We start from the raw sequence: 144,179 nt of genomic DNA on the forward strand, positions 1-144,179 counted from the left end.
GCTCAAAAGTAAGAGAAAACAGATTTAACAGTTTGATGTTCAGTATTTTCATAGGCCGAGGTTCGGGGCGTTTCAGTGGGTCTGGGCTGACTGGAGGAGGGCTGAGCTGAGCTGGTCAGCGTCGGGGAAGGCTCGTCGGAGGTTGGCGACTGCGAGAGGAGGCCGGCGACGTGATTTTTCTGGTCATGGTGATGCTGCGCAGTGAGGTGTGCGGGAGAGGGAGAAAACACGGGAAGAGAGAGAAAATAATGAAGAGAGAGAGAGAGAGTGGCCGAGGGAGGGTGGTCGGCGCCTTGGGGGTGCTGGCCGGAAGCAAAGGCCGGCAGGGGTGGCTAGTGGCTGCTGGGTTGTGGGCGCAGGGGAGGGGTGCGGAAGTGGAGAAAACCGAGAGAGAGTGCGGGGAGAGAGAATAAATAAAGGGAGAGAGAATCTTCTAGAGAGAGAGAGAGAGAGACTTCTAGAAAAATCTGATTTTTAAACCCAATTTGTCCATTTTATGAAATTGCCCCTCACTTCAAACGCCCATATCTTTCAAATTGTAACTCGGATCGACGCGTGCTACGTGTCTATAAAATCGTAGGATCGAAACCTATCTAACGGACCCAAAGTCAAAATCAAAAGCCCATTTATTTTAAAAGTCAACTTTGGGTCAAGCCCAAATTAAAACAAAAATAAATAAATCAAAACCCTTTTTATTTTCCAAATAAATCTCAAATCTTTAAAATACAATTCGACATCCTTTAAAAGAAATTTCTTAAAAACATAGTTAAATAAAAATTTAAATTTCTAGTAAAAATTTGGGTCGGGTCGTTACATTAATAACCAATATAGATTTATATAAATAAAAACTTAATAATTTATAATCTTAATTAAACTAATTTATATATGTTTTAGTTTGTTTAATTAAATTTTTAATACCAAAAAGTAAAAAAAATGCAAAAATGCCATATTGGGATTCGAACAGAGCTTACCAATGAAAGCAGCAACGCCTTAACCACTTAACTGCTAAGTCTATATTAACTTATTCTTCCAGTAAAGTTATTTATACATATGTTAGATAATTAATAAATTAATATTAAATACAATTAACATATTAGATTTAAGTTGTTTAAAGCATTTCTTCTTCTTTCTGTTTGCGTGATCTCCTCAGATTTCAGCCGCCTCTCTCTTTCTCTCACTTCTCCTTCTCTCTACGAGCTTGTTTTGGGTTGAATAACTTGAATTGCATGATGAATGAGTTTTGTTTAGTGATGCTTTTCGATTAATCTGCATGCTGTTTTGGATTGATTTTGACATTTTGTTTCGGATTTCAATCTCAAAATTAGGGCTAAAAAATGATTTTGCTTCATATATCTTCTTCAAACTCAGAAGATAGAGCAACTAGAGTAGATCGAATTTTGTGATGCAAATTCCGGTCTTATTTACTCTATTTATGGCTGGGTTCTTCTATTTTGAGCATTAAAGTTTACTATGATTCAATGATCTCTCTCTCTCGGTCAAAGCCCATGACTGAGCCGAGCCGACTGAGTTCTTCGGTTGACTAGTCACTGGTTTACCGATCTTCCGGTCTCGGTCACGATTGCGCTGAAGGCTGATCGAAGGGGTCCAGTTTGGTCTTCGGTTTGGGCTTCTCGGTTTGGTAACCGAACTGAATCCACCCCTACATTTTTGGTTGAAAGAATGTATTAAAAGAAAATCTTAAAAAAAAAAAAAAAAGCCTTTTTTACTCTTTGTTGTCAAGAAGAAAAAATTAAACTTCCAATAGTAAAGCCAAGACCCCCCTTTTTAGACATTTTACTTGATCCTAATAAAGGCCAGACAAGTTTGATGTTCAGAGAGAATATAAGAGCATATAATTTTATGCTTACATCTTTAAAATTAGTGGTCAAGTTTATCATCTAATAAGTTAATTATTACCACCTAAAGGAGAATGCCTAAAATTTTGTCAGCTTTACATTTATGATACCCATAATGAAGTGATTAATCGCCTCAATGCTATTAATTGTAACGACAGAAATGACAATTTGGATGAAAACATTGTTGAAGATCTCATTAAGATGTTGATGAATCAAATGAACTGGTAAAACTTTTCTGCACAATCAGAGACAAATTTGAACAAAATTCTCTTAATCCTATAAGAATCAGAGTCTTGGGTAGAAAACCAAATGATAGTAAACAATATGAACAACCAACATGTGATGAGATTGGTGGTCTGATTGTGGGAGATATAGGTCTTTTTTATTTGAATAGAGATATTATAGTAGAATTCAGAGATGGAGAGTTAAAAAGGATTTCAAAATTACACCTAAAATTTATGTCTTTGCAATATCCAATTCTCTTCCCTTATAGTGAAGATGGTTATAGACCTGTTATCAAATGAAATGATTCTTTCAGAGGTCGTGAGCTCAAAAGAGAAAGGGTACCTATGAGAGCCTTTATAGCTTATCAAATTTAGGACAGAGAACTTGAGTTTAGTACATTGTTAAAGGGAGGGAGGTAGTTTCAACAGTTTTTGGTGGATGCTTATGCAAGACTTGAAGATGATAGATTAGATTATATTTGAAGAAATCAAAAAAATTTAAGAACTGAGATTTACAAAGGCATTTACGATGTAATTTCAAAGGGTGATACTAATGCCGATAATGTGAGACAAAAGGTCATACTGCCAAGCTCATATACTGGAAGTGCTATACATGATCAATAATTATCAGAATGCTATGACAATTTGTAGACATTATGGTAATCATGATTTGTTCATTACCTTTACATGCGATGTGAAGTGGCCTGAAATTTTGAGAGAACTTGATAAAAAACCTGAATACAAAGCGGAAGACAGACCTGATATTTTTTGTAGGATATTTAAAATTAAATTAAATGATATGATTGATTATATCAAATATGGAGAACCTTTTGGGGAAGTTGTAGCAGATGAATATTAAAACCCCATCATTTTTCCTTTGCTAGGTTACTTCCCTTTTTAATGATAATAAAACTTATCAAATTTTTTTTTTCCTCATTGCAAACAGAAATTGTGCAATTGAGTTCCAAAAAAGAGGGTTGCCTCATTGCCATCTATTGATGTGGTTGGAACATGCTTATAAGCGTGTCTCTCCAACATATATAGATTGCATAATTTCTGTCGAATTACCAGACAAGACGGTGGATCCAATTCTTTATGATATTGTGAATCAATTTATGATTCATGGTCCTTATAGAGAGTTGGATTCCAGATCTCCTTGCATGAGAGGATGACAGGACCGCCCCCAGATTCCACCCTGAAACCTGGAGAGGTCCTGCGGGAATCCAAAATCAAGGAAAATCCTACCGAAAATTCGGCAGAATCTCCCCTGAAAATGGACTAACCCAGAAACTTCAAAACCTGTTAAGCACTTCTAACTCTTTCAGCCACCTCTACCACAAGCAAATAAAGGGTCTCGGACCCAACAGATTTCAAAGAAAACCCACTTAAACCTTAGGAGTTGTTATCAGAGCCACTAATCATTTAAAGTAGGTTTTTACAAAAATAAAACATGGCGCCTACAGGGTCCGGGAATGAGAAATGGATGCTATGCCTCGACGCGTTTGGCTCGACCTCCACCAAAGCTACAACCTGGGGGGAACAATTTGAACAAAAATAGGAAAATGGTGAGATAACTCAGTGAGTGGACAGTTTAATAAAATGAAAATCAAAGGTAAATATCTTTTCAGAAAACCCTTTATAACTAGATTTAAATTCTAAGACCTCACGTTGCTTTTGAAATCCCCCAGTTTTAAAATCATTTCCAAGCTTTAAGAATATTATAAAAACTAAAGGAACTCAAAGAAAAGATAACTCAAAACACTTTTCTCAGAAGCCAATCATTTAATTTATCAAAATCATAATAAAATCGAAATCATTATAAAACTCGAAAGATATTTCTCACTTGAAATCCATAAAACACTCTTAAAGGTACCAATTTCATTTTCCACCATGCTATATACCCTGAATAATCCTGGCCATACACCTGTGCGGAATTCCTGCATCGCACAGGCAGGCAATATCCTGGCCATACACACGCGTGGAGTGAATCCAACACGTGCAGGCAATATCCTGGCCATACACACGCGTGGAGTGAAATCCAACACGTGCAGGCAATATCCTGGCCATACACACGTGTGAATAAAATCAGCACGTGCAGGCAAATCCTGGTCGTACGTGCACGCAGAGCGGCCCCCAAAGGGCGAAGCATCCCGACACACGGCCCAAAGCCTATATGTGCATCGTGATGGGTCCCAAAGACCTATTAAATCTGATAACCTGTAGGGTACTGCAAAGGGTGGTTTTGAAAACCATTTTTTCATAACCAAATCATAAATCCTTCTTTTTTTTTTCACCAAGAATAAATATCAAGGTACTTTTCCAAGAAGAAACTTAAAATCCATAAGCCAACATACGTAATTCGAATCAAATTCAATATACATAAATCAAAATAATACTTTTCGACAAAACCGAAATATTAAATGAACCTTGTATATAAAATGAGAAACTAATTTCCTTTCCCAAAGTCCAACAACTCATTAAAACCAACATGTAAATATATGTTTTAAAAACTTACTTATGAAGCATTTGAAATCCGAAATCTAACATTTTCATCAAATCCCAAAACAAATTCAAACCATCATGCATAATAGGATTAATGAAATCTTTTATGATTTTATTTAAAAACCAAAGTTCGCTCACATTTGTTATTTCTAAATCAAACTTAAATAACCAAAATAAAAACATAAATTTCATAAATCAGTTTAAGGAAGAAGGGTCCACTCACTGTGAGAATCCTAGCTCCGATCCTCCGCCGAATCGTTCCGAGCCGCGGTCGTCTCGCCTATAAAATAGACAATCGACGAAATATAATTAGTTCCGACTCAAGGCACTTAAATGTAAATGTGTGCTTAACTTAACGTCACACCCGCCTCCCATTCTAGTTCGACGATTCCCAAACTCTACTCATAGACCCAAAACTCCTACATAAACACTCTGGAAGCTCTCCGGCTCAGCCTAACCAAAAACGTCATAACCAAGATCAATAACTCACTCCACAATTGCCCACAATTAATCCTTTATTTACGAATGACAGCGGGGGTTCGGACTCACTGCAGGAGCCGTCCAAAGTGGCTGCCCCAACTCCAAATTCAACCAAGAATGCCTAATTCCTCAAACCCACTCAATCCTTCAATCTTAAACCACAATTGGGGTTCCTAGGAATATAATTTATTATTTAAAACGACAAAAACAGCCCTCTAGTCCGAAAATTAAAGAACAACCCGAAATGGCTTCAAAACCCAGAAATTTCCAATTCCTATATACTCGAAATTAATCAACATCAATTAGGAAAATGAAAACCCAAAGGAAGAGGAAGAAATCTCACCAAAAATAGGGATGAAATGGGCTGAGATTTGGCCGGAATCCAGCGAGCAGTGGTGGCGGGCTGGGCTTCCTCTGGCCTCGTTCTCGCGCGTGTGGGAGCTGGGCTGGCTGGAGGAGGGTCGGGCCGAGCTGATCGGCCGACGGGGGAGGTCGCCGGGGGTCGGGGTCGATGGGACAGCCGCCGAAAGTGGCTGGGTTGGCCGCGCGCAGAGGAGAGAGAAGAGAGAGAACTCGGGGAGAGAGAAGGCCGGGGGTGTTCGGCGCGGTGGGGTGGGGTCACGCTGGTGAGGCTGGCCGGCGAGGGGCGGTCGACGGCGAAGGTGGTGGCTGCTGGGTTGTGGGCGCCGGGGAGAGGGTGCGGGAGAGAGGAAGGAAAATGGGGAGAGAGGGTGCGGGGAGAGAGGATAAATAGAGGGAGAGAGAATATTCTAGAGAGAGAGAGAATCTTCTAGAAAAAAAATCTGATTTTTAAACCCAATTTGTCCATTTTACGAAATTGCCCCTCGCTTTAAACGCCCATAACTTTCAAACCGTAACTTGGATCGAAGCGTGCTACGTGTCTATGAACTCGGGGAATTGAAACCTATCTAACGGACCCAAAGTCAAAGTCGAAAACTCATTCATTTTAAAAGTCAACTTTTGGTCAAGCTCAAATTAAAACAAATAAATAAATAATTAAATCAAAACCCTTTTATTTTTCAAATAAATCTCAAAATCTTTAAAATACAATTCCCCATCCTTTAAAAGAAATCTCTTAAAACATAATCAAATAAAAATTTAAATTTCTAGTGAAAATTTGGGTCGGGTCGTTACAAAGGAGGTAAATGTTCTAATTTTTCGCAAAGCCATTTAAAAATGAGACAGTCCTGGAACCAAATGGTTTTTCTATTTACTGGCGCCGTGAAAATGTGGAAACATTTGTGATGAAAATGGAACAAAGATTGACAATAGATTTGTAGTGCCTTATAATTCACAATTATTATTGAAGTACAATGCTCATATTAATGTTGAATCATGTTGTTAATCAATGCTTATAAAATATCTTTTCAAGTGTGTAAACAAGGGTTCAGATGGAGCTAGGGTAATTATTGAGGACAAACCAGAAGATGAATTACTAGCCTATCTAAATTGCAGATACATATCTCCATATGAAGCTGCTTGGAGATTGTTTCAATTCCTCATTAATACTAGAGAACCTACTATTGAACGATTGCCAATACATTTGCCTTTAAAGCAAAATATTGTTTTTAGCATTGATCAATCACTTGACTCAATTGTTAATCGACAAAGTATTCAAGATACAATGTTAATAACTTGGTTTGAGGCAAATAGAAAATATGCTGAGGTACAACAACTATCTTATTCGGAATTCGCTTCAAAATTTGTTTGGGATTCTCGGAATAAGATTTGGAAACCTAGACAGAGAGGAAAATCTATAGAACAAATAGGTTATGTTCATCCTGCATTTGGTGAATTGTATTATTTGAGAATGCTTTTGAATTTGCAAAAAGGTGCCTTCAATTTTGATCACATCAAAACTGTTAATGACATTCAACATTTGTCCTATCAATCTGCATGCAAGTCTTTAGGTTTGTTGGGAGATGACAAAGAATGGATTAAGCCTTAGAAAATATTGTTAGCACAACTTCATATTCATAATTAAGACAATTGTTTGTAACAATTATTTTGTTTTGAAAAATCCTCAGCACCTTTTAAATACTCATTGGGAAAACATGTATCAAGATATATTGTACAAACTTTAAAAACCTTTTCTCATGCCAAATTTGATTGTGTCATAATTTGATTTGAAAAATTCTCTTTTGTTTGAATTGGAATAGCTTTTTAATGCGTCATGCAGTTCTTTAAAAAAACATAACCTTCCACTGCCTGATCAAAATAGAATGTCGGATATTAGAAATAAGCAATTGAAAGAAGAATTAAATTACAAAGTACATGATTTAGAAAAAAAGCATTCAAGTTTAATCACACAGCTAAGTAAAGACCAGAGAAAGGTGTATGATTGTGTCATCAATGCTATAAATGCTAACAAACCAGGGTTGTTTTTGTTTATGAACATAGAAGCACTAGAAAAACTTTTTTATGGCACACAATAATAAGCAGTGTTAGATCTGACGGAGCAATTGTTTTGACAGTTGCTTCATCAGGAATAACATCCTTGCTATTGCCAGGAGGAAGAACTGCTCACTCTAGATTTAAAATTCCTTTGAGCTAGTCTCACTGATTGTTCTATATGTCAAATAAGAAAGGGAATCCATCTTGCTAAATTAATTGAAAGAACCGACTTGATTATTTGGGATGAAGCGCCTATGAATCATAAGAATTTTTTTGAAGCATTAGCCAAATCACTATGTGATATTTTATCACATTTAGGTAGCCCATATAGTGATATGCCATTTGGTGGAAAACCATTTTTGCTAGGAGGTGATTTTAGACAAATACTTCAAGTCATTCCAGGAGGTACAAGAGAAGAAATAGTAGATGCATCTCTTAATAACTCCTATTTATGGCATTCTTTTCAAATTTTTGTTTTGAGGGAGAATATGAGACTATCAAAAAAGGGACTGAACATTGAAGAAAAACAAAAAATAGCTGCTTTTGCTGATTGGATTCTCCAAATTGGTCATGGTCGAATTAAAGATATGGACGATGTAAGTGATGAGGAAGCAACTTGGATAGAAATTCCTCAAGATTTGCTCCTTGAATCGCATACAGACCCCATCCATTCAATTTTTTTAGCTACATACCCAAATTTTCACACTAATTTTCACAATTTTGCCTATTTAAGAGAACGAGCTATTGTTACGCCTAGAAATTCTACTGTTACATACGTAAATGATTATGTCATCAATTTATTACCCGGAGAGCAGTGTAATTATTTGAGTATAGATTGTTTGTGTTCATTGTCTGGAAATTTAGAAAATTTCACTATAATGTATCATGTGGAATTACTTAATCAACTTGAGTTTAGTGGTTTGCCTACACATTCTTTAACTATAAAAATAGGCATGTCTATTATGTTGTTAATGAATTTAAATCAATCTTCAGGCCTATGTAATGGAACACGATTAGTTGTCACTCAAATGCTTGATAGAGTTGTTGAGGCAAAAATTTTGACTGGTAGCAACATTGGCCATTGGGTTTTTATACCTAGAATCATGCTCTCAGCCATAGAAAAAAATGGCTTTTCATTTTTAAGAGGCGTCAATTCCCAGTTATACCATGTTATGCAATGACAATAAATCAAAGTTAAGGACAATCTCTAAAAAGAGTTGGATTATATCTTTCTCAACCTGTATTCACCCATGGGCAGCTTTATGTTGCGTACGTTGTCTACAATTACGTCAAGGGAGGGGTTGAAAATCATGATACACAATAATGGGGAATCACTAAACAAATACACTAAGAACATTGTGTACAAAGATGTATTGTAAAATTTATGTACAGGTCCAATTTGCTGACTGTGCATATATACTCAAAGACTATCATATTATTTATATGTCTTCGCAGCTAAGCACATTACACATTCTTATACTAACCATGGATGCATTATGTTTGCAGATTCGTCTGACAATGAGCACGACTTCAATTTGAAGTTTAAAGGCCTTTGAACACAACAAACAAATAAGGGTTTGAATTTGCAGAATGTGGAGGCTGAAAGCCTTTGCATCCAATAATGAATTAATTTACTGGCATGCATTGCATATTAGTTGATGCATTGGTAAAAAAACTACTTTTTTGAATTAATTGGTTATTATGTCAGAACCACATAATTTATATTTACTTAAAAATGTCATGTTACATCATTGTTGCACTAATTAATTTATTTTAAAATGTTTTTTTTTTCTTTTTTGGCCATCAAGGGAGATGCAATACAAGCGACAATCAGAGAAATAGATTATGATGTTGTTGGTCCAAAAATAGAAGTCGATTCTATTTATCAGATCACTCATTTTCATACTACGAACAATTGGTTGTCCCACAAGGTTGTCCCCCATCTTGCACTGATCTTCTTTAATGAGAGAATAGTGTTTAAAAAATTAATGATTGTTCACCCAAAAATTCCAATACACCGTTTCCATCTTCAAGATTATAGTCAGCTACCATCGCGAATCAATGTTGACACCAACCTCACAGGTAATAATTGAACTAACAAATTAAACTGTTAGGTCTAATCAAATTTTCTACCAGTTTCTTAATATTGAAACCTTCATTTTAAAAAAGGTTTTGGACATTTCAACCACTAACCACTCTATTTTAAAACTTGGCAGATGTCATGGGACATATAATTGTCATTCAACATCTGGAACAAAAAGTTGTTCGCAGTACAAGGATTGAGAGTAAATGCGAAATCTACATTGAGAATATGAGGTGAATTTTTTAAAAATGTTTAAAGATTCCCAATTTCTACCTACAAAAACTCATATGCTTTCTATTATATCTATTGTTGTAGGAGAAATGAAGTTAAAGTGACGCTGTGGAGCGATGCTGCTAGCTAGGAGCTTCAATGAAGAAGCTTTGCAACAGTTAGTGTCGCCAGTATTCACAGTTTTCACAAGTCTTAAAGTCAGGGAGTTCCTCAGTAAGCAATTTATTTTCTCTTTTTTTTTTTTTTTTTTTCACCCATGTATTTTTAACACTTTGCAACGAAATAATTTGATTTCTAATTTAAACATGCAAAGAAACCTGTCCAAAGCAGCAACAATGCCACTCTAACTTTCGTGAACCTAGAAATACTAGAGATGGACTCATACAAGTTAACGTAAGAATTCTCTAACGTTTCAACATACAAATATATTTCTTTTATAATCTAAACTAACAATGTTTTTTCCTTTAAAAACACCAAATATACAATTTTAACGTAACGCCCAGAACCTCGGGCCCAATAAACATACTGAAATACTGTCATTTTTTTAAACCCCTTTTCAAAGAATGAGTCATGCACTTAACATAATAAATAAATACATATAATGTAACGACCCGACCCAAAGTTGACTTTTAAAAATAATGGACTTTCGTCTTTGACTTTAGGCACGTTGAAAAGGTCTCGAGTCCACGAGTTCGTAGACACGCGGCACGCGTCAATCGGAGTTACGGTTTAAGAGATATGGGTGTTTGAAGCGAGGGGCAATTTCGTAAAATGGACAAATTGGGTTTAAAAATTTAATTTTTCTAGAAGTTTCTCCCTCTTTCTAGAATATTCTCTCTCTCATTATTTACATCTCTCTCCCCGCACTCTCTCTCTCCCTCTCTCCCCGTGCTCTCTCTCTCCCGCGCACCTCTCTCTCGCTGCAACTGTGCAGCCGCCACTGTCACCGGCGCGTGGCGGCGCGTCCGGCCGTGGCTGACGACGGGACCGGCCCAGATCTCCTCGCCGTCCCTCCCTCTTCCTTTCCCTGGCATCGGTTCAGCCTATGCATGCCCCAAACCAGAAACCCAGTTTAGGCCGGTTGTAGCTCCGGTGGTGACGCGGCGGTTCCGGCGGTTTCGCAGCCCAGCTCTGGCCCAGAAAGCTCCCTCTCGTCGAACCCGTCACGATGGTACCCTCCGATCGTCCATCGGAGTTCGCACGACGGCGAATCGACCACTCAAGGCCGGCGGCTTCCGCCGCCGATTCCGGCGAGATTTGGCCCTCGATCCAGTTAGGAGAAATGATCCTCTAGGTATGGGCTTTCTTTCCCCCTTGTCCTTGTGTGTCAATTTTGAGAATTTGGAGATCGAAATTTTTAGGGCTTGTACCCATTTCGGGTTTACCTTGAATTGAGCATAGTTCAATGAATTCTGAGTTGTTTTTGGTCCAATTGAAGTGCCTAGGTTGATTGGGATTGATTTTAGATGAAAAACCAAAATTTTTAGGACCTGTCGCCGCTGCCACCACTGCCTCCGCCACTTGTGGCGGCGGGTCAGCGGTTATTTGTCTCTTTTTGCCCAAATTGAACTCCTAGGAGACCCTCGGAGGTTGTTTAGAGAATTCTGTGAAATTTCTGTATATATTGAAGTTGGTTTCTGGTCCCAACAGGTACACGGGCTCGGGAAATCTCATTCCCGATGCCGTTATGCTGCCAGATTTGGTATCCGAGCAGTGGAACTGTGATGATGCTTATTGGATTGTAATGTAGAGTACTGTTATTGAATGGTCTGTTTTGTGTGATTAATGCTTTATATTAGGAAGACTAAGGGTAGGATTTGGATCATGAAAATGAATTGTTGAGGATCTGAGGTTAAGGAAATAAATTTGGAATTTTAGAGATTGTCCTGAGGATAATTGTTGAATTAGGAAAGAAATGTTTATTGTCAAAGTAAATAAATGATGATTAGGCGATTTTTATACCGATTTGATCGAATTGAGTATTGAGAAAGTATTGGTATGATTTGAGTGACAAACAAGTGAAGGGTCGTGAATAGGAATCAATCTCGGAAAGGTTTCGGTGTAGTTCGGAGTAAACAGTGAGTGGGTTTGATAAGGAGAATTTAGAAAAGAATATTTAAAGACTGCTGTGTAAATGCACGTGTTGACCGGTCGAGCCTGCCTGTGTAAGATGCACGGGATTGTGGCCAGGATACGAGCCTGCTCGTTCGGAGAGACCCCTCCGTACGGGATTGTGGCCAGGATACGAGCCTGCTCGTTCGGAGAGACCCCTCCGTACGAGATTGTGGCCAGGATACGGTTCTGCTCTTATAGAATGACCTCTATGTGCGAGATTATGGCTAGGATTTGAGCCTACCCGAGTGCGGGATTATGGCCAGGACATTGTCTACAATACAGGTACGAGAATGATGTGAGTTTTAAGAATAAGTGTTTCGAGATATCAGCTTCCAAGGATAAATTCAGTACAGAGTTTGATTTACGGTTGAGGAGATTTAAAAATGGTTTTGAAAGACAAGATTTTTTGAAAGTAGTTATAAAGCTGGAGGATTTCCAAGAAACGAAGTGTGTGAAATTGGATAGATGTTTGTTTGTGCCGCGTGTTGTATGGTTTTTGTTCGTTAGGACTTGGGCTGGTTAGAACTTGGTAAGGTTTAGGCTTGAAGCTTGAGAAGGGAAGCGAGGGTGATTATGACATGAGGTTATTAATTAGGATGTGAATGTTTGAGGTTGATGTTGAAGTTAATAGTAACGATTAGGCAATTGATTTGCAAGAATACTTTATTATTATTATTGATGAGATTTGATGTGCATATGAGGAGTTTTTGATTACCTTGATGCTTGGATGATTGGTAGCGGAATGTTTTGTGATTAAGTAATTATGGATATTTTGTGGATTGTTTTTGAGTTTGGAGATTGGGAAAATTATTGAGGACATTTATTATGTCACTTCACTCATACGAGCTCTAGTGAGCTTACCGGATTTGTCGTATAACCTGGTACACCATGGATATGGTGTATGATTTGTGTTTTTGCAGGTTAAGCAGGCTGAGAAAGCAGTGGGGAGAAGACGATGCAGTGGGACCCAGAGAGATTTATTTAATTGTTTTTACTAAGTGGTTTGTTTAAAATGCTTTTGACAGAATTATATTTACTTACGTTGTTGTGCATGGCTCAAAAGTAAGAGAAAACAGATTTAACAGTTTGATGTTCAGTATTTTCATGGGCCCGAGGTTCGGGGTGTTTCAATTGGTATCAGAGCTAGACCCGGCCGGAAGTGTGTGGATTGCAAGACCCAGGGACCAAGACCCTGAGTGGGCGGCTGCGCGAGGCAGTGGCGAGCTACCAGGTGAGGAGAAGTGAGTGATCCCACACTACCCGGGTGAGGAATGTTTAATGTTGATGTTACAGAAGGTTTGAGAAACCAGTTTGAGAAATAAAATGATTTTCAAGTGATTCCAGAAATGTATTTTATTAGAGTCATGAAAATGTTTGAGAAAGTTTTGAGAAATGTCCCATGCACTGTCATCGTCTCTCTGCTCCTCAGCAAGTTCAGGAAAGTTGGAAGTTTGAGACTTAGTATGAGGTTTGAAGTTAGAAAAGTTGGAAGGTCGAGTAAGTTTATTAATAAGAGATCAGAGGGTCAATCAGAGTGGCGCAGCGGAAGCATGGTGAGACTTGAACAAATCACGTTGGCACGTGGTCAATAGAGGGATCAGCGAGGTCGATAGGAGGTACGAGTTTGGGCATCACTTTTCTGTTACTATATATGCTAAATTTCGAGGACGAAATTTTTGTAAGGAGGGAAGGTTGTAACGACCCGACCCAAAGTTGACTTTTAAAAATAATGGACTTTCGTCTTTGACTTTAGGCACGTTGAAAAGGTCTCGAGTCCACGAGTTCGTAGACACGCGGCACGCGTCAATCGGAGTTACGGTTTAAGAGATATGGGTGTTTGAAGCGAGGGGCAATTTCGTAAAATGGACAAATTGGGTTTAAAAATTTAATTTTTCTAGAAGTTTCTCCCTCTTTCTAGAATATTCTCTCTCTCATTATTTACATCTCTCTCCCCGCACTCTCTCTCTTCCTCTCTCCCCGTGCTCTCTCTCTCCCGCGCACCTCTCTCTCGCTGCAACTGTGCAGCCGCCACTGTCACCGGCGCGTGGCGGCGCGTCCGGCCGTGGCTGACGACGGGACCGGCCCAGATCTCCTCGCCGTCCCTCCCTCTTCCTTTCCCTGGCATCGGTTCAGCCTATGCATGCCCCAAACCAGAAACCCAGTTTAGGCCGGTTGTAGCTCCGGTGGTGACGCGGCGGTTCCGGCGGTTTCGCAGCCCAGCTCTGGCCCAGAAAGCTCCCTCTCGTCGAACCCGTCACGATGGTACCCTCCGATCGTCCATCGGAGTTCGCACGACGGCGAATCGACCACTCAAGGCCGGCGGCTTCCGCCGCCGATTCCGGCGAGATTTGGCCCTCGATCCAGTTAGGAGAAATGATCCTCTAGGTATGGGCTTTCTTTCCCCCTTGTCCTTGTGTGTCAATTTTGAGAATTTGGAGATCGAAATTTTTAGGGCTTGTACCCATTTCGGGTTTACCTTGAATTGAGCATAGTTGAATGAATTCTGAGTTGTTTTTGGTCCAATTGAAGTGCCTAGGTTGATTGGGGTTGATTTTAGATGAAAAACCAAAATTTTTAGGATCTGTCGCCACTGCCACCACTGCCTCCGCCACTTGTGGCGGCGGGTCAGCGGTTATTTGTCTCTTTTTGCCCAAATTGAACTCCTAGGAGACCCTCGGAGGTTGTTTAGAGAATTCTGTGAAATTTCTGTATATATTGAAGTTGGTTTCTGGTCCTAACAGGTACACGGGCTCGAGAAATCTCATTCCCGATGCCGTTATGCTGCCGGATTTGGTATCCGAGCAGTGGAACTGTGATGATGCTTATTGGATTGTAATGTAGAGTACTGTTATTGAATGGTCTGTTTTGTGTGATTAATGCTTTATGTTAGGAAGACTAAGGGTAGGATTTGGATCATGAGAATGAATTGTTGAGGATCTGAGGTTAAGGAAATAAATTTGGAATTTTAGAGATTGTCCTGAGGATAATTGTTGAATTAGGAAAGAAATGTTTATTGTCGAAGTAAATAAATGATGATTAGGCGATTTTTATACCGATTTGATCGAATTGAGTATTGAGAAAGTATTGGTATGATTTGAGTGACAAACAAGTGAAGGGTCGTGAATAGGAATCAATCTCGGAAAGGTTTCGGTGTAGTTCGGAGTAAACAGTGAGTGGGTTTGATAAGGAGAATTTAGAAAAGAATATTTAAAGACTGCTGTGTAAATGCACGTGTTGACCGGTCGAGCCTGCCTGTGTAAGATGCACGGGATTGTAACCAGGATACGAGCCTGCTCGTTAGGAGAGACCCCTCCGTACGAGATTGTGGCCAGGATACGAGCCTGCTCGTTCAGAGAGACCCCTCCGTACGGGATTGTGGCCAGGATACGAGCCTGCTCGTTCGGAGAGACCCCTCCGTACGGGATTGTGGCCAGGATACGAGCCTGCTTGTGCGGAGAGACCCCTCCGTACGAGATTGTGGCCAGGATACGGTTCTGCTCTTACAGAATGACCTCTATGTGCGAGATTATGGCTAGGATTTGAGCCTGCCCGAGTGCGGGATTGTGGTCAGGACATTGTCTACAATACAGGTACGAGAATGATGTGAGTTTTAAGAATAAGTGTTTCGAGATATCAACTTCCAAGGATAAATTCAGTACAGAGTTTGATTTACGGTTGAGGGGATTTAAAAATGGTTTTGAAAGACAAGATTTTTTGAAAGTAGTTATAAAGCTGGAGGATTTCCAAGAAACGAAGTGTGTGAAATTGGATAGATGTTTGTTTGTGCCGCGTGTTGTATGGTTTTTGTTCGTTAGGACTTGGGCTGGTTAGAACTTGGTAAGGTTTAGGCTTGAAGCTTGAGAAGGGAAGCGACGGTGATTATGACATGAGGTTATTAATTAGGATGTGAATGTTTGAGGTTGATGTTGAAGTTAATAGTAACGATTAGGCAATTGATTTGCAAGAATACTTTATTATTATTATTGATGAGATTTGATGTGCATATGAGGAGTTTTTGATTACCTTGATGCTTGGATGATTGGTAGCGGAATGTTTTGTGATTAAGTAATTATGGATATTTTGTGGATTGTTTTTGAGTTTGGAGATTGGGAAAATTATTGAGGACATTTATTATGTCACTTCACTCATACGAGCTCTAGTGAGCTTACCGGATTTGTCGTATAACCTGGTACACCATGGATATGGTGTATGATTTGTGTTTTTGCAGGTTAAGCAGGCTGAGAAAGCAGTGGGGAAAAGACGATGCAGTGGGACCCAGAGAGATTTATTTAATTGTTTTTACTAAGTGGTTTGTTTAAAATGCTTTTGACAGAATTATATTTACTTACGTTGTTGTGCATGGCTCAAAAGTAAGAGAAAACAGATTTAACAGTTTGATGTTCAGTATTTTCATGGGCCCGAGGTTTGTGGTGTTTCATATAATAAAATAGAGTGCGAGCCCAAAAACATTTATGTAAATCACTTTCTAAAATCGGTTTAAATCAAATTAAAATGGGTCACACTGCCTCGTCTTCTCCTCACTACCTCCTCAGCCTGCTTAATCTGCAAAACACAAATAACCACATTGCACCATATCCATGGTACACCGGTCATTCAAACAAACAACCCGGTAAACTCACTAGAGCTTGTATAAGTGAAATGACGAAATAATTATCCTCAATAATTTCCTCAATTTTCGTACTCAATAAATAATCCACAATAAAATCCAAGTATAAATAATAATTATCCACTCACATAATATTTCGATCACCTGATCCAAGCATCAAGATAATCATAATTCCTCATATCCACATCAAATCCCACCAATAAAAATGTAATAGTCATTCCAACAATTCAAGCTTAATCATCCACCATTAACCTCAAATATAATTTATATGCCTATACCATATCTCCATGTAACGATCCGACCCAAATTTCCACTAGAAATTTAAATTTTTATTTAATTATGTTTTTAAGAGATTTTTTAAGGATGATGAATTTTATTTTAAAGATTTTAAGATTTATTTAGAAAATAAAAAGGGTTTTGATTTAAATTTTTTAAAATTTTTGTTTTAAATTGGGTTTGACCCAAAAGTTGACTTTTTATTCTATCGGGCTTTTGGTTTTGACTTTGGACCCGTTAGATAGGTTTCGAGTTCACGATTTCATAGACACGTAGCACGCGTCGAACCGAGTTGCGGTTTGAAAGATATGAACGTTCGAAGCGAGGGGCAATTTTGTAAAATTGACAAATTGGGTTTAAAAATCAGATTTTTCTAGAAGTCTCTCTCTCTCTCTAGATCATTCTCTCTCCCTTTATTTATTCTCTCTCCCCGCACTCTCTCTCGGTTTTCTCCTCTCCCGCACCCCTCCCTTGCGCTCACCAACCCCAGCCACCTCCACTCACCATCGCCGGCCACCCTGCCAGCCTCTGGCTCCGGCGAACAACCCAGGCGCCGACCACCCTCCCGAGCCCACTCTCTCTCTCTCTCTCTCTCTCTTTATTTTTCTCTCTTTCCCGCAACCCATCCACTGCACACACCGGCCTCAAACCAGCCCAGTTATTTTCGGCCACCACTCAACCAGCCCAGGCCATCGGCGAGCTCCCATCGCCGGCGCAGACCCCCACTGACGTCCTCCAGCTAGCCTAGCCCCCCTGCGCGTTGGTTCTGCTCGAAAAAGCCACACAGGGCCGCTGAACTTTGCCTCCATTTTCAGTCAAATTTCACCTCAAATCTTCAAGATTCTTGGTGGGTTTTTCCACTCTAGGCGACACGGTTGTGGCTCGTGACGATCCGGCGGAGGATCGAAGCTAGGGCTATCTCTGTGAGTGGACTAACTTTTAATTTTTCTGAAATGTTTTATATGTTGATGATTAAATTCCATTACTTAGCTATATTGAGTTTGAATTTAAGCTAAAAGATTTTGAGTTAGAATTTGGTTTTTTTTAAATCTTATTTCCTAAGTTTAAATTGATATATATGGTTTTTGTATTCAAAGTTTCTTGAATTTATGAATTTAGATATTGTGAGTTGAACAAATGCATACTCAAAGTCATGGATTTATGAATTTGGTTTTGTTAAAGAAAGTTTAAAAGGATACGAAAGGATTGAGTTTTATTTTTATATATTTATGATTTGGTCACGGAAAATATGTTTTCAAACCACCTTTGCAGTACCCATCAGGTTATTAGGTTTGGATAGGTCTTTGGGACCCATCACGGCACACACATAGGCTTTGGGCCGTGTGTCGGGATGCTTCGCCCTTTGGGGGCTGCTCTACGTGCACGTAAGACAGAAATTTATGGCTCTGCATGCGTATGACAGATTCTCGGCTCTGCGCATGTATGACAGATTTTCGGCTCTGCATGCGTATGACAGATTTTCGGCTCTGCGCATGTATGACTGATTCTCCGGGTAACTGAGTGGTGTGTGTTTTCAGTTATTAAGTATTTTAAATGATAAGTTTATGGCAGCAAAAGTTTTTAAGTATGACGGTTTCAGTTGAGCAGTTTTATTGATTTTCAGTATTTTGAGAATGGTTTGAGAAGAAAGTTTTCAGCTTAATTATTTATTTATAAATTGACAGTATCGATTTCAGTTTGAGAACTTGTATTTCCAAAATCGATTTTCAACTTCAGATTTTATTATTCTACGAGATTTCTTATGCATTGGGTCTTTGAGGATTTGAAATTGTTTTAAAACTGGGGGATTTCAAAGAGTGACGTGAGGTTTTTAGAAGAGTTTTATTTTAAAGGAATTTGAAAGGATGAATAACTTAAATACTTGGTTTTTATATTTTGTCCACTCACTGAGAGTTTTTCTCATATTTTGTTCTTGATGTTTCCCCAGGTAGTAGCGATCACCGAGGTCGGACCGTACCACGTCGAGGCATTCGAGTTTCTTATCTTCAGCTTATTGGTATATTAGGATCAAGGTTTTCCTTGAAATAAATAAATGAGATATGATTGTATAGTGGATTAGATATGCTCTGATTAGAGTTGTATTAGTTGTGGTGGGCTTGAGATCTTATTTTTGGTTGTGGTAGAGGTGGTTGATGGTTTAGAAGTGTTTTTAACAGTTTTAAAAAGTTGGGTTAGTCCAATTTCAGGGGAGGTTCTGCCGAATTTTCGGTAGGATTTTCCTTGATTTTGGATTCCCACAGGACCCCTTCGGGTTTCAGGGTGGAAATCCGGGTGCGGTCCTGTCACTCCAACCGACTCACGATAATCCAATCCACACATCATATTCCATAATCTCATGGCAAATCATCAACATTCCCATCCTCAAGTAGACTTAACCAAATCCTAGCAAACAAATGCATACATGCAAGCAAAGCAACAAATCAAACTATCTAATTTCACTCACATCGCTCATTGAAATCTCCCAATTTTAAAACAATTTCTCAAATCCATTTTTAAATCATCTCAAAACTGTAAATCGACCTCTGAAGAACAAATAATACTCTGAAGTCGTAAAATTATTAAAATGTTTGAAATAAAACGCAATGCCTTACTGAAACTATCATTAATCTGCCCCTGAGTCCATGAGAGCTTGGGTAGTAAATTCATAGCTCTGTCCAATTCTTATGGTTATTTCAACAAACCATCTCTGGGAAAAAATCCTATCAATTTGATTAACCATAAAACACCCAGGATTTAATCCCTTTTTTATTTATAAACTGGTAGTGAAAGGATGTAACACATACATAAGCAGATGAATAAAAACTGGAAAATACAGAGGTAGAAAACAAAAAAACCAAATATAATAACTTACAAATGCATTTGGAACAGGATACCTCCAAATTGCATTAAGAAGATTACACTCTAAGTAGCACACTCAAACTTTAAATTTAACACTCAAAAGAAGAGTCAAACTCAAACTTCATACTGAACTCTAAACTTGTGTGCCCTCATCTACTAGCAGGGGGAGTCCTTTATAGTAGAATGGGAAAGATTTCATCTTATCTCTTCAAGCGCACGGAGAACTAAGTGGGGGACAGCTGGAAACTGATTGAGATGAATAGTATCCCGCATTAATGTAAACAGTAACCCGCACTAAAGTGAACAGTAGAGCATCTTTATTGAAAAGTAAAATTGTGAGACCCCGTATTTTTCAAAGATTTATTTAAAATATTTTGCGAATTTATTTTAAGGATTTTGGGAATTTATTTGGAATTTAAAAAGGTTTTGGGTTAATTTTTAAATTTTGTATTAAATTGGGCGTGACAAAAAGTTGACTTTTAAAATTAGTGGACTTTTGATTTTCACTTTGGGCACGTTGGATAGCTCTCGAGTCCACGAGTTCGTAGACACGCAGCACGCAACACGCGTCAATCAGAGTTATGATTTGAAAGTTATGGGCATTTGAAGGGAGGGGCAATTTCGTAATTTTGTATGAGTGGGTTTTAAACACCCAAAATCCAGAAATTTCTGGGACACTCTCTCTCCTCTGTCCCTGCGTCTCCCTTTTCTCTCCTCTCTCTCTCTCTCTCCGCTTGCTCTCCCCCTCAGCAGTTTCACCGTTCGGCCACCCCTCGACCAACGGCGGGCACCGGCGAGTTCCTCTCGCCGTCGCCGACCCCCAGCAGCCCTCCCCATCGCCGGTCGACCACTGTCGACGGAGAATCGACGCGATGACCGAGATAGGCTCTCGCCAGCGATTTGCATTTTCCGGCCACGACGCGATGTCGGACCACCTGGGTTCTCTTCCCCAAGTCACGGCGAACCTCCCAGTGGTTACCCCATGCTCCGACGACCTCCCACGGCGGCGAATCGAAGCCACAAGGCCGATCGTCTTCTCCGGCCAGTTTCGGCCATTTCCGGCGAGAATTGGCCGTCTACTCAGGTATCGTTTTGGCTCCTCTCGGCGTCTCCTTCGTGTCTGTGTACTTAGTTTGAGCCATTTGTGATTCGATTCCGATTTTCCTATTTTGCAGCCACGGCCACTGTAGCTTCGCCTTGTGTGGCGGCGATTTGGGTGGTCTTCTTCGTCGGTATGCCTCTTCGGAACCTCCAGAAGCCTTTCCTGGTCCGGTGGTGAGTTTTGAGGCATTTTCTGTGTTGTTTGAAGGTCGAGCAGCCACCGTGTGTGGTGGCGGCCGCCCGTCTCGGCCGTCGAACGGCCAATTTGTGTTTCTGATTGGTAATTGTGTTGATTGTCTGGTCTTAACAGGTACACGGGCTCGGGAAATCTCATTCCCGATGCTGTTATGCTGTTCGATTGGAGATCTGAGCAAAGAAGCCAAGAAGGGCATTTTTGTCATTTTACGTGGTTAAACAGTGAGTGAAACTTAACTAGTTATATTGTTGAGTACCGTAGATGAATGATTTGTTTTGTTTGATTTGTTGCTTTAGGTTAGGAATGCCAAGTGTAGGATTTGGATCTTGAGAAGGAATTGATGAGGATTTGAGGCTAGGAAATCAATTAGGAATTATAGAGTTGCCTGAGATTAATTACTGATTAGATGAGAAATGTCCATTTTCGAGGATCAATGAATTGATGATTAAGCAGTTATTATACAAAACGATCAAATTAATCATTGAGGAAGTGTTGGTATGATTTGAGTGACAGAAAAGCGATGGGTCGTGAGTAGGAATCAACTTCGAAAAAGATTCATTATAGTTCAGACAAAAAGTACGTGTTGATGATGATACCTTTATAGAGGTGAATCTGAGAAGAATTACTAGGGGCATTAGTATACTGTAAAACAATGAAAGTATGAGTTAGTTTCGAGAACATTGTGTTTTGAGGGAAAGCATCCTTTTGATGACTTTTGATGAGTTGGATTGTTAAGGAGAGTTTGAAAAGAATGGAAAAATGTTTAACCATTTATCTCAAAAATGAGTAGAGACTTAAAGAGTATTGAACGACGGCTGTGTTAGTACATGTACAGCAGTGCTCGTGCGAAGAGAACCCTCCGTACGAGATTGTGGCTAGGATACGAGCCTGCTCGTGCGGAGAGACCCTTCCATACGAGATTGTGGCCAGGATTTGAGCCTGCCCGTGCGTGGGATTGTGGCCAGGACATTGTCTACAGTACGAGAATAGTGTGAGTCTCAAGTATAAGTGTTTGAGATATCAGTTTTCAAAGATAAATTCAGTTCAGATTTGATATTTCTTAGCTTGAACAGTTTTATTGTCTTTCCAGTACATCGAGGTTTATTGAGATGAAAGTTTTCAGCCTTATCTTCAGAGTTTGAATTGCGGTTGAGGAGATTAAAAATATATTTGAAAGAAGAGACTTTGAAAATAGTTTTAAAGCTGAAAGATTTCAAAGAGCGACGTGAGTGAAATTAGATAGTTTGTTTTTGTTGCTTTGTGTGCTTGTGTGCATTTGGTTGCTAGGATTTGATTTGGCTAGGACTAGGTAAAGTCTAGGCTTGAATCATGAGAATGGAAATGTTGGTGATTATGCATTGTGGATTATTATTAAGTATGAAAATTTAGGATATCATTGAGGATTTTTGTTGAAGTTATTTCACTCATACGAGCTCTAGTGAGCTTACCGGGTTGTTTGTTTGAATGACCCGGTGTACCATGGGTATGGTACAGTGTGGTTGTGATTGTTTTGCAGGTTAAGCAGGTTGAGGAAGCAGTGGGGAGAAGACGAGGCAGTGGGACTCGGGAGTTTTATTTAATTGTTTTCACACAATATTTTCATTTAAATGTTTTTGGTAAAATTGTTTTTAGTTAAATTTATGAGCATGGCTCAAAGGAAAGAGAAAACAGATTTTCAAGGTTGATGTTTCAGTGTTTTATGGGCCCGAGGTTCGGGGCATTACAAAAATGGCCGACAACTTTATCCGTAAAGATGGGGAAAAATCCCTTCACAGTCATCTTCATTATTTAGATGAGTATCAAATTCTTCTGTTTCGGATGTTGATATCTTGTCCACTTCATCAAGAGCCTCAAGAAGGTGCTGTTTGATGTCAGCTTGGGATAAGAAAGGATCAGCTATTTTAGCTACTTTAATTTGAGATAAAAGTCCTTTAAGGACAGAAACAGATTCCTTTTGGGGATGAGAGGAAGATGCTTCTTTAGCACCTGTCCGAACTTCATTAACAGATTTTATTTTAAATCTGGAAGGAAGCAAATGCTGAATTTGAAACTTGTCCCACAATTTTATAAAAAAATGTCTTTTAAGATGCGGAAGACAGATGAAATCATCTTCCTCAGGGGGAGAAATTTCATAAACTCATTTTAGGATTCAAATCATATCATAAAGATAGAAAAACCAAATAAGAGCTTCACAGTAGTCTGCCAAATCAAAATTAGAAGATCTAAATCTGAAAAAAGAATCTTTTAATTCTAAAGGCAAGAGATCAATAGAAGGACCCCAAGTAAGAAACCAAGCTTTAAACCAATTTGGAAGGGGCTTCTTATCTCTGATTTGAAAATTGAAAAACCAGGAATGTAAAAAAATATCATTTTAAAGACATAAAGCATTTTCCCATGCATGCTGGTAATCAAAATAACTGAAGTAATTTGGGAAGATTTTTGGGTTTCTAAAACGTCTTTTAGACATTGGGTTAGAACCTCAATCTTTCAAAGATAATATCTTTAAGATATATAATTGGGAAAACCCAATGACTCTGTTAGAGTCGTTTCTGTAGTTGTGGATTATTTTAACCGATCCAGTTTCTATGAGAATTGCTTCATAGAAAAACTGGTTTTTTCCCTCAAATTTAGGGTGTAAATGCCCTATTAAATATAACATTGCTACTTCAGCCGGGTTGAGTTCTATGTGAACATCTTCAATGGGTCCAAGGGGGATTTCCATTGAAGGGATATAAGGAGACCTTTTAGGTTCCTCATCTTGCATTTTTTGTTTATTTTTTCCTTCCATGAGTCCTTTTAGGTCCCTGGTTTGTTTCTGGCTCAGCTTGTTGGTCCTGCAAATTCCTCCCCTGCAAGAATTCTCTTGTTAAAAAATCAGGGAGAGAATTATTTTCTCCTTTGATATAATCAATTTGAAAATCAAAGGCAGATAAAATTGCTTGCCATCTAGTAAAAATTTGTTTTGAAGCTATGTTTTTCACATCTTTAGTTAAAATATCTTTAGCTGCTTTACAATCTATCCTGATTAAAAAGGTGTGGTTCAATAAATCACTTTTAAATTTTGTTACACACAAAACTATTGCAAGGATTTCTTTTTTTATTGTTGAACAATTTTGTTGGGCTGGCTTCCAAATACCTGATGTGAACCTTACCAATTGTTCCTTACCTTGAATCCTTTGTTTTAGGATTCCACCATATCCCTGTTCTGAGGCATCAGTTTCGACTATTTTAAAGGCCTCTGGCATATGAATAGAAAGGCATGGTAATTCTTTTGCCTTGGCTTTTAGCCTTTTTACTGCCTCAGTATGTTCTTTAATCCAGGCAGTAGGGTTCTTTCTTAACCTTTAATATAAAATCTTGCTTTCTTTAGCAAGGTCTTGAAAGAAGTCTGCAATATAATTTAGGCTTCCTAGAAACCTCTGCAGTTGAGTTTTCTCTTTTATTTCGTCTGGAAATTTTTCTGCAAATGCTATAGCCCTGTCAATTGGGATTATTGTCCCTTGAAAAATATTGTGACCAAGAAATCTTACCTTGGTTTGGAAGATTTCCATTTTCTTGGCTGAAACAACCAGTCCTGCATCTATAATAACTTTTTGAAAGATTTTTACATGCTTGACATGTTGTCCAAAAGTTTTAGAATAAACCAAGACATCATCAATATAAACAATGGTGAATGAAGAGTAAGGGTTAAAAATCTCATTCATGATGTTCTGGAATTCTGAAGGGGCATTCTTTAAACCAAATGGCATTACATTCCATTCATAATGCCCAAAAGGGACAGTAAAGGCAGTTTTATACCTTTCTTGTTCCTTAATTTGGATTTGCTAATAGCCTGACTTCATGTCAAACTTTGAAAAAACTGTGGCTTCACATAATCTATTCAACAGGTCTTTTTTATTAGGTAAATGGTACCTAATCCACCTTAGGGGTTTGTTTAATGGTTTGTAATTAATTACTAACCTGAGAACTCCTCTTTCTATTTCAGCAGCTTTCTCAACATAGAAAGCTGGGCAACTCCAGGGTGATGTGTTTTTCCTTATCAGGCCTTTTCTTAAGAGATCATTAATCTCTGTTTTGCACAGTTCTAAATGAGTACTATTCATTTCAATGGGCCGGGCTTTAGTTGGTATTTGGGCTTCCTTAAAATCTGGCTCATATGGCAACGAGACCTCATGCTTTTTCCTGTTCTAAAAAGCATTAGGTAAATCAGAACAGATCTTTTTCTCAAGAGTATCATTTATCAGTTTTACCTGGACCTGGGCCTGAGGAGTCTTTAAGACTTCTTCTGTTCTTTTATGCTGAATTTCTTCTTTTAAAGAGAAAAGAAATCTTTCTTTCGTTTCAATTTTATCCCTGATGTTATTGATAAACTTCACCTGTGGTTCTTGAATAAATTGGAAAAAAATGTTAGAACCATGAATTGAAGCCTGTATACCTTCATTGGTAACCTGCATAGGATATACATGTTAAGAAACGGAGTTCCCAAAATACAATTTTGGAAAAGATCCCTTACCATTAAAAAGGATGTTTCTAAACAAATTCCTTTATTACAAACTGCAACATTCGAAAGTTTGTAATTTATTTTCATCTTTCTTCCATTTGCAGCATTCAAAGTCTGCGTAGTTTGAAAAGAACTTTGTTGGGACTATACCTTCTCTTAGGCAGTTTAAATCTGCCCCTGAGTCCATGAAAGCTTGGGTAGTAAATTCATAGCTCTGACCTATTCTTATGGTTATTTCAACAAACCATCTCTAGGAAAAAATCCTATCAATTTGATTAATTTGGTTTGAATTAGTCAAATCTTCTGTTTTAGGATTTTCTATTCCTTTTCCTTTTAAATTTTCTATTTCTTCTGAGAATTCATCTTCGAATTCTTGTTCTTCAAACCTTTCTGAAAGATGGGTTAATTCTAAAAGATTGATCCTTCCTTTAAGCTCTTTTACTTCTCCTTTTATCTCATTAATTTCTTTTTTTAAATCTGAGATAGAGGGTTCTTGGGCTTCCTTTCTTTGGGAAGTTTCTACCCTTTCAATTATATGTTGAAAGCTATAAGGTTCTACTGGGGAAGGAAAAGTGCTTTCCTTTCTTTTCATAGGCTGTGAATCTTTTATTGTTCCTAGGTATTGTTCTAAAGCAAGTCTTTTTTGGACAGGGTCTTCTAATTTATCAATTAGGTCTAACAACAGATTATCTTGGCTAGTTAGAACATTTACCTCAAATTGCCTAGCCCTTTTGCATAAACAAGAGACTTCTGAGTCTTGACTGCTTGAGCTTGAATAACCATCCTCCGTGCTATCTTCTAGACCTAAGACTTCTTCACTGGAAGACTCTTCTGAGTTGTAACGACCCGACCCAAATTTTCACTAGAAATTTAAATTTTTATTTGACTATGGTTTTGAGAGGTTTTTAAAAGATGTTGAATTGTATTTGAAAGATTTTGAGATTTATCTGGAATATAATAAGGGTTTGGATTTAAAATTTTTGTTTATTTTATTTTTGTTTTAATTTGGGGCTTTACCCAAAGTTGACTTTTAAAATAAATGGGCTTTCGATTTTGACTTTGGGTCCGTTAGATAGGTTTCGATCCCACGATTTTATAGACACGAAGCACACGTTGATCTGAGTTACAGTTTGAAAGATATGAGCGTTTGAAGTGAGGGGCAATTTCGTAAAATGGACAAATTGGGTTTAAAAATCAGATTTTTCTAGAAGTTTCTCTCTCTAGAACATTCTCTCTCCCTCTATTTAGTCTCTCTCTCTTCGCACTCTCTCTCTCTGTTTTTCTCCACTCCTGCACCCCTCCCCTGCGCCCACAACCCAGCAGCCACCACCCACCCCTGCCTGCCTTTGCTTCCGGCCAGCACCCCCAGGCGCCGACCATCCTCCCCCGGCCACTCTCTCTCTCTCTCTCTTCATTTTTTTCTCTCTCTTCCCGTGTTCTCTCCCTCTCCCGCACACCTCACTGTGCAGCACCACCACGACCAGAAAAAAAAAAAATCACGCCGCCGACCTCCTCTCGCAGTCGCCAATTAACCTCCGACGAGCCTCCCCCGACGCCGACGAGCTCAGCTCGGCCCTCCTCCAGTCAGCCCAGACCCACGTGCACAGTAACGACGCCAAAGACACCCCTCTGTCTCGTCGGATTTCGGCCGAATTTCAGCCCCTTTCACCTCTATTTTTGGTGAGATTTCTTCCCTTTCCATTTCCCTAAACTTCCGTTGATTAATTTCGAGTAATTGGGAATCTGAAATTTCTGGGTTTTTGAAACCATTTCGGGTTGTTCTTTAATTTTCGGACTAGAGGACTATTTTTGTTGTTATGAATAATAAATTCTATTCCTAGGAACCCTAATTGTGGTTTAAGATGGAAGGATTGAGTGGGCTTGAGGAATTAGGCATTTCTCGGCAAAAAATTTGTTTTGGGGCAGTCACTTTGGGCGGCACTTTCGGTAAATTCGAACCCCATTGTAAATTCATAATTAAGGGATTATTAGTGGACAAATTGGTGTGAATTGTTGGTTTTGGATGTGTCGATTATTGTTAGAGAAAAACGAAGTTATTTTAGAACTAGTTTGAGACCTTGTTAATATCGATTTCACTCTAGGACGAGCTTTCAGAATCGAAGTGAGCTTCGGACAAGTTTCTTTTTAAGTTTGGGATTTGTTTTGGATCTTTGGGTGAACTTAGGTTGAGCCGGGAAACCTTAGGGGCGGTTGTGGAAGTGTTATTGGTCAGTTCGTGTAGATCGTAAACCAATCGCATAGGAACGAAGTCGAGTGGGACGTTAGACTCCACACACACATCCTTTAAAGGTCGTAGAACCGAGACTAATCTATGTTTTTGTTGTTTATTTTATAGGCGAGACGACCGTGGCTCGTGACGATCTGGCGGAGGATCGAAACTAGGGCTATATCTGTGAGTGGACTAACTTTTAATTTTTCTGAAATGTTTTATATGTTGATGATTAAATTCTATTACTTGACTATATTGAGTTTGAATTTAAGCTAAAGGATTTTTGAGTTAAAGTTTGGCTTTTAAATTCTTCTTTCCTGAGTTTAAATTGAGATTGGTTTTTTATTTATGAGATTATGAGTTGTTATTGATTTTCAAACCACCCACTTCAGTGCCCTTCCAGGTTATCAGTGAAACGCCCCACAACCTCGAGCTCATGAAAATACTGAACATCAAACTATTAAATCTGCTTTCTCTTACTTTTGAGCCATACACAACAACATAAGTAAATATAATTCTATCAAAAACATTTCAACAAACCACTGAGTAAGAACAATTAAATAAATCTCTCTGGGTCCCACTGTCTCGTCTTCTCCTCACTGCTTCCTTAACCTGCTTATCCTGAAAAACACAAATCCTACACCGCATCCATGGTGTACCGAGTTATACAACAAACCCGGTAAGCTCACTAAAGCTCGTAAGAGTGAACTTACATTATAATAATTGTCCTCAATAATTTCTTCAATTCCATACTCAATAAATAATCCACAATAAAATCTATAATTATTCAATTGCATAATAGTTTCATCACCAATCATCCAAGCAACAAGATGAACCAAATTCCTCAAATTCACATTCTAATTAATATCCTCAACGCATAGACACTATCATTTCCGTCCTCACGATTCAAGCCTAGACTTTACTAAGTCCTAGCAAACAAATGCAATACAAGCAACCAAACAAACATCTATCTAATTTCACACACTTCGTTTCATGGAAATCCTCCAGCTTTATAACTACTTTCAAAAAAATCTCTTCTTTCAAAACCATTTTCTTTACATCCCATCAACCGTAAATCAAACTCTGAACTGAATTTATCTTAGAAATCTGATATCTCAAAACACTTATTCTTAAAACTCACATCATTCTCGTACCTGTACTGTATAAAATGTCCTGGCCACAAATCCCGCACTCGGGCAGGCTCAAATCCTAGCCATAATCTCGCACATAGAGGTCATTCTGTAAGAGCAGACTCGTATCCTGGCCACAATCTCGTACGGAGGGGTCTCTCCGAACGAGCAGGCTCGTATCCTGGCCACAATCTCGTACGGAGGGGTCTCTCCGAACGAGCAGGCTCGTATCCTGGCCACAATCTCGTACGGAGGGGTCTCTCCATATGAGCAGGCTCGTATCCTGGCCACAATCTCGTACGGAGGGGTCTCTCCGAACGAGCAGGCTCGTATCCGGGCCACAATCTCGTACGGAGAGGTCTCTCCATACGAGCAGGCTCGTATCCTGGCCACAATCTCGTACGGAGGGGTCTCTCCATACGAGCAGGCTCGTATCCTGGCCACAATCCCGTGCATTTTACACAGGCAGGCTCGACCGGTCAACACGTGCATTTACACAGCAGCCTTTAAATATTCTTTTCTAAATTCTCCTTATCAAACCCACTCATCAAAAGGAGGTGTCTCTCCTCAAATCACAACGTCTTAAACAACATTGTATAAATAATCAATCATAACCAAAATCCACTCATTGTTTACTCCGAACTACCCCGAAACCTTTCCGAGACTGATTCCTACTCACGACCCTCCACTTGTTTGTCACTCAAATCATACCAATACTTTCTCAATACTCGATTCGATCAAATCGGTGTAATAGTCGCCTAATCATCATTTATTTACTTCTACAAAAAACATTTCTTTCCTAATTCAGCCATTATCCTCAGGAAAAACTCTAAAATTCCAAATTAATTCCTTAACCTCAGATCCTCATCAATTCATTCTCATGATCCAAATCCTACCTTTAGCCTTCCTAACATAAAGCAACAAACACATAAAACAGACCATTCAATAATAGTACTCTACATTAAAATCCGATAAGTATCATTTACAATTCAACTACGTAAAAGACCGAAAGACCCTTCACAGTGCCATTGCTCGGATACCAAATCCGGCAGCATAACGGCATCGGGAATGAGATTTCCCGAGCCCGTGTACCTGTTAAGACCAGACAACCAACTTAAAAATATACATAATTCACAATTGGTCGTTTAATCGTCAAAAACGGGCTGCCGCCACCACACACGGTGGCTGCCCGGCTTATACAACACAGAAATTTCACAGAACTCACCAAACAACCTCCAAGGATCTCCTAGAAGTTCCATGTGGGCAAAAAGAGACATACGGCCGCTGACCCGCCGCCACAAGTGGCGGAGGTAGCGGTGGCTGCGGCGGCATAATCTAAGAAACTGATTTTTCAACTAAAAATCAACCCAAATTCAACCTAGGCACTTCAATTGGATGAAAAACAACTCAGAAATCATTCAAGTGGGCTCAATTCAAGGCAAACCCGAAATGGGTACAAGCCCTAAAATTTCAAATCTTTAGATTCTCAAAATTGACACGCAATAACAAGGGGGAAAGAAGGCCCATACCTCGAGGATCATTTTTGACAACTTGACCGACGGCCAAATCTCACCGGAAATGGCCGAAAACGGCGGCGGAAGCTGGCGGCCGACTTGGCTTCCCGAGCTCATTGCTCCGTCGTGGAGCATCATCGGAGCAGGAGGACACCACGGCTGAACTCGCTGTGGTGAGGCGAACAAGACCCAGTGGGTCCGGCCACCCAAATCTAGCCGGAACAGTCAGATCGACGGCGAGGCTCAAATCGGGTCTAGACTGGGTTTCGGGTTTTCGGGGCTTTTCTGGGTTGAACGGAGGCCAGGGGTAGAGAGAGGAGAGGGCGGCGATGCTGGTGGGCCGAAAACCCAGCCCATCCGCCGCCGGACGCGCCGCCACGCGCCGGTGGCAGATCGGCGAGAGTGAGAGAGGGAGAGACACGCGGGAGAGGGAGAGGATCGGGGAAAGAGGAGAGAGAGGAGAGAGAATGTCCAGAAATTTCTGGATTTTGGGTATTTAAAACCCACTCCTACCAAATTACAAATTTGCCCTTCCCTTCAAATGCTCGTATCTTTCAAACTGTAGCTCCGATTGACGCGTGCCGCGTGTCTACGAACTCGTAGGCTCGAGATCTATCAAACGGACCCAAGGTCAAAGACGAAAGTCTCTTAGTTTTAAAAGTCAACTTTGGGTCGGGTCGTTACAATCAGATTAGATAGGTCTTTGGGACCCATCACGGCACACATATAGGCTTTGGGCCGTGTGTCGGGATGCTTTGCCCTTTGGGGGCCGCTCTGCGTGCACGAAGACAGAATTTATGGCTCTGCATGCGTACGACAGATTCTCGGCTCTGCGCATGTATGACAGAATTTATGGCTCTGCATGCGTATGACAGATTCTCGGCTCTGCGCATGTATGACAGATTCTCCGGGTAACTGACTGGTGTGTCTTTTCAGTTGTTAAGTATTTTAAGTGATGAGTATTTTAAGCAAGACAGTTTCAGTTGAACAGTTTTATTGATTTTCAGTATATTGAGAATGTTTGAGAAGAAAGTTTTCAGCTCAAGTTATTTATTTATAAATTGACAGTATCAATTTCAGTTTGAAAACTTGGATTTTCAAAGTTTGATTTTCAGCTTCAAATTTTATTATTTTACTGGTGTTTGGGCCATAAATTAGCATTTACCATGGCAAGACAAGTAGAATGGGAATGGTTGTGGAGAGGAGGCCAACCTACCTTCATTCATGAAGTTTGAGTCATGCCAAGCTAAGTGGAGAGTTAAATCGAACACATGGCGTGCGGTATTACCACCGAACCAAGAGAGTTGAAGGGGGCTGCTAATGGAGTTCCAAAAACCACAAGATGACAACCAAATGAATGGTTGAGTATTTCAGACGAAGAGCAAGCATGGGTAGTAACTTATTTTGATATTTGGGTGGCTGAATATCCAACTAGCAGTTGTTGTTTGTTGTCTGGATCAAAGAAAAAAAAAAGAAAGGGAGTTGCGATGAGTGCTGTCGGCATAAGGGAGCAGTGGGTTTTTTTTTTTTATTTGTGGAAGAGGAATTGTTGGGTTTTCCAATACGCAAAGTGAAGGAGGTTGAATATATATACATATATTTGTACGGGACATAACTTATAAGCCATGTGAATTGGCTTTGCAAAGAAAGTGGTATAAAAGAAATGCAATGATTACTGACAAGTGATAGGCTTTGTGGTGTAATTCTGGGATGAAAGAGTTTATATATATATATATATACACTAGAGGTCAAAGAGGGAAAAGGTGCCAGAGTGTATGTATACTAAAAGGAAAGGTGATGTCTGAAGCTTGTTGGAGTAAGTGGCATTAATCACACACAATATATATATATATATACATACTTCATATATAAAGCATGCCATTGAGTGGCATTAATTACATTGCATGTATATATACATGCAATTGAAAGAGATGACATCAGGTGGCGTTAATTGCATAAGTGTATGGGTATATATATATACATGCAATTGAAAACCTACAGTAAGTGGCATGGCCTAATATATAAATATATATATATACATATATATATATTATTTTATTAGATATTTGGCTTAAAAATAAATATATGTATATTTATATATGCCTAGCCAAATACATATTTTTAAAGACCAAAAAGTGGTTTTATTTTTAAGTGGGCCCAAACTATTTTTGAAAAAGAGACATGGAAGTTGGCCACCCAAAGCCTCTAAATATTCTGTCCAGCCTCATTCTTCTTGTTTTGTTCGGCCTCATTCTTCTTGTTTTGTCCGGCCTCCTTCTCCTTATTTTGTCCAGCCTCTCTCCTCTCCTTTTCTACTAAAATTTCTTCTAGGCTATCCAGGCTACTTCCACCCATAAAATATCCTATGATTGGCCTGGATTGCTTTTTTCTCATTATTTCCATCCACCCAACTACTCTATCATTTTTTACACCCAAATACTATCTACATAGCCCGGGCAACTTTATTTCCCTATTTTTTATGATTTGATCGCCCAATCTCTTTTCATGATTATTTTGCCCAAATATTAACTATGTTGATCACCCAACCTTGTGAGCATGATGAAAGTGATCAATTAAAATCTATCCGGGCTACCCCGCCCTTGGTTTCAAAAGTGTTGTTCGCCCACTACAAGAGGCCGGGAGAAAATGCCTACAAGAGGCTGGGCGAAAATATTTTGTGAAGTGGCTTCAAAGGCCTAGAGGAGGCCGGATTTTGGCGAGGGGTCATGAAAGTGGCTCGACCTGTGTGGGTGAAAGGCCAAAATATTTTATTGAGTGGCTCAATTCATTTTGTCGTATCAAATAAAAGAGTAATTCCGGCCTATTGAGAGGTCGGGTCATCTCTTTCTCATGTTTTTATAAGATGAGTTGGCCCAACTAAATGCAATTTGCTAGGCCATGTATAATTTCAAGCAAAGAGAAATAATTTCGGCCTAGTTTGAGGCCGGGTTATGTATTTGAAATAACGAAATTGGTCCAATCGAAGATAAAAATGGGCTGGGCAATTTTATTATTGGGTATAAAAATAAAAAGAGTTGGTTCCAGCCTAGTTATTGAGGCTGAGTCGTTTCATTTTATTTTAATTTTTTAATTAAGTTTGGGTTTCAATATTTGGGCCGAATTTTTATTAATCTTAAAACCTCAAAGAGTTTGATCGAGCCCGAAAGCTTCTTGATGAAATTTCTTAGCCAATAATGGCTCTGCCCAAGTCACGTAAGGATTTCTCATCCACCAAGAAGTTCTACTTAAGCTAGAATTTCGTCAAAGTAAAGAGTTCAAATTTGGAATGGATTCTCATCGACCATCAATACTCAAGATCACGTGGATATCAAAGAAGAATTCGGTCGAATCCTAATTTCATGAGAGTTCAAATCCCATCTGTACAGGGAGTCTAGGGGGAATTCCGGGCCAAGTAATGGCCCATTACTATCCTAACCCTTATATATAGACGCATTCAGAAGAGAGAAGAGGACATTCAACACATAGCAATCAACTCACAAATTTCTCAAGAATCTCTCAAAGTTATTTTGCTTTCAATTTTACTTAGTTGCTACCGTTCAAGGCGCTTTTAGGTTCTCAATAGTTCTAGTTCACTAGGTTTGTAGCTCTGCCATCATCCTTCTCAAAGGCTTGTGGTATCGATTTAGTTTTTTTCTTTACTTTTCATGCAACTTTGCTTGTCTTGATTTCAACTTTAATGCAGTTTTTCCTTCATTCGCCCTCAATCTAATGCCTGCTATTTTCATTATTTCTTTGAATTTTGAAGTTAACTTGGTTGGTCAAGATCGTATTGAGTTTCATTATATTTTTGTTATCCATAGTTTCTTTGTTTTGCTTGGGCACTTGCACCACTTTGTGCACGAGTTCGATCACGTAATTTTAAGGAGGCCAACTAGTGGGTCGGATTCCGATTCCGACTAGGCCTTTAAGAGCCTTGTCCCCGAGGCTAGAAAAGAACCTAGGCCAAGAGTGGTTCCTAGCTTGGCCGATCAATCGCTTGATAAGAATCAATTTAGGCGCAGTTACTCAACCCAATCACTATCACATTCCGATTGAGCCAAAACTTGGCTTGACGGTGGCACGCCCCGCACTTACACGAAAACGGACCAAAGTGTTGCTTTTGGCCAACCTTGGCTAAAAACGAGTGAACATATTTTTGGCACGCCCGGTGGGACATTTTTTGTTGTCTTTGCTAACATTGCATGGTTGCTAATACTCGTGCGTTTCCAAATCATGATCAGGAGAATCCTTACCGTAATCCGGTTCCTTATCGTGATCCAATGACGAAGAATCAGGCCATCCCAAGCAACCAACCCGCTGGCAAGGCGACCGGTGTTGTGAATCCAAGCAATCATCCCAACCCCGATTCTGGAAAGAGGCCTCAAGTTGGCCAACAAAGCGGGAACGATCACGTTCCGACCTTTGTGGACCAAGGAATGGACCAAAAGAATCAGGATGGATCATATGGTGAAGTTACAATTGAAGATGTACCAGAGAAAATTGACCCTCTACTCCAGCTGAATCCGGCTACTATAGAGGATGTCCAACAACTCATCGACTTGGTGAGGGAGGAAAGTCGGGTCACCCAGACTCATTTACAAACCGTGGCTATCCAGGTGAACACTACGTTAGACCGGATTGAACGGGCTAACAACGTGATGGCCAACAACATTGCTGGTATGGGTATCCAAATTGGACAGCACATTGTCCAAGCTCTTCAAGGGGGTCAGGGCTAGAATCCACCCGTGGCCAATCAAGTGCAAATTCCTGAACCCTATAGACCGCCACCTTTGGCAAACCAACCACGAGTTCATCTAGGTTTGGGGGGCAATGGTAACGGCCAGAATAATGGCCGGGCCCAAAACCAGGGGGTAACCATCAAGCGGTCAACAACTTTGCTGGGGGCATTCAAGTCGGACTCGGCCAAGCCCCAGTGGGAATTGATAGGAATATGATCGAAATGGTCGTCCAAGACATGTATGGACCTCTAGCTAGGAGAACAATCCGACCAGTATACCGAAGACCTTACCCTGACTTTGTGGACCAAACGGAATACCCAAGAGGTTTTAGAGTTCCTGATTTCACTTTGTTCTCCGGTCAAGATTATCTATCCTCTATTGAACACATAGGCCGATTCACGGCCCAGTGTGCTGAAGCTGCAAACAATGATAATCTGAAACTTAAGATGTTTCCCAACTCACTCACTGGAGCTGCTTTCACCTGGTATGTTAGTTTGCCGGTCAACTCGGTTCCAAATTGGCAAACTATGGAGCGAATTTTCCATGAACAATTCTATCGCCACGAACCAGAAGTGTCGATGGCTGATTTAGCCCGTTTGGTGCAAAATTCTGAAGAATCTTCTCAAGGGTATATCTCTCGATTTAGGCTTGCAAGAAGTAGATGCACTGTCCCTTTGCCCGAAAGCGAATTTGTGAAGTTAGCCCAGAATGGTTTGTCTTTGGAACTTCGGAAGAAGTTTGAAGGGATGGAGTTCCGAGATCTTTATGATTTAGTCATGAGGGTGGATAGATATGAAGCTATTCTAAGGGAAGAACGCCAGAAAAGAATGGCAGCAAAGGCTGCATGGAACAAAAATAAGTCAAGTGTTCAAATGGTGGAGATGGAAGAAGAGCTCGAGGAAGTGGAAGTTGAATCGGATGAAGAATCAGCCGAGGTCAATGCGGCTGAGATTATGATTTCCAAGCCTCATGTATGCAAGGCCTTGGTGAAGGCGTCCAAAGATCAAAAAGTGCAACAAGTGAGTTTTTCTTCCAAGCAGAAAGGATCCGCCACTAGAGCATTTACCTTTGATTTATCAAAGGGTGAACAAATATTCGATCAACTATTGGCCGAGAAGCTTATCAAGCTGACCAATGGCCAATTGCGTTGGACTCACTAGACCGCCAATTGCGTTGTCTTTCGGAATATTGTGCAGGACTTGATTGACAAGGGAACCTTACGCTTCCCAGAGAAAGAAAAGGCCGTGATGGGAGTTGAGAAAGATCCTTTCCCCAAGATGCAGGTTAACATGGTCAACTTACATATTCCAGATTCTGATCGAGGAAGAGAGAAAAAGGTCGGAGAGGGAAAGCATAGACTAGCACAACCGCATGAGGGGCAAACTCAGAGGCAAGAATATCGGCCGATTGAAAAGCTAACAACTCGGCCGGAAGAGAAATCGGCTCCAATAAAATGAATCGTGCTATGTAGTAGGTGCCAATGTGAAGTGGCACTGGAAGCTTTCAGGGTAGAAAAAGGGGCGGAGGCCAAGGTTTCAAATGTGTCCTCGCCGACTCAAGATCACAATGAAATTGAGTCAATCATAGTTCAGCCAAAAGACAAAGGGCAAGAAAAGATTAACCAAGATCATGAGATGAAGGAGTTGGTCGAGCATCATCCTAAAGACAAAGGCAAGGGTAAGTTGATTGAAATGTCACCACCTGGAAATTATGGTCCTCATAGCCCTAGAAGAAGAATTGAGCCAGAGAGTAAGGCTAAACGTCGCCTTGACTTTGATGATTATGTCAAGAGGAAACCAGTTGGTTTCCAACTTAGAGATAAAGGCAAAGGAAAAGTGGAGGACATGGCTCTACCTAACGGCTACCCACTTCGTAGCCCAAGGAGAAAGCTTGTGCTGGGAGATGAACCAAGACGGAGTTATGAGAATAATTACCGTAGGCCGTACAAACGGCCTTACCAGAGGACACTTTGATATGATGTGGCAGAAGATCTTTCCAAGCCATATGAAAGAAAGGAAAGAAGCCTTTGGGTATCAGTGGCCGACGGCCAAAAGCGAGACGTGTCTCATGTTACTATGCCGAAACCAGGCAAGAACACTTTTAAACCCACTCCGGCCGAGCCTAATGTATGGTATAAGAAAGGAAAGGATGGAGTTATGATTCCATTGTCAAGAACCCAAACTCGGCGTGTTCAAAGGCAATACGCTCAATCATGTCGAGAAGAAGTAGCTTGGATTGAGCAAAGGGAGGCTCAACTTAGGAGAGGTTCTGACCTAAGGGAAAAATTGAGAAGAGGAGAAGTCAAGCTCCTAAAGAATGATGGTTCAACCGAGGGTAATGCGACTGTGTTGCCTAAGGTGCATAGAATGGTCGAAGGGACCAAGGTTTTGGTCATACCAGATGAGAAAGAGGAAGTAATAAGCATGCTTGAAGCTCACTTGACCGGTGCATTCGAGACCAGAAAGAAGGAAATCGTAATTAACAAAGTTGACGCCGATCAACCTATGAATGAGGTTTCTAGAATTACAATAGACCAACAAATGGTCGAAGCTTCTGAAGTTGAAACTGACCAATCTATGGTTTTACCATCTGAAAGTAAAGTTAACCGAAAAACGGTTTTAACTCCTGAAAAGGAGGTCGACCAAGTTAAGGTTGATTCCCTCATTCCCTCTGTGGTTATTCCACCAAGTTCTGATCCGCTGACAGAAGAGAACAAAGACCTTATCAAAGAGAAAGAGGAAAAGGAGGCCGAACCTAACCAAGACATGGAATATGAAGGCAGAGAGGATGACTACTTGGACGACGAGTACGATGAGGAATATGATGAAGAAGGGGTCGGAGAGGAAGAAAGTAATGACAAGGAAGGGGAGAAGAAGCCCCGAATGAAGATATCGCCTTTTGGAAAGATTACTTATGATTCCGGAACACAAGGGTCATCAGAGTGTGGCATGATTATCACATTACCTTTGGAATTCGAAGCAAGGCCAGAACAAGTGGCCCAATTGGAGGGTGATGTTATAGCTGAAGAAGAGGCTTGGGCAGAAATTGATGAGGAGGTAGTAAACCAAGAGGAGAATAATGATGAGCGGTTGGCATGCCTCAAAAAACATAATGACAACCTTAGCAACCAGCTGAGAGCATGCCTTGGTCGACCAACAGAAGCAATGGCCAAGCAAGTAAGGGCATTATACATTCGTGCACACATTGAGGGAATGCCAATGAATAAGGTATTTGTGGATAATGGAGCTGCCGCTAATATTTTGCCTTTATCAACCTTAAAAAAGCTGAAGAAAACACAACACGACCTGCGTCCAACAAAAGTGAGGATAAGCTCTTTTGTAGGGGATGATGAGGAGATTTTGGGATCAATTTCTTTAGAAGTAGCGGTGGGGAAGAAAAGAAGAAACACAACTTTCCTTGTAGTTAATTCGAACTCCCAATACAACGTACTCCTTGGTCGAGATTGGATCAATGGTAGTTGGTGCATCCCATCTTCTTTGCACCAGTTACTAGCTCTTTGGAATGAGGACAATACACTTGACGTTATATTGGCCGATACACGGCCTTTCCCAGCCTCCGCCAACTTTGTTGATGCGGAGTTATATGAGGAAGGAGTCACCTTCCAAACTTTGGTGGATGGAACCAAGACTTTGGGGATAACGGCCAATGAATTGGCTGGAATTGAGAAAGGGGAAGTCAAGATTGAAGATGAACAACCATCTTTGGTCGACTTGTTTGCAACAATATCCATATCCAATGACAGACAAAATTAAAGAAACTATTAATGAAGCGTTGGAGAGATGGTCAACGCACTTGGCCGAAGAAACGGCCTGGATAGATGAGGATGAGATCAATCTCATCGAGTGTTTAAGAGAAGGGCCTGAAGAGAACCTCTTAGAGATCGAAGAATTGGATCCAGCGCCGGCTAAGCTTGATGACTCTAAGGCTGAAGTCCAAGACCCTTTGATCGAAGTAAACTTGGGAACGGCTGAAGAACATAGGCCGGTTTACATCAGCGGCTTGATGGAACCATCGCTAAGAGTCGAGATTGAGTCACTTCTGAAGGAGTTCAAGGATTGCTTTGCGTGGAATTATACTGAGATGCCCGGACTCGATCGCCAGCTAGTGGAACATCGTCTTCCGATCAAAGAAGAATTTAAGCCATTCCAACAACCACCCCGACGAATGTCTAAAGAAGTAGAACTTAGGGTGAAAGAAGAAATAGAAAAGCTTGTAGAAGCCAAGTTCATTCGGCCAGCAATTTATGCAAAGTGGCTTTCTAACATTGTTCCTGTGTGGATGCAAATCATCCGGAGAAGTCTCTATGGAAGAACATGTAGCTTTCCTTCATGTGTGGTTGTGCAAGTACATATTTTGCCCGGCCTCTTGCACCATGACCAAAGAATTCCAACCTCTAGCCGAGATCCTAGTTGGTGATGACCCGATCGCCCTTGGTCCATTAGTTTTGGCTTATCTATATCGGGGCCTTCAAAAGATAACACATGGTGAGACCACCTTGGATTACCACACTTCGGGCCCTTTATGGTTGTTTCAATTATGGCTTCAAGTGTACTTCCCGGAGGCTCGCCCATTTGGTACCAAGTTTTCGCCAAACCGAGTGCTAGGTGAGAGCATACTTCCACTCACACCCACTAAGAAGCGGATGGTGGAAGAGTATTTCACTTACTTTTACAACTTATCCACATTCTCACCGGCCAACTTCTCCACTTGTTTAGATCGAAGCTACCCATCCTTCCTCAAACTTGCACTAAATTCTTTGTATAATGATGATAGAAGAAAAAGTGAGCACAAGGATCTTTGGACTAGCATTTTACTTGGGCGTGATCTATACTATGGATTTGTCCTTGGTAGTCCGCCCAATTACACGTGTGGAGGTGAGCTTTATTGGACCTCGGCCGTGGGCCGCCAATTTGGCTTTAGACAAGCCATTCTGTTACCAAACATATATTCCCCAAACTTACATGAGGTTTGGCGAGCTGAACTCAGTGATGGATCGATGGACCGATTGATTTCCAACAACAATGGCCTTTTGGAAAACTTTGAAGTGCCGTTTCGAGATGTTGACTTCAGTGCGTCGTCCGAGTTTACCTCTTGGTGGGTAGACTTCACAAAATTATGGTTTAACAGCCCGGCCAAAGATAAGGCCGATATTGTATTTGCCTCTTGCCCGGTGTCGGCCAACTACAAGAAAACAACCAAACCCAAGCCCTCCAAGGCAACCAACGAGGACCAGACTTTGGGTATGCATTCTTCCTACTTTTCTATTTTCTCTTTTTCTTCCCTTATATCTAGTTGACAATTCTAACCGTTTTCTTGTCTTGATAGGTTCTACTAGAAAGGGGAATAATGGGGTTGGAGCGGATAAAGTAAGAGGAGCCACAGATGACATCTATTCCGGCCAGGCTAGCCATGAATCACAAGAAGTCCAAGGCAGGCCGACTTACCCATATATGTTGGCCGATCTATTCAATCTTTTGCTTGCTCTAGGTACTCGGCCGATCAAGAATGTTCCAATCCTTCCGCCACCCAAAGGAAGATTCAAAATGGCGGCAACTAAACGCAAAATTTCCACCCAAGGTTAATCTCTTGTCTATTGATTTTTTCACTATTCATGGTATCAAGCTTTTCTAACCTTGGTTGGCCTTCTCTTTGCAGATCAAGTGAGCGATCAAGAGGAATTGTCCGACCAAGCTCCTACCAAGAAACCTAAGAAATCCGTCCGCCAGGTTTGTTTCTTGACTTTGTTGGCGCATGCTTGTTTGTTGGCCGTTCTTTATTTATTTAAGTATGACCACCCTTTTTTTTTTTTAGAGCCCGAGTTCTTCTGTCACAACCACTCCTCCGACCGACAAACACGGCCAAACAGACACTACCGTAGTGATAGAATCTGCTCCTGACGACAGCTCGCCGGTTCAGTTTATCATCTCGCCTGACCCGCGGGTAAGTTGACTGAGCTATTTCTTTGAAGCCCATCTTGATTTCTTTTGTGTCCAACTAAGTTCATCCCTTGACTATCCTTGGTAGGTAGCGAGCCCAGTGATTCAGTTTTCCGCTCGTTTAAGTTCTACCTCTTCTGAGGCTCCGATTGAGAAGACGAGCACATCGGGCCATGTCCCTACTCACAACGAGACCATAACTGTTGATGCACCAGTTACTGATACCGCCAGCTCTCCCGGCCATGTAGAGGTAAGTCCTATAATTGTACTTTTATCCTTTGTTCATACTTATGCTCTGTCACCTTATTTTTTTTAATATTGTATTATAGGACTATACTATTGATCGAGATGCTCCCTTTCAGGCCGATGCCGGCCAACCTATGATGACATCATTGCCTCACTCAGGTCATTCCGAGGTAGGATCCTCTATTCCTATTAGCCGTGTGGTGAGCTTTTGCTTTTCTTTTCTTATCAACTTTTAACTTTGCTTGTTCAAAATGTTTCTCAAAAAACACCTTTTTACCTTTCAGGTGGCCGCGGGTCAGAATGATGCCTCCACCATTATCGATTCCGGCCTATCTGCTCAACCTCATGATGTAAGTTGTCGAACTCAAAGTTCTTACAACCTACTTGGTTAGCACGTATCCTGACCTATTCCCCTTTGGTGTAGGGTTCTGCATGTTCGAGTGATGATATTTGGAAGGGGGTCGATGGTCTCCTTGCTGCCACTTCTGTTCCCACGGCCTCTTCCATCACACCTACTTCTACTGGTGTTCAGTCTCCTGACCTCTATGCCACATTCCGAGATCTGTTCGATCGGGAGCCTAGGGCCATGGTTGGCGAGGCTTACCAAACGAGCCTTCACACATCTCTTAGGCAGTTGGCTGAGGCTGGTGCATTGGAGTCTACCACCGCGACTATGGTTGAGCAGATGATGCCTGCTTTCCGGTCTGCTCTAGACCGATACTTAGGTATTTCTAGTCGCCTTGAGGCAGTACGACGACTTCCCGCTCAGATCCAGATTGTTCGAGGTGAATTAGAAGAGAAGTACAAGAAGAAACAAGAGCGGTGTCTCTGTCGGCAGGAGTTGATGGACAAAAAGAGAGAAATTGAGCTCGAGTTGACTGAGTTAGCAGCCGAGGAGGATAGAGAGTCCCAAGGGATCCAGCCATGCATTTCCAGGCTTAAGAGTCTTTCCGGGGAGCAAGCCTCTTTTCAGGGACTTGAGGGAGAGCACGCGACTGCCGAGGCTTCGGTTCGCTATCTGTTGCAGCTGATTAGTACTGCAGTCCTTGGGCTCTTTCGCCCGGTTTAGATCTTTTCTCATTCATGTAGCTTTCGGCCCCTTTTGTGATGTATTTTGGCCGCATTTTGTTAGCTTTTATTTATCATTCTAGGCCATTTTAGATATTTCGTATTTGGCAGGCTGATTCTGGCCTATTTTGGGATATTAGGCCATTCTTGGCCCTATTTTTTTTTGTGATTTCAACCGTCCCATGATATATGTGCACTCCGGTTGACCTTAGCAATTCGAATTTATTTTTATTATTCATTTCCTCTCTCCATCAATTCCCACGCTGTCGGGTAATATTTCTTCAAGTATCGGCCATTGATCGGGGCATCATGAAGTTGACCATCATAATCTTTCAAATAATATGCCCCCTTTCCTAACACCTTGTCCACGACAAATGGTCCCTTCCAAGTGGGTGACCATTTTCCAAATTTCCGGTCATGCACACCAAGAGGTAAGATAGTTTTCCAAACCCAATCGCCCTCTCCAAAGCTCTTGGCCTTTGTTTTCTTATCATACGCTCTCGCTACTGCTTGCTTTTGAATTTTCAAGTTATCCAAGGCTTTCAATCTCGATTCATCCAACTCTTCGAGCTCTTGAACCATGGCTTGGGTGTACTCATCTGGTGTTAAACTTTCTTGGAGGGCAACCCGTAAGGATTTGACTGCCATCTCCATAGGTAAAACCGCATCATGCCCATATGTTAAAGCAAATGGTGTTGTTCCTGTTTCCGATCTCCTTGACGTTCGATATGCCCACAAGGTCTCAGACAAAATTTCGTGCCATTTCTTTGGTTTGTCCGTTATAGCTTTTTGAATGATATTCTTGATAACCTTGTTGCTGGCCTCTGCTTGGCCATTGGCTTGGGCGTAATATGGGGTGGAATGATACAACTTAATCCCATTATTTTCCATGAATGCTTTGACATCCGCCTCAATGAAATATTTTGCTCGATCAGCAGTAATGGATTCGGGCAGGCCGAAACGGTGAATGATGTTTTCTTTCACAAATTGAATAACCTCCACTTGAGATACCTTCTTCAAAGGCACAGCCTCGACCCACTTAGTGAAGTAGTCGGTGGCCACTAAGATATAAGTATGGCCCTTGCTTGATGATGGGTGAATCTCTCCGATCACATCCATAGCCCAACCTCTAAACGGCCAAGCCTTGATTATGGGGTTCAAGGTTGAAGCGGGCACATGCTGGACCGGACCATGCCTCTGGCAAGGCTGGCATCCTTTTGCGTACGTGATACAGTCTTTTAGAATAGTTGGCCAATAATAGCCATGTCTTCTAATTAACCACCTCATCTTAATTTCGGGTTGGTGAGCACCGCATGCTCCATCATAGATTTCAGTCATTACTTGCATGGCCTCCTTCTTTCCTAAGCACCTCAGAAGCAAGTCGTCAAACCCTTTTTTATATAATTCATCGTTCATAATCACATAGTTTCTTGCTTGAAGTCTTATCCGTCGGTTGTGCTTGTCGGTTGGACGTCTAAGGTATTGGAGAAGAGGATGACGCCAATCTTCTGGGGTAACGTTTGACGGTATCGCTCCAATCAACAAACCCCTTTCTTCGACTAAAGGTAAGGATCTTCTTTCTACTTTAAAGAATCTCTCGGCCAACCCCTCAGATAGGTGCACGCCGGATGCAAGTTAGGCCAATTCATTGGCCTCCCAATTCAAGTCTCGAGGCACATGCTCTATGCTAACTTCATCGAAGTCGTCCATCAATTGCATGGCCATTTCGCGGTATTCTAACAACACCGTACTATAAAAATTGTACTCCCCGGTTAACTGCTTGATGACTAACATGGAGTCACCCATGATTGTTACGTTGGTTGCCCCCAGTTCTCTCAAAATTTCTAGGCCGATAATTAATGCCTCATATTCAGCTTGATTATTTGAACATGTGAAATCCAATTGGAAGGCATATTGTGCTCTGAAACTTCCTGGGGAAATAAGCACAATTCCGGCCCCAGATGCGGCCGTGGTACTCGACCCATCAAAGTATAACTTCCATGGAATCAAAAAGTGCGATGCTATCTCAAACGACTCCATGTTTTCTATTTCAACGCTAGGGTGGGCAGCCAAAAAATCAGCCAAAGCTTGACCCTTGACCGATTGCTGGGGCACGTATCTAAATGAGAACTCGGACAAAGCCATTGTCCATTTTCCAATCCGGCCTCTAATGATAGGCCGAGACAACATGTATTTAATAAGATCTGTCTTGGAAATGATATATACTACGGAAGGCAACATGTAGTGTCTTAATTTTGTGGCCGTGAAATACAAGGCCAAACACAACTTTTCGATCGGCGAATACTTTCTTTCAATCACCGTTAAAATTCGACTCAAGTAATAGATGGCTTGTTCCTTCTTTTCCTCATTATTTTGGGCCAAAAGACTCCCGATAGAGTTTTCAGAGGCCGAAATGTACAACTTGAGCGGCCTACCTCTTCTAGGCGGTATCAACACGGGTGGCCGGGTCAAGTAATCCTTGATTGCTTGAAAAGCCTTTTGTTGTTGCTCTTCCCATATAAACTTTTCCCCTCCCTTAAGCCTAAGAAGTGGGGAAAATGGTTCTGTTTTTCCGGCCGAGTTTGAAATAAATCTCCTAAGAAAATTTATCCGGCCAAGGAAGCTTTGTAATTCCTTTTTATTTTTGGGTGGTGGTGCATCGATGATAGCTTTGGTTTTATTCTTATCTGTTTCGATTCCCCTTTGATGGACAAGGAAACCTAAGAAGTTTCTGGCCGACACGCCGAAAGCGCATTTTTGAGGATTCATCTTAAGGTTGTGCATCCTCATTCTCTCAAAGGCTTTTCTTAAGTCTCCAAGGTGACTCGGTCGAGTGGTCGATTTAACAACCACATCATCGATATATACTTCAAGCATTTTTCCGATCATGTCATGAAAAATAGCGTTCATGGCCCGCTGGTAAGTTGCCCCAGCGTTCTTAAGGCCAAAAGGCATTACCACCCATTCGAATAACCCGGTTGCTCCCGGGCACCTAAATGCTGTCTTATGGACGTCGTCCTCTGCTATGTATATTTGATTGTAACCTGAGTAACCATCCATAAATGACAAAATTTCATGTTTGGCTGCTCCATCAACAAGGAGATCCGCCACAGGCATAGGATATTCATCTTTAGGAGTTGCAAGATTCAAATTTCGAAAGTCAACACAAAATCTTATTTTGCCATTCTTTTTTATTACAGGAACAATGTTAGAAAGCCACTTTGCATAAATTGCTGGCCGAATGAACTTGGCTTCTACAAGCTTTTCTATTTCTTCTTTCACCCTAAGTTCTACTTCTTTAGACATTCGTCGGGGTGGTTGTTGGAATGGCTTAAATTCTTCTTTGATCGGAAGACGATGTTCCACTAGCTGGCGATCGAGTCCGGGCATCTCAGTATAATTCCACGCAAAGCAATCCTTGAACTCCTTCAGAAGTGACTCAATCTCGACTCTTAGCGATGGTTCCATCAAGCCGCTGATGTAAACCGGCCTATGTTCTTCAGCCGTTTCCAAGTTTACTTCGATCAAAGGGTCTTGGACTTCAGCCTTAGAGTCATCAAGCTTAGCCGGCGCTGGATCCAATTCTTCGATCTCTAAGAGGTTCTCTTCAGGCCCTTCTCTTAAACACTCGATGAGATTGATCTCATCCTCATCTATCCAGGCCGTTTCTTCGGCCAAGTGCGTTGACCATCTCTCCAACGCTTCATTAATAGTTTCTTTATTTTTGTCTGTCATTGGACATGGATATTGTTGCAAACAAGTCGACCAAAGATGGTCGTTCATCTTCAATCTTGACTTCCCCTTTCTCAATTCCAGCCAATTCATTGGCCGTTATCCCCAAAGGCTTTGTAGTCTTGGTTCCATCCACCAAAGTTTGGAAGGTGACTCCTTCCTCATACAACTCCGCATCAACAAAGTTGGCGGAGGCTGGGAAAGGCCGTGTATCGGCCGATATAACGTCAAGTGTATTGTCCTCATTCCAAAGAACTAGTAACTGGTGCAAAGAAGATGGGATGCACCAACTACCATTGATCCAATCTCGACCAAGGAGTACGTTGTATTGGGAGTTCGAATTAACTACAAGAAAAGTAGTGTTTCTTCTTTTCTTCCCCACCGCTACTTCTAAAGAAATTGCTCCCAAAATCTCCTCATCATCCCCTACAAAAGAGCTTATCCTCACTTTTGTTGGACGCAGGTCGTGTTGTGTCTTCTTCAGCTTTTTTAAGATTGATAAAGGCAAAATATTAGCGGCAGCTCCATTATCCACAAATACCTTATTCATTGGCATTCCTTCAATGTGTGCACGAATGTATAATGCCCTTACTTGCTTGGCCATTGCTTCTGTTGGTCGACCAAGGCATGCTCTCAGTTGGTTGCTAAGGTTGTCATTATGTTCTTTGAGGCATGCAAACCGCTCATCATTATTCTCCTCTTGGTTTACTACCTCCTCATCAATTTCTGCCCAAGCCTCTTCTTCAGCTATAACATCACCCTCCAATTGGGCCACTTGTTCTGGCCTTGCTTCGAATTCCAAAGGTAATGTGATAATCATGCCACATTCTGATGACCCTTGTGTTCCGGAATCATAAGTAATCTTCCCAGAAGGCGATATCTTCATTCGGGGCTTCTTCTCCCCTTCCTTGTCATTACTTTCTTCCTCTCCGACCCCTTCTTCATCATATTCCTCATCGTACTCTTCGTCCAAGTAGTCATCCTCTCCGCCTTCATATTCCATGTCTTGGTTAGGTTCGGCCTCATTCTCCTCTTCCTCTTTGATAAGGTCTTTGTTCTCTTCTGTCAGCGGATCAGAACTTGGTGGAATAACCACAGAGGGAATGAGGGAATCAACCTTAACTTGGTCGACCTCCTTTTCAGGAGTTAAAACCGTTTCTCGGTTAACTTTACTTTCAGATGGTTCGACCATAGATTGGTCAGTTTCAACTTCAGAAGCTTCGACCATTTGTTGGTCTATTGTAATTCTAGAAACCTCATTCATAGGTTGATCGGCGTCAACTTTATTAATTACGATTTCCTTCTTTCTGGTCTCGAATGCAGCGGTCAAGTGAGCTTCAAGCATGCTTATTACTTCCTCTTTCTCATCTGGTATGACCAAAACCTTGGTCCCTTCGACCATCCTCTGGACCTTAGGCAACACAGTCGCATTACCCTCGGTTGAACCATCATTCTTTAGGAGCTTGACTTCTCCTCTTCTCAATTTCTCCCTTAGGTCAGAACCTCTCCTAAGTTGAGCCTCCCTTTGCTCAATCCAAGCTTCTTCTTCTCGACATGATTGAGCGTATTGCGTTTGAACACGCCGAGTTTGGGTTCTTGACAATGGAATCATAACTCCATCCTTTCCTTTCTTATACCATACATTAGGCTCGGCCGGAGTGGGTTTAAAAGTGTTCTTGCCTGGTTTCGGCATAGTAACATGAGACACGTCTCGCTTTCGGTCGTCAGTCACTGATATCCAAAGGCTTCTTTCATTTCTTTCATATGGCTTGGAAAGATCTTCTGCCACGTCATCATATCGGAGTGTCCTCTGGTAAGGCCGTTTGTACGGCCTACGGTAATTATTCTCATAACTCCGTCTTGGTTGATCTCCCAGCACAAGCTTTCTCCTTGGGCTACGAAGTGGGTAGCCGTTAGGTAAAGCCATGTCCTCCACTTTTCCTTTGCCTTTATCTCTAAGTTGGAAACCAACTGGTTTCCTCTCGACATAATCATCAAAGTCAAGGCGACGTTTAGCCTTACTATCTGGCTCAATTCTTCTTCTAGGGCTATGAGGACCATAATTTCCAGGTGGTGACATTTCAATCAACTTACCCTTGCCTTTGTCTTTAGGATGATGCTCGACCAACTCCTTCATCTCATGATCTTGGTTAATCTTTTCTTGCCCTTTGTCTTTTGGTTGAACTATGATTGACTCAATTTCATTGCGATCTTGAGTCGGCGAGGACACATTTGAAACCTTGGCCTCCGCCCCTTTTTCTACCCTGAAAGCTTCGAGCGCCACTTCACATTGGCACCTACTGCATAGCACGATTCCTTTTATTGGAGCCGATTTCTCTTCCGGTCGAGTTGTTACCTTTTCAATCGGCCGATATTCTTGCCTCTGAGTTTGCCCCCCATGCGGTTGTGCTAGTCTATGCTTTCCCTCTCCGACCTTTTTCTCTCTTCCTCGATCGGAATCTGGAATATGTAAGTTGACCATGTTAACCTGCATCTTGGGGAAAGGATCTTTCTCAACTCCCATCACGTCCTTTTCTTTCTCTGGGAAGCGTAAGGTTCCCTTGTCAATCAAGTCCTGCACAATATTCCGAAAGACAACGCAATTGGCGGTCGAGTGAGTCCACGCATTATGCCACTTACAGTAGGTTCGATCTTTTAGTTCATTGGCCGGTGGTATTGCTTGGCCATTGGTCAGCTTGATAAGCTTCTCGGCCAATAGTTGATCGAATATTTGTTCACCCTTTGATAAATCAAAGGTAAATGCTCTAGTGACGGATCCTTTCTGCTTGGAAGAAAAACTCACTTGTTGCACTTTTTGATCTTTGGACGCCTTCACCAAGGCCTTGCATACATGAGGCTTGGAAATCATAATCTCAGCCGCATTGACCTCGGCTGATTCTTCATCCGATTCAACTTCCACTTCCTCGAGCTCTTCTTCCATCTCCACCATTTGAACACTTGACTTATTTTTGTTCCATGCAGCCTTTGCTGCCATTCTTTTCTGGCGTTCTTCCCTTAGAATAGCTTCATATCTATCCACCCTCATGACTAAATCATAAAGATCTCGGAACTCCATCCCTTCAAACTTCTTCCGAAGTTCCAAAGACAAACCATTCTGGGCTAACTTCACAAATTCGCTTTCGGGCAAAGGGACAGTGCATCTACTTCTTGTAAGCCTAAATCGAGAGATATACCCTTGAGCGGACTCTTCAGAATTTTGCACCAAACGGGCTAAATCAGCCATCGACACTTCTGGTTCGTGGCGATAGAATTGTTCATGGAAAATTCGCTCCATAGTTTGCCAATTTGGAACCGAGTTGACCGGCAAACTAACATACCAGGTGAAAGCAGCTCCAGTGAGTGAGTTGGGAAACATCTTAAGTTTCAGATTATCATTGTTTGCAGCTTCAGCACACTGGGCCATGAATCGGCCTATGTGTTCAATAAAGGATTGATAATCTTGACCGGAGAACAAAGTGAAATCAGGAACTCTAAAACCTCTTGGGTATTCCGTTTGGTCCACAAAGTCAGGGTAAGGTCTTCGGTATACTGGTCGGATTGTTCTCCTAGCTAGAGGTCCATACATGTCTTGGACGACCATTTCGATCATATTCCTATCAATTCCCACTGGGGCTTGGCCGAGTCCGACTTGAATGCCCCCAGCAAAGTTGTTGACCGCTTGATGGTTACCCCCCTGGTTTTGGGCCCGGCCATTATTCTGGCCGTTACCATTGCCCCCCAAACCTAGATGAACTCGTGGTTGGTTTGCCAAAGGTGGCGGTCTATAGGGTTCAGGGATTTGCACTTGATTGGCCACGGGTGGATTCTGGCCCTGACCCCCTTGAAGAGCTTGGACAATGTGCTGTCCAATTTGGATACCCATACCAGCAATGTTGTTGGCCATCACGTTGTTAGCCCGTTCAATCCGGTCTAACGTAGTGTTCACCTGGATAGCCACGGTTTGTAAATGAGTCTGGGTGACCCGACTTTCCTCCCTCACCAAGTCGATGAGTTGTTGGACATCCTCTATAGTAGCCGGATTCAGCTGGAGTAGAGGGTCAATTTTCTCTGGTACATCTTCAATTGTAACTTCACCATATGATCCATCCTGATTCTTTTGGTCCATCCCTTGGTCCACAAAGGTCGGAACGTGATCGTTCCCGCTTTGTTGGCCAACTTGAGGCCTCTTTCCAGAATCGAGGTTGGGATGATTGCTTGGATTCACAACACCGGTTGCCTTGCTAGCGGGTTGGTTGCTTGGGATGGCCTTATTCTTCGTCATTGGATCACGATAAGGAACCGGGTTACGGTAAGGATTCTCCTGATCACGATTTGGAAACGCACGAGTATTAGCAACTATGCAATGTTAGCAAAGACAACAAATAAGATACCACCGGGCGTGCCAAAAATATGTTCACTCGTTTTTAGCCAAGGTTGGCCAAAAGCAACACTTTGGTCCGTTTTTGTGTAAGTGCGGGGCGTGCCACCGTCAAGCCAAGTTTTGGCTCAATCGGAATGTGATAGTGATTGGGTTGAGTAACTGCGCCTAAATTGATTCTTATCAAGCGATTGATCGGCCAAGCTAGGAACCACTCTTGGCCTAGGTTCTTTTCTAGCCTCAGGGACAAGGCTCTTAAAGGCCTAGTCGGAATCGGAATCCGACCCACTAGTTGGCCTCCTTAAAATTACGTGATCGAACTCGTGCACAAAGTGGTGCAAGTGCCCAAGCAAAACAAAGAAACTATGGATAACAAAAGTATAATGAAACTCAATACGATCTTGACCAACCAAGTTAACTTCAAAATTCAAAGAAATAATGAAAATAGCAGGCATTAGATTGAGGGCGAATGAAGGAAAAACTGCATTAAAGTTGAAATCAAGACAAGCAAAGTTGCATGAAAAGTAAAAAACAAAACTAAATCGATACCACAAGCCTTTGAGAAGGATGATGGCAGAGCTACAAACCTAGCGAACTAGAACTATTGAGAACCTAAAAGCGCCTTGAACGGTAGCAACTAAGTAAAATTGAAAGCAAAATAACTTTGAGAGATTCTTGAGAAATTTGTGAGTTGATTGCGCTGTGTGTTGAATGTCCTTTTCTCTCTTTTGAATGCGTCTATATATAAGGGTTAGGATAGCAATGGGCCATTACTTGGCCCGGAATTCCCCCTAGACTCCTTGTACAGATGGGATTTGTACTGTCTTAAAATTAAGATTCGACCGGATTCTTCTTTGATAACCACGTGATCTTGAGCAATGATGGTCGATGAGAATCCTTTCCAAATTTGAACTCTTTACTTGGACGGAATTCTAGCTTAAGTAGAACTTCTTGGTGGATGAGAAATCCTTATGTGACTTGGGCAAAGCCATTATTGGCTAAGAAATGTCATCAAGAAGCTTTCGGGCTCGATCAAACTCTTTGAGGTTTTAAGCTTAATAAAAATTCGGCCCAAGTATTGAGACCCAAACTTAATTAAAAAATTAAAATAAAATGAAACGACCCAGCCTCAAAACTAGGCTGAAACCAACTCTTTTTATTTTTATACCCAATAATAAAATTGCCCAGCCCATTTTTATCTTCGATTGGACCAATTTCGTTATTTTAAATACATAACCCGGCCTCAAACTAGGCCGAAATTATTTCTCTTTGCTTGAAATTATACATGGCCTAGCAAATTGCATTTATTTGGGCCAATTCATCTTATAAAACATGAGAAAGAGATGACCCGGCCTCTCAATAGGCCGGAATTACTCTCTTATTTGATACGACATAATGGATTGAACCACTCAATAAAATATTTTGGCCTTTCACCCACACAAGTCGAGCCACTTTCATGATCCCTCGCCAAAATCCGGCCTCTTCTAGGCCTTTGAAGCTACTTCACAAAATATTTTCGCCCAGCCTCTTGTAGGCATTTTCTCCCGGCCTCCTATAGTGGGCGAACAACACTTTTGAAACCAAGGGCGAGGTAGCCCGGGTAGATTTTAATTGATCACTTTCATCATGCTCACAAGGTTGGGTGATCAACATAGTTGATATTTGGGCGAAATAATCAAGAAAAGAGATTGGGTGATCAAATCATAAAAAATAGGGAAATAAAGTTACCCGGGCTATGTAGAAGGTATTTGGGTGTGAAAAATGATAGAGAGGTTGGGTGGATGGAGATAATGGGAAAAAAGCAATCCAGGCTAATCATAGGATATTTTGTGGGTAGAAGTAGCCTGGATAGCCTAGAAGAAATTTTAGTAGAAAAGGAGAGGAGAGAGGCTGGACAAAATAGGTAGAAGGAGGCCGGACAAAACAAGAAGAATGAGGCTGGACAAAATAAGAAGAATGAGGCTGGACAAAATATTTATAGACTTTGGGTGGCCAACTTCCATGTCTCTCTTTCAAAAATAGTTTGGGCCCACTTAAAAATAAAACCACTTTTTGGTCTTCAAAAATATGTATTTGGCTAGGCATAATATATATATATATATACACATATACTTTTAAGCTAAATATCTAACTATACATATATATAATAATATATATGTGTATGTATATTATATATATGTATAATATATATATAATAATAATATATATATGTATGTATATTATATATGTGTATAATATATATTAGTGCATACATAAAAGCCACGCCACTTACTCTTTCAATTGTATGTATATATACATACAATGTGATTAATGCCACTCAATGGCATGCTTTTTATATAAAGTATATATATATATATACATATAAACTCAAAACGTCAATCAATCTCTCTCTTCAATCAATTCAACCAGCCAATCCTATATATATATATATATATATCAATTTACATACATCCATTCCATTGTCACTTTCTTGCTGGCATGCATTTCGGCAATTTATATCCATTAAACCAACCCATAGCTATACATATACATCTATGTACGAACGCCCAGGCTACAAAGTTTGACTGCAATTTTCTATTTGTTCTGCACATAGGTACACTGATCCAACCATCAACTTCTACAAAAAAAATCTCTATTTCAAATTGACTCCAGGTAACTCCCACGAAAGCCACCTAAGCTGGTTGGGCTTCCCGCATTCAATATCCACCATCCTCAATTTGGTCTCTTCTTCCTGCTTTACTGAATTTCAAAATTGGCTGAACCTTACTTGCATATTTCACTCAGTGCAACCCATCAACCAAACAACAAACTACATCTCTGTCCGCCAGCACTCCTTGCAATTTTCCTCCTCTCTTTTTTTCTTTTTGATTCAAACAACCAACAAACAACTACTAGTTGGATTTTAAGCCACCCAAATATCAAAATAAGTTACTACACATGCTTCTTCTTCATCTGAAATACTCAACCATTCATTGGCTGTCATCTTGTGGTTTTTGGAACTCCATTAGCAGCCCCCTTCAACTCTCTTGGTTCGGTGGTAATACCGCACGCCATGTGTTCGATTTAAGTCTCCACTTAGCTTGGCATGACTCAAACTTCATGAATGAAGGTAGGTTGGCCTCCTCTCCACAACCATTCCCATTCTACTTGTCTTGCCATGGTAAATGCTAATTTATGGCCCAAACAACTGGGAAATGATTTTTAAAACTGGGGGATTGTAAAGGACATCGTAAGGTTTTAGAGTTAAACGTGTGTAAAATGGTTTTTCTGAAAAGATATTTAATCTTTGATTTTCATTTCCGTTTAACTGTCCACTCACTGAGCCTATCTCACCGTTTTCTTGTTGTCTTAAATTGTCCCTCCAGGTAGTAGTTTTGGTGGAGGTCGAGCCAAACACGTCGAGGTATAGCATCCATTTTCCATTCCCGGATCTTGTAGGCATCTTTTCCATTTTGTGGAAATTTCTTTTCTTTAATTGTAAAAAATTTCTGTAATAGGAGTAGTGGCTCTGATTACCATACTTAAATTATAAGGTTATTTTATATTGTTGGGTCTGAGACCCTTTTTGGTTGTGGTAGAGGTGGTTGCTGTTTAGAAGTGCTTTTTAACAGGTTTTGAAATTTCTGGGTTAGTCCATTTTCAGGGGAGGTTCTGCCGAATTTTCGGTAGGATTTTCCTTGATTTTGGATTCCCGCAGGGCCTCTCCGGGTTTCAGGGTGGAATCCGGGGGCGGTCTTGTCATGAGTTTAGAAGAATGTTAAAAAGTTCTTTCTTTAGATCTTCATTCATTTGTAGTTTATTAATTTTTTCCTTTAATTTGCATTCATTCTTGTAATGCCCCACCTTTCCACGCTTGAAACAAGTTGGTGGTTTTTGAGATTTAAAATTTTTTCTTTTTGAAAATCTTTTTCTTTTTAGAAATTTATTTTCTTTTGGCTCTTTAGCCCAATCTGGTTTTTGCCTTGAAAACCTCTTATATTTATGAAATTTTTTGGTCTTTTCTTTAAAAAAATGTGAGGTTTTAGAAAATCCAAATTGTTCACAAAAATCTCCCATTTCTTTCCTCTAGAAGATTTTTCTTTTTCTAAAAGCCTTTTTAATTTCATATCTGTACACAGGGCTAAACCCTCGGCACAAATTTCTGAGACTAGATGCTTAAACGTCAAATGACCATAGGAAATATTTCCTCCATTTCTGGCTTTAAGCCTGTTTCTTACATTTTTTGCAAACAAAGGAGGAAGTCCAGAAATAAACTTCTCCTTCCAGAAGTCTTGATGGCAGTCAGATCTGGTATAAACTTTTGCAAGAAAAACATCTTTATACCACTTAAACTGAGATAAAGTTAGACACTTTAAATTCATTAAGACTTTTCTAGATCTTTCATGCTAGAGATCCATAGATCCTAAGAAATGAAGGGTTATTGTATAAGCAAGAGTATTTATCCCATCTTCTTGAGTACCTTCTATTTCTCTTCCTTGCTCAGTCTTTATCACCCTTTTGGTTGCAAACAAGATTTCATTCCTTGTTTGTTCTGGTAGGAAATCCCACCATCCACTTAATTGACCTGAAAAGCTTGTTACAATAGCTGAAGCCACTTGGCTTTCAGAATTTCCTACAGCCCTGCCAACAGTAGCGTACATTAACATTTGTCTTATGACATCAATTACCTGGTATTCTATACGTCCATTGATGTTCCATTCGACAATGGATCCAGCATCAAATCTGGCAGTGTCAAAATGGAAATTTTCTTCAAATCCCATGTCGACTGGTGTTGGCCTGTGGTAATAATTCCTGCTTGGGGCCATGGGAATAGGATTTCTTTTAAAATTAATTTTGTTCACCTAAGCAGCCGAATCCTCTGGATGTCCCAGGAAGACTTGTTCCAGATCTTCCTCTTCTTCTCCTTCTTTGGAGAGCACATTAACTCCAGGATCCCTTGTCTCATCTGATTTAGATGATGCGTCTTTTTTTATGTCTAATTTAGACAATCTAACAAGTATTTCTTCCATCACATCTTTTTGTTGATTGGAGGTTATTGATGCTTTTAGCTTATAATTTTCCAACACTGGTGGTGGTTTGAACATGACTTCCTGACTTTCTATTTTTGAGGTGGAAGCTTCTATTCCTGCCTTTTTAGGGCATAATTTATTTATAGAGTCTTCAATTCTTGAGGTTTAGGCTCCTAGAGATTGAAGATATAAATTGGTATAATTTCCTTGAGACAGAACATTTCCAATATGTTCGGTAGTGACTTTATCTATTTTAGACAAAGCATCTCCTTTGAAAGGGGCAGCTAACCCTCCATTAATTTCTAGGGTTTCTGCTGGTGGATGAATAGCCCTAAAAACCTTCCCTTTTTTAGTTAAGTAATTTTTAAAAGGATTTTCTAAAGTATTGACTACTTGGTTAAATTCTTCAAGGTTGTTTCTCCTAGCAAATCCTTCAAACCAGACAAAAAAAGCTATATGTCTTCTATGCCTCGTTATGTTGGCGTTTAAAGCTCTATGAAGAATTTCTTTATGTTTTGAGCAAAAGGCTTGCTCAAACCATTCCCTTTTCTTCTTGTTTTTCTCACTCATGAATTCTTGTTTTAAGAGTTCATGATCTATGTCAAAAGGCCTTTCTTCTTCTAACATATTAATAAAAAATTATCCTTCTATATCTGAGAAGGTTGGTGATTGTGGCCTTCTTACCTGACCTTGCCTGGTTCCGCTAACTTCAGTGTTAGGTGTTTCTACCCTGTACCAAGGTTGGCTGACTTGGTTGTCAGATTGCATTAATCCTCCCATGATGATTTTATCATGTTCTGTTTCTGCTATAAAAGAGCTCCTAGCACTTGAAATTCTTGAACTTTCTCCTCTAGAACTTGAGCTGGCTCTGCTCGTGCTTTCTCTGCTTATCCTTGTTGACCTGTTTTCAGAAAACCTTATTTCTACATCTCCATCTTGGTGTTCAATGATCTGATCCACCTCTTGGTTTTCTATTGGTCTAGTAGGTACCTGATTCTGAAGAGTCCATCTTTCGGGCATAGTTATATTATTCCACATAATAGTTTTAGGTACAACTACATTAGCTTTACCCAAATTTGCCTGAAAAAGGGTAGTTTTACCTTTTGCTTCCAAATTATGTGCTTCTGGACATAAAATATTCATAGCCTTATAATAAATTCTATAAACAACTGCCATGTTTTGTGAACCTGGAATCATATCAAACCCTTAGGTTTGAATATTCAAGGTTAATGCCTTTAAGGCTCCTTCATTTGAAAGTTAGATTGAAAAGTTGGGAAAACAATTAAAGAATACTGGCCCATCACATAGTGATGATTCCAGTACTCCCAAAAGTGAATCTGAAAAGATGTTGTGCCTGCAATCTCGAACACAGATAAGAACAGAGGTTTTTAACCCAGTTCTGGTTAGTGGTTTTACTGCAACTTGAACCAGACCAATATGTAAGTATTTAAAGTCTCTTTTTTGATGTTCATTTAACATCTCTTGTGAAAAAAGTTGAAAACTTTCATGAGTTTCTGAAATAGCAATTGTTCTTTCACAAGTTTTAATTACATAGTCACTTTTAAAAGTAAACGATCCTTTCTTGTAAATATCATAGATTGGAACCTTAGGGATTTTCCAGTTCTGCAATTGTTTTTCGTAATCCTTAATTACCACTTCTTCTACATTTTTAATCCTCATAACATCATTAGATCTAAATTCATCCGATCTACGAGACAGTGATCTAAACAGATTAGCCATTTAAAACAAATTGAAATTTTAATAATCGTTCAAGTTCTTAACGGTGTCAAGCGTCCTCAATGCCTATCCTCGGCTAACACGGACTTCCACCCCCCCAAACGATTAATAAAACAAACAAAATGAGACAAAGAGCTAACTGTTGTCGATCAATGTTTGTAATCGGTGGATTTAGACCACTCCGATGTCACAGGGACTATGATTAACAACAATTAAGTGGCTCTGATACCATAAAACACCCAGGATTTAATCCCTTTTTGATTTATAAATTGGTAGTGAAAGGAGGTAACACATACATAAGTAGATGAATAAAAACTGGAAAATACAGAGGTAGAAAACAAACAAACCAAACATAATAACTTACAAATGCATTTGGAACAAGATACCTCCAAATTGCTTTAAGAAGATTCACACTCTAAGTAGCACACTCAAACTTTAAACTTAACACTCAAAAGAAGAGTCAAACTCAAACTTCACACTGAACTCTAAACTTGTGATGCCCTCATCTGCTAGCAGGGGGAGTCCGTTATAGTAGAATGGGAAAGATTCCATCTTATCTCTTCAAGCGCACTGAGAACTAAGTGGGGGACAGCTGGAAATTGATTGAGATGAATAGTATCCCGCACTAATGTAAACAGTAACCCGCACTAAAGTGAACAGTAGAGCATCTTTATTGAAAAGTAAAATGGCCGACAACTTTATCTGTAAAGATGGGGAAAAATCTCTTCACAGTCATCTTCATTATTTAGATGAGTATCAAATTCTTCTGTTTCGGATGTTGACATCTTATCCACTTCATCAAGAGCCTCAAGAAGGTGCTGTTTGATATCAGCTTGGGATAAGGAAGGATCAGCTGTTTTAGCTGCTTTAATTTGAGATAAAAGTCCTTTAAGGATAGGAACAGATTCCTTATGGGGATGAGAGGAAGATGCTTCTTTAGCACCTGTCCGAACTTCATCAACAGATTTTATTTTAAATTTGGGGGGAAGCAAATGCTGAATTTGAAACTGGTTCCACCATTTTATAAAAAGATGTCTTTTAAGATGCGGAAGACAGATGAAATCATCTTCCTCAGGGGGAGAAATTTCATAAACCCATTTTAAGATCCAAATCATATCATAAAGATAGAAAAACCAAATAAGAGCTTCCCAGTAGTCTGCCAAATCAAAATTAGAAGATCTAAATCTGAAAAAAGAATTTTTTAATTCTAAAGGCAAGAGATCAATAGAAGGACCCCAAATAAGAAACCAAGCTTTAAACCAATTTGGAAGGGGCTTCTTATCTCTGATTTGAAAATTGAAAAACCAGGAATGTGAGAAAATATCATTTTGAAGACATAAAGCATTTTCCTAGGCATGCTGGTAATCAAAATAACTGAAGTAATTTGGGAAGATTTTTGGGTTTCTAAAACGTCTTTTAGACATTGGGTTAGAACCCCAATCTTTCAAAGATAATATCTTTAAGATATATAATTGGGAAAACCCAATGACTCTTTTAGAGTCGTTTCTGTCGTTGTGGATTATTTTAACCGATCCAGTTTCTATGAGAATTGCTTAATAGAAAAACTGATTTTTTCCCTCAAATTTAGGGTGTAAATGTCCTATTAAATATAATCTTGCTACTTCAGCTGGGTTGAGTTCTGTGTGAACATCTTCAATGAGTCAAAGGGGGATTTCCATTGAAGGGATATAAGGAGACCTTTTAAGTTCCTCATCTTGCATTTTTTGTTTATTTTTTCCTTCCATGGGTCCTTTTAGGTCCCTGGTTTGTTTCTGGCTCAGCTTGTTGGTCCTGCAAATTTCTCCCCTGCAAGAATTCTCTTGTTAAAAAATCAGGGAGAGAATTATTTTCTCCTTTGATATAATCAATTTGAAAATCAAAGGCAGATAAAATTGCTTGCCATCTAGCAAAAATTTCTTTTGAAGCTATGTTTTTCACATCTTTAGTTAAAACATCTTTAGCTGCTTTATAATCTACCCTGATTAAAAAGGTTTGGTTCAATAAATCACTTTCAAATTTTGTTACACACAAAACTATTGCAAGGATTTCTTTTTTTATTGTTGAATAATTTTGTTGGGTTGGCTTCCAAATACCTGATGTGAAACTTACCAATTGTTCCTTATCTTGAATCCTTTGTTTTAGGATTCCACCATATCCCTGTTCTGAGGCATCAGTTTCGACTATTTTAAAGGCCTCTGGCATATGAATAGAAAGGCATGGTAATTCTTTTGCCTTGGCTTTTAGCCTTTTTACTGCCTCAGTATGTTCTTTAATCCAGGCAGTAGGGTTCTTTCTTAACCTTTAATATAAGTCTGCAATATAATTTAGGCTTGAAAGAAGTCTGCAATATAATTTAGGCTTCCTAGAAACCTTTGCAGTTGAGTTTTCTCTTTTATTTCGTCTGGAAATTTTTCTGCAAATGCTATAGCCCTGTCAATTGGGATTATTGTCCCTTGAAAAATATTGTGACCAAGAAATCTTACCTTGGTTTGGAAGATTTCCATTTTCTTGGCTGAAACAACCAGTCCTGCATCTATAATAACTTTTTGAAAGATTTTTACATGCTTGACATGTTGTCCAAAAGTTTTAGAATAAACCAAGACATCATCAATATAAACAATGGTGGATGAAGAGTAAGGGTTAAAAATCTCATTCATGATGTTCTGGAATTCTGAAGGGGGCATTCTTTAAACCAAATGGCATTACATTCCATTCATAATGCCCAAAAGGGACAGTAAAGGCAGTTTTATACCTTTCTTATTCCTTAATTTGGATTTGCCAATAGCCTGACTTCATGTCAAACTTTGAAAAAACTGTGGCTTCACATAATCTATTCAACAGGTCTTTTTTATTAGGTAAAGGGTACCTAATCCACCTAAGGGCTTTGTTTAATGGTTTGTAATTAATTACTAACCTGAGAACTTCTCTTTCTATTCAGCAGCTTTCTCAACATAGAAAGCTGGGCAACTCTAGGGTGATGTGCTTTTCCTTATCAGGCATTTTCTTAAGAGATCATTAATCTCTGTTTTGCACAGTTCTAAATGAGTACTATTCATTTGAATTAAAATGTTTACTGAATGAAAAATCATTTCTCAAAATACTCCACAACTGAAACCTCACGCCACACTAGTAGCCGGGGAATTGCTGGTCATACATTGAGGTAATTAAGCTCACCACATCCCGTGCATATGCACGAGCAGGCAGATAACTAGGCTTGCCACTTCCCGTGCAGAGTGATCTCAATGCACGGGCAGGTAGAAATGCTCGCCACTTCTCGTGCAGAGCGAATCTATACACGAGCAGGCAGGAAACTAGGCTCGACACTTCCCGTACAGAGCGAATCGATGCACGGGTAGGCAGGCATTCTCGCACAACCTCAATCACAACATTCTTGAAACTAACTCATAACTTTCATTGTTTAATAATATATTAATGCCCCTTGTATTTCTTTTCAGATTTATCTCTAGATATACATCATCATCAACACTTGTTGTGAGAAAATTTATTCTTAAAACATTTATAAAACAAGGTCCACTCGCTATTTACTCTGAACTATGCCGAATCCTTTTCGAAATTAATTGATTTGTACTCACAACCCCTCACTTGTTTGCTATTCAAATCATACCAATACTTCCTCAAAAATTAATTTGATCAAATCTGTATAATAATTACCTAATCATCATTTATTTACCTCGACAATAAATATTATTTCTCTAATTCAACAATTATCTTCAGAGCATCTTTAATATTTCCCAATTAATCCCATAGCCTTAAATTATCGTCAATTCATTCTCATGATCCAAATCCTACACTTAGCCTCCTCTAACATAAAACAAAAAATCACACAAAGCAGACAATTCACCCACGGTACTCAACAATATAATCAGATAAGTTTCACTCACAGTGTAACCATGTGAAAAGACTGAAATGTCCTTGGACGGCAACACGCTCGGATAACAAATCTGGCAGCATGACGGCATCGGGAATAAGATTTTTTGAGCTCGTGTACCTGTTATTACCAGACAACCAATTAAATACAATTCAGAAACACAATTTGGCCACTGAACGATCGAAACGGGCGGCTGCCACCACACACGGTGGCTGCCCCGCCCCAAACAACACACAAACATCAATAAAAACTTACCAAAAGGACCTAGAAAGGTTCCTGAGACCTCAATTGAGCGGAATCGGGTCAAACAACCATTAACCCGTTGCCAAAATTGGTGGTTCCGATGGTACGTGGCAGCGGCGGCACAAACCTCGAGGATCATTTTTGACAACTGTACCGACGGCCAAAAGTCGCCGGAAATGGCCGAAATCGGCGGTGGAAGCTGCGGCTGCGTTGGACTTCCTGAGGTCATTGCTTCGTCGTGGAGCATTGTATTGACGAACGGAGACCATGGCTAGACTCACCATGACGAGGGGAACACAGCCCAGTAGGTCCGGCCATCCAATTTCTGCCGAAACAGTGAGATCACGGTGGTGCAACCGTAACTTTTGTGGCTTGCTGCACTGTTGTGGGTGGTCGGATGGCCGATCCGAGACCACCAATAGAAAGGTATCGTCGATACCTTTCCAACGCCACCAAGCACGCCTGAATCGAAGGTCGGGAGCGAGAGTTATAGTCGGTCAAAGTTTTGTCAAGAGGAGAGGAGGAGAGAGAAGAGAGAATTCGGGAAGAGAGTGTAACGCCCCGAACCTTGGGCCCATAAAAATACTGAATATCAAACTTTTAAACTTTTTCTCTTTTCTTTTGAGCCATGCATAACAACATAATAAATAAATACATTTAACAAATCAGAGTGTGAGCCCAAAAACATTTATATAAAATCACGTATAAAAACAAACATATAAATCAAAATGGGTACCACTGCCTCGTCTTCTCCTCACTGCCGCATCAGCCTGCTTAACCTGCAAAACATTAACCACACTGCACCATATCCATGGTACACCGGGTCATTCAAACAAACAACCCGGTAAGCTCACTATAGCTCGTATGAGTGAAATAACGTAATAATAATTACCCTCAATAATATTCTCAATTCCCATACTCAAAAATAATCCACAAGAATATCCATAATTACTCAATCATATCACAATTTCATCAATAATTATCCAAGCATCAAGATAAACATAATTCCTCAAATTCACATCATAATCCCACAAAAAAATAATAATAATCCATCTGTAATTCAATTGCCTAATCGTCAACTATTAACCTCAACCTCAAATCATTCTCGTCTTAATTAATAACCTCAATGTATAATCATCCTTAATTTCATCCTCAAGATTCAAGCCTAGACTTTACCAAGTCCTAGCAAACAATGCACACAAGAAATCAAGCAACAATTAAACTAACTAATTTCACTCACAGTCTAACCATGCGAAAAGACCGAAATGCCCTTCTTGGCTCCTTTGCTCGGATATCAATTCTGGCAGCATAACGGCATCAGGAATGAGATTTCTCGAGCCCGTGTACCAAAAGGACCTAGAAAAGTTCCTGGGATCTCAAATAAACGGAAATAGGTCAAACGACCACTAACTCGCCGCCAAAAGTGGTGGTTCCGATGGTGACAGCGGCGGCACGAACCTCGAGGATCAATTCTCGTAACTAGATCGACGGCCAAAAGTCGCCGGAAACGGCTGAAAATAGCGGCGGAAGCCGGCGGCTGACTTGGCTTCCCGAACTCATTGCTCCGCCGTGGAGCATCATCGGGGCAGGAGGATGCCACGGCTGAACTCGCCGTGATGAGAGGAACAAGACCCAGTTAGTCTGGTGTCCCGTCGTCGCCGGAAAAATGCAGATCACCGGAGGAAGCTGTCGACCCGGTTCTGTGTCGTTTCTCCGCCGTCGATGCTCAACTGGACAATCTGAAGCCATCACGTTGCTCAGATATGGTGAGTGAATCCCAGTAAGTCTGGTGCCTCGACATGGCCAGAAATAGCGGATCGCCGTTGGAGGACCCGTCGGCCTGAGCTTCGAAACGCCGAGATGGGCGGCCAATAGGAGAGAGAATGGCACGGGGAGAGAGAGAGGAGGGAGAGACGATCACAGTGGCTATGGTCTCATCGTGATCCTTCGCCGAACGGAGAAGCTTCGAAGAGAGAGAGTAACGGTGGAGAGAGAGAGAGAGAGAGAGAGAGAGAGAGAGAGAGAGAGAGAGAGAGAGAGAGAGAGAAAGATGCGTGAGAGAGGAGAGAGAAAATGCCAATAGAAATCTGATTTTTGGGTTTTAAAACCCACTTTCGTAAAAATTACAAGCTTGCCACTCACTTCACATGTCCGTATCTTTCAAACCGTAACTCCGATCAACGCGTGCTACGTATCTACGAAGTCGTGGACTCAAAACCTTTCCAACGGATCCAAAGTCAAAGTCAAAAGCCCATTTATTTTAAAAGTCAATTTTCGGGTCATGCCCAATTTAAAACAAAAATTAAAATTAAATCAAAACCTTTTTAAATTCCAAATAAATTCTTCAAATCCTTAAAATAAATATTCAAAATATTTAAAATAATTATCTGAAAAATACGAGGTCTCACAGAGAGAGATAATGCACGGGAGGGAGGGAGAGAGGTTTCTGACTTTTTGGGTTAAAAAACTCACTTTTGTATAAATTACAAGTTTGCCACTCGCTTTAAAAGCTCGTATCTTTCAACCGTAACTCCGATTTATACGTGCTTCGTGTCTACGAACTCGTAGACTCGAGACCTATCCAACGTGTCCAAAGTCAAAGACAAAAGCCCACTAATTTTAAAAGTTAACTTTGGGTCAAGCTGACAGAACCGCCCCCGGATTCCACCCTGAAACCTGGAGAGGTCCTGTGGGATCCAAAATTAAGGAAAATCCTATCGAAAATTCTGTAGAACCTCCCCTGAAAATGGACTAACCCAAAAATTTACAAGACCTATAAAACCATTTCTAAAAACTTCAGCCACCTCTACCACAACCAAAAAGGGTCTCAGACCCAACAGTTTCAAAGAAAACCAACTTAAAGTTTAAGAGTGGTTATCAGAGCCACTATTCTATTACAAGGAATTCTTTTATAAAAGTAAAATGGCGCCTACAGGGTCCGAGTAGGGAGATGGACGTAAATGCCTCGACGTGATTGGCTAAACCTCCACCAAAGCTACTACCTGGGAGGACAATTTAAGACAAAACAAGATAAACTGTGAAATAAACTCAGTGAGTAGACAGATTTATAGAAACGAAAACAAAGATAATCTTCCTGTTCAAAAAATCCTTTAGAAACACGTTTAGCTCTAAAACCTCACGTTACTCTTTGAAATCCTCCAGGTTTAAAACTACCAAGTTTATTAATTTTCTCAAGATATAATTAATTTTCTCCAGATTTAAACTACCATGTTTAAAACTACCAACAAAACAATATATAATTTCTCAAGATAACAATTTTCTAAAATAAAAGAACCATAAAAACATTGTAACAGAAATCTTAATAAAACTCAAAAGGGAAAATCTCAATTAAACCCATATTTAATAACTCCTGAAAATAACAATTTAAATCCCACCATGCTTATACCCTGAAAAATCTAGCCATGCACCTGTGCGGAATTCCTGCATCGCACACGCAGGCAATATTCTGGCCATACACACGCGTGAAGTAAAATCCAACACGTGCAGGCAATATCCTGGTCATACACATGCGTGGAGTAAAATCCAACACGTGCAGGCAATCCTGGTCGTACGTGCACACAGAGCAGCCCCCAAAGGGCGAAGCATCCCGACACGGCCCAAAGCCTATATGTGTGTCGTGATGGGTCCCAAAGACCTATCCAAACCGATAACCTGGAGGGTACTGCAAGGGTGGTTTGAAAACCATTTTTCCATAACCAAATCATAAAATCATTTTCTCACGGATAGAAAATATCTTTATCGTTCCCAGAAACTTCAAATCCTCAATCCACAATGCATAAGCACAACCAGTAAAATAGTCCTTAATAAATCTCATTCGAAACACATAAAACCAATCAAATCTTTGACCATAGGCTAAAATATGAAATAATCTATACGTATAAAAATAAGAAATTAGTTTCCTTTCAAACGTCCAACAATAAAACTTATTCGAAATAACATTTGAAATCCAACATTTAATACCCATGATCAAATCCCAAGATAAATTTTCAAAATATTAAGTGTGAAATGATTGATGAAATTTTCATGAATTCTTTAGAAAACCAAAAGCCCATTCAAACTTCTATTTCACAACTAAAGTTTATATAACCAAAATAAATCACGAATTGCATAAATCATTTAAAGAAACAAGAGTCCATTCACAGAGATAGCCCTAGCTTCGATCCTCCGCCGGATCGTCACGAGTCACAGCCGCGTCGCCTATAGAACAAACAATCAAAGAAATAAAATTAGTTCCGACTCAGAACACTTAAATGTAAATGTGTGCTCAACTTAACGTCACACCTGACTCTCAATCTAACTCGATGATTCCCAACATCCACTCATAGACCCAAAACTCCTACGTAAACACTTTGAAAGCTTCGCGGCTCAACTCGACGTCACTCTCACTTCTAAAACTAAAACTAAATTGAAAAGGAATAAGCACAAGGCTTATTTCAGTCGGAAAGCTCGTCTTAGAGTCATTTCGACATCTGTAAAGTCTCACATTTTCGCCCCAACAACTTCGGCTTTCTTTAACAACACTTAATGCAGCCAAGAACAAATAACCCACTCAACGATCATTCTAAAATAAACCTACATTCATCAAATCACATTGGGTTTCAAAATCTCAATGGGTGCATGTAAAATGGTTGCTCCAAAACCAATTTTCAGCCAATAATGCCAAATTCCTCAAACCCACTCAACCTTTCAGTATTAATCCACATTTGAGGTTCCTAGGGATGGAAATTTCTAAACAAAACAACAAGAATAATCCCCCCAATCTAAAAACCAAAGTAAATCCCGAAATGGCCTCAATTCCTCAAAATTTATAGTTTCAAATTTCACGATTTTAAGTTACAAAACCGAAGGAAATGAAAGCCCAATGAAAAGAAGAAGACTCACCAAAAATAGGGATGAAAAGAGCTGGGATTTGGCCCGAATCCGACGAGACAGAGGGGTGTCTCTAGCGTCCTTACTGTGCGCATGGGTCTGGACTGGCGGGAGGAGGCGTCGAGGAAGATGGTCGGCACCAGGGGATGGGTCGGTGGCCTTAGGTCGCCGAAAAAGTGACCGGATGTGGCTGGGTGGCTGAGGTAGGTACGTGTAGGGGGTGGGTTGCGGGCTGGTGTGTTGTGCCCCTCGTCGAAGTGGTGGCTAGCTGGCGAAGGGGGCTGGTCTGGGGGTGTTAGTGTCGGCTTGCCGGTGGTCTTGGGTCGTCGGGAAGGTGGCCGGAGCTGGCCGCGCCGGTGAGAGAAAAGAAAGGGAGAGTGGGCTCGGGGAAGAGAAAGAGAAAGAGAATGAGTGAGGTGTGGGGAGAGAATAAAAAAATATAAGGGAGGGGAGAGAAGTTTGTAGAAAATTCTAGAGAGAGAGAGAGAGAGAAATCCCCTTTTAAAAAAAATCTGATTTTGGATTTTTAAAAACCCAATTTGTCAATTTTATGAAATTGCCCCTCGCTTCAAATGCCCATATCTCTCAAACCGTAACTCGGATTGACACATGCTACGTGTCTATGAAATCGTGGGCTCGAAACCTATCCAACGAACCCAAAGTCAAAATCGAAAGCCCATTTATTTTAAAAGTCAACTTTGGGTCAAGCCCAAATTAAAACAAAAATAAAAATTTTAAATCCAAACCCTTTTTATTTTCCAAATAAATCCCAAAATCTTTAAAATACAATTCAACATCCTTTAAAATCCTCTTAAAACCATAGTTAAATAAAAATTTAAATTTATAGTGGAATTTAGGTCGGGTCGGGTCGTTACACAAGTCCAATTTAAAACAAAAATTAAAATTAAATTAAAACCTTTTTAAATTCCAAATAAATTCCCAAAATCCTTAAAATAAATTTTTGAAAAATACGGGGTCTCACATTTAGCGGTTTTACAATGTCTATCAATGTGCTGCCACCTTCCACAATTCCTAGCTACCATGTCAACAATTACAGACTGCTAACAGCTTGTCTGTCAAAGATTTGAATGTGCTCAACCCCGACATTTGCAAAGTAAACATTTATCAATCCTCCGTTTTCTTTTTTCTTCTTTTAAGTAATCTGTACTTTTTTCTTAGTTGTGGCAGCTTTTATTTCATCTTCCCTTTTTTAAATAACACAGATTTACAAGAGGTTTTCAATTTGCTTTAGCTTTGTCAATTTTTCATTTCATAATTGCTTTCGTTTCATGCATTTTGGAATTTTTTTATTGACTACTCATTTGCTCATTTCGATTATTTGTGGATCTCTACGTCACTCAATTCTATATTAGGATTTAAATGAAGGATTTAACTTTTAGAATTAGAGCCATTTGCTTATCACTGAACACAACGTGGCTGCTAACATTGAATGCCGAATCAAAAATTTTTCTAAAAAATATCTTTTCAAATAACATAACCAAAATAAACCAAATTCAAAATTCTGACTATTGTGATTGGTTCCCCTATATTGTTAAAAGAAAGATTTTAAATTGAGAAAATAATCTTCATTAGATGACTTTAAAAAAGAAATACACTGTGCAATACATTAGAAAAAAACATCCAATTAATATATATCTTCTCGCATATGAAGAAATCAGATAACCCTTTGAGATGTATCCCAAAAAAATTTGACTCCAAAGGTTCTAACTTCAAAGGTTTGAACATGTATTGTTGCCAATTTAAAAAAAAAAAAAAAAAATCTCAGTTTGTTCACATTGCAAACTCTTTCATTACTTTTTCTCTCCAACCATCTAATTTTTAATACCATCATAACCAATTTCTTTAAACATATTATAGGATACCATTGCTATTTGTAGAGCAACTATCAATCGTTTTGACACACATGTTGAATGGTGGTACGTACAACGCTTGCCCCTCATGCTACAAGTAAATGAGAGCCATTGCACAAAATGACAATTAAACTAGTGTGCCCAAAGCACAGTACACATGATTCAATTCCTCTGCCATGGTAAAACAACTCTTATCATTATATTTCTTTTCATTATTGTCATATAATTTTAAAACAAATATCAATCATTGATAAAAATGTAATCGATCCAAACTGCAGGTTTAAACTAGGGTTGGTCATTGAGGACACAACCGATATAACCAACGTCATGATCATTGGAAGACCGACAGAGCAATTGTTTGGAATTTTCTGCCATAGTTTAGTTGTTGAGAAAGGTATTGTGGATCAACAGGAATTGCCGGACACGATTCTTCGTCTCCAAAATCAAACAAAAAATTTTCAACTTCGATTTGGAGCTTTCAAAACGGATTCAAACATAAATGATCTTCTGATCCACTCTGTCTTTGATGATGAGCCTTTTCTCATCGAATCAGGCTCTAAACCATCTGCTGAACGACAAGTTGTAGAGAAAAAAAAAGAATTTTTTAAAAAAATGTTGCTTTCCACCCCATTGATGAGTGTTCATTTTACGTTATTTTATGATACTAACTCCCTAACCTAGAGTGTTAGAACTCGATACTTTTGTGTCTGTTATCATGTTTTTGTGTTTTTAGGTTAAATGAAGCAATGATGGAGAAAAAAGCTAAATGAGGCTATTTTGAACTAAAAAAGGAAGAAATGGAAAAAAAAAATCTTGAGGGAATCTGCTAGAAGGATCGGGAATGTGGAAGGAATCTTTGGAGAATTTCAGACAGAATCTTTTAGGAAATCTTTTTGGTCAAGGTTGACTTTTGGTCAAAGTCAAAGGTCAATGGTCAACCATGCCACATCATCACATGACATGGACTACACATGCAGCCCATGCACTATGGGCCATGCGCATAACCCTAGCTCAAAGGACCAAGGCCATGCGCCTATTGCAAGCCCAATTGGAGGAAGCCCAAGTTGTGCCATTCCAAGGTCCAAGAGCCCAAGCCTATGCTGCACTAACTCAGCTGACCCAAGGCCCAAGGAAGGAATCATTCATGCTCAAGGGAAATCTCATAAGATTCAGTCAAAGATCACAAGAAATCCTAGCTGAAAAAGAAGTCAAAACCCTGGAAAATAGAGCACCAATTTCGACAGTGATTCTGTATTTCTACAGAGTGAATCAGATGTCATGCCATATATGGTTGGAAAGATACGGATGTTAGCTTCCCACAAAATTTTACGGATTTTGATTCCGAGTTTTCTAGCTTAAGATATGGCCATTTTAGTGGAGGTTGCGCAGCAGTTCCGCGAGCTGAAAAGAAATTACGCCCAAAAAGAGCCCAACTCATACAACCAGCCCACTTGCAACCCATTAAGCCCATCATGCCTACAAGGTTGCAGCAGCCCATGTTCTTTTAATGAAACCCTAGCCACATCTTGTCTTTTCCTTGCCTCCCAAGGAATTCACCCTACCTCTATAAATATATCTCATTCTCTCACACTTGAAAAAAAAAAAAAAAAAAAAAAGGGATTTCACTAGGTCAGACAATTCAGAAAAGAGAGAGCAGCTGAATTGGGAGAGAGAGTGAGAGAGTGGCGCCACTTGAGGGAGAATGAGAGACCATGCGCCGCAGCCCTAGCTCACCCTTGTCGTGAAGCCTCATTGCTGCTATGTCTCTCCTCTTCTTCTCTCTTGTGCCGCTGCCACCCTCTTGTGATGTTCTTTGTTTTTCTTTTGATTTTCTTCTTTTTCTTTAGTTAATTAGTTTGTTCTTGCTTTCATTGTGGATTCAATTATTATAATGGAAGTTAGATCTTTTATTTTCTTAATTATTATGTTTTGAGTTTTTATTGCTTTGCTAAGTTGTACGATGAAACTTTAATTGTGAGTTATGCAATGGTGACACTTGTGATTTAATTTGATGCATGTAGTAAATCCTTGATCTCTAGTAAAATTGATTCTATTTGTTTGCACCCTTTGACTAGCTACCTTAGGGTAATTGCATCTAGATTATGTTGTGAAATTAAATATGCTCAAAAGGTTGATAATTTCAATTGGCAGCAAGTGAGTATCCTAAGAACGTGCTCATGAGAGAAGGGATCATTGGATGTTCATAGGTTACATTAAGGTGGGTCTATGCTCCATGTGTTTACCGTTTTCACAAAACTTAATGACTCTTGTATGGTTAACATGCACCTAGGGAATTCCTAACAAAGCTCTTAGGACACATGCAAGTTAACTGACTAGGGGAGGCCTAAGAAGCTCCTAGTTTATGCATAAAGAGAACAATAGTTAATAGTGTTCTCAAAAAGGCCTTCGGCTGGTAAACTTTATTGCATTTATGCATTATCTTGAATTGCTTGGTTGTATTTCCATCAATTGGTGTGGATTCTGAATTCTTAACATTGCAATTGTGTGTGTGTGTGTATGTGGTGTGCGTGAGTTTAACAATCTACAAACCCCCCTGCCGTGTGTGTGTGTTTGGTGATTTTAATTGGTAAGTTGAATTGGTTTGATGTGTATTTACCTATTCCTCGTGAGATTGACCTCGTACTTATACGCTATGCTTACATGAGCGATTCGTATACTTGCGAGCTACAACTTGATATTCGTTTCTAAATTCCAAAGTAAAACAAGTTGTACAAAAAGGAGCAACACCCATCACCCTCCTCTAAGAAGCCTGCAATTATAGATGATCCCACCTCCACCAGTAATCCAAAAGAAAGAGCCACTTTGCTTTCGAAAATGAAACAAGCAGTGAAGTGAGCCTTTTTAAACTCTCTAAAACAACAAAGGAAGAAATTCAAAAGGTCAAATTTCTTTTAACAACTTACATTTCTTTTCATTCCTATTCAGTTTACCTACCATTTCTGTTAAATTTCTAATAATAATTAATCTTTTTTTTTCCTACTTTAAGTACTACTGCAACTGAAGAGAAGGCTGAGAAAACTGCTGATCTAAAAGCTTAAGAACAAAGTAGTTTGGATTTCGACAATGTTCCAATCAAAGCTTTCAAAATTAGAACCACGAAAAAAATTCTGCAATCAAGTTTGCTCTACACAAAAATATAATACAATTATTTCATCTGAACTCAGATCATTACTTTTGTGCCACTCTTGGTGGGTTTCTGATTTGGTTGTCTATGTCTTCTCCACCTATCTTATTTCTCAATCATTACACTTCAAATGCTGCTCTGCTGTGTTACCCGTGTAAAACCTAATCTTTGTCAACAACTCCAACTGACTTCAAATCAGGGTTTCATATTATGGAGGGTGGAACTGTATATGATGTTTTATACTGTGTACATATGGTTCTCTTTCCACTCAGGGCCATAAGATGTCTTATACATATAGGGTTCACTTTCATTTTTCTATCATTAATATTACTTTGAAATAAATAATCTATTGAATGCAAGTCATATATTAGCTGTAATTTTTTCTAAGTCAGAGAATGTCTAACTATGATAAACTTCCTTATGTTGGCCAAATTTCATGATGCATGTCATCTTTTCTGTAAGAAAGTGATGCCTGATTATTCAATGTTGATTATACAGACTAATCAATTATTATTTCATGAGATAGCCATATCATGTGTGAGTGCTCAGCTATGCTATGTGAAAAATAAAATTTACTCTTTATTTTCCAATTTGCCAACCACTTAATATGTTTGTTTTATGGTAATCCACATTTGGTAATGATTTTTGATCAGGGAAACATGTTCTCAATTTGGAAATTGTTGCCAATTTAAATTTTGACATATTCCTCTCATAATTTACTGTACAAACTTCAAATCCTCTCAGTTTTTTTTCCTTTTTCATCAACTATGTATACACTTTTTAATTGCATTCAATTTTCAAAACTTATGTTCACCTTGCTTCATTGATTTATTCTCTACTTAGTAAAGCTGTCAATTTATTCCCTTTTTTTATACTTGGTGCTGATTATTAACCTCATACTAACTCAATTAAACCATTGTTTAAAGGGAGACTTAGAGTCTAGTCCATTTTATGAGTCTTTCTTAGACTAAGACCGGTAATGATTTAAGGTTTTTAATTAAGTTCTTTTATTTTTCTTCTTTGATGGCTTTATGTTAGGTTTTAACCCCAAGATTTTGGTCTCCGCTCAAAATCTCGAAGTTAAAACCTAACATGCAGCTTCTACAAAGCCCACTCTACACCCTAGGAGGGGAAATACCCTTCAAATAGAGGGAAATACCCTTCAAATCAGGGAAGGACTTTATTTTGAATTAAAAGAATTTTCTTATAAATTAAAAGAACTTTATTATAAATTAAAAAAATTAAAAGGACTTTATTATAAATTAAAAGGATTTTCTTATAAATTTTAAAACACCCCCTGTCTCCATCTAAAAATTATTTTTCTAAAGGACCTAAGCCTAATTATCTCTTGTTTAAATTTACATTGCACACAATTTAACTAATTACTTACACTAACAAATATTGTTTTCCAAATCTCCAGCCAGAGAGAGCAAGACCCCCCCATAGCAACAAAAATTAATCTCACTGTTTTAGAGAGTGAACAAGAAAAGAGTACCCCTACAGGAGATGCCAAAGAAGATGAACAACTCACCACTAGTGAAGATGACAGCTTTCATTAACCAACCAATTAGCAACCATATATCCTTATATTTTTTGAACAATTTACAGCTAAATGCTGCAAATGTTTTGTTTCTGGACATATACAATTGTCCCAGCAACTGATCTAACCTTCTTTTGAGTGTTGTTTGCTTTATTAATATTTGGAAAGCACAACGTAAGATAATCTTCAAATATTCTTCTCCGGACCCACTCTTTGTGAGCCAAATCATCAAGAAAGCATGCTCTGTATACAGTGTCCAAGCCCAGTGGTTGAAGCTTTTCTACCCTTCTCTAGTCCCGTTTCCTCGTGGAGTCATCCCTGCTTCTTTTGTTTTCTTTGTTTGTAGGCTTCTTTTGTTTCTCTGTATGTAGGTTGTCGTTTTATGTCTTTTTTTGTTCCCTTGCCTTTGTGGCTTTGAATTAATGCAATTCATTTTCATCCGGCCAAAAAAAAAGAAGATAAGTTTAACAATTTCCTTGATGTACTTATATTGCCATATATCTCTTCTTGTAACACCTTGGTTTTTTTCAATCCTATCGTATGTTGACACGTGTTTTCGAATTTCTTTTGTACTTAGAAACTTCAGATTTCTTAAAGGAAATGAAGTTTCCTTTGTCTTTTGAGTAACTAACTTGTACCATTAGAGGTTTAGAGTGAAGCTCTATTACCTTTGAGTGTAATTTTGGTGATTATCAAGTTGGAATTAATTTTTTAGAATTAAATTCATTGGAGTTGAATTTTCCTTAATTTTTGTGGAGATCAATTTATTGCTTTGAGGTTACAGGAAATTACTGTGAGTCCGTAGGAATTTTCGGGAAATTATTTGGAGTCCCGAGCTATTTTTAGTGATTTAACGAAGTTTGGAGAAATTGGAAAATAGGAAAAATGAATTAAAAAGAAAGATGCTAACTGGGCCGACAGCACGCCACGTGGTGCTCTGCGACTGGCCCAGCGCGTCTGATAGGACGTTGACGAGGTGTTAGCTGGCACTAGGTAGACGAGCTCACGAGAGCTGTCCTACGTGCGTCACAACGGAGCCAAACTCGGATCTAATTGCGACCGTCCGAGCTCATTAATTGAGCGAGATCTGGACCGTCCGTTCTTTTAAGGAACTGGTCACTGTTCATGCCGGGTCAACTTGACCCGTGTGTTTGCTGTGGGTCGACTCGCGGATCTCTTGTGTCTACAAACAGGTCACAGCCGGGTTTTTCTCCAACGCAATTTGATTTTTCAGCCTTCTTTTGAGCATTTCTAGTGTAATTTGTCCCACATTGGAGATTTACAATTTTTTTCAACCCTCTAGTACCTATAAATAAAGACCATTGTCCCTCATTTTCACTTGCACTACTAAGTGAAGTTAGAGTTAATCACTCCTTGGTTATTTGAGAGTCTCTCTAAAAAGAGACATACCAAAAGGAAATAAACTTCTCATAGTTTAAAGTTTTGGGAGTGCAAGGAGGTGACCCTAGGAGTGGAGTCTAACTTTGGACGTCCGCAACCGGGTAAATATTTTAATATTTTTGCTTTATTTGTTATTTTTAGGCTTTAATTTTAGGACGCATGCTTAGATTAATAAAATATGATTTATTTATTAATTAAGCTTGCCTAGCCTTATTTTTTTTTAAAGACTTATTTGTTTAATTCAATGTAACTAGCATGCTTTAATAAGTTTCTATTATATAAATTAAGTTGAGTTAATCTAAATTATTTTGAGGAATTGCTTTGAGTAAAAGCAATAGTCAATTGGTTGACTTCTAGATAAAACTTAAAACTTGTGAACCCTTAAGTAAATTCTAAAGAGTAGGATTTAGTCCATCTAGGACTAGAAACTAGCGACGTGTGACTAAAGGAAAGGACATACTGTCTTCCTTTATTGTTAATCATCCCTAACTCAAAACTTGTTTTCTCTTGTCGATTGTGTTTCTATCGGATTACCCAGTTGTCAAGTTATTAAAAAGTTAAGGTTGCCGTATTGTCTAGTTGAGAAGAAATTGTCAAGATATGACCGTGCGCAAACATGGAAGGCTTGTGGAAGAGAATACTTAAAGAGCATTGGATTCCAAGTAGGGGGATTTATTCTACATTCTTGACTACGGACTTTGTGTGTGTATGTGTAATTTTTAAACTGTGATAACATGCTATTATTATTATTGTGTTTGGTCTGAGTGTTTGAGTAGCGTAGTACGTAACCTTCGGTTCAAATCTCTAAATCTTCTAGAAGAATTGATCTGTACATTATAAGTAGTCTAACCAGGCTAACACGTGGCTACGTTTGCTTGTGCAAAACGGGGATCCATGATTGATTAGGTGACAGTGATACGGTTTCTCAATTGCGAGTTTCTATTTCTGTTTATCAGGGCATTCTCATTATGGATGCTATTTTCTTTGATTATAGCTGGCCATAGTTGTACCTAATGTGTATCGACCATTTGAGTTATTATTATTTATGAGTTTTTATTATTTATGAGTTTTTATGCATCTTTACCATATATTACTCTAACTGAGGTGTTAAAACGATTTTGTGGAAATGTTTTGAGATTTTGGAAATCAATCTTTCATAGGGAAACGTTTTTAAAGGTTTTCAAATCTAGCAGGGTCCCCTGAGAGAAGCTATAATCGTATGTGATGCTTACTCCCTACTTTCTTTGTTTCGTTTGATTTTCTATTGCTTATGCAGATTTGCCTTTTGAAGGAGATCTTAACTAAAAGGGTGCGTAACTTAGATTCTTTTGTCGAGTGTCTCAAGGTCTCTGTCATCATGTCTTTGTTATCGTATTGGTTCTTGCTTTCCCATTGGGAATCCCTTTTGAACAACAATATTTTGGTTTAATCATTTTATAAACTTTTGTGGGTTTTACTTATTTTAGTAATTCCCTTATGAGGTGTTGATTTAACTATTTCACCCTAGCGGGTTGGTTAATCTATATTTTGATTTTATTATTTCCTTAAATATCATGTTATGTAAAGAATACTCTGATTCAACCCGATCCATTTAAATTAAAAAGGCTCAACCCTTTTTGGGATACTCAGGTTTTGTTGGCATTAACCTCTTGGGGTACTTAGGGAGGGTGCCTCTATTGCATGCCCGAGGTTCAGGGTGTAACACTTTCAATTTCACTAAATCTTTCATACAAGTTTAACAAATTTTTTATGCATTGTATAAATTTCAAACACCCATAGCAACGCGCTGTCAATTTTGCTAGTCATACCTAAATACACTCAGGTAAGACCCAACCAAAAAAGTAAAAAAAAAAAAAAGGTAGAAAATAGGTTTTTTTTTTTTTTTTTTTTTTTTTTTTTTTGGCAGTGCGGGGTAGCCTAATTAAGAAGAATCTTTGAATTGCTCTCCACCCAAATTCAATTCCCATCATCTTTTTAAGACTCCACGTACGCCTCTCTAATCTCGCTCTGACTCTCTTACAAATCACTATACGGCATAAGGTTCTTCCTCACTGAAACTCAAACAAAAATACAGGTTCTTTTTCTATCACTCTCTTCAGACTTTCTTTCTCACATTTCTCGCATTTTTTTTTCTCAGAGAAATTTCTCTCTTCTTAATTTGTTGCTGGGGTAACGGTTTACCTCTATCAGTTGACAACTTGACATACATAGCCAGCCATGTCAAATTAGTGTATTTTTGTGTTATGTGATTCAACGATTCAAGATTAATTAAATAAATTGGGGGCCGATTTTTTAACAAAACTTAATTTGACATGCCATGGTCAACATTACTTGGAGCTCCACCTTCTCTCCGCCATTGGAGCCTAGAAACCCAAATGGGTTCCTTTCTCTATCCCTAATTGAAGCATTATTAGCTTTTGGTGTCTATATGAAATCCATCTGCAATGGCAAACAAAGATTGATTCAACCAAAATTTTGACAAGAGCTTAAATCTAAAAGTATTTAATGGTGCATATTATGGATTGCCGAATTTTTAACTTTGTTAATTTATTAGTTTGCTCACTTTTAATGGTGCATCCATAACCCATTCATCAAATCGGACCGGGATAAATGTTCTTGTGCTATAAGCCGATAATGGTCTTGAAAATTATTATTATTTGGACCCTTTTTTTTTTTTTTCTTTTGTCACTGAGTGTTCAATTTGGCTGTTGTTTGTATTGTCAGCTTCTTAATATGGATGTGAATGCTGCAAAAACTGCCCGGGAATCGCTGGACCTAGCATTTCAGATGTCCAACATTCTTGACACAGGGCTTGATCGTCACACCCTCTCCATCCTCATTGCACTCTGTGATCTGGGTCTCAACCCTGAGGCCTTGGCTGCCGTTGTCAAGGAACTCCGAAGAGAACTGGTGCCACTCACACCACCAGGTGCTGCTCCTCCTCTACTGTGAACAGGTTTGTGTATTTGGATCTCAATTCCGGCCTCGTCTGTATGATAGATTATGATAATTTCCTTTGGAATGAAAATGCATTGCATCACTTGAGTATATAATCATTATTAATCTCATTTTCTTAGCTAGGAAGAGTACTTGAATGATGGTGGGAACCTAGAAAAATTACAAAGCTGAAAATGATTGTGGATGCTACATTTAAGCAGCTAACCATTTTGTCCGCTATATGATTACTTTTCTAAGTAGTGTCAAGGCATCACCATAATTTCCATTCACCAGGATTATAAAACATTGAGTCTTTTTTTTTTTTTTTTTTCTTGAAAGTTTTGAATTGCCCCAGTGAAAAAATTCAATTTTACTCCAGGATTCATGTCTCTGCCATGAGTTAGTTTTTTTTCCTTATCCTAGGCTTATGATGAAAATTTGTGCTTCATTCTAATTTTGTTCCATGTGCCTCGTCTTCTCAGTTGGCCTCTCCCCAAACAACACAGGGTGCCCATCCAAAGACTTCGATTTTAGGGTTAATCATGGAAATCATCGGTATTTTGTTATTTTTGAACAGTGGTGTTTCGTTAGAACTAGAAATGTATGAACAAAACTCTTACGAACTGTTGAAAGCAATGTCTACTTTGCATGCTCAACTGTGTTTTGTTTCTGTACTCAAAGTTAGCTCTAGTGTAATTGATTTAACTCTTGAACCATTGATTGGTGTTAAATTTGTACATGCTTGCCTATGTGAGGCAATTTTAAGATGCTTTTATCTAGACTCCAAGCAATTATGATTTGTGATAGGTTGATGGAAATAATCTTGAGAATATCTGAGATAATATAATTTTAAATGCATATGAGTTGGAAGTTAAATATTTTTATTCGTTCTTAACTCGAGATATTTAATTTTGATTCTGAATCTGGTGGTTCAATCTGTTTGGGTTCGAAAGAGTTCAATCCAAATTCAATTCTTCAGGTTTAATAGGAAGTTTTCATGAATTAATGCATGTAGAGAAAATAATTTCACAGTATAAAAGGATGGATTGAGTTGCAAAATAATAGGCAATTGACAATACCAAAATGATTACAACTTGAAAGCACAGACTGTTGCCTCCTCTTTACAACAAGGGCCTTTACAGTTTGCTGCTGCTCTTCTTAGAGAGGATTCCCATGGCCTTAGCCTTCTCCTTCAAAACAAACTTCTGCACCTTCCCAGTTGAAGTCTTGGGCAGATCTTCAAAAACAACAGTTCGAGGAGCCATGTAGTGAGGTAAGTGATCCCTGCAAAATTTGATAATCTCTTCTACACTAGCATTACAGTCATCCTTCAACTTCACAAATGCACAGGGTGTCTCCCCCCAATAATCATCAGGCCTTCCCACAATAGCTGCCTCAAGAACAGCAGGGTGACTGAAAAGCACAGATTCCACCTCAATTGAGCTAATATTTTCTCCCCCAGAAATGATAATATCCTTTGAACGGTCCTTCAGCTCTATGTAACCATCCGAGTGTTTCACCCCCAAGTCCCCAGTGCGAAACCATCCGCCTTTGAATGCATCCATTGTTGCTTTATGATCTTTCAAGTATCCATTCATCACAGTGTTGCCCCTGAACATAACCTCACCCATGGTTTTTGCATCAGATGGTACACTCTTCATGGTCACAGGGTCTTTAACATCAACTTCCTCCATGCCAAGATGTTGCAAACCCTGTCGGGACTTGATCCTCGCCTGTTCGTTTTGAGGCAGGGAATCCCATTCGGGTTTCCAAGTGCAAACTGTACCAGGACCATAAGTTTCTGTCAAACCATATGCATGGGTTACACTGAACCCTAGTTCTTCCATCTTGAAGAGTACCTGGGCGGGGGGCGGTGCACCCCCAGTCATGACTATTACCTTGCCCGGAAGTGGCCTCCGCTCATTTGCCGGTGCATTTACAATCATGTTTAAAACTGTGGGTGCACCACCCAAGTGTGTCACCTTGTTCTGAGCAATACAGGCAAAAATTCCTTTTGCAGTGACATTCCTTTGGCAGACATTGGTGCCACCCTGAGCAGCCACCGCCCAAGTGAGGCACCACCCGTTGCAATGAAACATGGGAACACACCATAAATATACAGGCATTGAGGGCATCTCATTGAGAAGAACTGCTGCAAAAGAATTGAGATAGGCACCTCTGTGGCTGCAAATCACACCTTTGGGGCTTGATGTAGTGCCTGAAGTGTAGTTGAGTGAAATCGGATCCCATTCGTCCTTTGGCCGCCGGATCTCAAAATCGAGTTTTCCCATTCCTATTAGGCTCTCATATTCCAAGTTTCCATCGGTGGGATTGCCGAAGTCAGGGGATGATTGATCACTCTCCTGAATTAAGACTAGAAAAGGCAGCTTGGTTCTAGTCTTGGATAGAATATCAATCGCTTTCTGAGCAACATGAACAAATTGGTAGTCCACAAAAATGATTTTGGCATCTGAATGGTTTACTAATACAGACACCATTTCTGAATCCTGGCGTATATTGAGTGCACAGAGAACTGCCCCTGCCATTGGAGCACCAAAATGGAGCTCGTATATTGCTGGAATATTTGGACCCAATGCAGCAACCTATTATTGTAGATTGATTGCGCACAGTAGAGAAAAAAGGACATCAATAAACTCAAAAAATTTATAGCTATTTCAGTCCAACACTATCAAAAAACACTTAATTATTTTAGAAGGAATATTGTATTCAATAAGAGTTTGCTTAATTACCACATCTCCACGAGAAATTCCGAGGTGGGCAAGAGCAGAAGCGAGTCTGGTGCATCGTTCAAGAGTCTGTTTCCAAGTGTAGACGATGTTTCCATACACAAGAGAGGGTCTGTCTCTGTAGACTAGCGCCGAGCGTTCCAAGAAGCTGATCGGAGAGAGCGGGACGTAGTTTGCGGAGCACTTGATTGCACCCTCCATGATCAATTGAATGAAGAAGAGAAGTGAAACCAAGCTTCTACGCTTGCTCTTTTGATTTTGAGAATGAATGAATGGATGAGTTTTCAGTCAGTTTTCATGTCATTTGCTGACTATGATTCGATTCAATCCTTCCTGTGCTCAGTATTTGGTGGTCCTGCAGAGAGCAGATGTGGTTGGATGGGCCCTCTGTTTTGTCTGTTTTTATTCGTTGTTTTTGGGGAGGGTGTGATTTTATGGACACCCTAAAATATATTTTTAATAACAATTATACCCTATTAGGCTATCACAAAATGACAACTTTGACTGATCTGGAGCCTGAGTGTGGCCGGTGTGGGAGAAAATTTATAATATTAAAATGGGAGGCGATTTTCGAACTCTCCTACATTTCTCTATTTGCTCTTATTTTATTTTTTTAATTATTATTTATATATTTTATTACATGTATTGCCAAATGTACCTTTTTTATTACATTCTCTCTTCGTCAAAACCCATTTAAGCTTTTTTTCGCTCTGCATCAACTCTCTTAAGTGTTCATATTGATAATAAATCAACACACTTTTTGGTTTAATTTACTATTATATTAAGACCACCACCCCACCATCAAAACTAGGCTAACTAGCAGTGTGAGTTTCCTTGCCATATTCTAACAACTGAGTATTTGGATGAATTCCTTCCCAAATAGCATCAGTTACAAAAGCTATTCCAAAGTTGGTGAAGAAACAAATAAACAAACAGGTAATTAATTACTAACCATGCATAAATGGAGAGCTTTCTTTAATCATATATAATAATTTACACAAAGTGAATAATACTGTCCAAAGGCTTTGTATTGCTACCATCCTAACTCCAAAATCAATTATTTCCTACACAAGATTTGGTCATCTCCTTGATCACCAAAGCTCTAGCTCTATTGATAGTCACAAGACACAAACACACAAGCTCTTCAAGCTCCTCCACTTGCTTCCTGAACCCAACACCACTCTTCTTAAGTTCCTTCACAACTTGCAAAGAAAACTTGTCCTCTCCCCTCTCCAAGCAGAACCGAATCATCAACTTGTTGTGTTCAACCTCATCATGAAGCCTTGCCACAAGTCTGCTCATTGTGTCAAAGTCCCTATTCAAAATATAAGTTCCCTTGGCTGCCACATCAAGTTGCTCTCCAACTTTTGTGAGAAGCCCACTTTTTGAAAAGGGATAATTTATGCTGCCGAGCTTTTTTATCAAGCGCTTAAATGGGAAGTTGAAAAGTGCTGGCCCCATGAGCAAGGCAGTGAGAGTATGTGCTGCTAGAACAACAGCAGTTATAGCAACCAAGCTGCAAGCTGCGGTTATGCAAATCCCAGATGCCTTTTTGACACACTTGATGAGCTTAATCCTCTTGGCCACTTTTTTTCTCATTGACTTTAGGTGGTGCAAAACAGATGAGTACTTGTCATGAATCAGCTTAAAGTCATGGTGATTAGGATTTGAAAATGGGTTGGTGTTGTTTTGGAGAATGAATAAGTTCAGCTCTGAAATAATGGATTCTAATTTTTCGGGGGAATAATCCTCGAATTTGTCAAGTGTTTGTTGAATGAAGTGGTAGTTGGATTGGAAGTGGTTGATGCTTTTCAGGAGGTGGCTGCAAATTTTTGATGCCTCAGCACTTATGTCAAAGTAGTTGATCATAAGGCCTTTCAATTCGGGTACCTTTGAAAGAATTGCGGATTCAAGAATGCCAGGTATGGATTCTTGACCCGGTTCGAGAAGGATTTCGGAGAATTTGTGGTGATGATGGCAGCTACTGCTGTGATTATTAAAAGCAGAAGAAGATGGCTGCTGCTGGTTTACAAGCAATATTTGAGCTTTGTTGAAGAAGTCTGCATAGGATTTGGTTCTAAATGCACTTTTGTACTCCTCGTTCAGATTAAAGCTTTTGCGAACATTTCTCACTTCCTTCCCTGAAAACCAATATATATGACAAAAAATTGTTAAGTTTTCTTAAAAAAAATATTTCAGACAATGATTTGATCAATGAATATTCGATTTTTTTTTTTTAAAATTCTCAAAGGATTCACAACAATTCTTTAATTTTTCATATAAATGAAAAAATAAATATAGATTTGAGTTGTCATTCATCATTTAAAGATATATATATATATATATATATATAGATATATAGGTAGCTTCTGTTGAGGTATACCTCAACTTATTTATGTTGAGGTATGCGCTGTTGGGGCCCACATGAGTTGTTTTGTGTCTATATGAACCATTCATTTTTTACATCTTCATTGATAGATCATCTTTGCAAAAACTTAGCCAAATCAAAAATCATTTGTTTATCTAACTTTGATCAAATAAATGGACGAACTAAATATTTTCGATGAAACTGTTCATTTGTTTGATCAAAGTTAGATAGACAAATGATTTATCAATAATGCTAGGGATACTAAATTTGTAACCTAAATTTGGATTCGAAATGATGTGTTATTACACGTGTAGTGTTTTACTTGTTGTAAAATAAATGACCAAGTGTGCTATGTATGAATCAATTACATACTGCCATATTATTTAAGATCCAAATTCAGGATACAAATTTGGGATCCCTAGCACTGCTCATATATTATATATAATTTTTTTTCTAAAGCAAATGCGTTCGCTTTTTTTTTTTTTTGTAGATATCTAGTAACCGTGCCGAGCACACAGTAGTGTTCTTTTTATAACAGCTGAGCACTGCAACAAGCGCTTGCCATTTTTCCTCCGCCCATTTTTGAGGGTATAGCATATGGGTTCACCACATACCCTCATAAGGTCTAGGATCAAGCTTGTGAAGGCTGCATTTTAGGTTTTCATTCTAGACAAAATTCTATAATTAAACTCTAACATAAAGATAACAAAACATTGCCGAGTGCTCGAGGAAGAAGCAAAAATGCACGGTCGAGTACTCGGAAATGTTTGCCGAGCGCTCGGCGCCTGATATTTGTAAAAAAATTTGTGGACATCCGTGCACCTAAGAGAATGACTATATATATAGGGAAATTTTCAAGTAAGGATGTCCTTACTTCAAGAAAAGTAAGAACATCTTCTTTGGACGAACAATTCAATGATCAGAACTGTCTATATTTTAGAGCATCATTCAAAGATTATCCTAAAAAAAATCAGCTAGAAAAGAAACTATTTAGCAAGTTTATTATAAAAAACATCATTTTAATTTTATCTGACGGATTATATTTGTCTGCATAGTTTAGATAACCAAACAATCATCAATTTAGCTGATTTTTTTATATGGATGACCTTTGAGAAGGAACCTAAAAAATGAACGATTCGGATCATCGAACTGTATTGCCAGGTTGTTACATAGAGAAGATGTTCTTCATTTTCTTAAAGTAAGAACATCCTTACTTGAATGGGTATGATATAATTTAAGGAACAAGAAAAACATGCAGCATTAATTGACATAAGAACATAATTAAGAACATGCATCACAAAATTCCACTTTTCCTTTATGGGAAATTCTGATTTTGCTTCAAGAAATAAGAATTGTCAATACTTTCCTCTTTCTACAATAATCTGAATTCATATATATCTTCTCTTTTCCATAAAACTTTGTCATCTTTCTGGTGTCTACGCAAAATTAAAACAGGTAATATGGCAAGGCCGCAACATGCTAAAATAGACAGTATATTGAAAAACAAATGAAAAAGAAAAGCAAGATAGGTAAAGGAAAATTAATCAAATAAAAGATGAAGAAGCTAGCTAGAGACATACCTTGTATAATCTTTGCAGCTCTAAATTTTGCCCACATCTTGATCGGTTGATCTTATTTAAGAGGAACAAACTTGATATGTGAGGTAGGTTAAGAGGAAGAGCTGGCAGCTTCCAATTAAGTCCCAACTTCGAAGGAGGAGATGATGACCAGCTGGTGTAATCTGAATTCATAACCCAACTAAGGCTTTCTTATAAGAACCTAGCTTATAATTAAGAAAGAACTAGCTAAGGGCTTGAATGAGCTAGCTAGCTAGCTAGGTATTGATTGTTCATCAACTTCCTTGTAAGTTCTTTCGAATATAATATCTTTGCGTTATTAATAAAGCCTCTAAAGAGGCTGTTTAAGGATTGTGGCTCACGCTTTCTTTTTGATAACTCGATCTAATTTCATTTAAGAGAGAGAGAGAGAGAGTTACTTCTCCAATTTGTGTGCAAGCTTCAAGGCTAAATTTGCTGAAGAGCCCTCCCCTCTTCAGCTCCTTTTTTGAATCTGCAAGCCCTCCTTTATTGCCTTTATGTGTATTTTTGTTCTTACAGTTATATATATATACAACTTTATAAGCTTACTTTACTTACACCATGATCTTAGCCCTAGAGGAGTCTCAAGGAGGCTGAAATGACAATATTGCTATAAGCCTACAATCACATAACATTATACGGTTATACCCTTTATTTAGAGCATTAAACTTACCATTATACCCTTTAAGAGGAATATTTTGCATCTATAGATCAATTAGTTAATTATAAGTCATGGGGTATATATATTCATACTTTATAAGGGTACCTCTTGATGATTGCATGGCCTATCACCAATTATGAAAATCAATCATTGATAGCAAAGTAGTCGCCAAATCAATCACCACCATCAAAAACCTAATTGGAAAACAATAAATATAATGCCTTTTGCTATGCTAGCTATTTATGTATATGTCTTGAGTGATGCAGATATTAAATCCCAAATTATTAGTTAGCAATCTATCATTGTTATCATTTTCGTCATCATCAATCAATGCTTTTTACTTTCGTATCTCAATTCTAAACATTTGCACTCTCATTATATATTGTGTAACAATAATGCTAAAATTGAAGCATTTTCTATATCTTTTTTTTTTTTTTTGGCCACAAAGCATTTTCTATATCTAAATCATCAATTTGGTGAATGATGTAGTTTATAGAACTTTCGGGTATGTAGGTGTATTTACCTAATTAATTAATTAATTAATGAGAAACCATAGTCCCTAAGAAAGTACCGCTATTGGAGCCACCACTTGTATGAAACGGTTCATTGATAACTGGACAATACGTAAACATAAGAAAGAGTTACATACACAACATCGATCTCTTGAGGTTTAGCATAATTGCGTACTAGACCTCACATTTTCTTAAATTACGCACATATTCCTTTTGCGACAATCAACTAACAGATTTAACAGAATTAATAAAGAGACAAAATGCCCTTATTTTATTTTATTTTTTATCTCAGGAGGGGAGAGTCGAACTTGAGATCACTCTCAAGTCTCAACATTGTGGAGAAAAATACCATGTACTAAACTAAGAAGTAGTTAGTCCTTATTTTATGTCTTTCGATCTCCAAATACTTGGTGTGATAATATTTTAGCAATTTATTTGTAATCTAGTCCACTATTTTGATGTTTGTAGTAATTAAACATTATATTTTAGCTAGTTCTTGTTGAAAAATTATTGTGTGTGACAGTAATATTTCATGACGTACTAAATTAGTGTTAAGAATCCACTCAAATATATAGCACATATATTATCATTAATATCTAAACCGCCAATGACCATTTGGTCTAGTGGATATATGACACTCAGTGACTCTTTGTCGGAGTAAGTCATGAGTTTAAATCTCACGAACGCCAGTTGATTAATAAAAAATAATATTTCAAACCTTAATCATAATGATCGTACGTACACGTACTATAATTGAAGTGTAATATACCTCATGGGGTGTAACTAGTCACATACAATAAGCTTAGATCGACAATGTTTGGGATCACTACACCATTTCCCCCTTATCATCACTATTTTTTTTCTGTTAGCTATTGCTGCAGCAATCACTATCATTGGTTGTGATTTAGAAATTGTCACCCTGCAGTCACCTTTAGGTTGATGGTTGTTCAGAATGGGGTGGCAAAGTGGCTAAGCAAACCATTTTTTTAGAATGGTGGAATTTATAGACCAAAACTGTACTTTTCTGCTGACAAGTTCTGCCTCCACCAATGTTGCAGATAGTTACTCAATTTGTAGAACATTTATATTATTAAACAATCTCCATGGACTTTGGTGACTAATTAATTAGGATTCAAAATGCATTTTGCCACCAAATTAAAATTGCAGCTATTTGAACTGCAGTTTTTCAGTTTTGGGCAATTTGCAAACCCTTTTCCCACCCTATTATTTTCCAATGGTGCTTGCTGATACTTACATTGCAACAAGAATTATGCACAAAGTCAGACCACAACACAATGTCAATTAAATCCTACATTACAACTCATTCCATGCAGGAATTCATAAGTTTTCTTTACACCAATTTACAAAAGAATACAACCGAAAGGGAAAAACTTACCCTCATAAATAGAGAACCCCCACATTGCCAAAAACATATAGATCAATGTATACAGAGAAAAAAATAATCTACTGTACACTAGAGCTATCACCAACTCATGGACATTTGCATTTGTTGGTGTTTAGAGCACTAGATCCCGCTGTTTTCCTCACAACCTTCCAAGTTTACATCCTACAATTCACAAAAAAAAAAAAAAAAAACAGAGATAGTGATGAAAATTGTAACAACTTTATTCACCCAATAAGTTATATAAAATGTCTTCATCCTTACCAATAACAGTAAATTGTTATTATCAATCTTATAGTATAACATTGCAAGATATGATAAGAAATTCAATAACAGTGAGTGTGAAGGCATGACATTCCATCTTTAAATTGTTTAATTAAGAAAGAATTAAGCAGCTTGAAATAGAAACCGGAATGGAGGTTGCTCAGTCAGTTAATGAGCAACCTGAATGGAGGTTGCTCATTGCAGTCCTGAATGGAGGTTGTTTAATGAGATGCATACCTCATTAAATAGAAACCTTTCATTTTTTTTACTTTGCTCATTGTAGTCCTTCTATCACCTGCACACTAAGCAGCTTGAAACAAACCGAATCAAATCAGCTCATTGCAGCCTACACTTAAGGAAGGAAAGCTGATATATGATAAAATTAAAACTTCTACTCATTAATTGCTTCGCATAGAATGAACAACCTGTGCCTGCATTGTAAGATATTGAGGACAACATCATTAGGATCAACTGCACATGAACATTCAGCACAACCCATGTCCTCTCTTCTTCCTTATTTCATCAATTTCCATTTCCCATATTGTTCAAAGGCACATAAAAATCCTCCTACAATTGAGTAGAAAAAAAAAAGCAAATGAATTCTTCCATTTAACTAAAAAAATCAATAAAGCAGTAAAAAACCATATCCTTTCCACAAAGCAATAAAATAATGGAACTCACTGCCACATCATGTTTTTCCAAATTGCAAAATATTATAAGATGAAGAGATCAATCTCGAAAGCACACAGTAATGCAAATACATGAATAAGCTTGTTAATGTTTTAACAGAGTAACACAAATAATAGTACACAGACATCCAAAACCCCAAAAACTACATTGTATTTGACTCATTGACAACCCTCATTGCATCAAGGACATAGCTAAAAATATAAATAAATAAATAAATAAAAGAAATCACAATAAGCTGAAACTGGAATACAAGCATCAAGTTTTCCAATCAAATTAAAACAAATCTAATCATAAGGCAGCATAAGTGCATTGACATTTACCTAGGAAAAGAACCTGAACAAAAAAAATGAACAAAGGGTGAGTTTTTGGCATCTTCCTCTACAAACATTTTGATTTGAAAAAGGGAAATAAAAATGCATCGGGTTGAAGCGCTTACCAGTGAGGCCAAGAGAGAACTTGGTGATGAGGGCTCCGGTTATGGCGTTCGACTTTCTCTTCTTCGCCATCGAATCCAAACCCTAGGAAGGAGAAAGGACAGAAAAATATGTTACGATATACTTTTGTGAAAGAAAAAAGAAGATAAATGAAACGATGAGGTCATGAGAGAAAGGGAGTGAGTGAGAGGGAAAGGGAATGGGAGGTGAGGTGAGGTGAGGTGAGGTCGGGAGAGATAGAGGGAGGCAAGAGTTGAGATTGTGAGAGAAAGAGAGATGAGGGAGGCGCATCTGAAAAAAAAAAAATGAAAAGGGAGTTAGGTTTTGAGTACATAAGATTTTTTTTTTTTTTTTTTTAAGCCACTAGAGTCTTTTTTTAGTGGGAATGGGCTTAGGAGTGGGAATGGGCTGTAATAGTGGGATGGGTTTGTAACTATTATTTCTATAGGTTGAGTATTAAGTGGGAAATAATAATTATAAACATTTTATTAATCCCACCTTTGTCCCTTTTGGTTGAATTTGGAGTGGGGAAGGAATAATTATCTTCACTAATCTATCAATTTGGTTTCAATTTTTTTGTTGCTACTTATTAGTCAACTATATTACAAATTAGTGGGACTTAAGGCAACTATTAACTCTACCATAATTTTTAAAACAACCAAAATATTAATTAGTGATGAAAAAAAATGTTAATAGCCACTAACTCTAAAATAGTTTCTCTTCAAGGTGAGCATAGGCCATATTTGTTGTAGTGGATGCAGTTGGTTCGACCAATTATGATGAGTAGAATGGATGTCGTCCAATGACTTTGATCAACTCCATCAACTCCATCATATAAACAAAGTCATTTTGTCTTTAAGACAACTTGACTTATAATTCATTTTGGCTGAACATGGTAGACAAATCGAAAACCGTTCAACAATTGATTAAATAGTCATCGTTTCAAGTATTTATTGAAATTACTTTATTTTTCTATTTATTCGATCACAAGTATTAATGGTTTTCGATTTATCTGATCATTTGCAGGAATCCTTGTATAGAAAATAGATAGCTTTGATCATCAAACTACAATGCGGATTGGGTGTCACAAGACATACCTCAACGAAAGAACTATATATTTTAGGTCTCTATTCAAAAATCATCCTTGTGACAAATCGAAAACCATTAAGCTATCGAAAATTGATCAAATAAATAGATGAACAAAATATTTTCGATAAACAATTGAAATGATGATCATTTAATTAAACGGGTAAATGGTTTCTAGTTTAGCTAATTTTTTAAATCTTTGAATATAGACCTAAAAAATAGACGGTTCAGATCGTTCAAATACTATATAGAGTGGCCCTTATGAGGCCAGAATCCCTTAAATAAAATTATTTGAAGGATTACTCAATGGAATGAGTCTATATATATATGTATATAATATCAGCACTAAGGTCATGAGGATCTGGTCCAGACCCGAATACTATACGGCTAAACATGATGGGAAAGTTTTTATGAATGAAGAAGTTCTCATATAAGATGGACATTATGTATCGCTATATAGTATTTAGGTCTGAATCAGATCCTGACAACCCCAGTTTGCATGAGAGGACTGATATATACACACAAAATGGCATTCGTAGTTTAAACAAACAGCTAGGGTAAATTAAGAACCTTTGAGCTAGCTGACATAACTAGATTGGGTGTTAAATTGGGGAGGTGGGGGGGATTGAGGCTTCACCAAGGCAGTTGGGTAGTCGGCAGGCAAATTAACCTGAAACCCGTTATAAAGTAGACAAGTTAGAGCCACTAACCGCCTTCTAAGATGGCTTCTATGATTAAAAAGGCATATATGGCCTCTCATAAAAACACATATATAATGATATTGCTGCGCTAGAGCACGCGTACGTGGAGCTGTTCTGCAATGACACGTGGCTCTCCAGTTGACATGTTTTAGAGAAGATTTAGATGAGAGAAATACGCACTCAACCTCTAGCTCCTAACTTCCTAAGCCTAAGGGATTCAAATCCACAAGACTGAGTTGATGGAATAAGCGTGTAGTGTTCAACATGTGATCATGAGGGATATCATGTATATCTCATGCATGCATTTCCTTTCCCATTCTTTCCCACAAGCTTAATTAATTTGTTGAGCTAATTAATACCTTTTTGTTTTTTCTTTCCTTTTGGCATATATTAATGCTATCTCTTGTCATATTTTTGACGCTAATGTTTTTTTGTTTTTTTTTTTAACCAGATTTTTTACATTAATGCTTATATATAATGAGTGATTATGTTCTCATCCCATCTTGTTTACCCCATCCATGAAAATTTTTTCCATCTACGACTTAGATATTGTTTTTCCATCTACGAATTAGACCTGACAAATTATACACGATAACAGGAATGTACGTGACAAATTAATTCATTAACTAAACTTGGCATGTAATGCGACATGACTATGCGTGAAAAATTAATTTTTTCCATCTACTAATTAGACCTGACAAATTATACACGATAACGAGAATGTGACAAATTAATTCATTATCTAAACTCGGCATATAACGCAACATGAATATGCACGCAAATTTACATATTGGAATTATAGCCAATTCTAGGATTTAGGAGGCTCTGGGCAAGACTAAAAATTGTGGCCCTGTATGGAAGTCATTTAATAACTATAATTAAGGAAGAGAAAAAAGGAAAAAAAACCCAGCAGCTCCCAATTCGCAACCCATCCTCCCTCTTCACCATCATCGGCAACCCCCCTCCCCCTCTCATCGACGATCACGAGTTCATGTGGGGTGGCTTTTGATTTTTAGTTGTTTATGTTTTTAATTGGGTTGTTTTTTATTTTATTTTATTTTTAGTTTGTTCTTACTTTTATAAGTTTAATTAATTTTTATTTGTTATTTGGTGTCCATGGGCTTCATTAATCAATGTGGCTTAAATTTTGGGGCTAAATCGACACCTAAGTATCCGCCATATAAGTGTCGCATAAAAAATTAACGGTTATTTTGACGAAATAGCTAATAAAGGTATGAACTTGACACGAAATCGTAATTGGGATACTTAATTGCAACTTTTTGTAATTGAGGTACCAAGTTGAAGAAACAAGTCAAACTTAAGGTACTAACATGTAATGCATGTGCTCAATATAATTCTACTCTTTATTAAAAAGAGTGGTGCCAGAAGTTTGTGTTTGGATATATGGAGGAGTGGAGGACGGTCCTAACTACTAAGTGGTTGTCCTCTATTCAAGCTGTATGACACTTTTTTTTGGTTACATAGGAGAAAATTGAATCATGGACTTAAGACACTAGTGTTTTGATTTTTTTTTTTTTGTTATCAACAATTAACATCCATAGTTTTGAACTCAGGACCTACTCCCATAAAAGGGTGACTTGGTGACACCATTGTACCAAATAGCCATTGCAATGTTTTGATTTCTTTGATTTGGGTAATAAAACGATCAATTATAAAAAAATAAAAAAGGGTGTTTCTTTGTTAAGTCCAAAATAAAAAATAGCATGATAGGCCGGCCCACCTTAAAAATTAAAACATTATAATAGGCTGGTTCAATTTAATGAGTCGAGTGCTCGACGTTTTTTTTTTTTCGTTAGTCATCATTCAACAATAACTATCATTAGTGATTATCTGAAACTGTATTAAAATTATATTTATACATATATTTTTTGTCTTTCTCTTACTTAAATATGTCAAAAACTAATAAAACCAACATAAGTTACAAAATTCAAGCTCATGAATTCACATCCACCCACGTTATAACAGTAACAATGGATGTTACTAATTGCCACTGTCGAATAGTAACAAGTGACTATTTGCCCAGTAGGCAAAAAAAATAAAAATAAATAAACAACACGCAGAGTGCTCGGCAGGAGGTACCAAGCGCTCAGAACTGTAAAAACCCACCTCCTAGTTATAACGCGAGTTTATTTATCAATTTTTAAGAAAAAAGTGGACATTTTAATTATTGCAACCTTTAGGTGGGTTGATTCATCATTAAGGGTTGTAAAGTGGAGTTCTAAATCATTTGCTAAAAAAACGATGCATGTTTTTTCTTAGGCTTTTTTGCAGAAATACCATCCAGACTATAAGGCCTATGTGCAAGCACTATCCATACTAAAACTTTTACAAATTGTCATCCAATCTTACTTTCACGTGACAATGTACTATCTACCATCACATGGTAAATTTTTTTTTTTGGCAAAAAAACATTAAAATTTATAAAAGTACCAGATCCCCCACCCACCAAGCCGCCGACCCCACCACCGGCTGCACCTCTTTTCGGCCCAACTAATAGTTTAGGTCATCAAGTGGGGGTATAAAATCCAAAACCTTGGTATTTCATACCTTTGTTTTAATTACAAAACCCCAAAAGTGCTAAATTTCTAGTTCTTCCTCCCTATTTTTCTAGATGTTTTTAGTTTATAGTCTATTGCATTTTACCTTATTTTCTTTGCTTTTATTTCCTTGCATTATATTTGTCTTTTTATTTCATAAGAACCAACCATCAATCTCTTTAACTATGTTAGGTTTAAAGTAATATAAGTTTGAACTTCCTATAAATTTATTTATACATATATTAGATAATAAATTAATATTAAATACAATTAACATATTAGGTTTAAGTTGTTTAACCACTTTCTTCTTCTTTCATTTTGCACCACCTGTTGTTAGGTTTAGGCTCTCTCTATTTCCCTTTCTCTGCTCCCTCTCTGTCTCTCTCTCTCAACTCAAGCCAATATTTTATTTTATTATTATTATTTTTCTTCTTTCCTCTCCTTCTCTCCAGCCCGTGTCCCCCCCTTCATTTTTCCTTTTCTCCTTCTCTCTCCCCGATACCATTTCTCTCTCTTCACTCTCTCCTCTAGTGCAGCTCCATCGGCGTGTGACTGGCATCCGAGACCAACGGCAACGGGACCACTCCCATCTTCCTCCCCTCTCTTGCCTCTTCATCCTTCTGCACTTCACTCACCCAGTAAAGCCCAGAAAAGCCAAAACCAACCCTTAACCCAGCACTTCATCCATCTTACGCCTCAAGCTTGATTGCTGTGTGTCGGTCAAGCCCCATTCCGAGATGAGTCGACCGAAGAATCCGGTCGAACCGAGTGTCAGTTTACCGACATGCTAGTACTGGACTCAGTATCCAAAATGGCCAACCGAGGAGGGTCCGGTCGGTACACCGGTTTGGAGTTCTCGGTTCGGTAACCATACTGAACCCACCTCTACTTTATATAGATTATATAATACATAGTATAAAGCAGAGCTCACGACCAAGCCCATGGTTTTATTAAATTGACCCAATCGCAAGCATGCCCATCCAATTAAGGCCCAAATTGAAAAGGAAAGTAAGGAGAAGTCCAGTCTTGCAGAGAATCCTTGGTAGACTAGGAGTTCTGAATAAGGCAAGAAGTCGATGACTTTGGCGTGAAGTAAAAAGAAGAGGAGTCCAAATGCAATAAGGAAAGGGATTTTCTAAACCCTAGAGGATTGACCACTATATAAAAGAGACATTGACAAGAAGAAATCTCTCTCAACACATTCAAAAAATCAAACAACACAAATCAAGTCTTAAGCATCTCGATTTCTCTCAAGTTTTTTTGAGTAATTGTGCTCTTTGTTTTAGCTCTGCTAAGGTTTCATCGTTTGTTCTTAGTATTGATTTCCTTTTGATTTCTAGTTGTTGTTCTTGTTCTCTCATTGGGATTTGTCATTTGAACTACCATTGTTACTCAGTTTCAAAATAACCAGATTATTCATACTTTCTACATTAAAGGTCACAATTTTTCTTTGCATCCAATTACTCAAACACTTATTCATCGCATCTTTGATTTTGAACACACCATTATAGTCACACCAAGTAATTAAAAGTCCTTGAATATTAAGGCAGCTCAGACTTGGGCAAATTTCTTGTTCCTTTATTCGCCGCGCAATTAATTAGTCTAGTTAGAAGTTAGATCTCGACGCAAAACAGCAAAAAGTATTCAACTTGTAATGGCCTCTCGGCCGAGACAGTGGCACGCCCGTGCAAACGCATAAGGACTACCAGTGTTCTAGCTAGAGTTCTCGGCCATCTTTGCCGTGAATTTTAGAGGTAAAAAGGGTATAAAGTATACTAGTATAGAGTATAGAGTATATTAATATAGTATAGGATTTAGAGTATAGTAGTATATATGGTATAGAGTATAGAGTATATGGTATATGGTGTAGAGTATAGGGTATAGGGTATAAGGTATAAGGTTTAGAGGGTTTAGGGTATTTTTAATTAGTTTTTATATGACATTTATATATAAATTATAAAGATATTGTTGATACCCAAATAATTTAATAATGAAATTAGAGATCCTAGCCCAACAAAAACTTGCCAAACCAAGAAAATGGTACCAAGCCCATGTTCGTGTCACTCTGAGCTATGTCAAGCGAGTCACGTGCCTCGCTAAACCATGTCAAGTGGGCCAAGCTAAGCCTAAGAAAAAGCTTGTCATGCCTAGCCCAAAATAGGGCCACTGTACGCTAAGCCCATGCCCAAAAAAATTCACGACCAAAAGTGACAGGACCGCCCCCGGATTCCACCCTGAAATATGGAGAGGTCCTGCGGGAATCCAAAATCAAGAAAAATCCTACCAAAAATTCGGCAGAACCTCCCCTGAAAATGGACTAACCTAGAATTTTAAAACCTGTTTAAAAGCACTTCTAAACAGCAACCACCTCTACCACAACCAAAATAGGGTCTCAGACCCAACATTTTCACAGAAATCCAACTTAAAATTTGTAGAATGGTTATCAGAGCTCCTATCCTATTACAAGGAAATTTTTATATAATAAAGTGTCGCCTACAGGGTCCGACTAGGGAGATAGATGTAACTGCCTCGACGTGTTTGGCTCGACCTCCACCAAAGCTACTACCTGGGGGGACAATTTAAGACGAAATAAGAAAACGGTGAGATAGGCTCAGTGAGTGGACAGTTTAATAGAAATGAACATTTGAGGTAAACTTCATGTTTCAGAAAAATCCTTCAAAAACACGTTTAGCTCTAAGACCTCACGTCACTCTTTGAAATCCCCCAGTTTAAAACCATAAGGTTTATTTAAACTTAAGAAATCCCATAAAACAATATATATTTCTCAAATAACAATTTCTTAAAACAAACGAACTGTAAAACATCGTAATAACAACCTTGATAGAATTTAAAAGAAATCTCTCACTTAAAAACATATTTAATAATTTCTGAAAATAGCCAAATTCATTTTCCACCATGCTATATACCCTGAATAATCCTGGCCATACACCTGTGCGGAATTCCTGCATCGCACAGGCAGGCAATATCCTGGCCATACACACGCGTGGAGTAAATCCAACACGTGCATGCAATATCCTGGCCATACACACGCGTGGAGTAAATCCAACACGTGCAGGCAATATCCTGGCCATACACACGTGCGAATAAAATCGGCACGTGCAGGCAAACCTGGTCGTACGTGCACGTAGAGCAGCCCCTAAAGGGCGAAGCATCCCGACACACGGCCCAAAGCCTATATGTGTGCCGTGATGGGTCCCAAAGACCTATCAATTTGATAACCTGGAGAGTACTGCAAGGGTGGTTTGAAAACCATTTTTCATAACCAAATCATAAAATTATTTTCTCTTCGAGATAAAATATTATTGAAACCTTCCTTCAAAACTTAAATCAATACGCCAAAGTATATTATTTCAAATAAATTTAGTATACATAAAACCATGCATAATATCTCAATGCCGCGCAAGATAATTTCTTAAAATGAAGAATCACAATAAAATCATCACACATTTTGCTATCAACTCCAAGCTTACTCAAAACTTTGAAAACGATTTATTTCCAATAAACTCTTGTATTAATCAAGTTTGAAATCGTATATCTCTCTCTACTCATAAAACCAAATTAGTTCATCAATCTTGAATGAAAAATCATTTAATAAGACTTAAAAGTAAAGACGTTAATCAACTAACGGAAATGTAAACTTTGAAAATCATAATCATTTATAACCAATTCAACCCCAATTTATTTTAACTCAAACCATACTCAAATAAAACTCAAGATAAGCAAATAAATTCAACCATAAAATAAACAACTGTTTTTAAAACAAAAGTCCACTCACAGTGAGAATTCTAGCTCCGATTCTCCGCCGAATCGTTTCGAGCCACGGTCGTCTCGCCTATAAAATAAATAACAAAAACAGAGATTAGTCTCGGTTTTACCCCCTTTAAAGGATATGTGTGTGGAGTCTAACGTCCCACTCGACTTCATTCCTACGAGATTGGTTTACGACCTACACGAATTGACTAATAACACTTCCACAATCGCCCCTAACGTTTCCCGGCTCAATCTAACCACAATTACTATAACTAATATTAATAACCCACTCAACAAATGTCAAAAATAGCCCTTAATTCATGAATGGCAGTGGGGGGTTCGGAATCACTGTGGGTGCCGCCCAAGGTGGCTGCCCCAACTCCAAATTTAACCAAGAAATGCCTAATTTCTCAAACCCATTCAATCCTTCAATCTTAAACCACAATTGGGGTTCCTAGGAATAGAATTTATTACTTAAAACAACACAAATGGCCCTCTAGTCTGAAAATTAAAGAACAACCCGAAATGGCTTCAAAAACTCGGAAACTTCAAATTCCCAATTACTCGAAATTGAACAACATGAATTTAGGGAAATGAAGGCCCAATAGAAGGGGAAGAAAACTCACCAAAAATATGGATGAAAGGGGCAGAGATTTGGCCGGAATCCGGTGAGGAAGAGGCGGCGGGCTGGGCTTCCTTTGGCCCTGTTTTCGCGCATGTAGGAGCTGGGCTGGCTGGAGGAGTGGCCAGGAAAGGTGGTCGGCGTCGGGGGAGGCTTGCCGGAGCCTTAGGTCGCCGAAAAAGTGACCGGACGTGGCTGGGTGGCTGAGGCAGGTGCGTGCAGGGGTGGGTTGCGACTGTGTGTTGTGGCCCTCGTTGAAGTGGTGGCTGGCTGGGGGGATCGGTGCCGACTTGCCGGTGGTCTTGGGTCGTCGAGACGGTGGCCGGAGCTGGCCGCGCCGGTGAGAGAAGAGAGGGGGAGGTGAGTGAGCTCGGGGAGGGAGAGGGAGAAGTGAGTGTGCGGGAGACAGAGAGAGATAATAAAAATGGAGAGAGAGAAGATTCTAGAGAGAGTGAGAAAGTTCTAAAAAAAAATCTTTTTTTTTTTTATTTTTTAAAAACCCAATTTGTCCATTTTACGAAATTGCCCCTCGCTTCAAACGCCCATATCTTTCAAACTGTAACTTGGGTCGAAGCGTGCTACGTGTCTATGAAATTGTGAGATCGAAAGCTATCTAACGGACCCAAAATCAAAATCGAAAACTCATTTATTTTAAAAGTCAACTTTGGGTCAAGCTTAAATTAAAACAAAATAAATAAATCAAAACCCTTTTTATTTTTCAAATAAATCTCAAAGTCTTTAAAATACAATCCAACACCTTTTTGTAAACCTCTTAAAAACATAGTTAAATAAAAAATTTAAATTTTTAGTGAAAATTTGGGTCGGGTCGTTACAAAAAGGAGACGTGCGCCCTAGGCCAAATAGGCCTTGAACAACAAAGCTTTCCACAGAAAAAATATGTCTCATATGCCCTAGCCCCAAACTTGTGGAAAATCGAGTCCTTCATGCCAAGGCCATAAGATTACTCCATTAGTCCATGCCAATTAAGCCCCTCCTTTTCTTAAGGTCATACTCCTTATGACCATTTTGGGAGCCACGACAAACCTACTCTTCCAAGCTCATCTTCTCATATCCAAACACTCTCCCTTGGTCATTAGTATCTCTATTAGTAGCCAAGCACATGCCACCCAAGCACAAGCCTTAGACATGCCAAGCATGGCTGCTATAAGACCAATTCATTTACATGCCAAGATATGCGGCCAAGGACCCAAGCCATAGGCCAAAGGGGCTTACAAGTGGCTGTGGTGAGGTTAGGGAGACTTATAAGGCCCACCAGAAATTCAAATGATAATTGTCCTAGCCTACTTGGGGGTCCAAGGACTCAGGCCCATCATTTTGAGTTCCCGCGTGGGATAGCAATGTATACTTTTCTCGACATTTCTCATTGGCCAGCAGATTCCTATGTCCACGTTAGACTCTCTCCCTAGACCTAAGAAACAACCATGGGTCCTTTCATCCTCTTTGCCTAAGAGAAAAAAGGGTCCGTTACTCACGTGAAACATTTTCCAAGAACATGTAATTTTTTAAAATGTAACTCATCTGTCCAAGACAAGTGAAGATAAGATGTCCTAAACCCACATCCCCAGCCTTTTTCACCTCCTCAACCTAAAGAAAAACTATACTTAATGCCGAGATATGTAAGACCTTTGCTAGAAATAGGCAACCATGGAAAGTCCATCTTGTTCGTCCAAGACACGTGAGGACAAAGATGGCAGAGAAAATTAAATGCTCTCACTACACCACTATTTCACTTTCTTAGCTTAGTAGGAAAAGGAAATCCAAAACAAAAAACCTTGGCTAAAATGGAAAACTTAATGGAATGCTCTCGCTGCACAACTATTTCACCTTCATGTAATATTGCAAGCTGTGTTAATTTTTATTTTATTTGTTTATGTAGTTTAGGTTGTTCATTTTATTTGTTTCTTTCATAACTTTTCACCTTCTCCTTCCTCCCTCCTCCCTCAGTTGGACTTTTGCCTTCCCTGTTTCTCCTCCTCCATTCTCTGCTTTTCATCCATGGCTATTGCTGCTTCTCATCCATAGCTATTGCAATGGTCGGTGACATGGTTTTTGTTTTCTTTTGTTAGAGATGATGATTTAAAAAGAAGAAAAAAACGTGCATCTTTTTTTTTTTTTTTTTAGCATCCCCTAGATTAGGGTGAAAGAGTGTGCTTTCACACTTTGTTTAAATCAGAATGTACAAGAATTTTGATTTTGTTATTTCCCAATAGTTTTTTACATAAATTGTGTCAATAGGCCTTGAGAAAAAGGAGCAGCAGGATGAAAAAGAAGATGAACTCTAAAACATAAAGCTAAACCTGTTTTATCTTCCTATTTTTTCTAATATGTTTTTTTGTGATTTATATTCCAATTTTATCTTTCTTTTTAAAATTTTTTTGGCTTTTTCACTTGTATTATAATTCCTATTGGTGTTTCAAACTGTTTGCTTAAAACTGTTGCAAAATCTTATGTCGTGGGTTGATTTGGTGTATGATGGGTTGTGCTGACTGCTGAACTTGGTTTAGGAATAAGTTTGGAAGTCTTGGAGAGGATCTAGAGTATAAAGAGGATTAAAGTCCTATGGTAACTTTGCTACTCTTCTTTTAGGTATACTTGACTAATGTTTGAGGAAAATCCTTAGAAAAAAAGGAAAAAAATAATAATAATGAAATGTCAAGGAATATGGTTTAGGGATGTGATGTGAATACACTACTACAAAATTGTAAATAGACATCGGTCAATAGACAACGGTTCTTGTTTTGTCCGTTATCTTAATTTACCACACAACGCTTTTTTATAAATCGTTATATGAAGTGATAATATGTCATGATTTTTGTTCTTATAGTTTTTCTGATTTATTAAACATAATAGTTTTAGGCAAAACCGTTGTGTTGGTTGAGTTAAAAAAAAATTTGGCAATTTTGCGGGTCTTTGTATTTTGGTAAAACACGCTAGAATTAATGAAAAAATTTATTGCACCTTAACTCCCGTTTTGGTCAAAGCCCCTCTGACTTCTCCATCTCCTTCTTCATTGCTCTTTAACCCAAATTGTTCAATCTCCATCTTCCCAGCCTTCTAACTTAGACAAAAGTCCCTCGATCCCAAGCTCCCAGCCATATCCCTCTCAGAGTCTCACTAATTCCACCGTCTATCTGTCTCTCGTTCTCACTTCTCAATCTCTCTCTTTATTTCCTCAAAGGTGTATCTCCTACCCTTCATGAAGCCCTAGCTGCGATTTCACAACCCCATGAGCTTCTCTCTTGCCATCTTCCTCAACTGCGTACTCCACTCACTCATCACCTTAGATTGATCCAAAATTTTCCTATTTTTTCTCCCCTTAGATCGATCTTGTCGCGCATCATTCTGGCTAAGTTATATGGGTTCTTTAATATTCTTGTTTTAGCTAATTTAGTCTTGGATCTTGTTAATATTTGGGCATTTCTTTGGTTGTCTATGGTTGATTTATGAATGGGTTTAGGTTTGGTTTGTTGATTTGATGAATGGGTAGGTCTAGGGTTTGGTTTGTTGATCTGATGAATGGGTCTATAGTTGATTTTTTCTTTATTTCATTTTTCTGAGATATATCTTTATTTCTTGAACTTTACTTTTGATTTTAGAGGTATTGGTTTCTTCTTTGATGACTGTGATAAATATGTTCAGAGTGCCATATAAGATTTTTTAAACTTGATAAGGTAAGTCAATCATTACCATACCTGGATTGTTGCTTTTCAGTAGGTTTTTATTTTTATTTTTTTTTCATTGTGTGTCATATATAGATTGAGGTTGGTTATAGGAAAATGGTTTCTCATTTCTGTAAATTGTGAAGTCGATCCCCTTATACCATTAATGGATAGCTAGTAGCTTCTCCCTTTCATCCGTGTGTGTGCATGCATTTGTATGCTCATAATATATACATAGAGAGAAGTGCATATTGTCTTTTTACTTGCCAGTGCATCTTCTCTTTGTTTTGTTTTGTTTTTTCCATGAACATTTTGTCTTAACCATCTTTTGTTTGTAGCAAGTTGCTAAAACAAAATCTCATATTGGTTTTGATAGAAGTCCAAGAAGTGGAACCAAGAGGTCAAAACGTGATCACGTGTAATCATGCTATTTCATCTTGCTGCAATATTTCATTTTTCTACAATTTTCTTTGTTTAATAACATTTTGTCTTATTTGGCCTTGTTTCCTTCTGTTTTCTTGGTTTTACCTCTCCTAATAAATAATTGGTCAATAGTATTATGCTATTAAATGAAATAGTACTGGACCTGGTTAGATTTTTTGGAAGAACTTGCATAATGAACCATTCCTCTCTGAGACTTTGAGTTAACACATGCAACTGTCAACTCGTATTATTCAACTTTGTGTTTCTTGTCCTTGCAGGAACACATGCCATATTTTCGATTGATGGAAATGGTGTCAGTAGTGTAGACTTGATAAGAAACAGAGGTTTGTTCCTTTTAGTAAATTGAACAATCTGGTTGGACTAAACAATGCCTTTACTTTAGTTTGCCATATTTAATTTTTTATGAATATATAGTGGAAAGCAGATTAGAGATGGTCCTTGTGTTGGAACTAAAGGCTTCCAACTTCCGGAGGTGAGGATTCATAATAAAGGTTAATTTATTAGATTTCTATGATTACCTAATGTTCACTAGTTTTTTAGCCAAGGTTGGCCAAAAGTGATTTTTGGTCCGTTTGGATGTGAGTGTGCGGGGCGTGCCACTATTGGGCCTCAAACTAGGCCACAATAGAAATTTGGATGGTAATGTTGAGGTTTTGCGCCTAAATCTGAAATCCAATCTAACGATTGTGTGGCCATGCTAGGAACCATTCTTGGCCTAAATTCTTTTCTAGCCTCGGGGACAAGGCTTTAGTCGGAATCAGAGTCCGAGTCGCGTCTCGGCCTCCTTAGAACAGTATTGTTGAATTCGTGAATACAATGATGAAATTGGCTAAAAAGATAAAAGAAACTATGGACGATAAAATTATACTGAAACTCAACGCTATTATTGCCAACTAAATCAACTTCAATATTAAAAAGAACAATAAACAAAATAAACATTTATGTATTGAGTAAAGAACTTGAACAAGAATTAAAGTAAAAACGATCCAATTGCATGAAACTAAAGTGCATAAAATAAATCGATACCAAAATCCTTGTGAAGGCAATGGCAGAGCTACAAACCTAATGATCTTGAGACTAAAGTTATGAGAAGCCTAAAAACACCTCGAATGGTAGCAACTAAAAAGAAATTGAAAGCAAAAACACTTTGAGAGATTCTTGAGATTTGAGTATCTGGGTGTATTGGATGCTGAATCCTTTTCTCTTCTCTCGAATGCCTCTATTTATAAGGGTGCTAGAATACAATCGTAGATAATGGGCCATTTCCTGGCCCGAAATCATCTTCCTTTTCCTAGTAGGACTCGAACTTCTGAGATTTCTTCTTGGCGGCCAAGTTTTGTCATTGATGAGAATTGAAATTCTTTCCATAGTAGGAGTCCTTTACTTGATCGTATTGAGTCCTTGTCCATGTAGGTGACTTGTTCGCAAAACTTTCCGAATTCTTTCCAAAATTGGACTCATTGCTTGATTTGGCTTCCTAGTAATTTTGGACTCATTTTTCAAAGTTGATTATGCGAATGGGCCGCAGAAATCTCTACCGGCCCCTTTATTGAGACGGGTTTATCCATTTTATAGTCCTATTAATGGCCTTGAAAACTTCTTTTGGGTCGTGGGCCATATTGGCTAGTAGTCTTAAACAATTTTGGCCCTTTAAACTACAATTTAAAGAGGAGTGGTTTACATCACCCATTGGCCCCAAAGTGAGTTGGCCACCAAATATGAGTATACGGGCCAAGAAAATATTATTAGCTACTACACGAAAATGGTCAATATGAAAAATTGCCAACATGAAAAATGGCCAACATGAAAAATGGCCAACCTGAAAAAATGGCCAATATAAGAAATGACCAATATGAGAAATGGCCAACATGAAAAATGGCCAATATGAGGAATGGCCAACATGAGAAATGGCCAATATGAGAAATGACCAATATAAGAAATGGCCAACATGAGAAATGACCAATATGAAAAATGGCCAATATGAAAAATGGCCAACATGAGCAATGACCAATATGAGAAATGGCCAATAATAACCTAAGTGTCATTTTTGGGTACAAACATTGCCCCCCAAGCTTTATAGTCTAAGCAATTTGAGACTATAAAGTTTTTCCTTTTCTTTTCTTTTCTTTCACACCGAGTATGGCCATTATTATTTTATTGGCCTATAAAAAATGCGGCCAATATTGGCCCTTTTTTTTATTTTTTATTTTTTTTATATTGGCCGATAAGAATTGTGGCCAACTTTGGCCCATATTTTATTTTTTTTGGCCAAGAATTTTGGAAAAGCATAGCCACAAATAATAGCCAAAAATTGGCTAATACACATATCCATATTAATATAGAAAGGTTAATATATATTAATGTATGTATATCCAACTATAGTTACTATATACATATAACAAAATATATATATACATATATATTGGCCTATATTTTATTTTTTTGGCCAAGAAATTTGGGAGAGCATAGCCACAAATAATAGCCAAGAATTGGCTAATACACATATCCATATTAATATAGAAAGGCTAATATATATTAATGTATGTATATCCAACTATAGTTACTATATATGTATAACAAAATATATATATATATATATCTAGAATTTGTAACTAAGCCACTATTTTGTCTTCAGCTATATGACTAAGCCCAGGTGTACTTATTTACTTGGCTTAAGAAACATCAACTCAAAAGAGATATTTTTGCTGCAAGGCCATTTCTTATTGGCTAATGTTTAAACACTCCTTGCGCCCATGTCAGCCAAAAGACTTGATTATTTCTCTTTACATAAGTATACATATACATATATATATACATATATACACGCCTAGAGCTAAGAGAAACCAATCAACCTTGCCTTTTTGCTTCAAGACCCGATAGTTGTAGCAGTACCGCAACCCATCTTCTTTTATTTTATTTTATTTTATTTTTTTTACTTATTTATTTCTTTTTTCTCTCACCATGGCCCTACAAATTCATAGGTACTACAAATCCATGGCCTCCTAACCAAATTGCTGCAATATTCTCTCAAGAAATCTTTTCCCCCAAAAATTCCTGCAAGGTACATCACTTTACCCAACTCAAGCTATTTCCTCCTCTTGAATTGTCAAAATTCTTCAATTTTCCTTTAATCTCTAATAAATGCTTACTTGAAATTGGTCTTGAACTTGATTTTGTGACTTAAATTGATGCACTGTTTGTGGATTTGGGTTTGTAGGGTGCCATGATTGGCTTGTTCTAGGTACTTGAAGGTGTGCGCGCCACGTGTTTGTCGTTTTGCTCAAGTGACATGAAGTTCCTTATTTTTGGGTTTTTCTTGTTTTCAAGCACACCATGGATATAAAGGCTATCAAAGCATACCATAAGAAACTTCATGAAGCTCTCAAGAAGGATGTTAATGCTTACTCAAATGAGCCTTATGATCCCATTGACCTCGACGCCGCACCCGAGGTCATGACTTTCACCCTCGGCCCTCATTTTCATGGCTCTATTCCTAACATTGTTGCCGAGGTTATGCCATCTCTGGAAGAAGACCTTCCTATTTTTTGCCATGAATCTCTTGATTGGCAAGGGTGGGAAGCAACTAGGCCATTTAAATGTTGGCCATCGCCTATGAAGCCGAAGGAAACAAATGGGGTTTCGGACATGGATTGGAATCGTTGGTTTAAGAGACTAGAGAAGACTTGCAAGCCACTATGGATTCAAAGTGGGATATATGAGGCATTGAAGCTTTGCTACCATGGCCGTTTTGAGTGTGATCAGGCACTAATTTTGGCCGCCCTATGTTTTTGGTCCACCTCCACCAACACTTTGAGATTATGGTTTGGGATGATGACACCCACCCTCTTGGATTTGGCCGCTATTGCGGGTTTTCGGCCATACGGTGCAAATATTAGCACGGCAACGCTCCCCAAAAACAAAGAAAAACTCGACTACTCAAGTAAAAAAGCTAGGAATTATGTGACATTTGTAAAGACCAATGTCAAGGCTTCCAAGACCATCTCGACCAAGGAACATGTTGAATTTTTACAAGTTTGGTTGTGCAAATACATCTTTTGCACGGGTAGCGGTATGATGACCATGGAGTCCCAATCTTTGGCCGAATTGTTGGCCACCGGCATTCCCGTAGCTCTTGGCCCTATTGTGCTTTCCCACCTCTACCGCGGTCTTTGGAAGATAGCCAACAACGAGCCCATGGATCATCGAACTTTGGGGCCAATATGGCTTTTTCAATTATGGCTCCAGGTTTACTTTCCTCAAACGGGTCCTCTTGATGTGGTTCATTCTTCCCACAAAGTTTTAGGTGAAGGACTTCTTATTCTCCCTATTCTTGGCCTAAAGGTTGAGGACTACTTTTCCATATTTTACAATTTGGAGAGTCATTCCCCGGATGAGTTTGCCGTTTGTCTTCGACACCGGCATCCTCGCTTCTTGGAGTTGTTGGATCCACCTAGTCCGGCTGCCCCGAAAGACTCGTGGAATGATTACAAAAGCTTATGGGGTAGCATTCTTGTCACCCGAGACTTGGCTTATGGGTTCATTGTTAGCCTAAAGTCTGTCCACTCTTGTGGTTGTGAGCTGTATTAGACGTCGGCCGTTAGCCGCCAATTTGGTTTTACCCAAACCATCCCTGCTCCTTATATGCCTTCTCGCAACAAGTGTGACTCAAGTAGGAGTGAATTCAAAGAAGTAGAGAAATGCAAGACCCTTGACACACTAAATGGGGAATTATTGGCCGGGTTTAAAGCTCCCCCATTGGCAGTAGATTTCTCGGCCACACCCCACTTTGTGGCATGGTGGGAAACGTTTGTTCGTTCTTGGTTCCTTGTGCCAGACGTTGAGCGGGCCACACCTTTATTTGATGGTTGTCCCATGTCGGCCAACTGTGTAAAGATGGCCAAATCCAAGTTAGCCCAAAAAGTGGTCGTGGGCCAATCCTCTGGTATTCAGCATTTCATTTTACTTGACTCCTTTGATACTTGACCATTTATATCTATACTCATCGTTTATGTTCCCCTTTGTAGATGGCGAGGCCGATACCCAAGAGTATGAAGAAACTAGCGAGTCAGAGCTAGAAGATTCTTTTGTTGCCGTACCTCCTCGTGGCCAAGTGAGCCGCAAAACTCGGCCCCAAGGTTTGGCCCACTTCTCTATGTTCAACCTACAGTCGTATTTAGACAAAAAATAAACTGCTGACCTTTATTTCGTTAGTGTAAGACCCCGTATTTTTCAAGGAGTTATTTTAAATATTTTTGCGAATTTATTTTAAGGATTTTGGGAATTTATTTGGGAATTTAAAAGGTTTTGGTTTCATTTTTAATTTTTGTTTTAAATTGGGCTTGACCCAAAGTTGACTGTTAAAACTACTGGACTTTTGTCTTTGACTTTGGGCACTTTGGAAAGGTCTCGAGTCCACGAGTTCGCAGACACACGGCACGCGTCAATCAGAGTTACGGTTCGAAAGATATGGACATGTGAAGTGAGTGGCAAACTTGTAATTTTTACAAAAGTGGTCTTTAAAACCCCAAAAGTTAGACATTTCTCTCTCTCCCCCGTGCCTCTCTCTCTCGCGCCTCTCACCTTCGTCGCGCCGCCACGCGCCAAGTTAGACATTTATCTCTCTCTCTCTCTCGCCTCTCACCTTCGCCGCGCCTGCCACCGGCGCGTGGCGGCGCGTTCGGCGGCGGCTGGGCTGGGTGTTTGGCCCATGCTGCTCACCTCCCTCCTTTCTCTCTCCCAGTGGCCTTCATTTTTCCGGCCGATCACCCACGATGGAGAAACGACGCAAAATAGGGCCGAGCCTTCCCGCCGGCGATCTGCATTTTCCGACGGAGTTGCGGCGCCGGACCACCTGGGTTCTCTTCCCCAGGCCACGGCGAGTCTCCTAGTGGTTACCCCATGCTCCGATGACCTCAAACGGCGGCGGATCAAAGATTGTTGTCCGATCGTCTTCTCCGGCCAGTTTCGGCCATTTCCGACGAGAATTGGCCGTCGACCCAGGTATCGTTTTGGCTCCTCTCGACGTCTCCTTTGTGTCTGTGTACTTAGTTTGAGCCATTTGTGATTCAATTTCGATTCCCCTATTTTCCAGCCACGGCCACTGTAGCTCCGCCTTGTGTGGCGGCGATTTGGGTGGTCTTCTTCGTCAGTATGCCTCTTCGAAACCTCCAGAAGCCTTTTCTGGTTCGGTGGTGAGTTTTTGTGGCATTTTCTGTGTTGTTTGGGGACTGGGCAGCCACTGTGTGTGGTGGCGGCCGCCCGTTTCGGTCGTCAGTGGCCCAATTGTGTTTTTGAATTGTATTTGATTTGGCTGTCTGGTCTTAACAGGTACGCGGGTACGGGAAATCTCATTCCTGATGCCGTTATGCTGCCGGATTTGATATCCGAGCAAAGGAGCCAAGAAAGGCATTTTTGTCATGTTACGTGGCTAAACTGTGAGTGAAACTTATAGATTTTTAATGTAGAGTACCGTTAATGAATTGTCTGTTTTTGTGTGTTTGTCGTCTTATGGTAGGAAGGCTAAGGGTAGGATTGGGATCATGAGGATGAATTAATGAGGATTTGAGGCTAGAGAATTATTTAGGAATTATAGGGTTGCCCGAGAATAATTGCTGGATTAGGGAAGAAATACTTATTGTCGAGGATTAATGAAAAATGATTAGGTAATTATCTTACAGAATAATCAAGTTACTTTTGAGGAAGCATTTGGTATGATTTGAGTGACAAACAAGTGAAAGGTCATGAGCAAGAATCAATTTCGGAAGGGATTCCTTGATTCGGCATAGTTCGGAGTAAACTGAGAGTAAATGTTTAAAGAATAAATTGTCTGACAACAAGTGTTGATGATGATGCATATGTAGAGATGAATCTGAGGAGAAATACATGGGGCATTTATACATTGTGAAACAAGGATAGTTATGAGATGGTTCTGAGAATGTTGTGATTGAGGTTGTGTGAGAATTCCTGCCTGCTCGTGCATAGATTCGCTCTACACGAGAAGTGGCGAGCATCCTGCCTGCTCGTGCATTGATTTGCTCTGCACGAGAAGTGGCGAGCATTCCTGCCTGCTCGTGTATAGATTCGCTCTGCACGAGAAGTGGCGAGCATACCTGCCTGCCCATTCATCGATCCGCTCTGCACGGGAAGTGGTGAGCGATTTACAGTTTGTGGAGTGAGGTTTTGGTTGTGGAGTATAAATTGTTCTTCAGAGGTCGATTTACAGTTTTGAGGGAATTGAAAAATGGATATGAAGGAAGAGATTTTGAAAGTAGTTTGAAAGCTAGAGGATTTTAAAGAGCGACGTGAGTGAAATTAGATAGTCTGTTTTGTTGCTGTGTGCTTGCGTGCATATGTTTGCTAGGATTTGGTTTGGCTAGGACTTGGTAATGTCTAGGCTTGAATTTTGAGGATGGACATTGATGAATGAATTATGCTTTGAGGTTATTAGATTTAAGACGGGAATGATTTGAGGTTGAAGTTGATAGTTGATGATTAGGCAATTGAATTGCATAATGATTATTATTATTTTTGGTGGAATTATGATGTGAACTTGAGGAATTATATTTGTCTTGATGCTTGGATGAAATTGTTGATGAAATTATTATGGGATTTGAGTAACTATGGGTTTTATTGTGGATTATTTTTAGCATGGAAATTGAAGGATTATATTGAGGATTATTGTTTAAGTCATTTCACTCATACGAGCTCTAGTGAGCTTACCGGGTTATTTGTTTGAATGACCCGGTGTACCATGGATATGGTGCAGTGTGGTTATTGGTGTTTTGCAAGTTAAGCAGGCTGAGGAGGCAGTGAGGAGAAGACGAGGCAGTGGGACTTATTTTAATTTGATTTAACTGATTTTATACAGTGAATTTTACATAAATGTTTTGAGCTCCCACTCTGATTTATTTAACATATTTATTTATTATATTAAGTGTATGGCTTATTCTTTGAAAAGAGGTTTAAAGGACAAAGTTTCAGTGTATTTTTGGCCCTAGAATCGGGGTGTTACAGTTAGCCCCTCATTTGGGCACCTCAGATGAAGATTTTTCGGATGCCCCCCTGTGAAAACCAAGAAAGCAAAAGTTTTGGCAAAGCGCAAGACTCCTCCTTCGGATTCGAGTAAGACCCCTTTTTTTTTTTTTTGCACAAAACTAATCTTTCACTCCATTTGCTACTTAGACTCATTCTCAAACGCCTCAGATGAGGATTCAGATGCCTCCCCTGCAGTTGTCAAGAGAAAACGAGTCAAGAAAACTGTGGCCACGCGTAGGGCACCACCCATCAAATCGAGTAAGCTTCGTTTCAAATAACTGTTATATTTGCTTTAATGGCCCACTAACAAGTTTCTTCCTTATTTAGAGCATAAACCTAAGTCAAAAGTCTCCTTGGCCATGCTCGAGGATGAAGACTCTTCGGAGGGCGTCCCTTTGAAGACATGACCTAGGCACCCTCCTGAGCCTCAGGTATGCATTGTCTTTTACTTAAGGATTATGGCCAACATTGGCCATTCTAAGAATATAGGCCAATGTTGACCAATTTATAAATTACGGCCAATATTGGCCATTTTGAGAAATACGGCCAATGTTGGCCGAATTATTTCTTTTATTATAATCCTTTAGAAATTTACTAATTTCCTTATCCTTGTACTAGCGGGCCGCCAATTCCTCATCCCCCTATTCTTCTGGGGCCATGAATGTTGGCCCGCAAAACACATCCGCAAACATGTATTATATGCCAATAGACTTGCCACCAAATGACTCTTTACTTACTGCCGAGTAAAGGGTAAACATGTTCCTCTAAACTTTTGGCAAACATTGGGATTGCACCACTTTAACTCGTATTTTGCAGGTGGCTAGCCTTGTTTCTCAGCCAACTAATGGGTGTGTGGAGACATTTTTGGACATGGGAGAGGTCCCCTATGGTCACATCATCACTACATCTGATGACTTAGTGACTCAGCCTGATGGGAACAAGTCTTCATCTCCCCACTCGGAGGTGGGTAGTGAGGTAGCTCAAATTTCCTTTGCTTACTTTTTTTTTTATATGTTTGTGAGGCATACCTAACCCATTTTATCCATCATAGGTTGTGGTTCGAACATCTTCTGCACTTCTAGCTAGTTCGTTTGGCCAAGAACCCACTGAGGCCAACATCACATCCCCAAATAACCCTCATTTGGACTATACCACTGAGACTGCTCCAGGGACTTCTACGGATATGGCTATTGTCCTTCAGCCACAAGCAACAAAGGTACATAACTCTATTTCTTCATATAAATTCTCAGCTGGCCTTATAGCACATCTAACTTCTAATCGCCTATCACTTAGAACAACGCCATGCCAACCCTTGACATCTCCTTGGTTGCTGGGGCGAATTCTAATGGCCCTGATACAGAGATTCACGTTGCTCATACATCGCCTCCTCTGACAGTCCCAGTAAGTAATTGTCAAAAAACCTCATTTCAGCCTAAAAAGTCATATCTTTTATTCATTTGAGTTTACTTGTAGGGATTTATGGCCGAGACACTTGTCCCTACTTCTACTGCTGGCTCCAGCTCACAAGTTTCCACGCTAGTGGTTCCGGCAACCCCAACCTCCGAATCCATGGCTATTATGACCTCTCAGCCATTTAGGGTATGTTTCCCTGGCCTTGTATACTTAACTTCTATTTCCCCCAATGGCCTCTTACTCCACTTAAAATTTTCAGGGTTCACCTATGATGGACACGAGAGCTACAGATTCCTTGAAGCGCTTCCATTGTCTGATTGCAGCCGCTACTGCCTCCACTACTTCAGCCTCCGAGTCTTCCATCCTTGGGCCATGTAGTGGCCAAGTGAAGACTGATTTTGAGGCCTTATTCGCTCAAGGTCTCGAGGAGATGTCAGACGAAGCATTTCGGGCTAAGCTTTGAGATGCCATTGCTAGGCTATCCGTGGGCAACCCTGTGGTTGCTGGCATTGGGACCATGATAGAGTTCTCGTTTCAGCTACTTGAGTCGATTGCGGCCAGCTACAGTCACGCCAGGGCCGAGCACCAGGCTGGACTTAGCCTAGCCATAAAAATTCTGTCTGCTAAGAATGTTCTTGTAGCTGAGGCCGTCGCAAGCGAGAAGGAGATGCAGCTTTATCACGACCTTGAGGAGCAGAAGAGAAAGATTGATGGCCGACAGGCCGAGTTAGCCTCTAAGTTCACTGCACGTATTCAGGGGGCCAAACCCATTGAGGCCCGCCTTCAGGAGCTGATTCGTGCTCAGGAGGACTTCTCCAAGAAACAGGCTGGCCTTGTCGCGACGATGAGCATTGCTGAGAGTCATTGGGACACCTTCAAAGCCACCATTTTCCGTCACTTTTAGCCTTATTTTGAGACTTTGGCCATGTTTAGCCCACGATCATAGTTGCCTATTTTGGGATTTATCTGTCGATTACAGCCACTTTTGTTCTATAATGGCTGACTTATGATTTTTGGCCATTTATGCCCTTGCTTTGATAGCCTTGACCATTTTTTTTAATGATATATATTGGTCGGCTTTCTACTCATCCTTATGATTATATTTCTCATGAGCTTTCGTTTTGCATCAATTCCCAAGCCGTTGGGTAGTATCGCTTTAAATATCGGCCGTTGATTGGAGCATCATGAAGTTGGCCATCATAGTCCATTAATTGATACGCTCTTTTACCTAAAACCTTAACCACAGTGAATGGTCCCTTCCATGTGGGTGACCATTTTCCGAATTTTCGATCATGTTTACCAAGAGGCAAGATGGTTTTCCAAACTAAATCGCCCTCTCCGAAACTTTTGGCCCTCGTTTTCTTATTGTACGCCGTTGCTACAGCTTGTTTTTGAAGTTTTAAGTTGTCCAAGGCTTTCAATCTTGATTCATCCATCTCTTCGAGCTCTTGAACTATGGCTTGAGTGTACTCATCCGGTGTTAAATTTCCTTGGAGGGCAACCCGCAAGGACTTGACTGCTATTTCCAAAGGTAAAACCGCGTCATGCCCATACGTTAAAGCAAACAATGTCGTTCCTGTCCTCGATCTCCTTGATGTCCGATATGCCCACAAGGTTTCGGATAATATTTCGTGCCACTTCTTTGGCTTGTCTGTTATAGCTTTTTGAATGATATTTTTGATAACCTTGTTGCTAGCCTCTGCCTGACCATTAGCTTGGGCGTAATATGGGGTGAAGTGATGCAACTTGATCTCATTCTTTTCCATGAATGCCTTAACATCCGCCCCTATGAAATATTTTCCCCGATCAGTGGTAATGGACTCGGGTAGACCGAAACGGTGAATAATGTTTTCTTTCACTAATTGGATGACCTCTACCTGCGATACCTTCCTCAAAGGTACAGCTTCGACCCACTTAGTGAAGTAGGCAGTGGCCACTAAGATGTAGGAATGGCCCTTACTTGAAGTTGGGTGAATCTCTCTGATCACATCCATAGCCCAACCTCTGAATGGCCAAGGTTTGATTATAGGGTTCAACGTTGATGCCGGCACGTGTTGGATCGGACCATGCCTTTGGCAAGGCTGGCAACCTTTCGCATATGTGATGCAATCTTTTAGGATAGTTGGCCAATAGAAGCCATGTCTCCTGATCAACCACCTCATCTTAATTCCGGGTTGGTGGGCACCGCATACTCCTTCATGGACGTCAGCCATTATTTGCATGGCTTCCTTCTTCCCTAGGCACCTCAACAGGAAGTCGTCAAACCCTTTTCTATATAAATCACCGTTCATAACCACATAGTTTCTTGCCTGAAGTCTTATTCTTCGACTATGCTTCTCGGTTGGACGCCTTAAGTATTGGAGAAGAGGATAACGCCAATCTTCTGGCGTAACTCCTGATGGTATTACTCCGATCATCAATCCCTTTTCCTGAACCGAAGGCAAGGATCTTCTTTCTACTTTAAAGAATTTCTCAGCCAACCCCTTGGATAGGTGTACACCAGATGCAAGTTGGGCCAATTCATTGGCCTCCCAATTCAAATCTCGAGGAACATGCCCCATATTAACTTCGTCAAAGTCGCCCATTAATTGTATGGCCATTTCACGGTATTCTGACAACACCGCACTATAACAATTATACTCTCCTGTCAATTGTTTAATGACTAACATGTAATCACCCATGATCATTATATTGGCTGCCCCTAGCTCCCTCAAAATTTTCAGGTCGGTAATTAACGCTTCATATTCGGCTTGATTATTTGAACATGTGAAGTCTAATTGAAAGGCATATTGTGCTCTAAAACTCCCCGGAGAAACGATCACAATTTCGGCCTCAAATGCGGTCGCAGTACTTGACCCATCAAAGTATAACTTCCATGGAACCAGAAAGTGAGATGCTATCTCAAATGATTCCATGTCTTCTATTTTCTTTCCACCGCCGTTAGTATTCTACTTAAGTAGTGGATGGCCTGTTCTTTCTTTTCATCGTTGTTTTGGGCCAACAAGCTTCCAATAGAGTTCTCTGAAGCCGATATGTACAACTTCAGTGGTTTGCCTCTCTTAGGCGGAATCAATACTGGTGGCCGTGTTAAATAATCTTTAATTGCTTCAAATGCCTCCTGTTGTAGCTCTCCCCATATAAATTCCTCTTCACCCTTAAGCTTAAGAAGTGGGGAAAAAGGTTTCGTCTTTCCAGCCGAGTTTGAAATAAACCTTCTCAAAAAGTTTATTCGGCCAAGGAAGCTTTGCAATTCCTTTTTGTTCTTGGGTGGGGGCGCGTCAATGATGGCTTTGGCCTTATTCTTGTCCACTTCAATTCCTCTTTGGTGGACTAGAAAGCCTAGAAAGTTTTCGGCCGACACCCCAAAAGCACATTTTTGAGGATTCATCTTTAGTTTATGCAACCTCATTCTTGCGAAGGCTTTTTTAAATCCCCAAGATGGCCCGACTGAGTGGCCGACTTTACAACCACATCATCAATATACACTTCCAAAGTTTTGCCAATCCTATCATGGAAAATTGCGTTCATGGCCCGCTGGTAGGTTGCACTAGCATTCTTAAGGTCAAAAGACATCACTACCCATTCAAATGCTCCAGTCGCCCCTGGGCACCACTACACCAAAACTAAGCTTTCACGGCATGCGTTGCACGCTGTAAATTGATATTTACGGCGTACAGTTGCACGCCGTTGAAGCGCATGCCGTAAAAAGTCTATACCTATCACGGCGTGCAATGCAGGTCGTAAATACAAATAAACATGCTATAATTGGTGATCTTGCACGTTTTATATTACTATTTACGGCATGATCTTCACGCCGTAATTAGTCTACATTTACGACTTACTTTGCACGCCTTTAAAGGTCATCATGCATCCTGTTTAAGGCTTGTCTTGCACGCCGTCTTTGATTTTTTTATTATTATTTATATTTATGCAATTAACTTTCTATATAGCTTCATATTATTTATACACCTGCCATTTAATTTCATAAAATAAAACAATGCATCAAAGTAAGCGTAAGAGAAAGAAACACTTCATTGAAATTATTGTAACCAATTCCAAATACAAAGTCACATTTTTAAGAGTTATAGAAAAGGTAAATAACAAAATGCAAGCCAAAACAAGATATGTTTCATAGGTACCAGAAGTTCCTAACTAAATGCTGTCCTCAAGAATCTGGCACCTCTTTACTTGACAGCTGCAGTAGAGAAAAGATAAAAAGAAGTGTTAGATATTCTTGAAAAGGCAGAGATACAACTCCAACATGGTAACTTTAAAGTTTAATAAAATCCATTCATCACAAGGGGAAAAGAAAAATTTTAAAAAATCCAAAACACATGCAATTCCTTATTGGAATTCAATCAAATCCAATACAAATGCATAAACAGTAATAAGCAAAAGCTAATTCGAATGTAGTTGGTATCATATATGCATGTCATGGTATTTCAACTTGTACCAATATTTTCATTTGGATATTTTATCACAAAATCCACCTTGAGAATACACAAGAACCAACATGTATGCACAAATACCCAATGCTCACTCAAATGGTTAATCCCTCATGTATACCTACCTATCTGCAGGCTTATAATCTTTGACTCTCTTAAAAGAAATTCCTTGTTGGAATTCAATCAAATCCAATACACATGCAATTTCATTCTTAAAAGAATTACAAATTTCAGTGAGTATAATATGCAATATATAAAACGTAAAGATGGAAGACAATTTTTTTTACCTCAATAAAATCAGTGAGAAAACAACAAGTACATAACAAGTGGGAACCAAATCAAACCAAACTTTCCATCATTCCATAAAGCCATTAAGTAAAATTAAGTAAAGGAAAATGAATGTACCTCGAAATTGTGAGACTACTATATATACTTTGATATACTTTATTGACCATGCAATTGTACTTCCTAATGCTTCACGAAGAAGAAAGAACTCACGTGTTGGTCGATAAAGAGCCACACTATCATCTAACACATCATGCACCCAAACTTTTTAGCACCCAAAATTTATCTGTATTTCCTTGGTATTGCTCTCTAATTAATGTCTAGACAACTTTGCAATTTAAAATTATACAAATGTATTTGTCAACAAGGAGTAAAATTTCAAAATTTTCGGCGAAATTTCGCCGAAAATTTCGTTTTTTAAGGGTATGGAAATTTTAACACTATACCAAATTAATTTCGAAAAATTTCGAAAAATTTCGCCGAAATTTCACCGAAATTTTCCGAAATCCTCGAAATTTCGGCGAAATTTTCGAGTCACGGGGTGGGAGGCGCGGGTTCTGGGCGAGTGAGGAGGCGCGAGGCTAGCTGGGCAAGGAGGGAGGAGGCGAGCGATGGGCGCGGACGGTGGATCTGTGCGAGGTGAGCGAGCGGCGCGAGGCTGGCTGAGGAAGGAGGGATGAGGCAAGCAGCAGGTGCGGGCGGTGCGGGCGGCGCAGGTGGTGCGGGCGGCGCGGGAGGAGGGCGCAGATCTGGTGGCTGGGGAAGGACTGAAGGAAGGGAAGACCAGTGGGGGAAGAAGAGGAAAAGAAAAGAAAAAAAGAGGAAGGGCACGGGGGAAGAAGAGGAAAAGGGAGAAAAAGAAAAAAAGAGAAAAGAAAGGAAAAGGAAAAAAAAAAAAAGAGGAAGGGCACGGGGTAAGAAGAGGAAAAGGGAGAAAGAAAAGAAGAGAAAAGAAAGGAAAAGGAAAAAAAAAAAAGAAGAGAAAAGAAAAAAAAAAGAAAAGAAAAGGAAAGAAAAAAAAGAAGAGAAAAAAGGAAAGAATTATTTTTTTTTTAAGGTTGATTGAGATTTGGAGTCTTTAGACAATTGGAAAGAAAAAAAAAAGGTTTGAGATTTTATTTGGGGTTTGATCTGGTCAATTTTGTGTTTCGTTTAGTTATAAACATAAATTATGAAAAGGAAATTTATCCCCTTATCATGTAGTTTCATTTTCTTAATGGTTTTCCAATTTTGATAATTTGTAAAATTGAAATTTTAAGTAAACAGTTGTCGCCGCTGCTGCTATCGGATTGGTTCTATTTTAACCCAATTCAGCTTAATTTAACTATCGAAGACCATTTCCAAGTCCCTTTGAGCAAGCTTGCTACTTTTCGTTGCCACATTAGTGATTTATTCGTGTAATTTTATTATGTAATTATTAATTAGTGAAGTATTTTTTTAACAGTATTGTCTCCGGCGCACATTATATTCATCACATATTACATGAAATCTACTATATTATTTGATTTCTTCAATGTTTTTTATCAATGTAGTAGATAATATGTTAAATAAACATATGGTAGAGTTTCATTCAAAATTTCCATATTTTGATAGCAATTTTCGACGTTTTTGTCTAATTTTATCGAAATCAAAATTTTAATCGAAATTTCCGCGAAAATTTCCGTCGAAATTTCCATCGAAAATTTCCTCGAAACCGAAATTTTACTCCTTGTTTGTCAATAAAAGAATTAAATGATTCTTACAAAAAAAAAAACAAGAAAACAGTAATAAAGTAGCGCTTCAAAAGTTTCATACATGTATAAATGCACACACAGAGCTATGTATGCATCACTCCATAAACCAATGCATACTTGCTCAATATGTAAAATCATACCATGATGCTCAGGGATTGAACTGTCATAGTTAACATCTATATGACTATGTACTCTCTGCAAGCATTCCTTCTGATAGAATCCAAGCAAGAAAAAGGGCATAACAATCATACCATGGACATGCATGTAATTGATTCCCAAAAAGCATTTGTTTGAGTACTACAGATATAGGTAATCATTTATATATAGAAGTTGGCAACTAAAGCAACAAAGTGGAACCACACTTGGAAATTAATTATACATCATGAGGACTCTGCTTTGCTGAAAGTATGGCAGGGAATTACTAAACAATCAATAAACTCTATATTACTTGTCCAGCTTCACAGCTCTATTTTAAGTATAAGGTTACTATATATATGCCACTTTATAGTCGTAATCCACTTGTGGGCTCTGAAAAATACAAGTCCTAAAAACAAGTATCCCTCCACATACCCACACAAACACATATTTAGATAATGGGTTCACTTCATGACTCTGCATCTTCTGTTTATATATTTTGGTATTACCTACATTGTTTACTGTTATGTGAAACAAATACCTAGGACTCATTCAAACTAGAACATACACAAACACCACACATATACACTTCTTAGCTTTACCTTCTTTATCCTACTTTGTATTGATTCTTTAATACTAGACTTGAGAAAGTCAAGATGATGATCTTCTTCTAGCAGATAAAAAAATGATTCCACAGTACTAAGATTATCAAGTAGCAAATTTCATATAAAATTATGGCTTTCAATCATTAGCACAAAAAATTTCTATAAAAGTAATATTCCTGAAAAAAAAGTTGTCAGTATAACATTCCTGAAATATTGAAAGGAATCAATACAAAGATCGTTAAACTCTAAGCTCCAAAGCAATACAAAACACAAACTGTTGTCCAAGCAACCATAAAAGAAGAGAATTATCTAATACCCATCTTCAAGTGGTCACCCAAAAGAATTTTCTGAAATTTACCTAGGGAACCAAGTACATACACACAGAAACACATATATACAGTATTAAAGATGCACATGAATTCAAGAAAGAAAAATAAATGAAACCCAGGTACCAATGAGTTCCAACTTATTCATTATACAATAGGATCATCAAGATTATGACTTAAAATCAAAAATAACACAAGAATAAAGACTACGTTAATAAGGTTGGTTACCTAAATTCTTTAAGTTGAATCTCTGAAAGGAGAAAAAAGAAAAAGAAAAAAAAAGGCAGTAAATGACAGGACCGCCCCCGAATTTCCACCCTGAAAATCCGGTGAGGTCCTGCGGGAACCAAAATCAAGGAAAAATCCTACCGAAAATTCGGCAGAACCTCCCCTGAAAATGGTCTAACCCAAAATTTTATAACCTGTTAAAAACACTTCTATAGTTTTCAACTTCCCTACCACAACCAAAAGGGGGTCTCCGACCCGGCATAAAGTTTACAAATTTATAGGTTACAACCAAATATCAGAACCAAACTACAACTTAAGGCTTAAAGGAAATCCTACACTATACAATGAGAAGACAAGCCTGCCTCGACGCAATAATTATGACTGGCCGCCGCTTCCACAATATTGGAGCCTAGTGTCGATCTCCAGATGGATCACCTCAAGTCTCGGAAGCGTCGCCTCAAGAAGGAATACCCACTTAAACCCTCGAAATTTGGTGGTAAAATCTGGCCGGAATTTGGAAGACAAGGCCGGCGGGTCTGGGGGTTTCTTGGGCTATTTTTGCGCGTGCAAGGGAATGGGCTGACTGAAGGAGCAGCTGAGGAAGATGGTCGGCATCAGTGGAGTGGATCGGTGGCCGGAGTTGGGGGGTTTTCAGGTCGGGCTGTGTGCAGAGAGAAGGGCGGCAGCTGGGGTTTGTTTCTGAGTGGGTACTGTACCCGCGGAGCGGCTGGTTGCTGGAAGACTTCGATGGCGTCGGCGCCGGTGGAAAAGGGGGGGGGGGGTCGCCGGAGGCAGAGGCCGGTAAGGAGTGGCTGCGATGGTGAGAGGTGATGGCTGAGAAGAAGGGTGTGTGCGCGAGGAGAAGCTTCGAGAGAGAGAGATAGTGTAGTCGGGGAGAGAGAAATCTCTAATGAGAGAATTTGGGCTGATTTTTTAAATTGTAGTATTTGGGCTTGAAATTACCAAATTGCCCTTTCTAGAGAATTCTCCACCTTTCCTACTAAAATTCCCAAATTGAACCTACGCGTTTAGAAACTTGAGTTCTAATTCACCCTCTCGAACTTAAAGGCCACAAATTGAATTAAAACACTCCTCTAATACTAGAATTTCCTTCCAAAAATTTTAATAAGGCATGCCCAAAAGTTATATATATATATTTTATTTATTTATTTATTTATTTATTTGCAAGCAAAAGAAATACGACTTGGGTTCGGGTCTTTACAATCTCCCCCCGTTAAGAAAATTTCGTCCTCGAAATTTACCTATTAAGGAAACAAATGTGGATACTGAGCCCTCATCTGATCCTCCGGTTCCCATGTCGCTTCTTCAACCGTGTGATTCCTCCATAAGACTTTGACCAAAGGAATGGTTTTTGTGCGAAGTACTTGATCTCTGCGATCCAGAATCTCCACAGGTTGCTCCTCATAAGATAAATCTTCTCGCAACTCAATGGGTTGATTTTCCAATATGTGGGAAGGGTCAGGTCTATATTTACGCAACATTGATACATGGAACACATCATGAATCCGAGATAACTCCATAGGTAGCGCCAATCTATAAGCAACTTGACCAATTCGTTCAGTTATCTCATATGGTCCAATAAATCGAGGACTTAACTTTCCCCGCTTCCCAAACCGTACCACTCCTTTCCACGGCGATAATTTCAAAAAGACTTTGTCACCAACTTCAAACTCTAAGTCTTTTCTACGATTGTCTGCATAACTCTTTTGCCGATCTTGTGCCGCCTTCAGTCTGTTCTTTATAATTTGAATCTTGTCGGTGGTCATTTGAATGTACTCGGGCCCCACTAACTTCCTTTCACCAACCTCGTTCCAACAAATTGGCGTTCTACATTGTCGACCATATAACGCTTCATAAGGAGCCATACCAATACTTGAATGATAGCTATTATTATAGGCAAATTCCATTAATGGTAAATGAGTATCCCAGTTGCCTTTGAATTGTAGAGCACCAGTCCTCAACATATCTTCTAGAGTCTGTATAGTCCTTTCTGACTGGCCATCAGTCTGTGGATGAAATGCAGTGCTAAACCTTAACTTAGTACCCATTGCCCGTTGTAGGCTTTCCCAGAATCTAGAAGTAAATCTCGAGTCTCTATCTGACACAATGGATACTGGTGCACCATGCAATCTCACTATTTCATCCACAAAGAGTTTCGCCAACTTATCCAAAGTATAATTCTCACGGATGGGTAAAAAGTGAGCTGACTTTGTGAGTCTATCCACCACGATCCAAATTCCATCATGCCCGCTTTGTGTTCGAGGGAGCTTGAACAAGAAATCCATAGTTATGTGCTCCCACTTCCATTCAGGAATAGGAAGTGGTTGCATAAGTCCCGAAGGCTTCTGCCGTTCTGCTTTAACTTGTTGACAAATCAAACATCTTGCCACAAATTCTGCTATATCTCTTTTCATGCCTGGCCACCAATAATGTTCTCGTAAGGTGCGATACATTTTGGTGCTCCCTGGGTGCATTGCATAGGCTGAACTGTGTGCTTCCTCTAAAATTTCTTTTCGAAGAGTTTCATTTGCCGGAACACACAATCTAGTGCCCATTACCAGGGCCCCGTCATCCTTTACCGAGTAATCTGCTCTCAATCCTTTCTCGACTTCATTTTTGAGTTTCATCAACAAGGAATCCTGTAGTTGGGCTTCACGAATTTTATCGAGTAAGGTTGGTCTAACTTGAAAGCTAGCCAACAATGCTCCTGTTTCACTTATCGTTAAATTGGCTCCTGTTGCCCTCAATTCGACTAGCAAGGGTAGGTGCACCGTTCTTAAGTATGCTAGTGATCCGGATGCTTTTCTACTCAATGCATCCGCCACTACATTGGCCTTTCCGGGGTGATATTCAATAGTGCAATCGTAATCCTTTATTAATTCCAACCATCTCCTCTGTCTTAAATTCAATTCCTTTTGAGTGAATAGATACTTAAGGCTCTTGTGATCGGTGAATATCTGACAAGACGCTCCATATAGATAATGTCTCCAAATTTTCAAGGCAAAGACTATAGCCGCAAGTTCTAAATCATGAGTTGGGTAATTCAACTTATGCTTCTTGAGTTGTCTAGAAGCATATGCAACCACCTTATCATTTTGCATCAACACACAACCTAGACCCTGTCTTGAAGCATCACTATAAATCACAAACCCACTATTACCATCGGGTAATGTCAACACTGGGGCAGAAGTTAATCTATCCTTAAGTTCTTGGAAACTTTTCTCACATTCATCAGACCATTCATACTTGACTCCTTTTCTGGTTAGCCGAGTAAGTGGTGCTGATAATTTGGAGAAGCCTTCCACGAATCGGCGATAATATCCTGCTAGGCCCAGAAAACTCCTCACTTCTAACACACTAGTAGGCCGTTCCCAATTCTTTACTGCCTCTACCTTTTGTGGATCTACCATGATGCCTTCGGCTGAAATTACATGCCCCAAAAATCCCACTCTATCTAGCCAAAATTGGCATTTACTGAACTTAGCGTATAACCGATTCTCTTCCAAGATTTTCAACACCGTTCTTAAATGTTCCTCATGATCCTTGTCGCTCCGTGAATATATCAATATGTCATCAATGAATACCACCACAAACTGATCCAAATAGGCGTGGAAAACTCGATTCATAAGATCCATAAAAACCGCTGGGGCATTTGTTAATCCAAAAGGCATCACTAAGAACTCATAGTGGCCATATCGAGTTCTAAAAGCAGTTTTGGGTATATCAGCTTCCTTAATCCTCAATTGATGATACCCTGATCTTAAATCAATCTTGGAAAACACTTTTGCGCCTTGCAATTGGTCAAATAAATCATCGATACGAGGTAAGGGATACCGATTCCGCACAGTAACCTTATTAAGTTGCCTATAATCAATACATAATCTCATCGTCCCATCTTTCTTCTTCACGAACAAGACCGGTGCGCCCCAAGGAGAAACACTTGGTCGGATAAATCCTTTCTCCACTAATTCCTGTAATTGAATTTTCAACTCCTTCAACTCAGCTGGGGCCATTCTATAAGGTGCTTGAGATATAGATGCTGCTCCGGGAATTAAATCAATAGTAAAATCTATCTCTCTTTCCGGAGGTAAACCCGGAAGATCTTCGGGAAAAACATCCGGAAAATCTCGCACTACAAGTAACTCCTCTAGTTTCTTTTCACTAGCCCGGGTATCAATTATGTGAGCCAAGTACCCCATACAGCCTTTACGAAGCAACCGTCTAGCTAAAAATGCTGAAATCATACAGGATGGAAAAACTTTACGCTCCCCATAAAATACTACCTCGGTTTGTTCTGGTCGATTAAAAGTTACTTTTTTATGGAAACAATCGATGGAAGCATGATGGGTAGCCAGCCAATCCATACCCAAGATGACATCCACATCAAAAATATCTAATGGAATTAAATCGGCTTTAAAGTCTTGACCATCAATCCTAATTGGACAATCTCTAAGGACTTCGCGGGCCATAAGTGAAGTTCCAGCGCGTGTAGCTATAATTAACTCATAATCTAATGGTGTAGGCATTCGATCAGCACATAAAATAAGTCTACGTGATATGATTGAGTGTGTGGCCCCAGGGTCTATTAAAACACAAGCATTTTGTCCAAAGATGAGTAACGTACCCATTATGACGTCCGGTGATGCTTGGGCCTCTTGTTGGGTCATAGCAAACACTCTGCCTTGAGCTCTGGGACGTCCTCTTTGGCCTCTTTGCTGTCCTCCAGCTCTACTAGCATGACTTGACTGAGTCCCACTACCCGATGCACTACCTCCAGTCTGAACTGCTCCTTGGCTCTGTTTTTGAGTCCCGGAAGTCTGTCCCGATCCAAAAGTGGATCCCGAAGTCCCACTATCTCCATGATACAACAGTGGACAATCTTTCCTGAGATGTCCCTGCTGGCCACAATGGAAGCAACCGCTAACTCCCCTCAAACAAACTCCATCATGGCGCCTCCCACACGTGTTACATGGTGGTTGGCCAGGTCCGTGGGGTCGACTTCCTTGCGACCCTCTCTCCGGTACGGTGCTCCGAGCTGAACTGCCCACAGATTGATGGCTGGAGCTACGACTCTGCCCTGATCCTCTACTACCACCAGAACCACTTCTGTAACCTCTGAATCCACCACTTCCGGATGAACCAGAGCTGAAACTTCCTCTTTTCGCTGGTCCTTGACTCGGTCCGCCAGACACAACACTCTGAGGGTGATGGCATCTCGTACCACCCCGGTTCTGTTCTGAGAGAGACCTCTCCACCTTCATAGCGGCCTCCCTTAAGTTGGGGTAGCTAGTATGGACGGCTGCAGCAACCACTGTACGAATCTCCTCTCGTAAGCCATCCTCAAATCGAGAGCACTTGTCTCTCTCATCAGCCACAAGTTGAGGACAGAATCGAGACAACTCAGTAAACTAGCTTCCTCTCATACTCTGCTACTGTCATAGTTCCTTGCCTCAACCTCTGAAATTCTGCTCTCTTTTCATCACAGTAGACCCGAGGATAATACTGCTCGTAAAAAGCTCTCCTAAATCGATCCCAAGTACATTCCTCGGCAGCGAGTCCCACCTTTTCGGACTCCCACCAATGATATGCATCGCCTTCTAGCAAAAAAGGAGCTAGAACCATCTTCTGATCCTCTGGGCATCTCATAACATCAAATATTCTCTCCAACCTCACGATCCAATCATTGGCAACGCTGGGATCAGTAGTGCCCCTAAAATCAGTGGCCCCAAGCTTCCGAGCTCGTTCAATACTATAATCTCCTTCAGCTGGGCCACGAGTGCGCACGACATTAGTCACCGCCTCAACTAAACGGTCTACGGTCTGCTCTAATCCAGGTGCAGCCTCATCTGCACCCTGAGCTACTCTATGACGGTTTCCCCGCGGACGGCCACGTCGAGGAAGCATTGTACCTATAAAAAAAAAAAAAAACAAAATTTTATAAATTTACCGAAGGGACACTGGTACAACAATATGAAACCTAGGCTCTGATACCAAGTTGACAGGACCGCCCCCGAATTTCCACCCTGAAAATCCGGTGAGGTCCTGCGGGATCCAAAATCAAGGAAAAATCCTACCGAAAATTTGGCAGAACCTCCCCTGAAAATGGTCTAACCCAAAATTTTATAACCTGTTAAAAACACTTCTATAGTTTTCAACTTCCCTACCACAACCAAAAGGGGGTCTCCGACCCGGCATAAAGTTTACAAATTTATAGGTTACAACCAAATATCAGAACCAAACTACAACTTAAGGCTTAAAGGAAATCCTACACTATACAATGAGAAGACAAGCCTGCCTCGACGCAATAATTATGACTGGCCGCCGCTTCCACAATATTGGAGCCTAGTGTCGATCTCCAGATGGATCACCTCAAGTCTCGGGAGCGTCGCCTCAAGAAGGAATACCCACTTAAACCCTCGAAATTCGGTGGTAAAATCTGGCCGGAATTTGGAAGACAAGGCCGGCGGGTCTGGGGGTTTCTTGGGCTATTTTTGCGCGTGCAAGGGAATGGGCTGACTGAAGGAGCAGCTGAGGAAGATGGTCGGCATCAGTGGAGTGGATCGGTGGCCGGAGTTGGGGGGTTTTCAGGTCGGGCTGTGTGCAGAGAGAAGGGCGGCAGCTGGGGTTTGTTTCTGAGTGGGTACTGTACCCGCGGGGCGGCTGGTTGCTGGAAGACTTCGATGGCGTCGGCGCCGGTGGAAAAGGGGGGGGTCGCCGGAGGCAGAGGCCGGTAAGGAGTGGCTGCGATGGTGAGAGGTGATGGCTGAGAAGAAGGGTGTGTGCGCGAGGAGAAGCTTCGAGAGAGAGAGATAGTGTAGTCGGGGAGAGAGAAATCTCTAATGAGAGAATTTGGGCTGATTTTTTAAATTGTAGTATTTGGGCTTGAAATTACCAAATTGCCCTTTCTAGAGAATTCTCCACCTTTCCTACTAAAATTCCCAAATTGAACCTACGCGTTTAGAAACTCGAGTTCTAATTCACCCTCTCGAACTTAAAGGCCACAAATTGAATTAAAACACTCCTCTAATACTAGAATTTCCTTCCAAAAATTTTAATAAGGCATGCCCAAAAGTTATATATATATATTTTATTTATTTATTTATTTATTTATTTATTTGCAAGCAAAAGAAATACGACTTGGGTTCGGGTCGTTACAGTAAACATTCCCAAAATATTGAATGGAATCAAGATTGTTTATCATGATTTCCAAAATGCAATAGAACCCCACCCATTAAATTGGCAGAACATAAACGACCCACAAACCCCATAAATTGACAAAATAGAAAAATATCCATAAAATGTATAAAATTTGAATAACAAAAGATAACTCGTAACCCATAAAATTAGCTCAGCAGAAAACGAAATTAGTGAAGAAAAGTAAACAATGAACATTGTAGGAGCCCTAATCGAGCAAATTACAAAAGGGGAATACCACTATACCAGTACTTTAACCGATTTGGGTGTTTCTTCTAAAAATCCAGCACCCACGCCCAGAAAAGTAAAGCAGGAGGTCTAGAGAGAGAGAGAGAGAGAGAGAGAGAGAGAGAGAGAGAGAGGATGGATAGGCTGAGTGTTTTGGTGAGGGAGACAGAGGCAGAAAGAGTGGGCAAGAGAGAAAGAGAGAGTGATTGAGCCAAGTTCCAAAAACTGAAGAGCCAAAATAAAAAAAACGCGAGGGAACTTTAATTTTTCACGTCTTTTTTAATTTCGCGGGTAGAAGAGAAAAAAATAATCAGTTTTAATTATGGCATAAACTATGCACGCCGTAAAATGTATGTTATTTAACGGCGCACAATTTGTTCGCCGTAATTTTTATACCATTACAGCGTGCTGACAATACATGCCATAAATTGATGGTTATAAATAAAATATATGGCGCGCTACCAAAGCACGCCAAAAAAAATAACTATTTACGGCGATCACTAAATGCACGCCGTAAATTGCACGCCGTTGAATCTCAGTTTTTGTAACGACCCGACCCAAATTTCCACTAGAAATTTAAATTTTTATCTGACTATGGTTTTGAGAGGTTTTTAAAAGATGTTGGATTTTATTTTAAAGATTTTGGGATTTATTTGGGAAATAAAAAGGGTTTTGATTTAAATATTTATTTTTGTTTTAATTTAAGCTTGAACCAAAGTTGACTTTTAAAATAAACCGGTTTTCGACTTTGACTTTGGGTCTGTTAGATAGGTTTCGGTCCCACGATTTCATAGACACGTAGCACGCTTCGATCCGAGTTACGGTTTGGAAGTTATGGCCGTTTGAAGCGAGGGGCAATTTCGTAAAATGAAAAATTGGGGTTTAAAAGTCAGATTTTCTAGAAATTTCTCTCTCTCTCTAGAACACTCTCTCTCTCCTTTATATCTCTCTCTCCCCGCACTCTCTCTCTCTCTCCCTGTCTTCACTCCACCCCCGCACCCTCTCCCCTGCGCGCACCAGCCCCAGCCACCCCCACTCACCTCGCCGTCGACCGCCACTCGCCGACCTGGCCTCTGGCTCCGGCGAGCTTTCCCCCAGGCGCCGACCCCCCCCCCCCGGCCTCCTCTCTCCCCGAGTTCTCTCTCTCTCCCTTTTCTCTGTGCGCGGCCAACCCAGCTACCCAGTCACTTTCGGCGGCTTTTCCATCGACCCCGACCACCGGCGACCTCCCACGTCGGCCGATCAGCTCAGCCGGCCCTCCTCCAGCCAGCCCAGCCGCGCGCACAGGAAACCCAGAAAACCAGCAGCTTGGCTCCCCTTGGTCTCGTTGGATTCTGACCAATTTCCGGCGCCAATCACCTCCGTTTTAGGTGAGTTTTCTTCCTCTTCTATTGGGCTTTCACTTCCTTTCGTTTTGTAGTGTAAAAACCTTAGATTTAGAAACTTAAATTTTGGATTATAGGGCCTTTTCGAATTTCCTTGGATTTCTGATTTGGGGGTTGTTAATTTGTGATGGTTTTTAACAAATTTCATCTCTAGGAAACCTATTGGATGTTTGGAATTAAAGATTTGAGTAGAATTGAGAAGTTAGATTTGCAAGGGTTGGAACCCATTTCGGGTTTGCTAAGGATTGGCTGAGTTTTGTGGTGATTTTTGGGGTGGAAGAATAAGTAAAGTTCGGATTGCTTTTGGTCAGTGTTTGGGTGCTCTTCGGTTACCGAAACTAACCTTAAAATAAATCGCGGTTTTGTGCGTAGGCTATATTATATTTATGTTTTTATATTCGGATTGAGTTTGGGTAGAGCCGAGTAGTTTTCGAGGAAGGAGGGAGTGTTTAATTTGGGATTTTTGGTGAGTACGTAATTGAATCGTTGAGATGAACAAGTAAGAGGCGTGACGTTAGGTTCGTTCACACACACACACCCTAATTGTGGTTGAGTCGAGATTAATGATATACCATATGGTTTTATTTATAGTGAGACGACCGTAGGTCGAGACGATCCGGTGGAGAGTCGAAGCTAAGAATTTTATACTGTGAGTGGACCTTGTTTTATAAATGCTTATGTTTCTAGATGATTTTGATTTCATCGATTTAATGGTGGGTTTGAGTGGAAAATTCTTATTTAAATCTTCTTCAAATGATGTTCTGGTTGAGACTAATGACTTTAAAAATTGAGACGTTGTGATTGAGGAAAGACACATGCTTGATGAGTTGGGTTGTTAAAGGGAATTGTCAAAAGAGTATTTAAAAACTGATGTATAAATGCACGTATTGATTGGACGAGCCTGCTCGTGTGGAAGGGTCATCCGCACGAGATTGTGGCCAGGATACGAGCCTGCTCGTACGGAGAGACCCCTCCGTACGAGATTGTGGCCAGGATACGAGCCTGCTCGTACGGAGAGACCCCTCCGCATGAGATTGTGGCCAGGATACGAGCCTGCTCGTGCGGAGCGACCCCTCCGTACGAGATTGTGGCCAGGATGTGAGCCTGCTCGTGCGGAGCGACCCTTCCGTACGAGATTGTGGCCAGGATGTGAGCCTGCTCGTGCGGAGCGACCCCTCCGTACGAGATTGTGGCCAGGATTTGAGCCTGCCCGTGCATGGGATTATGGCCAGGACGATGTTTACAGTACGGGTATAAGTATAGTGCGACTTTTAAGTATAAATGTTTTGAGAAAATCAGCTTACAAAGATAATTTCAGTTCAGAGTTGATATTTCTCAGCTTGAAAAGTTTTATTGCTTTTTTTTTTCAGTGTATCAAGGTTTATTTGAGATGATTTTTAAAAAAATGGATTTGCTAAATGGTTTTAAAGTTGGGGGATTGCAAAGAACGATTGTGAAATCTTAGAGATTCTTATTTTAAGATTTCTAAAAGAATAAATAAATTTTATGTTTCGTTTTTTTTAAATCCGTCCACTCACTGAGTTTGTCTCACAGTTTTTCTTGTTTTGTCTTAAATTGTTTCCCCCCAGGTAGTAGCTGGTGGAGGTCGAGCCAAACACGTCGAGGCAGTTACATCCATATTCCTTCTCGGACCAGTAGGCGTCATTCTATTTTTCGATGTAAAATTTCCTTGTAATAGAATAGCAGGTCTGATAACCACTCTAAATATTAAGTTGGATTCTCTGTGAAATTGTTGGGTCTGAGACCCTATTTGGTTGTGGTAGAGGTGGTTGCTGTTTAGAAGTGTTTTTAACAGGTTTTGAAAAGTCTGGGTTAGTCCATTTTCAGGGGAGGTTCTGCCGAATTTTCGGTAGGATTTTCCTTGATTTTGGATTCCCGCAGGATCCCTCCGGGTGTCAGGGTGGAATCTGGGGGCGGTTCTGTCAGTTTTGGTGTAGTGCACCTAAATGCTGTCTTATGGACGTCTTCCTCTGCTATATTAATTTGGTTGTAGCCCGAGTAGCCATCCATAAATGACAACATTTCATGTTTGGCCGCTCCATCAACAAAGAGATCGACCATAGGCATAGGATATTCGTCTTTAGGAGTTGCAAGATTTAAATTACGAAAATCAACACAAACTCTTATTTTGCCATTCTTTTTAATTACAGGAACAACATTAGAAAGCCAATTTACATATATCACTGGCCGTATAAATTTGGCTGTAAAAAGTTTTTCAATTTCCTCTTTCACCCTACGCTCAACTTCTTTTGACATCTGTCGGGGCGGTTGTTTGAATGGCTTGAAGTCGTCTTTGATTGGAAGACGATGCTCCACTAGCTGACGATTAAGTCCAGGCATCTCAGTGTAATCCCACGCAAAACAATCTTTGAACTCCTTCAGAACTGACTCCATCTCGGCCCTTAGTGAGGGTTCCATCAAGCAGCTAACGTAAACCGGCCTATGCTCCTCAGCCGTTCCCAAATTCACTTCAATCAAAGGGTCTTGCACTTCAACCTTGGAGTCATCAAGCTTGGCTGGTGCTGGGTCCAATTTCTCAATTTCTAAGCGGTCCTCTTCAGGCCCTTCTCTTAAGCATTCGATGAGATCGATCTCATCTTTGTCTTTCCAGGCCGTTTTTTCAGCCAAGTGCATTGACCATGTCTCCAACGCTTCTTCAATAGTTTCTTGATTCTTGTCCGTCATTGGATATGGATATTGATGCAAACAGGTCAGCCAACATTGGCCACTCATCTTTAATCTTGACTTCCAATTTCTTGACTTCAACCAACTCATTGGCTGCGACCCCAAAAGATTCTATATCCTTGACTCCATCTACCAAGGTTTGGAATGTGACTCCTTCCTCATACAATTCAACGTCCATAAAGTTGGCTGAAGCTGAAAAAGGCCGTGTATCGGCCGAAATAACATCGATTGTATTGTCCTCATTCCAAAGTATTAGCAAATTGGTGCAAAGACGACGGGATGCACCAACTACCATTGATCCAATCTCGACCAAGCAATACGTTATATTGGGAGAACGAGTTCACCATGAGGAAAGTAGTGTCCCTTCTCTTTTTTCCAACTGCTACTTCTAGCGAAATTGCCCCTAGAATTTTTTCGTCGTCCCCTACAAAAGAGCTTATTCTCACCTTTGTCGGACGCAGGTCATGTTGTGTTTTCTTTAGCTTCTTCAAGGTAGACAATGGTAGAATATTAGCAGCGGCACCGTTGTCCACGAATACTCTATTCATCGACATTCCATCAATATGTGCCCGGATGTATAACCCTCTTACTTGTTTGGCCATTGGATCAGTTGGCCTGCCGAGGAATGTTCTTAACTGGTTGTTGAGGTCATCCCCGTGCTCTTTGAGCCACGCAGACCGTCCACAATCATTTTCTTCCTGATTTGCTACTTGGTCATCTATTTCTGCCCATGCCTCTTCTTCAACCATGACGTCTCCTTCCAACTGGGCCACTTGTTCTGGCCCTGCTTTGAAATCCAACGGCAAAGTAATGATCATGCTGCATTCAAATGGTCTTAAAGACCCAAATTCATATGTAATTTTTCCTGAAGGTGATATTTTTCCTGAAGGTGATATTTTCAGTTGGGGCTTCTTTTCACCTTTCTTGTTGTCACTTTCTTTCTCCTCTTCATAATATTCTTCGTCAAGGTCATCTTCATCCAAGTAATCTTCATCCCCAGCCTCTTCAAATCCCATTTCTTGGTTGGGGTCGACTTTATCTTCATCCCTTTCGTTAAAAGAGTCATTCTTTTCTTCAGCTGGCACATTCGTTCTTGGTGAAAGGTCATGAGATGAGGAAGGAGGGTCTGCCATTACTTGTGTTGAAACCGTCTCTTGGCCGACTTCAACTTTGGGCTGTTCAACTACAGGCTGGTCATTATTGCATTTAGCAATCTCGACCATGGATTGGTCAGATTCGTTCTTGGAAACTTCACTCATAAATTGGTCGGTGTCTATCTTGCAAGTCCCAACTTTTCCTCTTTGGCCTCAAATGCCCCTGACATATGAGCTTCAAGTATATTTATGACTTCCTCTTTTTCACTTGGGACAACCATTACCTTAGTCCCTTCAACTTTTCTTTGGACCTTAGGTACGGCTGTTGTTGTTTTCCTAGAGCAATTATATTACACCTTTTTAACAACTCTAGGTTAACTCGCAAGTGCACGAATCGCAGAGTAGCAAAGCTTGCAAATACGAGGTCGATCCCTCAAGGAATTGTATCAATGTCACAATTACTAATTCAATTAAATTCAATTAAATCTACACTAAATCACACACGCAATAGGGGGGTTTGGATTGATTTAGAGAACTAAAACAAAACAATTATATGAAAAGCAACTAAAATAGCAATAGACTTGATTTGAATGAAAACAATAATAAAGAAGTACTAGGGATCAGAATCCACCACAAGCATACCATTCACTTTACTATGGATATATGAACAATCACAAAACATACATGTCAATAAAGTTTGTCTACCAAAAGGCTTTGGTTATTCCCCTTCTAGCAATCATTCTTCTTTTGCATAACTAAGAGCCTATTAAGCTTCCAAAGTTAGTTATCTACACATGTGTCCTAAGAGCTTTGTTAGGCATTCCCTAGGCGCATGTTAACCATGTGAGATTTATTAAGATTTGTAAGAACGACAAACACATAGAGCATAGATCCAAATTAATGTACCCTACGTCATCTATGACCTCTTTTCTCATGAATATTTTCTTAGGATATTCACTTGTTACCAACTGAAATTATCATCCTTTTGAGCTTATTTAATTTCATAACAAATTCCAGATGCATGCAACCTAAGGTGATCAATCAAAGATGCAAAACAAATAGATTCAAGTATGACAGAGATTCAAGATTTATCAACATGTAATATAAATAAAAATTCAACAATCCATAGCAAAAGTGAATAGCATAACTAGGGCTTCATCCTCGCCCTAGCTAGATGTTTAGCTACACATAATTAAATTCACAATAAAATAAAACATCATTAAAACTAGGCAAATAAAAAGGAAGTGAAGAGAAGAGGTGGCAGCTTGGCTGCCCTTGGGCTCCACGTCAAGGCTGCAACAAGGTGGCAAGATGGCTGCTAGGTGGCTGCAACGGAACAAAGGAGCAGCAGCGTGGCAGCAGTGGCGTGATGACTCAAAGTGGCAGCGACAAGGTGGCACAAGGTGGTGGCGTGGCTGCAAGATCCTCCTTCCCAAAGGCTTCGGCACAAAATAAAAGAGAAGAGAAAGAGGTGGCTGTAGCAAGAAAAGAAAAGAGAAAGAGGGAGAGCTAGGGTAGGCGGCAAGAAAAGAGAGAGAGGCTAGGGTTTCAGAACTTGCAAAAAGGAACCCTCTCTTTGTGTTATAAAGATGTATTTATAGAGTGAAGGGGGCTGAAGCTTTCCTCTCCTTTTCAATGTGGGATTGACACTTTCCTTGCACATCAAGACTTGTAATTTTCGGCCAAGCATGGGCCTTGGGCTGATTTGGGCACTTTTTGGGCGTAACTTATTTTCAGCTCGCGGAACTGCTGCGCTACCTTTACTAAAATGGCCATATCTTGAGCTAGAAAACTCGGAATCGAAATCCGTAAAATTCCCTGCGAAGCTAACATCCGTAGCTTTCCAACCCTATATGGCATGACATCTGATTCGCTCTGTAGAAATACAGAATCACTGTCGAAATTTAGTGTTCATTTTCCAGGGTTTTGACTTCTTGTTTAATTAGGATTCCTTGTGATCTTTGACTGAATCTTATGAGATTTCCCTTGAGCATGAAGGATTCCTTCCTTGGGCCTTGGATCAGCTGAGTGAGTGCGGCATAGGCTTGGGCTCTTGGACCTTGCAATGGCACAACTTGGGCTTCCTCCAATTGGGCTTGCAATAGGGCGCATGACTTTGGTCCTTTGGGCTAGCGTTATGTGCATGGCCCATAGTGCATGGGCTGCATGTGTGGTTCATGTCATGTGATGATGTGGCATGGTTGACCATTGACTTTGACATTTGACCTTTGACTTTGACCAAAAGTCAACCTTGACCAAAAAGATTCCCCAAAAGATTCTGTCTGAGATTCTCTAAAGATTCCTTCCAGATTCCAGATCCTTCTAGAAAATTTCCTCAAGATTATTTTTTCCCATTTTTTCCACTTTTACCATAATGCCCTTGATGTCTCCTAACATGGTTAGGACTCTTTTTCCAACAAGGATTAAGTTTCCTAGTTCATTCAGGATTTCCTGCTCCAACTAGAACTTCTCATTTATGACTTCTGGCAATGGTGATTTCTTCTTCCCCAAGAATGACACTTCCTGATGTGATCAGGAATCCTTATTGAACTAGGATTGCACCTTTCCTGGTGTGACCAGGATTTCTTCTCATTTCCTAGTTTGACTAGGAAAACCTCCAAAATTGGTCTTTTAAGCTCATTTCCTCTCATTTGCTCATTTAATCCTACAAGCACAAAAACAAACTAAAAGTACATAAAGTATCAAGTTCTTGCATTCTAGGTTAGGAAGTTAGTATCATAAAGTGATGCAAATTGCACACTCATCACACCCCCAAACTTAGATTTTGCTAGTCCTCGAGCAAAAAGAGCAAAGAAAAGACTCAAGACAGACTCAAAACATCCCAACACATGAATTCATGAGTGTAGCCATCAATAGCATAGTTAAGCAAGGTACATATAGAATTTATTCTGCAACTTCTAATAGTGCTTCAAATAACATACCTTACTCCTCCACGAAACATTTAGACCATCCTTGACACAAACTCAAGTTTTAGACAAACAAGACTAAATCAGCATATACAAAATAGCATCAACACCAATTCTCACAATGACATACCCTCAATAATAAAGCGCTCAGAGATTGGGTTGACATGTGCACTCAAGTATATGTGAGAGATAATATGTAACAAATACACAAAGCCACATATTAATCATGAAAGAAAGGCCCATTGAAACAAAAGCACTGATCTCAAGAGAGGGAATTAAAATACTTGGAATAGAATCAATAACCATAGGCTTCCCTTTTATCTAAACTCCACATAATGAACTACAATTCTCCCAAGATCAAGTAGGACTTCCATAAGGGTTGTAATAGAGGCTTAGGTCAGGATATGGTATTGAAATGAAATGGATAACAAAGGGTTTAAAACTATGGGTTTGCATAGAGAAAACAATGGAGGTATTCCTTGCATAATTTGCACTCATGACTCGAATTTGAACACCTTTCTACTTCAATCTTTTGAAATCGTCCCTTTTTTTTTTTTTTTTTTTTTTTTTTTTTTTTTAGGGTACGACATACACACTTTAAGCACAATTCATTTTCTTTTGTATCAAGCTATGCATAGATATTTCCTTGCAACCTCCTAATTCACAAACTCAATGCAAAACCATAGGTAAGGTAAACGGGTAGAGGAGTAAAATTCCCCCAAACTTAGGGTTTGGTATAGGGGTAAACAAAGAAAAGGTCATTAGGCTCAAAATGTTTGACTAGGGTTATAACATAAGGTAGGCTTTACGCTATGGGTTAAAAACAAATAAGGCCTAATATCATCTCCTAAGATTCATGTAGTTATATCCATGCTTTGTACAGAATAAATAAAAAAAAAAGTTCTAGTTTCTTGATTCACAATTGTATTCCAAGTACTTAATCAAAAGAATGAGTAATGAGATCACAACGACTTTATATGACAAGAAAAGATTAGAGTACTATTAACACTCAATAATTGAAGTACAAGGCTCGAAAGCTCACTTAGGTCATATAAGTCTACTCTATCAAGTATATGCATCTCTAGTCATGCAAATCATCACTTAAGTTCATGAAAACAAAGCCCAAATTCATAGAGTTGTAAAGCATATTATGAAGCAATACTAGAAAAAGAAGAATACATACTATATTTACAGGCAAACTGTGCTCATAACAACTATACACAATCAAATCAATTAGTTGGGGACTCAAGACTAAAACAAACCAAAAGACTCAAAGACTTTGTTGTTAAAACACTGTTGCACACTTCTAAAGATTCAAATCCATCACTACGGTAGATGAAATCTTAAGAATAGATGCCTTTAATGTGAATTTGACACCCTCAAAACTCCTTTTTTTTTTTTTTTTTAACTTAAAAACTAATGATAAACACACTAACTAAACAAAAATAAAAATGCGTTGCATTCCCCACCCCCAAACTTAAAAGAAACATTGTCCTCAATGTTTAAAAGATGTGAATATGCAATGCACAAAAGCTAAAATAAAGAAACACAACTAACTAAGTAAATAAAGATAGGGTTTTAGGACTTCCCTGGCCATGCCGCGAAATGAAGCATCATCTTGACTCCATATCCATACTTTCGTCCTTCTTCCCTTTGAACAATTGGGTTGCCTCCCAAGAAGCGCTAAGTTTCATGTCTTCAGCCAGACATGCCCATCTTCACTTAAAAGTCACAGTCTCCTCTTGTGGATCGAAGTCAGTCTCAATAAAGGGCTTAAGGCGATGACCATTGACTCTAAACACTGTTCCATCTTTAGGATTCTTAATCTCAACAGCGCCATATGGGAATACTTGGAGAACCTCAAAAGGGCCGTGCCACCTAGAACGTAGCTTGCCAGGAAAGAGACGCAATCGAGTATTGTAAAGCAACACTTTCATACCAATGCAAAACTCCTTTGGCACCAACTTCTTATCGTGATAGAGCTTTGTCCTTTCTTTGTACAACTTAGCATTCTCATACGCGAAATGTCGCATTTCTTCCAATTCATTAAGTTGCAATTTCCGTTGGTCCCCAGCTGATTTCAAATCATAATTGAACTTCTTTATTGCCCAATAAGCCTTGTGCTCAAGCTCAACCGGTAGATGACAAGCTTTCCCATACACCAAACGAAATGGGGACATTCCAATGGGCGTCTTGTAAGCTGTACGATAAGCCCATAAAGCGTCATTCAACTTTGTCGACCAATCCTTCCTATTAGCATTCACCGTTCTTTCCAGAATGAACTTAATCTCACGATTCGAAATTTCCACTTGCCCACTTGTTTGTGGATGGTATGGAGTAGCTACTTTGTGCCTAATCCCATATTTCTTCATCAATGCCTCAAACAATTTATTGCAAAAATGAGATCCTCCATCACTAATGATTGCCCTTGGGGTGCCAAAACGCGCAAAGATGTTGGTCTTGAGAAAATTGGTAACCACTGGAGCATCATTAGTTCTACATGCAATAGCTTCCACCCATTTGGATACATAATCCACTCCAACCAAGATATACTCATATCCAAAAGATGAAGGGAATGGTCCCATAAAATCTATGCCCCAAACATCGAAAATCTCGACTTCCAAAATGACATTAAGTGGCATCTGATTCCTAGCGGAGATGTTTCCCATTCTTTGACATCGCACACATGTAAGGTAAAACTGATGGCAATCATGAAAAATAGAAGGCCAGAAGAAACCTGATTGAAGAATTTTGTAAGCGGTCTTCTTTCCTCCTCCATGTCCTCCACATTCTCGAGTATGGCACATTTCAATTATGCTCTTTTGCTCCAATTCCGGCACGCATCTCCTAATCAATTGATCAGCTCCATATTTAAACAAATAAGGATCATCCCACACATACTTCTTCGCATCACTCAAAAACTTCTTCCTTTGATTATATGTCAAATCTTCAGGAAGCACTCCACTTGCCAAATAGTTTGCTATGTCCGCATACCAAGGAGTTGTAAGAATAGCAAAAAGTTGCTCATCTGGAAATGATTCTCTCAAAGGCAATGTGTCCTCTTCAGCTTTCTCCTCATTGACTATTCTACTCAAATGATCTGCTACCACATTTTCACACCCTTTCTTGTCCTTGATCTCAATATCGAATTCCTGTAGCAACAGAGTCCATCTAATCAATCTTGGCTTTGCATCCTTCTTATTTAGCAAATACTTCAGAGCTGCATGATCAGTGTAGATGATGATCTTTGAACCAATCAAATAGCATCGAAACTTCTCCAACGCAAAGATCACAGCAAGTAACTCCTTTTCAGTAGTCGAATAATTCAACTGAGAGTCATTCAGAGTTCGGCTTGAGTAGTAGATCACATGTGGCAACTTGTTCACTCTTTGACCCAAAACAGCACCCACTACATAATCACTTGCATCACACATGAGCTCAAATGGCAAATTCCAATCGGGTGGCATAATGATAGGAGCTGATGTGAGTAGTGTCTTCAACTTATTGAACGCATCCAAGCATGCTTCATCAAACTCAAAATACACATCCTTTTGTAATAACATGCACAGAGGTCTTGAGATCTTGGAAAAATCCTTAATGAATCTTCTATAGAACCCAGCATGCCCTAAAAAACTTCTCAACTCTTTCACGCTTGTTGGAGGCGGCAACTTTTGTATCACATCTATCTTAGCCTTGTCAACTTGAATACCATCCTTAGAGACAACATGACCAAGAACTATCCCTTGTTGCACCATAAAATGACACTTCTCCCAATTAAGCACTAAATTGGCCTCTTGGCATCTTTTCAATACTAGAGACAGATTACTAAGGCATGTATCAAAAGAAGAACCAAAAACAGAGAAATCGTCCATAAATACCTCGATGATCCGCTCCACCATGTCTGAGAAGATAGACATCATACATCTCTGAAATGTGGCCGGTGCGTTGCACAGTCCGAACGGCATCCTTCTGTATGCAAATGTGCCAAAAGGACATGTAAAAGTCGTCTTCTCCTGATCTTCGGGTGCAATAAAAATCTGATTGTATCCACTATACCCATCCAAGAAACAGTAGTGACTATGGCCAGCCAACCTTTCCAACATCTGATCAATGAACGGCAAAGGAAAATGATCCTTTCTTGTTGCGGTGTTGAGCTTCCTATAATCAATACATACTCGCCAACCAGTCTTTGTTCTTTGGGGAACCAACGCATTCTCATCATTTTTCACAACTGTGATTCCACTTTTCTTTGGAACCACATGAACAGGACTAACCCATTTTGAATCACTAATAGGATAAATGATGCCAACATCCAATAACTTGATTACCTCATTGCGCACCACTTCCTTAAGCGTTGGATTCAATCTCCTTTGAGCATCACGGGTAGGCTTAGACTCCTCCTCAAGCAAAATTCGATGAATACATATTGTTGGCGAGATCCCCTTGATATCGGCTATGGTCCATCCCAATGCTAACCGATTTTCTTTCAGAACGGCCAATAGTCTCTTTTCTTCGCTTGCGCTCAGATTAGATGCAATAATAACCGGCAAGGTCTTGTCTTTTCCCAAAAATGCGTATTTCAAGTGCTCAGGGAGTGGCTTCAGTTCTAACTTAGGTGCCTGCTCAATGGAAGGTAGTGATTTCGGATTAGTAGAGACCAACGTTTCAAACTGGTTGGACCATCTGCCTTTTTGTGTTGAACTCCCTTCAAATAATGAGTGCACATTTTCCACCATTTGACACGTAGAATAATCAGACTCCCCTAATGCAACTTCCAACGGCTCTTCTACAAAACTTGCCTTCGTGACCTCCTGAAGTAGTGAATCCATATAGTCAATTCTTAGAGAATCATCCTCCTCACGTGGATATCTCATAGCACCAAACACATCGAACTCAACAGTTTCACCAAGCACAGTCATTGTCAACTTCCCAGTACTCACATCAATCTTAGTGTTTGCTGTGGCCATGAATGGTCTTCCCAATATGATTGGCAATTCATTTCCTTTAGCTGGGATATCCTCCATCTCTAGAATAATGAAGTCAGCTGGCATAATCAAATCGGCAACCTGAACCAATACATCCTCAACTATACCTTTCGGAACTCTCACTGAACGGTCTGCCAATTGAAGTGTAACACCAGTGGGTTTGAGTTCTCCTAAACCCAATTGCTCAAAAACTGAATATGGCATCAAATTAATGCTTGCTCCAAGATCTAACAATGCTTTCTCAAATTTGTGATTCCCAACCAAACACGGAATTGTAAAGCTACCTGGATCCTTCAACTTGGGTGGCAACTTCCTTAACAAAACAGCACTCACTTCTTCACTTAAAGCCACTTGCTCATGCTCTTTGAATTTCCTCTTATGAGTGCATAACTCCTTCAAAAACTTGGCATACTTAGGAATTTGTTGAATGGCATCAATCAACGGAATGTTAATCTCCACCTTTTTAAACATTTCCAAAATTTCCTTTTCTTGATCCTTCTTTCCTAAATTCCTTCTGCGATGAGGAAAAGGCAATGGAGCTCTCGGAATGGGTTGAGGAGTCACGGCCTGCTTGCTAGCTTCAGTGGCTGTGAGCTTATCTTGCTTCTTTCTTTCATCTTCCTCCTCTTGCTTGATCTTTTCCTTATCCACCTTGTACTTCTGAACTTGTCTAGGCTCTAATATCTCGATCTCATCATTCTTTTCAACTCGAGTAGTGCCCACTTTGTTATCAACAACCCTTCCACTTCTCAAAGTAGTAATTGCTTCAAGTTCATCACGAATTGGTACACCCTTTACGACTTTGTCCAAAGTTGAAGTCACTTGTTCTAGTTGGGCTTCCAAACTTGATATGGCTCTTGTTGTGGCACTCATCTGCTCCTCCGTCTTGTCCATAAAAGACCTTGTATCATTGGACATAGAAGTTGTACTTTGAGCCAATGCAGCAATCATGCCTTCCAAATAAGTACTTCTATGTTCCATAGGAGGTGGTGTATTCGGCCTAACTTGAACTTCATTGCACGACTCTTCTTGTGATAACTTTGAAACCTGAATTGCCATCATCTGCATCATCTGCTTAAGTTCAGCCATCTCAACTTCCATAGCTGATTTCTTTTCCATTTTCTTCTTCCTGTTCCATTGTTGAGAATTCAATGCTAACGTCTCAAATAGCGCCCATGCATCCTCAAATGCTTTTTCTTTCAACGCCCCTCCACTAGACATATCCACCATAGCGCGATCTTGTTCCAATAAACCCTCATAAAAGTAGTCAATTTGCATCCATGGAGCAAAACCGTGGTGTGGACAAGAATTCAAAAGCTCTTGGTACCTATCCCAACTTTCATGAAAAACTTCATCTTCAGCTTGTGTGAATCCCCATATCTGCTTCTTCACAATGGTTGTTTTACTAGCTGGATAGAACCTCAAAAGAAACTTATCTGCCAATTCCTTCCATGTTCTAATAGAACCAACCTGCAGAGAATATAACCAAGTTTTAGCTTTATCTTTCAGAGAGAAAGGAAATAACCTTAACTTCCTTTGCTCGTCACTTAATCCTCGCAGCTTGCCAATCTCGCATATCACATGGAATTCCTTGATGTGCAAATAAGGATCCTCGCCCTCTTGACCATGAAAGGTTGGTAGGAGTTTGATTGTCCCACTTGAGATCTCAAATTGGTCAGCTTCCACTTGAGAGTAGGCTATGCACGTGGGCTGCTCAAGTAATGTTGGAGAAGAAAAATAACTCAATGGTCGTTTGAGTTCAGTAGCAATCGGCACCACTTTCTCCTTGGCTCCCTTCTCTTGTTTTAACAGAGTGGTCTTTGAGCTTGATTCCATTGTACCTTAAAAACAAGAGAATTAGTAATAGACCAAGATATAAACAGAAAAATAAAAAGACTCAATTAAAAGTAATTAAACTAGTAATTAACACCAATAACAATTCCCCGGCAACGGCGCCAAAAACTTGTTGTTGTTTTCCTAGAGCAATTATATTACACCTTTTTAACAACTCTAGGTTAACTCGCAAGTGCACGAATCGCAGAGTAGCAAAGCTTGCAAATACGAGGTCGATCCCTCAAGGAATTGTATCAATGTCACAATTACTAATTCAATTAAATTCAATTAAATCTACACTAAATCACACACGCAATAGGGGGGTTTGGATTGATTTAGAGAACTAAAACAAAACAATTATATGAAAAGCAACTAAAATAGCAATAGACTTGATTTGAATGAAAACAATAATAAAGAAGTACTAGGGATCAGAATCCACCACAAGCATACCATTCACTTTACTATGGATATATGAACAATCACAAAACATACATGTTAATAAAGTTTGTCTACCAAAAGGCTTTGGTTATTCCCCTTCTAGCAATCATTCTTCTTTTGCATAACTAAGAGCCTATTAAGCTTCCAAAGTTAGTTATCTACACATGTGTCCTAAGAGCTTTGTTAGGCATTCCCTAGGCGCATGTTAACCATGTGAGATTTATTAAGATTTGTAAGAACGACAAACACATAGAGCATAGATCCAAATTAATGTACCCTACGTCATCTATGACCTCTTTTCTCATGAATATTTTCTTAGGATATTCACTTGTTACCAACTGAAATTATCATCCTTTTGAGCTTATTTAATTTCATAACAAATTCCAGATGCATGCAACCTAAGGTGATCAATCAAAGATGCAAAACAAATAGATTCAAGTATGACAGAGATTCAAGATTTATCAACATGTAATATAAATAAAAATTCAACAATCCATAGCAAAAGTGAATAGCATAACTAGGGCTTCATCCTCGCCCTAGCTAGATGTTTAGCTACACATAATTAAATTCACAATAAAATAAAACATCATTAAAACTAGGCAAATAAAAAGGAAGTGAAGAGAAGAGGTGGCAGCTTGGCTGCCCTTGGGCTCCACGTCAAGGCTGCAACAAGGTGGCAAGATGGCTGCTAGGTGGCTGCAACGGAACAAAGGAGCAGCAGCGTGGCAGCAGTGGCGTGATGACTCAAAGTGGCAGCGACAAGGTGGCACAAGGTGGTGGCGTGGCTGCAAGATCCTCCTTCCCAAAGGCTTCGGCACAAAATAAAAGAGAAGAGAAAGAGGTGGCTGTAGCAAGAAAAGAAAAGAGAAAGAGGGAGAGCTAGGGTAGGCGGCAAGAAAAGAGAGAGAGGCTAGGGTTTCAGAACTTGCAAAAAGGAACCCTCTCTTTGTGTTATAAAGATGTATTTATAGAGTGAAGGGGGCTGAAGCTTTCCTCTCCTTTTCAATGTGGGATTGACACTTTCCTTGCACATCAAGACTTGTAATTTTCGGCCAAGCATGGGCCTTGGGCTGATTTGGGCACTTTTTGGGCGTAACTTATTTTCAGCTCGCGGAACTGCTGCGCTACCTTTACTAAAATGGCCATATCTTGAGCTAGAAAACTCGGAATCGAAATCCGTAAAATTCCCTGCGAAGCTAACATCCGTAGCTTTCCAACCCTATATGGCATGACATCTGATTCGCTCTGTAGAAATACAGAATTACTGTCGAAATTTAGTGTTCATTTTCCAGGGTTTTGACTTCTTGTTTAATTAGGATTCCTTGTGATCTTTGACTGAATCTTATGAGATTTCCCTTGAGCATGAAGGATTCCTTCCTTGGGCCTTGGATCAGCTGAGTGAGTGCGGCATAGGCTTGGGCTCTTGGACCTTGCAATGGCACAACTTGGGCTTCCTCCAATTGGGCTTGCAATAGGGCGCATGACTTTGGTCCTTTGGGCTAGCGTTATGTGCATGGCCCATAGTGCATGGGCTGCATGTGTGGTTCATGTCATGTGATGATGTGGCATGGTTGACCATTGACTTTGACATTTGACCTTTGACTTTGACCAAAAGTCAACCTTGACCAAAAAGATTCCCCAAAAGATTCTATCTGAGATTCTCTAAAGATTCCTTCCAGATTCCAGATCCTTCTAGAAAATTTCCTCAAGATTATTTTTTCCCATTTTTTCCACTTTTACCATAATGCCCTTGATGTCTCCTAACATGGTTAGGACTCTTTTTCCAACAAGGATTAAGTTTCCTAGTTCATTCAGGATTTCCTGCTCCAACTAGAACTTCTCATTTATGACTTCTGGCAATGGTGATTTCTTCTTCCCCAAGAATGACACTTCCTGATGTGATCAGGAATCCTTATTGAACTAGGATTGCACCTTTCCTGGTGTGACCAGGATTTCTTCTCATTTCCTAGTTTGACTAGGAAAACCTCCAAAATTGGTCTTTTAAGCTCATTTCCTCTCATTTGCTCATTTAATCCTACAAGCACAAAAACAAACTAAAAGTACATAAAGTATCAAGTTCTTGCATTCTAGGTTAGGAAGTTAGTATCATAAAGTGATGCAAATTGCACACTCATCAACGGCCACCATATTTTCTTCAGCCAAATTATCATCCTTCAAGAGCCTGACTTCTCTTCTCTTTATCTTCTCCCTTAAATCAGAGCTTCTTCTCAATTGAGCCTCTCTTTCCTTAATCCAAGCCTCCTCCTCACGACATGATTGAGCGTACTGGCTTTGGACACATTGAGTTTGGGTTCTTGTCAAAGGAATCATAATTTCGTCCTTCCCTTTCTTGTACCAAACATTAGGTTTAGCTGGGGTTGGTTTGAAGGTGTTTTTTCCCGGTTTTGGCATAGCCACATGAGCCACATTTTTGTTTTGGCCCTCAGTCACTGAAACCCAAAGGCTCCTTTCTTTTCTTTCATATGGCTTGGATAAATCCTCCGCCACATCTTCATACCGCAGTGTCCTATGGTAAGGCCGTTTATACGGCCTACGATAGTTGTCCTCATGGTACCGTCTTGACTCGTTTCCCAACTCAATTTTCCTTCTTGGACTACGAAGTCTGTTATCCCTTAGTGGTACCAAATCTTCCATTCCATGTTATCGTTCTCCTCATTCTGTTTTACCGATTCCACCCTAAAGGCTTCTAGTTCTACTTCACATTGGCACCTGCTACACAACACAATTCCCTTAATTGAGGCCAATTTTTCTTTTGGTCGAGTAGCCACCTCCTTTATTGGCCGAACTTCTTTTCTTTGGGATTGTCCCCCAAGAGTTTGGGATGACCTACTCCCATCTCCCCCAGCCTTTTTCTTATTGCGTCGACCGGATTCTGGGAAGTGTAAGTTAACCATGTTGACTTGAACATTTGGGAAAAGGTCTTTCTCCACACCCATCACTGGCTTGTCCTTGTCTGGGAAACGCAGAGTTCCCTTTTCAATAAGGTCTTGCACAACATTACGGAAGACAACGCAATTAGCAGTTGAATGAGACCATGCATTGTGCCATTTACAATAAGTTCGATCCTTAAGCTCATTACCGGGTGGCATTGTTTGACTGTTGGTGAGCTTGATGAGCTTTTCGGCCAACAATTGATCGAATATTTGTTCAGCCTCTGAGAAGTCAAAGGTGAACGTTCTAGTAGCTAACCCTATTTGCTTGGAAGAAAAACTCACTTGTTGTGCCTTTTGGTCTTTAGAAGCCTTTACCAAGGCTTTACACACATGTGGCTTGGAAATAACAATCTCAGCCGCATTAATCTCGACCAATTCATCATCCGACTCAGTGTCAAGTTGTTCTAGCTCCTCTTCCATGTCCACCATTTGGACACTTGACTTATTCTTGTTCCATGCTGCCTTGGCGGCCATCCTCTTTTGACGTTCTTCCTTCAGAATAGCCTCATACTTATCCACCCTCATAACTAAGTCATAAAGGTCTCGAAAC

General features: G+C 39.6%; 3 protein-coding genes, 2 long non-coding RNA genes and 1 pseudogene across 9 annotated transcripts; 3 read left to right on the top strand and 3 right to left on the bottom strand.

Moving 5' to 3' along the window:
- Window positions 1-21,078: 21,078 nt before the first annotated feature.
- On the top strand, window positions 21,079-77,928 carry LOC147277651 (mitotic-spindle organizing protein 1A pseudogene; annotated as a pseudogene). 2 transcript variants are annotated; one of them, XR_015123956.1, is made up of 3 exons: window positions 21,079-21,186; window positions 76,910-77,141; window positions 77,605-77,928. The product of XR_015123956.1 is annotated as a mitotic-spindle organizing protein 1A pseudogene, transcript variant X1 (transcript). The 2 variants fall into 2 exon arrangements; XR_015123957.1 differs by lacking the exon at window positions 21,079-21,186 and adding an exon at window positions 76,153-76,259.
- On the top strand, window positions 40,717-41,264 carry LOC147277652 (uncharacterized). The gene is made up of 3 exons (XR_015123743.1): window positions 40,717-40,826; window positions 40,912-41,040; window positions 41,125-41,264. It is a non-coding gene; the product is annotated as an uncharacterized LOC147277652 (long non-coding RNA).
- On the top strand, window positions 41,367-42,509 carry LOC147277653 (uncharacterized). The gene is made up of 3 exons (XM_086255376.1): window positions 41,367-41,452; window positions 41,567-41,632; window positions 41,707-42,509. The coding sequence occupies exons 1-3, from the start codon at window positions 41,417-41,419 to the stop codon at window positions 42,349-42,351; spliced, it is 747 nt and encodes a 248-aa protein (XP_086111502.1). The 5' UTR covers window positions 41,367-41,416; the 3' UTR covers window positions 42,352-42,509.
- Window positions 77,929-78,134: 206 nt separating the features above from the next.
- Window positions 78,135-80,176, bottom strand: AAE1 (acyl activating enzyme 1). The gene is made up of 2 exons (XM_086253617.1): window positions 79,873-80,176; window positions 78,135-79,725 (listed from the first exon to the last, which is right to left on the bottom strand). Exons 1-2 carry the CDS (start codon window positions 80,068-80,070, stop codon window positions 78,259-78,261), a joined length of 1,665 nt encoding a protein of 554 aa, XP_086109743.1. The 5' UTR covers window positions 80,071-80,176; the 3' UTR covers window positions 78,135-78,258.
- Window positions 80,177-80,922: 746 nt separating this feature from the next.
- LOC147277655 (UPF0496 protein At1g20180-like) lies at window positions 80,923-83,854 on the bottom strand. The gene is made up of 2 exons (XM_086255685.1): window positions 83,818-83,854; window positions 80,923-82,010 (listed from the first exon to the last, which is right to left on the bottom strand). Exons 1-2 carry the CDS (start codon window positions 83,852-83,854, stop codon window positions 80,923-80,925), a joined length of 1,125 nt encoding a protein of 374 aa, XP_086111811.1.
- A 2,502-nt stretch (window positions 83,855-86,356) lies between these two features.
- Window positions 86,357-88,061, bottom strand: LOC147277656 (uncharacterized). 3 transcript variants are annotated; one of them, XR_015123999.1, is made up of 4 exons: window positions 87,801-88,061; window positions 87,100-87,241; window positions 86,820-86,984; window positions 86,359-86,575 (listed from the first exon to the last, which is right to left on the bottom strand). It is a non-coding gene; the product is annotated as an uncharacterized LOC147277656 (long non-coding RNA). The 3 variants fall into 3 exon arrangements; XR_015124000.1 differs by having other exon boundaries at window positions 86,360-86,575; window positions 86,912-86,984; window positions 87,801-88,057; XR_015123998.1 differs by having other exon boundaries at window positions 86,357-86,984; window positions 87,801-88,047.
- Between the last annotated feature and the right edge of the window lie 56,118 nt (window positions 88,062-144,179).

Source organism: Dryas octopetala, chromosome 8, assembly GCF_963921425.1.
Source record: "Dryas octopetala chromosome 8, drDryOcto1.1, whole genome shotgun sequence".
In the NCBI taxonomy this organism is placed as follows: Eukaryota; Viridiplantae; Streptophyta; class Magnoliopsida; order Rosales; family Rosaceae; genus Dryas; species Dryas octopetala.

Bases quoted from the DNA above. Each gene is read 5' to 3' on its own strand.
- AAE1 (XM_086253617.1), bottom strand. From the start codon at position 80,070: ATGGAGGGTGCAATCAAGTGCTCCGCAAACTACGTCCCGCTCTCTCCG. The intron at 79,726-79,872 runs GTAATTAAGCAA...CTACAATAATAG, and splicing joins GAATTTCTCGTGGAGATGTG to GTTGCTGCATTGGGTCCAAA.
- LOC147277653 (XM_086255376.1), top strand. From the start codon at position 41,417: ATGATGACATCATTGCCTCACTCAGGTCATTCCGAG. The intron at 41,453-41,566 runs GTAGGATCCTCT...TTTACCTTTCAG, and splicing joins CTCACTCAGGTCATTCCGAG to GTGGCCGCGGGTCAGAATGA. The intron at 41,633-41,706 runs GTAAGTTGTCGA...CCTTTGGTGTAG, and splicing joins TATCTGCTCAACCTCATGAT to GGTTCTGCATGTTCGAGTGA.
- LOC147277655 (XM_086255685.1), bottom strand. From the start codon at position 83,854: ATGTGGGCAAAATTTAGAGCTGCAAAGATTATACAAG. The intron at 82,011-83,817 runs GTATGTCTCTAG...ATTGGTTTTCAG, and splicing joins AGCTGCAAAGATTATACAAG to GGAAGGAAGTGAGAAATGTT.